Source organism: Aquila chrysaetos, chromosome 3 (genome assembly GCF_900496995.4).
Source record: "Aquila chrysaetos chrysaetos chromosome 3, bAquChr1.4, whole genome shotgun sequence".
Taxonomy (NCBI): Eukaryota; Metazoa; Chordata; class Aves; order Accipitriformes; family Accipitridae; genus Aquila; species Aquila chrysaetos.
The window spans coordinates 2,076,612-2,216,979 of record NC_044006.1 but is presented as its reverse complement, the minus strand read 5'-3'; the positions used below and the strand labels follow the sequence as shown (position 1 = coordinate 2,216,979).

Genomic DNA, 140,368 nt, shown 5'->3' with positions numbered 1-140,368 from the left:
GCCTTCCACGTAAAACTAACAGTAACATCTGTAGTACGCCTTTATTTCCAGCATGGAAATGTACTGGGCTTAAAAGTTTTGCTTGGTGAATATTTTTGTAAAAAGATTTTAGGTTCCTTTTACTTTTCTTCCCCTGAGGATTTAGTTCAGTTGATGTGCACTGATTTCCCTGAAAGCACATGCATCACGAGCATCCAAACAGAACAAACAAAGACCACAAGTTCAAAGCAAACTTTCATATCCCATTTTAATTTCTAGCTCAATCCTAGATGAAATTCACTGAAATTTTCCTGCAGTTTCAGTCAACCCTGCACAACATTTTCCCCGGAAAGGAATGACGCCACTAACATTTTCTTGAAAGCTCCAGCTAAAGTAAGAGCCAAACCCTGGGTAAAAGACACCGTGACCTTGATGGAAAAGAAACAAAAGAAATGTGAAACAGAAATGCTCAGAGTCCTCCATGGCATCCTCCCATGACATCGGCTACCTCAGCTGCAGAAAATGTCACCTCTGGCAACCAGATGGTGTGACTGAAAATTAATTTCTAGGAAAAAAGAAAGAAACAAAGAAAGCAAGCAAAATATTTGCTTTCATTCTAAGAAATACCAGGTGCAGCTTCCATCCTTAAGGAGAGGGTTGAAAAATCATTTCCTAGTTAGCTGGGGGGCTGCTGGGGTTTTTGCCACTTAACAACAAGACGCGCCAAAACGTAACGAGGGAATCGGATGAGGCACGTGAAGGCCCCTGAAGCCCGAGGAGAGCTCTGCTCTTTCGGCCCTTGAGAAGCAGGGCTGGCAGCTGCCTGCTCTCGGAGCACGCCCGTGCCCGTGCGGTGCAGTGAAGGGCTCTCGAGAGCCAGCCGTGAATTCGGGAGTGCTGAAACTGTTTATGGCAGCTGCAGAAGCCGGCAGTAAACACGTGCTGCTATAAACGTGAGTCCCGCTAGCACTGCCATAAACACGCACAGCAGTGGCTTCCAGCTTCTTCCCCCTGCAAGTCTACATTCATCCATCTTCTCCTAACCTGTTTGCAGTCCATCATTTGCTTTGGGCAGAAGCGTTCCCCCCAATCCCTCTGTGCGGGTCTGCCAGTACCATCCTCTTCCTCCCAGCCCAAAATGACACAAGGGCATTTTTCATTCTCAGCAATCCCCTTGCCAGTGCCGAGCCTCCACGCTGGGTACAGTAAAGCACCAGCCTCATCTCTGCCTCACCACAGCCCCAGACAATGGGGTATATTTAAAAAGCCCAGGAAAGCCTTTAGGAAGTAATTTAGGAAATCACGTTTCTCAGTTCCCAGGTCACTCCTCGGGCTGCGGATCAGTGCCAGGAGCAGAGGCTGTGCCCTCCCTGGTTCTGAGCAGCATCTTCAGAAGGTGCAGCTCTCTGCAGATGCCAAATGAAGCCTGTTCCCTGCTGTGGCTGACCTTCACATCTGGGATGAAACACAACCAGTTGTACAATTCTGTAGGAACAGCAAAAGCCTCAGGGGCGTCAGGGGCCAGATAAGCCCCTGTGTGTACATCAGTAACATCAGCCACGCACAAGTGCCAGCCCTTTCGCCGGGTCAGGCTCATTTGGACATCCCTAAGCCTGTAGTAAGAAGCTGGCTTGGTCCAAGCCTTGGAGGTCCCTTGAAATTTTGCAAAGGCAGAACCCAACACCACCCAGTGCCTTTGCACGGGTTACAAAGGAGCAAGCAAAGACCAGTTCCCTACCCGTGTTGTCTTAGACCCAGTTAGGGACCCTGGGATGTAACCGCTGATGGCTCTGGACCCATCCATCAGCTCTGACTTGCTGCCCTGGGAGCTCACATACCCCTGGAGAAGAGCAGGGCTGTTGCACTGATTTACCCGGGATGCTACCGAGGGATTCAGACAGGGATGAAGACGTCCAAGACCATTTCTCCTGGGATCATGTGTTACTCCCAGTCCTGCTGAGGGACATCTCTGAGCTTTTCCCAACCCAGCTGAGCAGCTGCTGCTCTCGTTCAGTTTGTTATCCATCCCCTCAAGGGCATTATGCGCTTGAAGTGTGCTACATGTCTTTTTTCCCAGTTAACTCCTGGTTTTGTCTTTTATGTGTAAAGTGAATCAAGCTCGGCTCTGAATCATAGACTCATGCTCTCTTTTCCAAATTCCTCTCTTTCAGCAAGGCCGCTGCACATGTCTCAAGGTTGTTCTTCAGATCATGCATTTATGTGGCTTTGGGCTGAATATTTAGATGGGCTGTTTGGAGGATTTCATCCTTAGATGTGAAGATGCAGCTGCATAAATACGGCTCCTAATTTTTCTTTTTTTTACGTGAAAACATTCATGTCTGAGGACAGCTGCTGTCCCTATGACTGACCCATTTTGAGAGTACAGCTATATTTTTCTGGCTTGTCTTCTTTTTGCCTCCTCGTGCAGTATTTGTTTCCTGAGAGAAAACAACAGATCAATTTTGCTTCATTATGTTCACTGCGCATTTTTAGAGATTTCTTACAAAATTCACTGCACTGTTCCACCCTGTTTATCTGAAAGGTTGTAGGAACTTGAAGCATCATTAGATCTTTGACAAGAATTATTTTTGCCTACAATTTACCATCCCTGCTTGGAGAAAAGCCTCAAATCAAAGGCAGATGAGCTGCCCTGGAGCTTGTTAGCTGTGTGAGGCTATGCCCTTTGTGCAGATCACATCAACAACTCACCAAGGGCTTCTGAAACCTCCTGATGCTTTGTGAAAGAAACCCCCACCCCCAAGCTCTGCTACAGGACAGTCCTCATTTTGCTGCCCACACTCTTCTCCCAGACCATGTTTCCCAGCTCATCTGCAGCAGCTTTTTTCAACACCAAAATCCTGGTGGAAAAAAATCTTTCCTTCACCTCTTAATATGTGTTTACTCCATGTTTTACAGAAAAGCTTCCCAAACCCAACTGGATATGAGCATGGCCAATACCACTGATGAAAATAACGGCTCGTATTTTGCCATTGATTCCTCATACTCTCCCACTCCTCTGCCTTTAATTGTAAACTCTTTGAGGCACAACCTGGCCTTCTGGATGCTGCCACTGTACAAGTGCTGGGAGCTGTATCCCACCACTTCACCCCTCTGATGCCACAAATGAGGGGGAACAGCTTGAAAACACAACGGTTTATAATTTTTTTCAACTTAGCCAGAGAAATTCACTAAAACAAATTTCCCTTTCCTTTGTAATATGTTCTCAAGAGACAGCACTCAGGCATTAAAATCATTGGCTACCATGGACTAAAATATCTCTTGTTCGTTCTCTTGGAAGAAGTGACCTTAAAAGACTTGTTCATCGATTCACCCCTAATACCACTGGGCGACTGCCAAAACAGCATTTAACCTGAAATCATGTCGTACGTGTGAAACCAGAGGGAAGATAAGCCAAACAACTTTTTTATGTTACGCTATAACTGTCTTTAACTTGAGACATTAATTAAAAACCTTGGAAGTCCACAGAAATGTCGCAAGCCTTTGCTTGCACACCCAGAGGGGTCAATGCCTGCATCCCACTCCTGGCTGCACCTGGAAAAGGTCACTTCGCCTTCTTCCCTGTATCTTGCTCTCCCCACCCCTACAGTCGTGATGCGAAAGGCTTCTCTACCCTCTAGGGACAGTCCAAAAAATTCAGACAAGGTCTTTGATTGTCAGCCAAAGAGTGTTGGCCAACAGGCACACCCTTTTGTTGGTATTGCCGTGCTTCTGTGCCAAGAGCAGTTCTTTGGCGTGGGACCGTGGAGCAGGAGGTGACTGGAATGCTCCCTGGGGCCAACTCCAGCCTGGTGGGAGAGGTTTGCTCTGGGGGCTGAGCACCTCTAGGGTGGCAGGAGCCTCTCTCGGCCACCCACATAACCCATTGCTCCCAGCGGGAATGACTCAACCAGCAAGACCCAAGTGACAGCATTTTTGTCCAATGGATGCAAACGAGATGCATTACTCATCCTGGGAGCAGGCGGTATTGGGGGATCGTGCCCTGAGGGCAGCAGTCACCTAGCAACTCCGAGAGGCTCTGCCTGCGCTCATCGGCTCTCCCGGCATATCTTTCACAGCAGCATTGTGTCCTTTCAGGTGAATGTTAGAAACGAAGTAGAAACACAAGAAGAATGAATAGCTTGGGTCCTGTTTAGGGGTGAATTTGTGTTTCTCCTTGGGCTTCATGTCTTGCTTGTGGGTTATTGCTAACAGCCAGGGCGATGCTGGGAGGAAGAGTGAGGTGTGGGCAGCATTGCTTCCCGCTGCCAATAGCCCACAGCTGGGAGCGGTCCTTAAGAAGGCGAAAGTCCTTAAGTCCCTCCTTAAGGGAGGTATGGCTCTAAACCAGGACTAAACCTGCGTTTGCAGAGTCAAAGCGACTCTGTGCAGAATAACTTCAGGTTTGGTTAATCGTGTGCGTGCATGAGGGGAGCACTGAAGGACCATCAGCACAGCAGGGCTGGGGCAGAAGGGGCAGCGACTGCCATGGCAAAGCCCAGGCTGCCCAGCAGAGCCCTGGCTGAGGGGTCAGAGGGCTTTATTCCAGTCGGTGGGCACCTCTCTCGGTCCCCAGAGAGCCACTGGGGTGGTCAGACAAGGCTACTCCAGCATGCTCCAGCACGGTCCAGCAGCTCATTTCTGTCAACGCACAAACATTGTCCTTGAGGTGTCAGAAAACAGACGGTGAGATGGAAAGCAAAGGCAAACACCTCGTTCCTCTGAAGCCATCTCACTCCAAGCAGTGGTTTCCCAGCTCTGATTCAAGTCCAAAGATCTCCTGACCCACCAACCCCCTGACAATTTCAGCTGATCCTCTTGTCCACATGGAGCCCTCAGCATCTTTGGGAAGACAGAAGGGTGAAGATCCTGTTTCTTGGCTGTGGAAGATGCTGCCTGCAGTTCTGCTCTGGGCAATGTAAAGAAGGTACCTCTGGACACGGATCCTGTGATACCCGTGTGTTTGTAGCAGGCTTAAGTCAAGTGCTAAGAACTTATCCAAGTGCCTTCTTGGATGGAGTACAGCCACTTGGGTAGATGATACCACTATTTTTTTTTTTATTTTTATTTTTTTTTAAAAATGTTCCTTTCAGTTGGATCATATCCTCACCCCTAATTTTTACAGATCACCGCATCCTCAAAAAAAAAGGAAAAAAAAAAGAAAAAGCTCAATTCTGTAGCAAATAGCACAGCAAGAAGCTCTATGTCCTGAAAAGGCCGGTGCTGGACCTGATGAAGGCACATGCCAAGACCTCGTCACTGCCAGTCCCCAAGCAAAGCTCCCGCCATGGGGTAACGATCCCCCAGCCCTGCCAGCTACCTGCTCCCACCACTGTTTCAGTGTGCCTCCTCGGGTGGTTTAATCCAAATGCCATGTGAAACTATGTCAAACGCTTTGCAAAATGTTAGGCGTATTAGAGCTACCAAATAACCATGACTAAGCTAATGAATTCAGACTTGTTCTAAAGACCTACGTTTCATAAACCCATTAGTTTTATTCCTAGCTTTTAATTCTTCATCGTTTGAATTCCCTTTCACCTTTACCATTATTTTGTCCAGGATTACTAGCTTGTAGTTATCTGGGACATAATGACAGCCTTTTAAAAAAATAAACTAGCCCTTTCCCAGCTTTTCTGTTGTTGATTAAAAATGAACATCTGCAGACCTCAATCTTCTGAGCCAGCTCTTCTGAGACGCTCAAATACAAGTTATATGGACACTGATTTCTAAGCGTACCCCCTGACAACACAGAAATAATTTACTACCCTGCTGATTAGAGATGGAACGGGAAAGATTTTATCTCCCACTAGGGAGATAAAGCACATCATTTTGTCTTTCCAAATGCCACAGAGACATACCGACCAGATATTATTGCGCTGATTGAACCATGTCATCCAGTGATGAACCCACCAGCTGGCACCATTTTTTTTTCTGTTTAAAGATATTTAAAGTTTTTTTGTCCTTACTCTTGATAGACACAGATTTCAAGCTCTTTTAATAATTGTCCCTCATCAGCTGGCTAAGCTTCATAATTTCTGATACACATCATTTGCTATCTGGTTCCATTTTCAAACTACTGCTTTTTTTGGTTTTTAATATCTGCTCTGACTTGGCTCCTGAATCTGGGAGATCCTTGAGGCAAAGCCAACATCTCTTTATGATGAAATCCAGGGGCTTGTCCACATGATGATCTCTACCTAAAAATTCCCAATGTTCATTCACCCTTTTCTGTCCATATTTTAGCTTCCAGACAATTCCAAGCACAATTTTCCCCAGCTCCGGAGAGTCAGCGCTTTGGAAGCTGCCGTAGGACCGTATGGCTGCAAACAATAATGATACTGATGAAAATACCCTTTGTCAGCCCATACTGGACGTAATCAGGCTCTGATCACCGGTTCCTAGGCAACCACAAAATTCCTGTCCAGCAACCAGGTCCAGAATAGGCTTGGGGTTTGCTTTGGTCAAAATACCTTTTGTGTTAGAAAATTATGAGCTATCATTATGAGAAACCTTTACGGTGTTTTAATTACTGGCTACACAGGACTTCCAGCAGAAGTCACCCTCAGTGCCCCCTGCAATGACAGCGGTTTTTTCTGCAGATCACCAGCTGGAAGAGCAAAGCCCACGACACTCCATGGTGCAGCATCCCCTCAGGCAAAGGACCACTCTCCCACCTCCCTGGGGTTCATTAGGTAACGTGCTCATCCACGCTCATTCTCCACTCCTCCGGGGTGAAGCAAGAGACCTCACAGAGCCACGGGCAAAAGCAATCCCTGCTCTGGGAGGCGGCAATCTCCATTCCCAGGCAGGTGATTCCCAAATTTTTAGCTTCCCGGCATTTCCCATCACATTTCTGAGCAAGCAGTTATTTACAGGAGTTGGATCTCTCTAGGCTTCTGCACCTACCTGCCGGTCTTAAGCCACTTCTGATTTCCCCCCCGGACAGAAATTAAATCTGAATAAGGAAATTCTTGATGGAAAATAACATTTTCTCTCCAAAGGATGTATTATTTTTTCTTCAATTAATAAAAAAATGAATTAGACTCATCCTTTTCCACACTTTCTTGAGCTCCTAACCAGTCTGGAGGTTGCAGGCAACTTCAAAGCAGCAAAGAAGTCTCAAAAGAACATGAAACAGCCCTCTCTAGCCAGAGATGAAAGAGTCAGCGTGGTTTAACCCCAGCCAGTACCTAAGCCCCACGCAGCCACTCACTCACTCCCCCCTCACCCAGTGGGATGGGGGAGAGAATTGGAAGGAAAAAAGTAAAACTCATGGGTTGAGATAAGAACAGTTCAATAGAATAGAAAGGAAGAAACTAATACTGATAATAATAACAATAACAAAATAAAAATAAAAGGATTGGAATATACAAAACAAGTGATGCACAATGCAATTGCTCACCTCTCACCGACCGATGCCCAGTTAGTTCCTGAGCAGCGATCTGCCCTCCCCTGGCCAACTCCCCCCAGTTTATATACTGGGCATGATGTCACATGGTATGGAATACCCCTTTGGCCAGTTTGGGTCAGGTGTCCTGGCTGTTCCCCCTCCCAACTTCTTGTGCCCCTCCAGCCTTCTCGCTGGCTGGGCATGAGAAGCTGAAAAATCCTTGACTTAGTCTAAACACTACTGAGCAACAACTGAAAACATCAGTGTGTTATCAACATTATTCTCATACTGAACCCAAAACATAACACTGTACCAGCTACTAGAAAGAAAAATAACTCTATCCCAGCCAAAACCAGGACACACTCAACCAACCTCTCAGCGTGTTTCAAAGAACCTGCAAAGGACCTGAGTGTCAGCAGCCAACCGTCAGGAGGGCAAGGTTGAAACAGAGATCACAGGGAGAGTTTGTCATCTGAATCTGCTCTCAGATCCCAGCAGGGCCCTAGGAGAATGATATCCTGAAATAGAAATGGTCCAGACACAGCGGTCAATTGAAAAACGGCACCACAGCTGCTGGTAGCCACCTTGTCAAGTCTCCTTCATGACCTCTGTAGAGGGCACGTGGCCGTCACAGCACTGGTCACCAGCAGGCAGAGTCCACAGCCATCCACAACAATCAAAGAGCAAACCAACACCTCTCTCCCTTCGTCCTCGAGTTCTTCTAAGCTCAGTTTTAGGGCTACCATCCATGCTGCAGTCCGACCTCCCTCCTAATAACCTTCAGCACATCTAAGGCTCTCCCCAAATCTCCTGTCCTTCCTTCCATGTCCTTCTTCCCATCCATCCTCCCATATATTGGAGATCTCCCAGACTTGCTGCACTACGAGCATCATCCCCAATGAGCAACGCATTAGGAAACTCGGCTCATGCTTGCCTCTTTCTGTTGTCCTCATTTTGCGTGCAAGGGAAACTGTCCTACGAGAACATTTTATACCACAGCTAGTGATATATCTGCTTTCAGAGCAACTGAGCCATTCTTTGGGCTGTGTGAAACCCAAAGTCTCTTCATGTCCAGGCTGTCAGTGAATTGGAGATTCAACCCATATTTCCTTTGGAAAAGGGCTTTTTCAGCCCAGCAGGCAAAAAGCAAGACAAAATATCTCTGTTAAAATCCCACTGAATCAAAACTTAGCTTTTGCTGTGGTATTCCAGGCAGGTGACAGCTCCTGGAGTCCTTCTCACCCAAAACACCCAGTAGCTTTGTTTACTTATTAAAGGATTCGGCTCCAAAGGTGGGGATTTAAAGATTTTTCTACAACACCTCCGAGCACTTCCCACCTGTTAAAGCCATGCTTCCCCAGAGCAGCACATCTGGAAGGTAAAAGCCGGTGTGCAATACCCTGAATTCAGCACAATGTTATTTATCTAAGCAGAGAGCAATAATAACACAGCAGAGATTTCATTTCCTTTCAGCACATAAGAACTCCACTGAGCGAAGGTGAGATTAAATAATACAATAGACAAAAAAGAGCAAGGCAAAGGAAGGTTTTCAAGTCCTTTTCCTTTGCCAGGAGGTATGAAAACCTTACAGGAGCCTTCACATCTAAAGCTCCCTGGATATCTTCAGCCTCTTAACGAAGATGGCCCAAATACTCCCCATACAGACTCACCACCTGCCTTCCGAGGCAGCTCCAGCAGGACCCTACTTCGCAGCTAACAGAATACAATATGGACTGATTGGGTTTTGCCACTCAAATCATTGACCCAGCTCCTTCATTATATTGCAAAATTGCTTTTTTTCTTTCATACGTCAGGGAAAAGGCGCTGCTTATTTCTGGGGGACAATGAGCAGCGTAAAGAAATCTAAATTCCTGATGCTGTTCCCAGCAAAACATGATGGGTGTGCTGGCATGGGCTTTGTGGACACAGCACAGGGCCCTGGGGCCTCAGTTCAATGAAGCACTTGGATATGTGTTGAAGTCCATCCTTATCCAGAAAAAAAAAAAATATATATAGGTGAGATTTAAGCACGTGCTTAAGCAAGTACATTCAAGCTTTGACAGATAGGGTGGGCAGCTGAGCCCACCCAGAGCTGGCAAACTGCAAAGCAACCGACGCTCACAGAAGTGGAAGGAATACACAAGCAAGATGCACAGAAGGAGGAGTGACATCTTGGCACTTTATTGCAATCAAAAACCTGGGTTTTGGCTGTGCCTCACGGCCTTACTTTCAGCCAATACAACATAAAATGCCATGCCTCCTGTGCAAGCTACTGCAAGAACCCATCAGTCTCATTTGAAGCCAAAATACTCCTTATCACCAAAGACTTCTTGAGATCTGAACATGAGCCAAGGACTGCAATGAAATGTAGGACTTAATTATGTCTGACAAAAGCAAATCAATTAAAGGCTGTTTCACATCTGTGTCATTTGATCAGGGCTTCTGTTTTATCATGTCTTCTCTGCTCCCATGCAGAAATTGAATATTTATGGCCAGGAATTAGGTCAAAGCCCAGGAATGAATAAATGTTTGATGCTCTATGCAGGAGACAAGGAAAATGTCAGATTGCTAAACATGAAGCAGAAACCACTTTAATTCCCAAAATGGTGAGATAAAGCCTCCACCAGTAAAGAGCGAGCCTCACCTGAGCGTGTGCCATATGTGGGCAGCCTGAGCTCTGCAGGAGCGGTGGGGTTGAACCAGGAGACACACAGAGTAAGGCTGTTCGATCCACAGAGCAGTTGCCCATCTCTGGGTATTTTATTTCTCTGACATCCATTAGATTTGCTTTTCAAATTGATGCTAGAAATAGCCCTTTTGGAAGAGCCTAGGTACTCTGCAATTGACTGGTTTTTAAGTGCCCGGCTTCAGACTTCAGGGATCCATGCTTGATGCGCTGGTTTGGGAAGCGATGCTCTTACAGCAAAGCTCTTCCCTGCTGTAGGGCTTCCGTGCAATAAAATCCCCTTGCTGCCATCCCTCCATCCTTCCAGCTTCCTCCTGAGACCTTCTTCTTGCACTTCAACATCCTTGACCCCCATCAGCCACTCAAAGGAACAGCAAATTGCACACTTTAATAACTAGTAATTTACTAGGCAGGGCTATGTGCTCCAAAACAACCAGACTTAGTTTGAACATACAGGTAGGGTAAAACTCGTGTGCTTGGTGCAGCAGCACAGCCCCGACCACCTGCGCTGAGTTGTGGGAATCAAGATCACATCTGCACCGCCCTGACAGCATTGCTACACCTTCAAAACCCACCTGCTATTCCCTCGTGTTCAGCATCCAGTAAAGCAAACTGGATAAAATCCATAAAAGTAAGTCCCAAGTTGCTACTTTTAAAAACTCACAGGCAAAAAGTGAAAAAACAACAGTTTTCTTTTTGATGACTGGTAGCAATTATTTCCCCATATACCTAAACGTCAGGTCTGAATTAAATTTGGCAGAATCCTTTTAAGTGAATTTATTGAAATGTAATATTTACCTATTACTCCTTATACCATTCAGGGATTGTCTTTCTTACATACCTTCCCTTGACAGTTTAATATTTATATCTATATTAAACTATTCACACTGCTTTCAAGGCATCTTCTGCCATCATTCAATCTTTAATAACATACCTGCAACAAAATTGTTTCCAGTATACTTTTTAACCCTACAGCAAGACCTTCAGTGCAAGGTACTAAAAGCCGACACTAATGGTTGAAGATTTGGACCCAGAAATCCAGCAGGAGGGATTATCACGCTCCAAAGGAACTTGAAGACCTGACATAAATATGGATCAAAAACTCCAAATCACGTTCTGCCTTCTGGTTTTTATCTTCTGTGAGGAGATGATGGCACAAAGCTTGTAGATCGTGCTGCTGCCAAAGCACTAACTTAATGATTCTATTCTATTCTATTCACTCTCCAACTGCAGGGGTTGGCTTTGCAGCATTTTGGAGAAAGAGGTGTTGAACCAGCTCAGGGATGCTGGTGGTTATTCCAAAGGAAAGAAGAGCAGTGTCTTGCAAACCCCCAGCCCTCGCAGGACTTGTCACCCCAGGGATGTGCAGTGCCTACCACCCCTCACATGAAGGGTCCATTAAACTCACCTTCAGGAAAATAAATATCAAGATGTGTAAAGCAACATCCTTCCAGCAAGCGTTCCAAATACCCTGCCAAAATCAGATGGGTATTTTCTGCGTCGGTAGGGTTTGTAATGGACAGAAGATAGTGGCCTTTTGAAGCCATCTCCTTGCTGAGGTTATTCCTTCACATCTTTGTAAATGAATCCCAAATGAAATTAGCACTTGATCCTTCTGGAGCCACCCACAAAGGCAGGAAAATAATCCATTATTCACATGGCTTTAATTCCAACTTCTCTGGAGCTGAGGTCACCCTTTATTAATCACAAATGGTCTCTGCATCACACAACAGGCAAAGAGGTAAAAGCTTTTGTTGACTGATATTTATTCTGTTTTCTTTTTGAAATAGCAAACCCAAAGATAAACAGAAACCTTTTTCTCCCCTCCGGCAATAACCACAGCCGTGCCCTGAGGAGTTGACCAGCCTGCAGCAGAGGGGTACATGCTCCAGGCACTCAGAGACGGGCACTTCAGAGCTGCCTCTCGCATTTCCCACCGCCTGCTTTAAAGCACATCCATTCTGCTATATTTTTAAACACTACCTTTCTTTTCTCAGTAAATAGCTCAGCTCACTGCAGAAGAAACAAAGTGCTGGGGGGTTAAATAGAAATACCCTTGGCTGCTGCCGTGCTGGAGCCACTGGGGTAAACCAGAGCATCTGCCCAGGCTGCACCGTTCACTGGTAGATGGTGACCGACTGCCTGGTTGCTGGGTTTAGCTTATATTTTTTTTATTATTTAAGAGCTTTCCATTCCCACCCAGCTTATCATTCCTGATGCTCCTGGAGGAAAGGGTCCCTATGGAACACATCGTCCCCATGTTTCCCATCTCCATCGAGGTCTCACTGCCCCAAGAGGGGATCGCCAGCCCCCGGGATGCCAGACCTTCACCGGCAGCTCCTGGGGACAGCCTCTGATTTAGCGGGTGGAAACAGCACAGCAGGGCACGAACCACAACTGTGCAATTACTTACAGCACAAAAGGAACCGTATGGACCCATTTTGCAATGCTTTTTCCGTCCATGCAAGAAAAAGTCCAGCAAAGCCTTTTCAGACCTGCAATTAGAATACTGGCACAGTCAGACCGGACATGGACCAAGGTTTTATTCACATTCAAGATAATTCAACAGTAAAACAAGTCATTGAGAGAGATGGCATATTCAGGAACATTTTATGTTCCTAAAACCAGATTAGATGTCTTACGAAACAAATACCCTAGTTCTACTAAAGTGAGTGAATTTTTCTCTTAGCGATTCCCAAGCTGGATCCACTCCCTTTCACCACATGCCCCCTCAGGCCATAATCCAGGGTTGGCACAGGGCTGGGAATAATCTCACCTGGAAATGGGGCAGGGAAGGCTTCAGAGCACCAAATGCTGCTTCAGCTTCCACAGCATCCCAAGACTGGGAAATTATTTCTGCTGCAGAAAGTCCCCAGGTATCTGTCTTTCCAGCTGGGCTTATATCAAAGGCTGTTCATGGGCCAAAAGCCATCAGAATAAATCAGACCCCCTTCCACCAGCTAGACTGAAACGCTGAACTCTTCCATAGATATTGTGAGGCTCGTTAATATGAAAGGCTGTCCATCACCTTCACAGTCCTGCCCCATCCCCTCTCCCCATAGTCCTCGCATCAGGGAAATTTCACTCAGAGCCTCGCAGAAGTGATCAGCCTGCTAGAATAATTATATTTGTGTTGAGCTAATTCATCTCCTAAAGAGCCTGGCAAACATTAAGCAAAGGCAACGCAGCGTGCTTCGTCACCCAAGTGCATTGGACAGGGCTCACACTAAACAAAAACCAGTGCTGACAGCATCACTCTCCGTTTCACATGTGTTTCTCCCTCCATTTATTTTTTTAAAGTGCCAAACGGAGCGGGATTTTATTTGCAGGCAGGAGCGTTTCTGACACCCTGCCAGTCAGAGCGAGCCAGGCTGCAGCTGGGGAGGCACAGAGGTGCGAGCGAGCAGCGGCTCATTTCCAGGCCACCAGCCCTGGGGACAAGGGCAGTTCCCTGATCCGGCCCTGGGGACAGGGGCAGCTCCAGCCTTCCGTGCCCGCTCGGCTGGCAGAGCTGCTCCCGCTGCGCCACGAGACGTCACGCCGGAATGTTTGCACAGGTTAATGGTGCCGGCAATTTGACAACCTGCTCTATGCGCTCGCTAACGCTTTAACACCTGGTGCAACGTCAGCCTCAGTTGAAATGAGAACCACGACCTCCAGCATACTAAATTCCTAAAAGTTTCACAAAAACAGGCGTTTGGATAGAGGAGGAAGCCTCCACTAATATCCACCACCAAATGGAAGCTCAACCCTATTACTAGACACAAGGGAATCAACAACGGAGAGAAATGGTGCAAACATCCCAGGCGTGGCAGGAAAAGCTGAGACTGCCTGGCAGGTCCCAGCCCCGCAGGAGACGATGTCCCCTCTGCTCTGCTGTCCCCCGACAGCCCCATTTTCTATCCACCTTGCTCCTCCTTGAGGCTTTCTGCAAATGACCTACAGAAAGAGCAGCAGTGGGTGATTAATGACCAGAACCCACAGAGGAGTCAGTGAAACCAGCTACACTGGGAAGGAACTGGAAAGGGGAAAATAAAGGTAGAGGGGGGTTTTTTTACTCCTTTCTCAAGTGTATATCAGCAATAAGGGGTGCCTACTTTATTTGTGCCAACAGTAAGCAAGCACTCGTGAAATACAAGATGGTTGATCCTTTTTTTGCTGAGAACTAGGTCTCTTTCACATCACCAGAAATCTTTCAAGGGAAGAAACCAATTTTTTTTCCCTCTATTCATCTCTCTATTGTGGCATTTCCCACCCTTTGTAATTTACAGCTCTCTCCATCCCAGCAGGGTTGAAAATTAGCTCTGCCACCTTGTCCATCCAAAAGCACTGTACAGCTGGCAGCAACACCAATTGCCCAATTTTCTTCAACAGTTAACTCCTCTGCCAAGAGGAACAAAGCAATTTGTAGCCAGGCTGCCTATGTATTTTATTACTTTATGTATTTTTCCATCCTTGTCTTGCACTGTCCCCAACAAATATGAGTTAATTCCTAACTGGTGGTGCTGTCTCCTGCAAGAAGTGCTCCACAGCCCTGTGGTGACACTGAGGAAAAAATATGGTGTGAAAAGGGTTAGGCTACAAAAGGAAACATCCCCTCTGGGGAGAGGACTCCCTCCTCGAGGCCATCTGGGAGACCCCAGGACGGTGAGATATCTAGGGGGAAAAAAAAAGTGGCAAGGACAACTGAGATAACCGTTGGTACCAGACTGCTTCTATTTCGGGCTCCTTCTTGCTCCCAAAACCATCAGACACCCCTCTGAAGCCAGAAGCACTGCACCCAGAAGGCTGTTATCAACTCACATATAGTAAAGCCATTTCAGCTAATGAATCCCCTCTAGAATCTGAATTAGCATCTCTCAGTAATAACAAATCACTCCTGAATTCTGATTGCTTATAAATAACCTACCAATGACCTCGGGAGCTTTTAGGCAAGACTCAGGAGCGATACAGACCCGCTGAGCTGCCGAATTCCCCTTCGTCCCATGGGACTCGCCAGTCCCCGGGCACAACCCAGCTGGGCTGGAGCTTTAGCCTTAGGAAAATCTGTTCAGCCTCTTATCTTGACGATGGTAAGAGAGAAAACAAGACCTTTTTTAATCCCCAGGAGGCTAGTGGAAATATTTATGGCGCTACCTGATAATTAAACTGTTTGTGACTTATCCCAGCTTCCTCTTCCATATGTTCGACAGATCTTTATAGATTGACAAGTTAAATAGATGCAGCAGATCTAGTCCTCTGGTACACTTACATCATGGCACCTCCCGGCTTTGTGGGCAACGAAGGGCACCCAGCACCGTGCAGAACTGACCTCCAACACTGCTTCCCCGCTCTTCACAGAAAATCATGCTTTTCATCTAAACCTTTTAATTTCTCTATCCTGCTACCCTAATCCCTCACTCTTATTTAATTCTGAAAACTGCTTTCGTAAGTCTTTGTATGTAAAAAAGTGAAGTTACATTCTCTTCTATTCGGTGAGATGTTTCCCCATGCAAAAATAATTCATCTTTTTACATTTAAAGGTACTGAGGGGTACGGCCTCAAGATGAGCCAGGTAGCGGGGAGATTACAAGGCTCTGCCACGTTGAGTGTCAGAAAAAGCATCTTTTAATGCTTTTATTTCCATTTAGTAGTCCCTGTCACCTCAAAGTACCAAATCGTCTCATCAATGCGCATTAATGAGGCTCCGCATCCCACTGGGAGCCCCAGTTTCTACACCATAACACAGGGCTGGGCTTTGCTTGGGTCTTCTCAGGAGCCAGCAGCACCATCTCTGCTTTCCCATGTATCACCAGCGGGGGGGTTTTTAAGTAAACCAGTCTCTGCAACTGGATTTCTTCTGTTTTAGAAAAGGCAGTAAACAGTATCACAAAACCTAGCTCTGTAATTACGGAAACACTTGACTGTTAATCACGGCTTAATTGGTTTGTACCTTTTGTTAAGTCCTGAACTACTCAGATGGCGATAATTCTTGTCATTAGTGTATGAACCTTGGGGCAATATTATTTTAACATTTGCACTCTCTCGTTAAAGAGCGGCATCAAATATGCAGAACAGAAGCCAGGGTAGAAATGAAAGGCCTCATTGGAATCGCAAATGTTCTAATCAGAGTTAATGATCCCCCTCCCACCGCAGTGGAGGACAACTTCAGGGCAGGGATTGGCACCACTTTTCACACTTATCTGCTTATCTGAGTAGCATCTGTGCATCTTCTCCGCAAAAATATTGTGTTCTCTGTCCTCCAGCACCAGCCCATCCACAGGAGGGGGAAGAAGGGTACCCCACACCCAGCTGCAGCATCGAGGGAATATCACAACCCTGTGCCATCCCAAAAGTAATGGCATTTCCATTACGCTGCTCCTGGATACGCCCAGACCAAGGTATAGCACTGGATTAGCGCCGAGGCATAGTAGGTGAGCTGGTACCCGAGACACACAAGATGCCTCACAAGTTTCAAAAGCCATAGAGTCAAACGCCAAGTAATTTCAGCTCCCCGGGAAGGCCTGTTATCTATCTGATTCCACTTAGTTTGATGCAGTGTCTTTCATACACTGTCGCTCAGAACAATTTACAGCCAGAGAGGAAAATAACAACTTCAGGCTTTGGTGAATCGCATCCAGCAGCCCTCTGGAAGAGCGGCAGAGCTTTTTTATCCAGCTCTTGTTACATTTTTGTAATGATCGGGTAATGCATCTCAGCCCATGTGGTTGCACAGATCACTCCATCCGCGGAAACTCCATGCGCGGATCAGGCAGGATTTCTCTCTGTTAAAACGTGCGAATGGCAATACCCTTGAACTAAAACTGGCAGCAGCTTCTTTTAAATGCATGGGCTAAACAGCCAGCTCTGGGCTGACAAGGGCTCTGCGTCTGATTAGAAAACGTGCTGTCAGCGCTCACAACACGCTACGGGCTCCATCCGCAGAGCTCTGCGACACGGAGAGGGTGTCTGCGCACAGACAGTCGGCAGATCCACGTTACAGAGGTTGGGAGGTGCAGTGCAAGCCTGTCTCTTCTCCATCAGTGGTTCAGCACCTCCTTCCAGGGTAGGACAGCACTCGGTTGCCCATCAGCATCGCAAAATTTGGCTTGGGCACATTCAAGGAGGAAAGCCGAGCTACCTAAGAGCCAGCGAGGAGGTGGAAAGGAGACATCTCTGCTAGACAGACAGCACTGCAGGCTCCTTGTTCCCAGGTCACCAAGTCACACCTTCTTTCCTTTTAGGATGACAAAAAGATGCCCAGGTGAGAGTTAGCTACTCTTTTACCCCAACCCAGCGGTAGTCACCTCCATCCCCATCACCCTGCTGGCATCTGCCTCAACACCCTCCTCTGGAGCAGGTCTCCCATTTATCACCCTTTCCCTGAGGCAAACACGACATGAGCCCTCCACACACCATCTTGCAGCACAGCGCATGCATTGAGTTATTCAGAAAGCTTTGAGGCCACAATGTTCTCATCTAATTCCACTTTCTGCAGACAAGAGCCATCTACGAAGCCACAGCTCTCCACGGGAGCCTGGTGTCCCTGCAGACCTCGAGCGATCACGCCAGCAACAAAGGACATCACTGACAGACTGAAGGTCTTGTCTTTAGCAACTTCACCCACTCTACCCAGGAATATATTTTCACTTGGCCTGTATTTAATCTTCCTTTCTTTAAAGCAATAGGCAGTGGCTTTTATCAGAAAAATCTGCAGGGCATGTATGGTCAATGGCTTCTTAATAACATTTTTAGCATTATGTTCACAAAGGCTCATATAAAAAAAAAAATAAACAAAATAAAAGAGTGGAAAAAACAGAGCAAAACAAACGGCTTGTACATGGTCTCCTTGAACTGTTTAATAATCCACCGAGTGAAAGGGACCGCGGGGGAGAGGCAGGAGCTGCGCTCCCAATTACACCCTCTCTATCCTTCTACTAAACCAGAAGAATGAGGCTATTGCTGGTAGTTGCCAAACCCTAATGTTTCTTAACTACCTGTATTTAGTCTATTTGGCTATTACTGTGGTTTGAAAGGCAAGCCCCTGACTCACAAAGCTCAGGTGAAAGCACATAGGAGAGCGAATACCTACCATGCCTCAATTTCCATTTGGCCTTTCTGTTCCTGGCAGGAGCGTTCACAGAAATTGAAGGCTGAGCTCGAGCTCCTGAGGTTTTGCCAAAGGAAAATCTGAATCTTTCACATATTGGTGAAATTCATAGCTCACCCTGTGCTGGCTCAGATCACAAATGCATCAGATGAAGGCAGAGCTGGTTGGCTGAGATGTTTCCTGCCAACCCACAAAACTGAAATTGCTCAAAACTGGAGAAGGACCACTGGGACGTGTGTGATTCTCACCATAAAGTCTCTGAACCAATCCCAAATGATCCAAACTTTGTGGCAGGAGCATTGCTATAGCCACGATAACTCAGCAAGAGAAAGGCACTTTGCAGCCTGGGATAGCGAGACCCAAAGAGTCTGCTGTCATTTACAGGACCTGGAGGGAACATTGAAATTTTCATTGCTCTTTTGATTCATAACACAGCTTCCATGGGAAGGCCATGCAGCAATGCACCAATAAAGTTTATTTCAGCTGATTTCTCCCCCGATTACCATAAAACTCCTGCAGACACACACGACTGTCCGCACCTCATACCCTGGGACCACTTCTGACTGCTTCTCGCAACTTTTAATGTTTCAAATATTTCAAGTTTAGCATCCCTTAGCCTGGAATCAGAGATAAGAGTCTAAGGAATAATGAAGAAAAAAGTCAGTTTGTTGGAAAACAAGTTTAAGCTTTCCTTGGCAAGGAGATATCTGTCGTTTGCACTGTACTAAGCAAGCCAGGCACTGAGTTACGTGAACCTTTTAGGAAAATTACAATGTTGTTGCTACTCCAACTCTGCTGCACTGAAAGCCAACACCATTACTCACTAACAAGCTTAAGGGATTTCACAATTTCATTGCAATTCCCTCAGTATCTGGACATTACCCCGATCTCAGTCACAGGTACAAGCCAGAGTCACTTCATGCAATTGAGAACGGTAAAATTAATTTGCAAATTGAATGAAAGCCCAGAAATATGTCAGGAATAACTCCCCCAGGCCGGGCTACTGGTGATGCTCAGCAGAGGAGCTCACCAGCCTGCTCTAACCCTGCTTCCCACTCTGCCTGCTCCATCAGCTCTTTACCGTTGTATGCAAACAGGAACGTATCATGAAAAAAAGTACATTTTTGATTTTTGTTTCAGGCTGCGGTGGCATTGCACGTCTCTCCATGCGGGACCATCTGTCTTGCTTTCCCTCCCAGGCCCATGCATGCTTGCAGAGCTGCTGCAGGTGGGAGGAGGATGCAGGACAACCGATTTGCCACAGAACATAACTTGTTTTTACAGCAACTCGTGGTATGTTACAGTCACCCTGGAGAGGGAGGAAACTTCAGCGAAAAGCAATTGGAAAAAAGCATCTGTATTAAAACAGGACTATTTTGTTCTATACAGCTAGGAACAGCAGAAGTTCCCCATCACCAACTCGTTTTAGAGAAGAGGCCAGTGCAGAAGAGCACAGACTCATTTTTATAAGCACCCACCCAGCTCCCAGGGCTGCCCCGTGGTCCAGCACCACACCGCAGATGCAGTCCTGTTCAGGCAGGATCCATCCCTCTAGTGCTGTCAAACCAGGAGGAAGTCCAGAGGGTCCAGGCCAGGACCTCATTTGCCTAAGGGAAATTTTTCCAGCTGCCTTTCTCCAAAGATCCCACCCCACAAAGCACAACAGTTCTTCCAGCCCTGGCTCCTTCACTGGAGACAAGCAGCAGAACAAACAGACGAGGCTAATCCCTTCTCCGCCTGTTGCCGAGGAGGCAAATCTCCTTCCTGGGGAGCTTTACCAGCTTGTTTTTCAGTTTTTATAAAAATAATGATAATTGCCTGGGCTGAATGTGCTTGCAGGACTGGGAGCTCCAGCAAACCCCCATCCAATCTGCATCGCAGCCTTGCTCAGCCAGGACAGAGGGCAAAGGAGGTTTCACCTCCTGTTCATGGGTAAGAAGGAAACCGGAGAAGTTGCTCGTTGACTCAGTGAGATTCACAAGCTTTCTCGTGCTTGCAGCAAGTCACCAGGACCTCAGCAGTACTTTCCCTCATCCCTTGATGGTCTCATGGAATAACTGCCTGCATGAGACATAACAACCTCGGTGACTCCCACTTTTTTTGTGGTCCCCTCGAGCTTTGTTCCCACCCTCCAGCAAAGTGCAGCGATTCCCCACGGATCTGAGAAGGGGAACAACTTTCTATAATCAGCCCCTAATTGGCACCTCCGCAGCCTGAAGCTCTCATTAGAGGCTGGGAGCTGCTGAGACAGAGCCACGCTGGGATGAGTTACATCCCAGCACCAGCCATCGGCACGAAGGATAACGCAGAGGAAACCACTGCAGGGCAGTTGAGATGCTGAATTAGCTGCACAGCCTCTTCCCTTTGCAGTGTTGGGGAGAGCCCGATAGCACGGGTAGCCACGAGCCCCCATGGACCACCCTCCTCCTCTCTTCTCCCCAACCCCTTCCCTGGACTTAGACAGGGCTCAGAGCTCCCCTTGGGGACACAGAGCCACTCAAGAAGGCAATTTCACATTGAGACGTGAAGGGAGATGCCCTCTTAATTCAAGCCCTGCCACAGAAAGCCGTGCTGTGTCTCAGATGCGGCTCCTACAGAAGCACAACTAATTTCTTCTGCTTGTTCATGCCATTCGCTAAATGTCCCAAAACGCTTCTCCACCATCAATTCACCCTGATGTCCAGACCAACCCAAGCCAGAGACACAGTGAGATGCAGCAGGACCAGAAAGCTCCGCCACACTCATCCCTCCATCCCACATCTGACAGCCCTGCCTTCCTCCGTACGGAAACCACACGCTTCGATTGGGATTCACTCCACTTGGAGGCATCCAGAGGAGCCCCCAGGCGAAGCCACAGCATGGGCAGCAGCCCCCGCGCATGATTAAAGCGGAGCTCAGGACAGCACGGCTCGCGCTCACAGCCGGGGACCTGACGCGTCGCCTTTTATAATTTCCCCAGTTCTGGCAATTTGCCTGTGAGGTGCAAGACGAGTTATCAACACTTACAGATAACCAGGCAGTTTGCTTTTGCCACAGTAATTGCACATAGAGATTAGGACCTTAATTGAATATCTGCTCTTCTCCATGCAGATGTAAGCCAGGGGTTTTTTTTGTTTTGCCTTTTTTAAGCAAGGACTCCTTGTGACCTGCACAGACATTAATGTCTGCTGGGAGTCTCTTCTTGCCACTTCCAAGACTCCTCCGGACTGGGAGCAGGACATATCCTGCAGGCTGCTCCCACTCACCAGTGCCTGGGGCTGGTAATTACAGGACAGAGCAGAGAGCTTGCCTAATTAGCTAATTCTGTTAATTCAAAACATCTCAGCAAGGCATAAAACAACATGTAATTTGACCTGCCCTCACTTCAGTGAGTCATTTTGTGGATTCTTTGATTTGTTTTTCAGAGTGATATGAAATAAGAGCTATTGGAGAAAAACAGGAGGTGTGCTGCCCTTGGAGGGGGAATTCCCCTGCAGGGTTAAGAAGAGGTGTGGGTCACCCCAGGAAGATCTCAGGGACTCCCACAGTCCTGCTGGTTTCAGCAAAATACACTCAGCTGCTGCCTTAAACACGTGAAGTTTGAGACATGAGAAAAACAGGTGAGACTGCAGAAAAATCTTGAGTGGCGACTTCTTTTTGGTGTCTCTCCACTACACGTTTTGGGACATCCTTATTTATCTCTCAGGCACACATCCTCACGCTGCTTTAAACACCAATTGTTTCATGTCGTTGTGTCCCTGCAACGCTGAGGCATCTCAGCAGGAGCGATCCCATACACATGTCAGGTACCAACGGGAGATATGGTTAATGCTGGCCAGACTCCTGGGCTTCAGGAGAAAACTTCTACATACCACCTACGAGAGGGTTTTTTCTGTTGTTGTACACCTCTTCCATCCCTAATTTTCTCGACAACCATGTAGATAAGCCCTAGCTATATATTTAGTGAAAGGAGACATGCTATGGTGAGACATCGGCAGCAGCTGAGATGCTGAAGGTTTCCAGAAGCACATCTGGTCCTGCCAGGAGCTGAAACACTCTTGCAGCAGCTGGAGGAGGAGGAGGAAGGTTGGAGAGCACACACGGACCAAGCAGGAGAGCAGCCAGGAAGGAGTGCAAGTAAATCACTTACCTCACTTAAAGAGGTGAAGGATGAAATAAGCAGGAAAAGGCATGCAGAAGGCTATAATCAGTCCATCATTAGTTTAGCTGCAAATCATATTTCAATTACAAATTATTTCCTCCAGGATGAGCATTGGACATGGAGGTAATTGTCCACCAAACATCCCCTGTTGGAGATTTTCCTTTCAGCTTCAGAGCAGAACTAACCAACCTCATACTCATCTATCTTCCTGGCTTTCTCCTACCCTCGGGTAGCTAACGAAGCAACCTCCACGTAGCTTCACTAGCTGGCACGATTGACACTTGCCCAACAGCAAAAACCCACCCATTTCATCAACCCAGCTGTCCCTTGCTCAGAGACAGCACTTGATGCTTTTCAATTGCAGTTAAGTAACAGAAACACTAAAAAAAAAAAAAAAAACAACCACAAGGCAGCCTTGAGCTGGGAGCATGGTGATATCAGCCAGCCAAGGAGCAAATCTGAGATCCTGCACTGATAGCAGAGACAAAACTTGGGAGCCGGCAGCTATCCAAATGACTGCTTTCATCTGTCTTGCAGTAAGCTTGGAATTTAAATCAGGTATTCCAGCCCGCTCCTGCTTCGTAGCTATAATTGCATCAAAGAGCATCTCACGCCTGCTACATCAAACGCCAAGCATGAAGAATTGCCAAAGGAAAATTAAGGTAGAATTAGAGTCATAAGCCAACACACATAAAAATAGCTCAGGCAAAGGTAGCTTTTCCATACTCACATTTCTCACACTGGAGCCGCATCGTACCTGTGTGGCAAGCAAAGTCCCTAGGGATGGAAAATTTCCTCAAGCCACCAAACCTATCTCATTCCCAGCATCAGCTTTTCACATTTATTATAATTATTTCCAGGTTCACCGACTCAGAAGAGCAACAAGGAATTTGATGCAGGTGGGACTGACTGATCCTTCCTCCCTGTTAATTTGCCAACTGGTTGCACACAACTGACCCTTTTTTCCTTAACAGCCATTTCAGGTGTTTTAAATTTTTGTTCAAGAAATACCCAGCAACTTTCTTACTATCTCAATAGGAATACAAGATGCATGTTGGTTTGTTATTTATTTTTGTAGCTTTACAGAAATGTTATTTAATTCACAGGTCCATGTTAAAAAAACCTCTTGGAGGGTCAGGGTTGCTTGAATGTGTGAAGTTATTCACATTACAGGCTGTTTATCAGCCCTTGAAAAGAAAACACTTTCCTTGTGATGAATCCATCCCTCTCATGTGAACAAGGACGACTCACTGCCATTTCACTTAAATTCTTACTGGCTTCAGAAGAAAACCCTTTTTAAAGTAAATTAATTTCATTAAGCCAAGTTTGAAGGGAGAAACAACTGAAAGCTGAGAAAATGGCCACAGTGTCTCCTCAGGGTCTCACGTCAGGAATAGGATCTGATTTATCCTGTCGGAAACTCCCTGCCTGGGAGCACCGCTAGCTAGAAACAACATTTCCACGCAGCAGTCACGGAGGAGATAAAACATTAATGACAGTCAACAAATTCCATCATTTTTAAGTGCTTTCCCTTCCCAACTGCCACTGCTGGCAGAGGGGAGCATTTGAGGATGTTCCCAGCTCGCTCATAGTAAATAAATCCCTTTTCTCTCCATCTGCTACGCTGGAGGTGGCGCGGCGGGTCCCACTCTTCGCTGGAGAGCTGGAAAACCCTGCAGCACCATCGAAAGCAAGGACAGGGTGCAGGCTGGCCGGGGGGGTTATAAATATTCCTACCCAAGAACCAGACATGTCTGGGGAAGGCATGGCCACATCCCCCTCTGTGAAGGCATAAATCTGTCCTTCGTCCCAGACCGGTGCCAGAAGCGATGTCACAAGGTCCAAAATGTGAATATCCAAAGAAAGAATTAGAGAAAATAAAGCTAAACCCCTTAAATAGCTCCCGGGTAGGGGCATTGCTCTCCCTCCCATCCCTCTTAGCTCTCAGCCTACACTTCAACAACAAAATTCTCTGCCCAGACCACCTGGAGATACAAGAGCAGGAAGCAGTTTCTCACTTTAAGCAGATAAAGGGATGATTGGAAGAGGCCAGGATGCTCAGTTCGGGTGGCTATGAATCTCACTCAGCACTCTGTTTTCTCTCAGTCCCACCACCAGACCCCACCAGCGCATCCCCGTGCCCCCTGGGGAGCCAGGGACAGGGCAGTGATTCCCACCTCCCTGAAGGGAAACCTTGGGATTTCCCAGCAATTCTCCTGCTTTGTCCAATTCTGGAGAAACGGGGCAATTTTTCTCCGCTGGAGGGATTTTTGTGTCCATCTGCAGCAAGTTTCCAAACCGTGCTGAGCCACGGCCATTGCAGGCACGTACGCATCAAGGCTTGGCTGGAGGACACACGACCTGCTCACCGTGCTTAGCAGTTATAGACCCATCCAGATGCAGAAAATAACCCACAGAAGAGCCAAAGCCAGCGCAGCCCCATGTCCGACGGTGCCGCCAGCCTGGGGGTGGGTATCCGATAGCCAGCCCCCGCCTTGCACACAGCTGCGTGGGAAAACGTGTGCTGCTTGTTTGGTTGTGACACCAGGAAAGCTGAGAGCAAAGGGCAAGGTAGTAGAGAAAATGCCCACAAAATCAGTAAAAGGAGCCCTAAGGTTTTACTTTTCTGCGAGTGAAACAAGTTGCCTGAAAGGGAAAGTGTTTGATTTAATTATATGTAAGGGGAAATAAGAGTGGAAGAGGTGCTGGAGGTCAGCATCTCTCTCAAGAGGGGATCCAATCACTACACTTCACACCTGACGGCTCATTAAGCTCATTCTGACCGCAGGCAACGAGCTGATGTTACCAGTCCCCATCCGTCCCCAACCACCTCACGGCAAACCGTTGGCACGTCTTCCCGGTGGCTCTTTAGCAGCAGAAAAAGGAAAATAAAGAGTAATTAAAGTCCTTAGGAAATACAGCCTGCAGGAGCGAGTCCAGCAGCCTCACCAGCAGCTCCGCATGGCACCAGGGAAGTCTTGAAGGTGGCAGATGCCTGCGGGGCTGCCGGCGGTGAACGGGAGCAGGGCCATGGGGCTGATGGCAGCGAGGATCTGGTCCGTGCAGCCCCCCATGGGGCTGCAGGCTTAGAGAGGTCATCCTTGCAGATGTAAGCTGCAGTGCAATGCCGCTGCTGCAAGCACCACCAAAGCCTCCCCGTGCACCACGAAGGTGCAGGGAGAAGAGCAAGGAACTGGAGAGCCAGCATAAAAAAAGGAAATTAAAAGCAGAGAGTATGAATACCGCTTTTTTTTTTTTTTTTGAGAGGAGACAGGATTGCTTGCTGCAAGTACAGAGGAAAAGGGGAAATCCTGTGCTGAAGTGGGAAGGTGGGATGGGAGATGGGGCATTACCCCTGAAAGCAGTGGGGTGACAAATCCCACTGGTTTTGCCACAGCACCGGAGGACGGGGCTGTGCCACGGGCAGAAATGGCTTCGACGCTCCCAATAACGCAGGGTCCAGCCGCCCTCGCCTCCAGGCAGGCTCGAGGCTGCAGGTTTAGTTGAAGAAGCAGCATTTCCACAAGGCTCTTCCTTCAAAAGAGCCCTCTTCTCCACACCATACTTCTGATGTGAAGGGCATTGCAGGGCTCCAACATGGCCCTCAGCGTTTGATCTGAGCAGCATGGGGGTTGGGGCAATTAACTGTCCCAATGTGAAAGCAACTCTCATTGCTAATTGCTCTTGGAGAGGAAGAATTTCAATAAAAGTTAATGTCCAAGAGGGTTTAAGCACAGTATCTTTGAAGTACAAGGCAGAAGACCTTTATCCACCAGGATACATGGTGTTTGTGTAGCATCCCTGGGAGCCGTGAGCTGCTGCGTGGAAATTAAAGGTCATTCTTTTTATTATTTCTTAGAGATGCAGCAGAAATATAAGATATTGAGGACAGAGGAGTGATAAAAACAACAAACTATGAGAGCTGCAAAGTTCAAAACACACTTTGTTCCTTGCTATTCTTCATGCAATAAAAAAGGGGAGGGAGCACAGCTCATGCAAAGGGTGGAAAGAGTCCTGGTGCTACGCTGCACACCAGGAGCTTCATCTCAGCAGCCCTGGGGACCGCAAGACCTTTCTGATAGAGGAGAAGGAGGGTTTTCTTCCACAGACCTCCTTTTTAGGGCTAGCAGGGGGACAGGAGCACAAACCCCGTGCCAGGCACGCAGCTCAGGGCAGCAGCAGGACCAAGCAGCAGGCAGGCAGCCAGCCAAGTGGCAACCCAGTCCTGGCTGCCCTTTGCCAAGGCATTGCTCCATCGCACGGTGCTTAAACCGACATTTTTTCTTTCCAGTGAGCCTGCCCAGCCCCATCTGGGCCGTCTGCCTCCTCCTCACCCCACTCCGTCCAAACTCCCCCCTCGAAAAGCAGCAGAGAGGCACGGAAGGGTTTTCCAAGGCCGTGGGAGGAGAAGGGCTGTCCCAGCTCCAGGCTAGCGGCCGTGCCCCATCGTTGCACCACCGCCTGCTCACACCACGTGCCTGGCCCGTCTCCTTTCCTCCTCTACGGGTTCCCACCTGCGCCGTGTTTGCGGGGAACTATTTTCTGCGATCTGTCTGCCACTCCGGAGCTATTAGCATCCTCCCACAATTTGGGCTGTCATTTTCTCTAATGATATATTTAAAGAAAATGATACCACAGGCAAAGCATTTCTCGGTGATTATAACACACGGCAAGTAACACCATCAGGCGTGAGTCAACCTGCCGTAGCTGTGTTTTTGCTCGGTGCTCCAGCTGCCGTCTGCTCCTCCCGGCAGTCATCGCAGGGCACGGCCGTGCTCGGCACGCCGAGAGCCGCAGCGAGCAGCGCTGGGCTGCTGCCCCTCCAGCCCTACACCCCAACACGATGCCCAGAACATGGGGCAGCCCATGGAGAGATGCCCCCCCCCCAAAAAAAAAACCACTGAGCTGGGGGGGGTCCTGCCCCGTGCAAGGCTCTCCGTGCTCCCGCAGGGGTAACCAGCCTGTATTTCTGAAGGGATGCTGCCACGAGATGTAGCTCGAGCCTAAATGGGATGGGGGCTGCAGGTAAACTCCTGTGTGTTTAAACTAGGGCAGGGCTTACGTATAGTGACGTTTCGTGAGGATTTTATATATAGCTACAGTTGGTGCATTCGCTAGTTAGATATATTTTTTTCTCCCTTTATGGCTGAGCTATAACAATTGCACAGCGAAGCTCAGGGACCGTGCGGCACTTCTAACCCACCCAGCCTTGGAGCTGCAGGGCAAACGGAGGCTATTTTAAAAGTCTGAACACCAAGAATAAAGAAAAGAAGCTATAAACCCAGCTACCTAAGCAGCATCCAAGCACAGAGACATCCCAAAGACACTGTTAAGACCACCTGGGAGTTCATTTATTGCCATTAAGTTGATGAGCAGCTGTATAAAACCCAGAGACAGACAGCTGTCATGCGTGTGTCTCATTCAAACCGGGGTTTTCTCAATGGCAGGTCCCCTCAAGAGAGTTGCCAACTGTTCCAGATTTGTCTCGCGCATCTCAAAAAAAACTACAGGCGGGGACAGAAATGCTAAATCTCATTTTAATAGCAATGCCTGAGCCCACCAGGGCAGACAGGTCCGCATGGAAAGCCCAGCACATCCCCTGCCTGCGACCACGCAACCTTCCAGTTTGGTTCACCACCTCCAGCCCCACATGTACCTGCAGCTCCTCTCCAGTGGCACGGTCCTTTCTCTTGCAGGTCTCTCGTGGTGCAGTCGCTGCCAAAATCAATACACTGGGCAAGTCCAGCTGGGCTTTTTTATTGTGCTGCAGTGAGCAGACTTGTGACCTCTGACCATTTGCTCATCGGTGGCTCCGAGCAGCCAAACTCTGGAGCAGTAAGTCAGAAAGTGATGATACAGAGTACCTGTGTAATAAATAAGTTAAACAAAGAAAATTAAAGGAGGGTAGGATCCTGGTCTGTTTTCAGTGATGTCATGAGGTTTCAGCAGTACCGGCAAGGTATATCACTGCACCGAGCGCTCCTGAGCATCTGCTGAGCACCAAGTTACTCTGTAGTTTCTCCAAACTCCAGATCACAGGCACACATTTGGGTGAAAAACCCTAGCTTTGATTAGAAAAGAGGAAAAACATTTCAATTTCCTCCTGGCATTTCTCACTGAAAGGTACATTTTAACTGCTGTGCTTGCGAGGAGCAGCTTGAGAAGGTGACAAAGCATGTCGGGAGCAAACCTGGCTGCACCCAGCCTTGATCGAAGCCATCGCAGGGTGCTGGGAGCTGCCTCCCGGGCTTTGGGAGCTGCAAGCTGGCAATATCCCCACGAGCAATTTTCCAAAGGAGAACAGTAAGGGTGGAGACGACTTCCTCTCCACCCAAAAACCCACCGGCAATTTGGGCTGCCGTGTCCTGACACGATCACTGCTCTTGGAAAAGAATGTGGAGTGAGGACACGTTTATTGCTACCCGTCAGCGGGGATTTCTCCCTCTGCAGCAGGTCTCCCCTGGCCAGGAGGACAGCCCGGAGGATCCAAGGGGACACGCAAAGGGATATAAGTGGGGTACAAAGACAAACCTCCCTTTGCAACCTGCTCACAGCAGCTCCGCAGAGGTGATGCCCACAGCAGGGCTGGCTGCACCAGAAACCAGCAACTAAAGAGGGGAGAAATGGGAATTAGGGACTTGCAGCTGCTTCCAGGCAGGATCCTGCTCGGCAGAGGTGGGGACACGGAGATGGGCTGCGATCCCTGCCTCTGGGTAGATCTACCTCTAGAGAAAAAAAAGTAATGGAAGTGGTTAAAATTCAGTTTAGGAAATTGTACCGATGAACCCAACACACAGCGAGTCGCTTAAGCCTGCTTTTCAGCACGGCTCCAACAAGCCTTCCTCGTGATTAATTTTCCCTTCTGTTGCCTTGGCAAGTTTGGGGAGACACATTGCTGGCAAAATCCGGGAAGAGACCCCCAGGTTCCCATCCAGTGCAGATGGAGGAGGGCTCTCCACCGCCTCTGCGCCCGCTGCCAGCCCCTTGCTCACCCGCCACCCACACTACTAAAATCACCATGACCAGACGATCAAAAAAGCGGTTTTCCTCTGTGCACGGTCCCCTGGGTCCTCACAGTCTTGAACCATCGGGAAGGGTAATGCATCGCTGAAGGCTTTCCTGCGGTCCCCCTTCTCGCTATCCTGCAAAGTTATTAATTATTGAAGGAGGTGGCAGCGAACTCTCAGGCTGTCAGCACGCTGAGTGTTTGCCCTTCTTAAGTATTAATTTCTAATACGCAAGTAATTTAGAACTATCAAAAGGATCGGGTGTGTAATTTGAAGCAGTGTGTCACTAAATAACAAACTCATCGCCAGGTGGATTTCAATCAGATCGGAGCAATTTAACTTGCAAAACACAGGTTGCAGTTCTTGAAGGAATGGAAACGTCTGCTTTTGTCTGAAATACGGCACTCGTATCTCTCACCAGGAGATGCTGTTGTCAGTCGCTCCCATTGCAGAAGGCATTATTATTGCTAAACACTGTCTTCTGCTATTTTGGGAAGAAAAAGCAGAATTTCCATAGGACTCTGCAGTTGCACGGTAGCTCTGCGTTACTTTCTTTATGAATACCAGCAAAACGGGGCCGGGCTGGGCAGTGCAAATGCGGTTTGCACCAAGCAGGCTGCAACGGAGGAAACGCTGCTGAGGCTCTCCAAAAACCAGGATGTCGGGTGCCTGGGGACTCGGAAGGGAAAGCGGTGGGAAGGGAGCTGCAGAGACCAGCCACCCCCAAAACAGGGGTCAAAACGCACAGGTTCCATTCGGACAGCACAGAGTTTGGGGGGTTATTTTCCTCCTTCTTTTTCACATTCTTTTCAGCAAACAAAATGCCATGAGAAGAATACACAGGAACCAAGCACAGAGGAGCAAGGCACTAAACAGGGTCAGCACTCCCCTCCCGAGCAGATTCATCTCAGGGCATCACCAGAGACACGAGCGGGGTCTTTTTTGGGCAGGAATTTCACACACACACAGTGACGCAACCACTGGCTTCACACCCGCCCTGACTCCATTGCAAAGTAAAATCTTGGCCAGAATCTAAGATTCTCCCCAAAACAAGCCGTGGAGCCTCATCTCCCGCCGCACACCGGGACCGCTGCACCACAGGCATCCCCTGCACCATCCAGGGGAGACGTTGCTCCTGCTGATAGCAGTGCAGGCAGGTTTTGAAGCATGCTAATGAGGCATGACATGGCTGATTTGCATTTCTATGGCCTTGTTTGGATCAACGTAAATTTTATACACTGCGTTTATGCTGATAAGTGTGTGCCTGCACCCATGTGTGACTCCATAATGCCCCATCTCCCCTCGGTTTCCCTCAGTCAGGCTGCCTGAGAGACAAAGCCAAGCTCCGAGCGCTCCTAATGATCTCCAGAAATAGCACTGAGACAACTTCATTAGAGGCTAAGAAAAGCATCCACCATCGAGATGAATGGCAGGAGTCAAGGGCTCGCAGTGTCCAGCTCAGGGACCTCATGGGTCACCAGCAGCTGCTGTTTGCTCAGTGAAGAGCTGCTTCTTCACCGCATCTTGGTAACTTGGTCCTGGCACGGCTTCCCATCGCCATCCGGCACGGCTCCACACCAGGGTCAGCCTGCCAAGACCATATTTTCCTATTTCTCTGCCTTACTGTTTCCGATAGCACCTCTGTGCAGGCAGCAACTGCCCTCAGAAAAGGTTATATTCATTTAGGGATAAAAAACCGTAAAGGTATCAGGATTGTGTCAGCAGTGCTGGGACAGAAAAACCAGGATCCTTTTTGTCATTTCCCACCTTCAGCCCCAGGGGAGGAGGGAGATTTTGGCAGGGCTGGTGCGGGAACAGGGTCAGCATCAGGTTGTAAATACCCCAAAGGAGCCAAAAAATCAGTTCTCCAGGCTGAATTAGTGCAAGCTGTGAAAAAAAAGAAAGTCTGATCTGGCAGTGCAGGAGCTCTGGCATTCAGGATTAGAAGCATATGGCTGGAGAAGGACCAGAGGAAATTATCTTCCCATCCAGGCACTCGGGGAATAACTGGCCTGAGTATGTGGTGAGCCCACGGCTTCAGCTCAGCCTCTCCACTCCCACAGTGGCGTCTCAGGTCAGCCACCCTGGGATGATGATGATGACAAGGAGGGCTGGTTCAGCTCTATTCCTTTCTGAAAAGGAGAGAAATTTGTTAAGAAGTCACAGAAACCAAGACGTCACAGGCTGTCTGAAGCAAAACCACCCACAATCTTCAAGTATATGTGTTTGCACTGAGCAGCTCCTGAGAAACTCTGATGGTTTTGGCAGCCTTCACCTCTTCTTGAGGCTCCCATTAGCAAAAGACAGGTCTGGAGGATTATGGCCATGTTACTGCCAGGGAACTTGGGCTTATTTCTGCATGCCTCGAGCACAGAAAGCTGGAAATCACAAAAGCTGCTCTTGCCATCATGTAGCTGGTAGAAACACAGCCAGGTACTTCAGAAGACCCATCAAGTGCAAAAAGGCAGCCTGTGAATCCTGGTCCTCTCCCCAGCAGCTCACCATCCCTTCCCTGCCTACCAGCCTGGCCCCTGCAGACAGCAAAGCAGGCAAGGGGGATCGCTCAGCAGTGCCAAAATGATCCAAGTTACAATAAGTAATAGGTACATGAATCATTTGCAGCATCTCCTCCCCAGGGGATGGCAAACTAATATGAGAAAGGAGCTAGGAATTGCCCGGGGTGCTCAGGGAAGCAATGGAGCAGAGCAGGGAGATGCGATCAGCAGGAACAGTTACTGCCTAAACCACAACAGCATATCTTGGCCAGGAGGAACTGCGAGCAACCGCCACTCCACCAGGACTGCTCACTCTGCTTCCTGGTGCTTTGCTCTCCTCTTCTTCCTCACCTCCACCTCCTCCCTCCAGTGCCACGCACTCCGTTCCCTCTTTTCTTGCTGTTGGTACTCAGGCAAAGTTAATGAAAGGAAAGAGGTTCCCCAGCTGTTCCTTGCCAAACACACCCTGGGACTTCAGAATCTGATTTAAAGTGCTTTGGTCCAGACTGCAGACTCATTTGCAATGTAGTGGAATATTTGCTTTAATTATTTTGATTTGGTTTATTCTTCTCTGTTTCCTCTAAGATCTTTCTCTCTACGAACTGGCAAAACAAGTACTTTCTACAAAGTACTCGAATGCCAGTTTTGCTTAGCGTTTGCATAATTCTCTCATTAGAATAAATTGCCAATAGTTCTATAAGCCTCTGGCTGGCTGAGCTGAAGAGCGTGGTCATCCCTGCACCCTGTTCAGACCCAGTCCTGGGCAGCACAGCATCGTCGCCTCCGATGGGGCACCGGGGCCCAAACACCAGCCACCTCCTGAAAACCTTCCTCAGACTCTACAAACAACAAGCTGGGTTTGAGACTTGCTTTTTACGCAGCCGCTGAGGCTTTCTGGGCGCAACGTGCACAGTTCCCATGGGTTGGGGAATAAGTTATTTCCCCCAAGAGCATCCCTGTATCAGTCACATGAAGGGGAGAGCGCATTTACGAACCCCTGTGCCCCCTTTTAGGTATTCAAGCTGGATCAAACCAAGTCAGAGCTTAAACGCTGACATTACTGGTTTGGCCAGACTGGGTCATTGCTAATCCCTAGGAAAAGGATTTTGAGCAGATGGTTCATTAGGAAAACGCGGGCTCCTTGCACACATGACACATCCGTGAACAGCTTTTGCTTTTCTCAGAGTGACAGCCATTAGCAGGAGCGATTTCCCTTTTGCTTAACACAAAGGCGTTTCAGTCTATACGTTGCAGGCTCTTTGCTTTGCCGGAGCTGGTGCTCAGCGGCTTTGCCATGCATAATTCAGGACAGGGCTGCCGGCGCTGCCTCCGTGGTGGATGTCTTCCAGCATTGCTCGCTGCTGGCGACGGCAGCGGTGCCATCCCTGCCCACCGGAGCTGCATCAGCAGCATCCTGGACCACGGATGCAGATTCTTGCCAAAACACTCGTTTTGCGTGGTCTGGTCGCTGGGAGGGATGGGGACTATTTCCCAGCCAAAGCCAAAAGCACAGCTTTGACAGCACAGCACCGTTACTCCAGCAGCGCTGGCTCAGCCCACCAGCAGCGACTTCTTAACGCAGCCACGCGCTCGGTAAGAAGGTATTTCCAGCACCCGGATCGGATACTGTTCAAGGCCAGATGGTCACCAAAACATTTCCAGCGTGGGCAGGAGCTCCCTGCAGCTGCAGACAGGGCATCCCACCTGCGCCACAGCACGCACACGGACCACAGTCGCAGCCACTGATCTCCACCAGCTATCAGAGGGGTGCTTACAGCATGACCCCCCCCCTTTCAGCACAGCCTTTGCACCTTCAGCATCCCCCTGATCTGGCAGCACCAGGATAGCAGGAGGCTGCGCCGATTCCCTGGCACAAGCGGCAGCCCCGTCCCCTGCGGGCACAGGCCACATGTCACCCTGTGAGCTTGCACAGCAGCACACGCATGGGATCACAATCACCTCCAAGGGCAGAAACCACCGTCTGCTTTCGCCTTCCATAAACGCTTGCTTCTTTTCTTCTTGTGGAAAGGGTAATAGATACAGCAGGGTTTTCTTATCAACATCACAAGCCAGCCACGATGCTGCTGTAAAGACTGCTTGAAACACCCAGTAAAATATCCTGGAGTAAGAACTGCTGTAAATCCTCTTCTTCAGTATCTCTAATTTCTGTCTCTAGGTGGACAGATTTATGGCTGGAATATTCCAAGAAGCACCTTTTCCTACCTGCCAGGAAGAGCTACAAAGCCAGATCCCCTCTTTATCACAAGAGAACCTCTTCAGAGCTAATAACTACCTTCCGCCCTCGACCCCACTGTGAATATTTTACTGCCACTTAAATTCATTCTTAGCCCTGATTTTGCTGCTGGCACGGGGTTTAGCCTGCTTTGGATAATCACCAGGCAAGTGACATGTTCTGTTCTCATTCTTTGTTTGTGAGGGTGACTACAGAAGTAAAATCCTGTCCCTGTCATGCCTAATGCAGACAGGTTTTGTACAAGCGCTTCCCCACAAAGCTCTGCCAATGGAGCTCATTTCTAATCCTTTACATCCTCGCTTCTCCCTGGGGATGCAGGGCAGCTTTCCGAGCTGACACGGCTAGTGGGGCGGATTTAAGTCCCTGCCTCCAGGAGACCCTTCCCTGCTATGCCAGAATAGGGTGGAATAATATCTTTTGACTTTGATATCCTTGGCTTTGAATATACCCATCACTGGAGCCATCTGCCTGCCAAAATCTCTGTCGCTGTGCAGAACTGGGCACCCTGATCTCACCTCCAGTAGCCACCTCCCAGCCTCTGAGCTAACGCTCCACTGCTAGAGCCACATTTCTACGCAAATCCACTGTTACAGATAGGAGGAAGATCAGATGGCAAGGAGGAAAAAAATTCAATTCCCTTGAATATTTAATATTAATTAAGGAAGTGGATAGGAAAGTCGGGTACACTCTGCACAAACACTTAATATGCCAGATGGGTTGGAGTAATTCTAAGCAGCGGTTTAGTAAATGCCTTAAGAAGAAAATGAATGCAGGCACAGAGCTGCATAAGTGGCATCCAATAAATACTTCAATCAACGTGCATTAAAGACCAGAATAAAGGCTATTTACAAAATTTCAGTAGGTAAAAAAAAAACCACTATGATTTTAATGAGACATGAAGGCTAATTAGTAACTGGTACTTAACAAGACAGCGATAGCGGATGGAAAAAATGGAAAGCACCCATTTGAAAGCATGACTTCTATGTAACTGCATTTTTCTTATAGCATTATTTTTGAATAGTTTCCACCAGAAAAACTGGCAGGCAGATGTCTTTTTACTCATTTAAGCAGTGAGCACAACTGCAATGGTGACAAGGAGGATCGGCCCAGGCTGCACATCCATGCCCATCCTCAGTGACATGGGCTGCCTCCCCAGCAAGGACGCTCAGCACACAAAGGGATGTTCCCACTGCCCCGTGGGCAAACTCATCCTTTCTGCAGCAAAAAGCAAATGTGGACTTCTATACCTAATCTAAAAACACATTTCTTCTTTCCATGGTAGACAGCCTGCTTTTCACAGCCTTCGCTTCCTTTGAAACTCAGAGTAAGAAATGTCATGTGTCAGAGGACTTCAGTGGATGCCGAGAAAGAAAAGCGTGTTTACAGATGAAGGGGTTTCTTGCCATTTCACATCATTTTCTGCATTCATCCGTGCAAACAACAGTTGTATTCTTATTACTACTTTGAACCATACTGTTGCCATGCTGAAACGTTACTCTGTGGCAGTAGCAGTGCTCCTTGCTAAAGAGAAGCCACCCATGGCACCAGGAAGCTGATGCTTATTCTGCTCTTACTAGCTATAAAAAGCCCACACATGGAAAAGTAATTCAGAAAGACTACAAGCCATCAGCAGCTCTTGCTCAGATATTTCTTTAAGCAAAGCACTTGCACATCTTCTCTTTAAGAGGGTCCTGTCCTCACCACACCGAACACCAGGAAAACCTTTTGCTCTGCATGTTGCCTTGACGGGACAGCCCTGCCCTCACCATGGGTCACACTGGGCTGCTCCAGCATTGTAGAAGTACATCATGGTAGCATTGAAAAACCTCTCAGAGAAACAGCAAAGAGGCAGTACTCCCCAAAAAACCCTCTGGGAAACAAAGGAGTCATCTAAATTAGAAAAACAAAACCTACAAAAGCTGTCGCTTAGGCAAACCTGTGATCTAATCCCATGAGTCATGGCAGCAGTGCCTGGAAAGCAGTGCAGGCTCTGCCTTGGCAGTTCTTCCCTTCTCCCACTTGTCCCATTGACTTCCCAGTATCCCAGCAAAGCCCTGGGAGAGTCAACCCCATCCCTCCTACCTTTCTCCCCAGAAATGGATCCTGGCAGCAAGCTAGGTATGTTTTCACAGGGGTCAATCACTACCTGCATCCTTCCCACATACCCACTGACACCCAGCAAATCACACATCCTTCCCCCAGTGCTGTGACATGATGCTACAGGGGAGATGTTCCACCAGCAGTTAGCAGCTGCCCACCTGCATTATCCCTCTTTGGATAATGCAGTTTCCAGCTGATAGATGCTTATTATTAATTATTAATTCCAGCATATAGAAAAGTTATTCAGTGAGCACCAGGATTTGAGTTGGCATCATTAGAAAGTAGTAACACTGCAGAACTGTGAAGACACAAGAAAGTTTGAAGGGAGAAAAACATTAGGTCACAGGGAATGCCCATGGGGTGTCAGCATTTCTGGGAGTTAAGCAGGGTAGAACATAATCCTTTAAGAAAAGGTTAAAATTAACATGCTGATTAAGTTGCAGCTCACAGATTAGCTCATAGGAACAAGGAGAAAAGGAGGATTTGAGTATGAATGGAGCCTTAGGGAAGGCTTGGGTGTAAAGGTTACAAGTCTCTAATCTTCAGCCTCTTCCATGAAGGAAACTACAACAACATCCAGCTTTCATCAGTACTGCATCCCCAGCTGGTTGGCTGGGCAAGCGTGCTCTGAGCTGGGAAATACAGCAAGGAAGAAATGCTCTTGAGCAGATGGAAGCAGAGGAACATGCAAGCATGACGTTACTCCACTTCTGTAGGCATTGCTCTTCAGAAACCTTTTACATTTACTTCCAATGTGACAATTTTTGAGTCCGGTTATAGAGCAAATCTATCCTGGATTGTGTCAGAGAGACACTTTAGGATTGCAAATTCCCTCAAACAGGGACTGTCTTGGCTTTGCTCTGTGTCCATATGGAGCAAAGCATCTCACCTTGCACTCACATAATAGCTGAGAACGGGGCTCCAAGGGGCTGCTCCCGGCCATCGCCATCCCATGCATTACCCTGCCTCACACACAGGGATGAGCTCAACACAAGATGATACATTCGCGCTATTAAAGTCTTAGCTCTTTGGAATAATTGGTCTCATTAACTTCGGGAGACTTGTAGAAAACAAATATGACTTCAGCAGAATTAAATCACCTCCTTCTGTGGGACATCAATTACAGAAAATGCCATCTCAGAGTCTGCAGCAGACTGCTCAGCACAAGTCTCAATGAGGGACCGTTACAAGTTTTAGTCAGAGATCATTACGGGATGTGTAATATGCAGGATTGCTTTCCAAACAATTTATTCAGGATATTCTAACAAGGAGCAGCTCTTCAGAGGCGTTCATGATCAGAACACAGAATAAGGATGCTGCACAGGAGGAAGGAGGAACGGGGGGAGAGAGACAGGAATACAGAGAAGGAGAAATGCTTTAGAGCCGAGCACTGTTATCTATGATGGAAGTAATTAGCACAGGGTTATGATTATCGTAGTGAACAGATCGTACAGTGGAATCCTTCCACAAAAGCACTCAAGGGCTTACAGTGAAATTTAATAGCAAATTGCAGCGTGGAAAAAAACCAGCTAAACATATAGGACAAGGAAGAACTACCAGAGGTTCCAAATATTAAATAAGCCCTGTGGAAACAGTCTAAAGAGCTCTGTGTAGTAAATCCTGGAGCAAAACACACACCAAGAATGAAAAATAAAATTAAGAAAGAGCCTGCTTTAGCCTACTTCCCATGGAGCACAAGGGCAGGCACTTGCACTTGGCTCTTTTTTTCTTTTTTTTTTTTTTTTTTTTTGCATTGTCTCAAAGCCTCTGGTGTGTTTCCCCTTGTCTAGACATCTGCACTCTGCATGCAAAATACAAGCACTGCTTATGGCAGAAGGGAGATCTGACTTGCATTTCCCATCCCAGTTTGCAGGCAGTTTGCAGAGACATAACTGATGACGCACTTTGCAAGCCGGGGAGGAGGCTCGGGGCTTGCTTCACTTTTTGCTGCATAGACACACTCTGAAATTGCTCCAATGGTTATAAGAACATTTGCAAGTCACCAGGCAAAGTGTTGCTTGGCAGTGACAGGTCCTCAGCCCCACATCCTCAGCTCCACTGTGACACACAGGGAGAACGAACCAGCACCATACCTGGGGAAGCATGCAAAGCACATCCCCAAGGATACGTCTTCACCTTGCAAGTTGGGCTACAAAGGTGGATGGTGCTAACAAGAAATCTGGGAGGTTAATGGTTCTCTGGGGACCCCCAATGTTGGCTTACCCCAAGCCCCATGTCCTTTGAGCTCCAAGTTTCCCTCGCCAGGACTAACAGCAGTTGGACAGGGAGCAGATCACCTCCTCCTCTCGGGATGGTGCAAGCGCATGTCCGACTCCCTTCTCCCCATTTATATTGCTCTTAGCAGTCAGAATTAATTGATTCCATCCAGCAGCCTCCGTGAAGGAGGTTCTCTCTTCTGCTCACCATTTTTAAGAGGAATGCAACCTGCCATTTAGTCGATGGGAAAATAACTTGGTTTAGCTTCTTTCCCTGTCATTAGTGGGCATCACATTAAGAACATGGCAAATCACTGAGGAGAGGAAGAAACACTTGTGCTAATCAGGTTTAAACAGCTGACAGCACAGTGCATCAAATCAAGTTATAGGCAGCAGATAACAGATGGCACTCACTACCTGATAGAAAACCCCAGCGTCCCTCTGGATACACCATTTTCTCACTATCCAAATGCAAAGTCCTCTCCACAGCACCACAAACTCCTGCACACATCCATGAAAGTTTGGGTTAAATAAGATTTAATACCAAATTATGAATCTGCATGCAGCCTGTGCATATCGTAGGCAGCAAGCGCACATCAGCCTCAAGCGACAGGAGGGATCCGCAGTGCACAATGCTGCCGAGGCAAGCGCTTGTGCCCTGAAAGCACAGCAAGGCAAAGGAGGGAGCAAGAAAGCAGGGGGTGAAAACACTTAACAAGGGTCAGAGGTGACACCCAGGCTCCCCCGGGTGAAGGGAAGCTGGTCCAGCACGTAGGCGATTGAAGGAGAAGAGAAGAACAAAGAAGGGACCTGTCTGTAGTGCTACCTCCATCCCTCGACCTCCAGCCTGCCCTGCGGCCGGCACACACCAGGTCAGCACAGTGCTGCCCGCACGGCTCCAGGCTCACGGGAAGGACGGCACTCCAGTCCCACATGGGTTCAGATTTCCCCATTATTTTAGGACCGTGCACTTCCACACCCCAGGTACCTCCCTGGGGACAAGTCTCTGCTCCTCGTGGTTACCACTGTCCTTGTAATTAGCCGGTGGGAGAAAGCAGAGCATCACCTCTGATCTCAGCATCCTTGATGCTCCGTGGCATCCTAGCAGTGCTCACCGGCCCCTGGGAAGCAAATGGGGTGGTGGCAAAGGGCCACATCAGGCTGAGACAGACACCAGTGGCCTCTACTTCACAGTAACGCTGCAGGTGCTATTGATAGCCAGAGACCAGAGATAAAACAAGGCACCAGTTATCCAGCCATGTAACAATACTAACAAGGTGGGGAAAAATGCAGATGGAAAAGCAAAGCAGTCTTAAGCAAGAGATGGCTGAGCCTTCGTGCAAATCCAGGACATTTGCAACGTCCAGCGTCATCGACTTGATGAGCTGAGATCCATGAAATAAGAAAAAAGCTCCTGCATCAGGCTGCCATTATTTCGTATGCTCCCTTAGTATTCATCCCTACCTGCTCCCTTCCCAAAGCAGCCTGTGAATCCCATTTACTAGCCCAGATCATCCAGTCATCTCCTTCTAACCTCTCTGGCTCCCTGGGACAGCCCTGTTTGGTGCTCCCCTGATAATACATATCTCTTTAATGCAGCAGGGAAAGCTATAATGAGCTCCTGACACCGGAAACTGAAGTGAAGTAAAACTGGAGCTAGAAACAAGACACAGTTTTTAATTGCAAGGATAATTTCCAAACTTAACAAGGACTTTCAGGGGGTTTGCTATCATGCATCACTCAGCCTTGAAATTAAGATGCAACATATGCAAGAGCTCAGACAGAAATGTGGGCTTGGGGTAATGATGGGGGAAAGCTTTATGCCTCATGGGAGGTCAGATTAAATAATCAGTGATCCCTTCTAGTTTCAAAGGCAATGAGCTTCCTTAACCATGTCATAGCAACCGAGTTTAACAGAGCACAGAACCCCATGAAATTAAACCAGAGCAAGGGTTTCCAAACTGAAATGCTTTAATCTGGTGCAATTTAGCACAAGCTGCCCCTCCATGTATATCTGCAGTCTGCACGTATAACCCCCTCCCCACGCTGATGTTTTACCAATCTCGGAAGACCGGAGCATGGCAGAGGAAGCACAAAGCCCTGTGCATCTCACCTTGACTCGCAGACTGCACGTAGCAAAAGCTGGAAGACACGGCCAGATGCATCAAGCATCCTGAATAATGGGAGACATGAAATATGGGACTTGCTTTCCAACAGAAAAGCTAGCAGGAATAAAGAGAGCATAAAAGAACCACCAGCCCAGCTACCTGGGAGGACAGCATACATGTATTTTGGCTGATGAAGCCCCAACCCAGCACTATTCAGAACTGCCACCAGCTAGATTGGAACTTGCAGTAGGAAATCCAGTTGGGCTTTGGCTCCTTGTCCCCCGAGCAAAGAAACATCAACACCCCAGATGCCTCTAAATCCCAACCTCTTCAGTCCCATCCTCAGGGCAGCGCAGACCCACAGCAAGGCTCTGTCAGCTCTCTGGGCCCAGCATCGCCTCGTCCTCCAGTTCCCAATGCGCTTTCCAGACTCAGGGCAACCTCCTTGAGACGTCACGGACTTTGCATCGCTCCTGCCACACAGGGCTGTAAATGCACAAGAGTTCCTGATTTATGGGAATAACAGGAAATTAAAGCAATATATCATCTGCTATCTAACGGTATTAGGTATCTTTAATGCCACAAGCACACAGCAATGAGAAACGATGCAGCCGCAGTTGTGTGTACCCAGCCCATAACCCACCAGTTCCTCACAACCCCAGTCATCACATTTACCGCTGGCGTTAAATGGATTGGGAAAGATAGCGTGAAAAGACAAGTTCTGCAAAACTCTTGCCTGCCCTGCTTTTTCCAGCTTTCAGCCAGCCAGGAGGAGGTATTCACTGCCACTGCAATTATTTGCATTAAGTTATCTCATTAAGGAGACCCACCTGCACCAGGGCTGTGGTGCCCCAGATGCTGTACAGACACCACCAAGATTTCCCAGGGGGATTATCCTCACCGCCATGCCAGACAGAAAGGAGTGCAAGATTCAACCGTACGGTCTCCCACTTCTCAGCTAGACACTCAACACACGATATGGGTCAAAAACCCCAGGAGTACTTCAGACACCTGATGTCTACCCAGGTCCCAAAGTCCTTTTGATGGCAAAACCTCAAATCGGTGACTTCAGCCTCAGCTTCCTTGCTCCTGCTCTCCCCATCAAAGGGGACTAAGTGACAGGGCTGTCTCCTGTGAACCTTCATGGGGCTGAATTCAACCACATTTTTTGAATGGAAGGGCTCAGGCTGGTCTGCTCTGGGACCCAGCTTGCTCAGAGGAGCCTTGCACCAGGAGAAATGCTCTCACGAGCAAACAGGCTGCGATTCAGCACAGGGATGGAACCCAGGGCTCTGCCCAGCACCGAGAGCCACCACCCGCAGTGGCCGTGCTCCTCTCCAGCCTCACCCAGGTCCCCAGTGCACCCTCGCCAGCTGGACCGGCCACCCCGTGAACTTCTCCAGGCAGCAAACATCAGATTTTTGTGCCAACCACGCTCAGCCTAGGTATCCTCCTGCACCTTTTTAAACAATTTGTCTAGTGAATTCTTTACATATCTTCCCAGTCACTTGGGGACAAGAGATTGCCCAGTTCGGCTCAGTAATATAATTTCCTTTGTTTCCTTTATTCAGGGGATGCAAGCACATTTTATACATTAACCTGAGCCTTTCACCAGCACAATTAATTCGGCAGGCTAGGCTATTCATAGGGCCATTGTTACTGAAAGATATGCAATATGAGCTAATAAAATAAACAACAACATATGGGATTGCAGGGTGGATCAGCAGAATGTAATTAAGTGAACTGGAAAATGGCCAGGACAGTAAAATGAATTATTTTATTTGGATTTTTTTTTTTTTTTTTTTTTTTTTTTTTTTTTTTTTGCTTGGATGGCCTGAAGTAGTCTGAGCTTTTCATCCTACCCAGCCCCAGGTACAAGGTGGGGGACAGGCCCTGCTTGCTGCAGGACAGCAGTGAGTCCAGCTGACTCAGCTGGTCTTTTTGCATAAGCAAAGGGACCCCACTGACTACAACTCCATGGGTTGAGTTCTGCTTGGTCAACTGTCCACAGGAAGAAACTTCCCAGAGGAAGAAGTCTATGGATTAGGATCCCAAAAATCTCACCTGGATTCCCATCTTGGCCCTGTACATCATCTCCTGCACAGGGCAGAGCATCACCTTTTAGCCCCCCTCCCCCTTGGAAGATCACAAGCAGAAGACTCAAACATTTTGTACGTACGGCAGCCAACACAGCTGGACACAGATCTCATCCGGGGTCTCTGGAAGAGCAGAGGACGGGATCTGTAACTGCAGAGCCAGGTGCTGGCACTCCCATTTTTGCCAATTCTTGTGGACTCAGGCTCTAAGCCCTGTAGGACATCTCCACAGCTTCAGCACATCCCCACCACCAGCCTCCACCTCAGGAGCTGCCCCACAAGCCTTGGCTAAAGCATCCCAGGAGCTCCTCCAACATCTCCCTGGGCTCAGCCCCACACTTCCCTGAAAACCCCTCTGGTGATCAGAGCTCCAGTCCCTTCTTCACACCCCAAAATATATCCTAGGTGAGCCAATATCAAAGCTGCTGCCTGCCCTGCCCAGAAGAGATCCACAACCTCCCAAACAAGCTTCTCTGTCCCATCTGGCTTTTATTAAGGGGCAGCTGGTGCCCCATTGGGCTCTTGCAGCTCCACCTTCCCAGTGCAGCCCCACAGCTGCATCTGTCCCCACCTGAGGCCTGGGGTTAATTAGTCCTTAGAAGACCTTCCCCTCCCAAGATCCCATCATGAGCCCCAAAGACTTTCCCTGCCCCAGAGCGATGCTGGACCATGCTGCAGCACATCTCCACCAGCCCTTTCCCCTTCCTCCATCACCCCGCTCAGCCATCTCACCCCAGAGCTCCATCCCGACCCAAAATACTCCCCATCCTGACCCAAAATACTCCCCACTGCTCCCAGCCCTCCTCCAAGCATCTGCAATAATTATATCAGGTTGTCCTGTGGGGTGGGAGGGAGAAGCAAACCACCCAAGCTACAACTCGAGGCCAAAATGCCCAGAAATTGCTGCTTCTGTGGGAAATAAACAGCTGCGAAGAGCAGTAAGGTCATGGTAAAAGGCAGAGCCGGGGAAAGCGAACCTCTTCTTGACTTCTTCTGCCTCTAGAGAGCATTGTTGCATTTTCTTCCCAGCAAGAGACAGGAACAGAAACATCTCCCCAATGCTGCGAGCAGAGGCACTTGAAATGCTGCAGTGGCACACAGCAATCTCACGTTAAAATCCCCGTACATCTCTTCTGCAAGCTCCGAGGACTAACAAAGCCTCACAGAGGAGGTCACCGTAGTTTCGGATCCAGCTTGCTTTCCATCAAACTTTCTTCACTGGCTCACAGCAAAACACTTCTGGGGAAAGGGCAATTGCTCCTTCTTGAAGATGGCAAAACGGCTCCACCTCACGCCAGGGTGCGGGCAGGGAACCGAGAGCAAGCTGCCGAAATGGCTGGCAGAGGGAGGAGGAGGAGGAAGAGGAGGAGGAAGGAAAGTCCTTACGTGCACATGCAATGCTCACAAAGACCCTGTGTGGATACAACCCTTGCTCACGTTCCGGGAAAGAGAAATAGCCCCTGGTGAGACCTACGGTGAGCCCAGTCTGCTAGCGGTGTTGCTCTCCCTCTGCTCGCGTCCCAGAGAGCGGCTGCCCGTGCCCTGCCTGCACCCTGCCTGCACCCTGCCTGCACCCTGCCTGCAGGATCAGCCCTGCTGCACCCTCTCCGAGGGACACAACGGCCACCTCTCCTTTCCGCTCCACTATTCCCGTCCACCCGTCCCTTGTCCCTCTACTGCCCGCTCCCTGATAGGCCCAACTCGTTATCCAAAATCAATTAAAATATATTTTTAAAGGAGCATCATTGCTGTTATGGAGAGGAAGGTTATTACTGGTCCAATTTGCTGTGGCTGAAATAATTACTTTCTCCCACACAGTGTGAGTCAGGCTGCAGCTACCCAAGCCTTCGACTGCAGAGGTACAAGGCGGTGTCTGATGGTAGCTGAAGGCTGATCTGTTTAGGCTGATGGTCTGATAAGAGGGCAGCAGAAATTTGTGAGAACAGGCTGTAATGAGCTGAATTCACTGAACCACTCACCCCTCTGGCAGAGCTGTTCAAAGCAGGCATTTCCTCCATCGTTATCTTCTTCAGACCACGACCAGGTCCGCAGCCTCCCCTGCTTGCAGGGCAGGAGAAGCTGAGTGATGGAGCAGGACCAGCACCGGGGGCAGGATGGAACCGGAGTGACAAGGGCAACGGGAGGCAGGCAAAGGGCAAAGCAAAAACACCATTTTGCATTAGCTCAGCTACTACACATCCAGCATGTCTCAGGGGAGGACAAGAGCAGGACTTCAACTTCTCCAGGTCACAGCCACCTGGACCGATTAGAGGGAAGCTGGGCTGAGCAATGTTTTGCATTCAGCAGCTGGCTATCTCTGCAGCCAAGAGCTGAATGCAAACCGTTTGATTCTCCACTTATTTGCACAGGAAAGGAAAATATAGCAGCTCTGCAGAACAGTAAATGCCTGTGCTAAGGTTCAAAGCTGCTCCTCAAACTGTCCCCCTGCACACTGTGCCCTGGATGTTTTCCCAATGTGTCTTGCACAGAGCAAGCCAGGCTGTAGCTCAGCGGTTGTACACTTTGGGGCAGAGATTTGGGGTCGGCTCTCACCCGGCCTCTCTACCTGCCACCCTGCAGGAGAATGGAGCTGGGATCCTTTGGGGACAGTGAGCCGGCTCAAACAGCAGCTCCCTTGGACTTTACTGTTCCAGGCGAGCAGCTGAGCCCAACCTCACACTATTTCTACAGCACTGGGAGCGACTTTTTCCCCTGAAAGGGTTAAGCATCCTCCAAAAACCCCAGGGGGCTCCGGGAGTGGAAATTACTTGGAGCACACCTGAGCAAGCCCTCTGCTGCAGTTGAATTTCTGAAAGCATCTTCCCAGACCCTGGAAAGAAGGCACCTGCAGCGAGCAGGCTGGGACTGCAGGATTGCCCGGGCAACCGGAGTCTTCCCAGTAAAGAAAAATGACTCCCCAAAACCTCTGGATACTTGGAAAATATTCAGCTCAAATTGAGAGCTGTTGTCTCCCGTGCACGGTCGTCCAGCACGACACGGAGCTCACAGGTTTCACACAGCAGCTCTTAAGTGTCTCTCCCCACTCTTTTCCCCTGCAATCTGCTGAGCGGATTTCTTTGCCAGCTGAGACCTTAATCGCTCTGTAAACCCTGGCCGCGAGCGAGGAAGCCACGGTCCTCCTGCCACCACACGAGCGAGCGCTTCCCTTCTAGGATGATTAAAGGTTTGCTTCAGGGGCTTTGGGCACTGAAGAAAGAGGTGGCTCCAGTTTTTGGCTACTGACTTTCCTTTCTTCTGGGGTTTTATTTGGTTTTGCTCCTCCCCGGAGTCCTGCTGTCTCCCTCTACCCTGCTGTTGAAGCAGATGATCTGTTACCCCGGTCCCAAAGATGACGGTCCTGCCAGCGCTACTGTCATCAGCCTCCCCTTCCACGGATGCAGCACTCATTTACGAGCACTCTGCTCATTGCACCACTTCACTCTTCCCCATCACACTCCAACTATAATGTGGCAAAGGAGCAAACACCTTTTTTTTTTTCCTTTTCCCAGACGCACTCTTTTTTTTTGCTCTAAGAATGCCACATTTTTGGCCTGATATTGTAAATTGACAGTGACTTTGAAGGCACGGTGCTGAGTGCTGGGGCAGCAGGAGCAGAGGTTTGGGCCTCATTTTCTCAAGTTCCAAACATTTTCAGTCTTTTAATCCATAAAGTGGATTAACAACCTCGGCATCCTCCCAGAAGGTGAGAGGTGGGTCCCCGAGGTGTGCTGCCACGAGAAGGTCGGGGTGCCGGGGAGGGGGTGAGCACACCAGCTCTACCCAGCAGCCGGCCAGAGCTGCAGGAGAAAAACAAGCTCGTGGCTGGGCACGAGATATGATGTCAAGTACCACTTAGAGACAGCAGAGTGAATCTTAAGGTGGAGTGTGTGTGCTTTTTCCAGGCCAGAAGCAGCTGCCATTGAGCACAGCGGAGGTGGCAAGATGCCCAGGGCACTCACCTCTCCTGCTCCTGGGGGGTCTGGAGCTGGGAGCCATCAATCCATCCAGAAAACAAGCATCTGGGAGCCTGCATGTCCCTCAGATGGGCTGACAGCTCCCTGTGCCCAGGACACCAATAAGACTTGCCACAGAAGTGAAAAAACCCTCTGGGGCTTTCCTATCCCCCTCGCCCCAGGTGCTGCAAACACTCCTCATGCTCCAGCTCCGGGCAGACCCCAAGCAGTCAGCGGGGAGCGAGGGGCTCGCACCGGCTCCGCTGTGAACAAAACCACCACCAAAGCACCCAACTCATTCCCCAGTTACCCAGCCTCTCCCCAGCAGAGCTGGAAATACAAGCGAGCTCTTCTGGGAATAGCGGCAGGGCATAACCATGCTTTTCCATGCTGCAGCAGGACCGGGGATGTGGGATGCAGGAGGCTGGTGGTCCCACATGAGCCCCATGCTGGAGCCAGCCCGGCCACATAGCTCACTCACTCCTGCAGGCATTAACTAGTCCTTGCTTCTCCCTCCCACGGCTGCTTTTAGGGAAATGAAAGCCATTGCCTCGGTAGCACTGGAGAGGCTCTGGAAAAACCAATAAACTTGTCAGAAGGAGATGGGCTCTGAGTCAGAAGACCTTGCAGAAGGGAGCCTGGGGGGACGGGCGATGCCAGCAGCAGGAGTGATCCTGCAAGCTGAGGTTATGGCTCCTCTGAGATGGCAGAGGGCTGACAACAGCAGAGCAACTCCCAGACCCAAATCCGGGGGGTTTCTCCCCTGCAGGAAAGTCACCATTTCCCAAAATCCATGCTCGCAGTAGACAATCACGCGGAGGCATTTCACACTAGAGAAAAGCTTCAAAAAGTCACCCTTGTTTGGGGAGAGACCATCACCGCATCCTCATGGCCGCAGGCAGCCCTCGGGGCGCCAGCAGTTATTGCTTCCAGTGGGTCTGCTTGGGCACTGCTGGAAATCACCACCACGTGTCAAAACACGGGCAGGGAAGAGGGTAATTCGGAGGTTGTTTTTGTGACTTTTGTTCTGTTATTTTTTACAGTGGCTGTTCTCCAAGTATTAAACAATTGGCCGACCGAGGGATACCGCTGTGAGGTCAGGAGTTATATTGATGTTTCGGCTTTCCCAGCAAGGCTGGGATTCACCGAGGAAGCAGGAAGGATCAGACACCTCTTTCCCAGAGGAGTCCGTAAAGAAGCAGAGATGTTCCTCGTTGCACGGACAGACAAAATACACCCTTACAAAGCCGTGTCATCCACGCAGAAATTAATGCACTGCCCAGATGTTGCAGCAGAGTTTTTCTGATGCTTTATGAATGATTGCGATGGATGGAGAAAGCCAGAAAATCAGCTTGGACCGCAAATTCAGGTGGCCATGCAGTAGCAAAAGGTTATTTTTAGCCAGAGAATAGAAGACATTTCCCTCTGTTAAATTGCCCTCTGGTAGGTATTCAAAGCCCTGTGGCCCAGGCAAGTGGAACAGAAGTAGCAGAGCAAAGTCTTTGTCCTGTGACTTCTTTTGATGCCGGACTCAGCAGGAGAGCCTTCCCTCGGCACCGCGTGGGTTTTGGCGAGCTCTCAGTTTTCACACCCACTCAAGCAAAAAGTGTATTTTCTAGCAAAGGAAAGTATGTCAGGCCATTGATTTCTTGGGCAACTGCACTGCAGAATAGACAGAACTAAACCCAGTGATGCATTAGGCTGTTGGCTGCAAACCAAACACCTAGTAAAAAATGCTTTAAAAATGTTTTTTTTGTTGTTTTCCTGGTGCATTTGGAGAATAACCTGCCAGCTCTTAGGCCTCCCCTGCTGTCCTCAGCTACCCCATGCCAAATAGGAGCGGGGGGTCTCATTCGGGCTCCCTCGGCATCACTTCATGGCGGGATGCTTCCATTGAATATTAGGCAAATCAGAGAGAAAAGGCAAAATTTTATGACCCATTGGGAAGTGGCATTCGCAGCCAGGGGGAAGTGAGAAATTATCCCCAGAGGTACAGCCTGGGGAGCCCAGCCTGTCTGACATCCAGCACCGCTGCCGGGAAGACGTCAGCATCCCATGCGCAGAGCCGGAGGGAGCCTGAGCCGCATGCGGAGGGGGCTGATTCACCGGGACATGTCCTCCTCGCTATGTACCATCACCACCGGCCCGGAGTCAAACCGTGACTGTCCACGGGCTGACGAGCAAAAGCCCATGGCCCCTCTGTGCCAAAGAGCTCAGCACAGGAGCCTGGCAGCCGAAAGGGCTGCGGAAGGCAGCAGACGGCTGCTGACACCTTTGTCCGGAAGGATTTCCAAGCCGGCTCTCAGCAGCAGCGCTATGAATATCCGAAGAGGATAACGTCAGCCCTAGCTCTGGGAAGCAGTGGAGGATCAATAAAGAGGCATCGCATTTAATCACCTGCCTTAATAGCTTTGCATCCGACAGAGGCATGCAATGAAAAGAGCAGCCCCAAACACCGGTAGCTGCTATGAGCCACCAAGCAAAGAGCCAGCTCCCCCTCTGAGGGAGCAGCAGAGTCCTGCTAACACGCTAATGACAGCAGCCCACCCTTCTGTAGGGACTGACGAGGGCTGAACAACACCCCGTCTTTCATTTTACACAGCATTTAACTGGTAGGTGTTCGCCGTGTAGCTTTGTCGGGCTTTGCTGTGCCTCTGATGGAGGATGAAGCTTGGCTGCGCTCCTAGCAGGAGCACCAGGCACAGCAAACGTCTGAAGCCTCCCCCAAATTTTCCTCCCCCAAATTTTCCTCCCTTGTGTTCCCCGTAGCTCACGATGTCCTGGGATTTCGGAGGCTTTGATTATGAGCATGGTGAGTTTTTCCTTCTGGTCTCCAATCCCTCTCGGCAGGTTTGGCCAGATGGAGACACAGGATCACAAGAGCAACGGTTGGCACCACTTCTCCATCCATTCCACTTTGGTTTGCAAATGCTGAATAACAGGAAGAAACTGGCTGGCAAGACTTGGCCACCATAGGCTCCATCTGCAAACAGCAGCACCTAAAATGCACCCATCCATCAAAAGAAGGCAGGGGCAGACCCACCTCCAGCCCTGCACACTGGGCTCTGATGCTCTATATACTCTATATACAAGCAGTTTTACTTCAATCAAGAGATGTGGAGGCTGAAGTTACACTGGTTTCACAGGGCAAATTTTACAAATACAACTGAATTACCCTGGAAATGTTTGCCTACAGGAAAGGTTTCCCTTGGAAATCTCTACAAAGTGGCCTAGATAGAGATATCAACCCAGACACACGTGCACCGTGGCATTTAGCAGGCGCTGGAGGATTTGCCCAACACCGAACTGGATCCCTGCACAACTCAGCGACCCTCCCACATCGCAGTTAGATGATGGCTGGATGGACCACGTGCCTTGCCCATGCCATCACTGCCCACCTTGAGCTCCCGACCCTCCCAGGCTCCTCTCCCAAAATCCCAGCTCATCCCAGCACCACGGGCTTGCTCACACATGGAGAGAAAACCACTTAGGTAGAAGGGGAAAAGGAAGGTTCTCCAGCACCAACAGGCAGCACTGGCATAGATGTTTTAAGACAGTCGTAATTTCTTTAGAGAACATTTCCAGGCATGCCTGGATAAATTATTCACAAAGAGTAAGAGATGAACCCATCTGGAAAAAAGGAGAAAAGGCCATTGGGATCAGGCCAGCAGCTTTTTCCTTTAATGCTATTGCCAGCTTGCAAAGTATGTGTTTACTCTGTGAAAGAATATAGCAATTATTTATATTGGTTTAATGGAAAGGGGCTTTGTAACATGAAATAAACCACGAGCAGATCATGAAGGAGACAATAATGCCGTACTCCTGGATAGGCAGAGCAGTAGGAAGGGAGGAACCCACCTCACCCTTGCAATAATAAAAAATCATCATCTCAGAACCAACCCAGCTAATTTTTACTCTATTTCCATGTTAGCACTAAGAACATTAAAATTCTGTTGCCGTTTTTAGAGAAGAAAACATATTTCAGTAATGTTTGTTGGAAATATCATTAGGATAACAGTCACCCCCGCAATGTTTTATTGCAGGCATTTACTTCCACACTGCCATTCGCAGTGATTACTCCCCAAATTACTTCTAAACATCTGAACTACAAAGGGAAGGAGTTAGTCTAGCACTGGGATTGATTGCTGTGGTTTCTCTTGCAAGACTAATAAGAATATATCTATCTCTTTTGCAGCATTTTCCTTAAAGAGGTTCTGGAGCACTTGGCGAAGGGGGGTAAATGCTTCTCCAAGACAGCAGAGCTGACTGCAAAGACAAAACCTGTCACCGCTCCGGTGAAGCCAAGCAAATCAGAAAGCAAATCAGAAGGTCGACCCACTAATCCCCTGTTAAAAAGCCATTTCTCTGGCATGAATGTACTTAGAAGGCAGGGGGAAACCCTAAAAACTAAAATTTACAAAAGGCAGTTGAAGACTGCATGTCACAGCAGTGTAAGATAACAAACACTTGGGATTTCTGCTTCTTTAATCAACATTTAGTGCAGGTTTAATAATGCGTATTAAGAGCAGGCAGGCAAAAAGAGTTTGGGAAGCGACAGGAAAATAAAGTAGATAAATGCACTAATTGCAGCTTATCTGACAGCTCCGTGTTCTCCTCTACAGCTGAGACTCCAGATCTAATATTTATACATTAGGCAGGATTGATTCCCTGGGATAAAGCAAGACGCCGCGGAGGGCGACAGCAGCTGATGGATGGGCATCCTATCTCACCAAATCCCGGCAGACTGCTTTGTCCAGGTACCGCAAATTGAAAAAGAAAGTATCTTGCAGCAGACACCAGCTGTTTACAGCAGGCAAGACTTGATCTACCTGATTTCACAACACATTTGAGCAGGGTTGCTTCACACTCCAAAGCAGCAACAGTTTTTTCATGTATTTGTGTGTTTAGGAGGGGGGAGGTGGGCTCCATCCTTCCGGGAAGCTCCCACCCCAACAATCTGTATATAAATAAGAGGCCCCAGACTGGAAATCTGTATCTTGACCACAACCCACAAAGAAAAAAAAGACAAAAATGGAAAAGGCAGATGCTGATGGACACAGTCCCGCAGAGGTCAGGAGGCAGCAGCTCTGCCTTGCCTAGAGCGAGGGCAAATGGCAAAGTCCGCCCAGTTCAGCCCAGCAAGAGACCATTGCAGGGTCTGGTGGGGGAAACACTCAGGCTTTAACCATGCAGCTTCCAGAGCTCCCCTTGTCGAGGGTCCAGAGATCATCATCTCTGCACCTCAGTTTTTTCAATAGTTCAATCAATTCAGACACTCTTAAGCCAGGAGAGGTCTGACCAAAGCCCATCTCCCTGCATTCAGGCAGCCAATGTGCATTTTGGCTTTCCTGCCCAGTTTCTTGCCGAGCGGCATGTCCAAAGGGGCTTGCTAGTATGTTTGGTTCCATTTAGTGCTTATGCAAAGAAACAGCCAAATCTGGGGTGGCCTCAGCTGGTTGTGCAACTTGAAGGGGAGGCCTTGGGGGGGCTTTATCCAAGGCAAATCCCAGGCAGATAGTATCTTCCTGGACCACAGAAACCAGCTCCCTGTTGTTACATGTAACCACAGCATCTGCAGACCCTTTCGCGCAGTAATCAATCACAAGAAGACTTGGTGGCAGGACCCTGGCAGGGACCGAGTGTGCCAAAGTTCCTGAGCTCACACATTTCCGCAGAGGGCAGGATTTAACGAGGAGAAAAGCATAAATTGAAATAACCAACAGCAGCCAAAGCGCTGACCCAGCAAATTCAAAGAGAAGCTTTTTTTTTTTTGGAAAGAAAAGCATGCAGAAATAATTGTTCCTGAAGCTCATCACTGACAAGTTCCTCATGGGTGCTTCCAGTCCGTCACTGACAGAAAGGTGATGAAAATGCAGGAGTGAAATCACTTTGCTCCTCTGGGCTTTGGGCTGTGCTTGACAGTGGATTTCTTCCCCTTGAGAGCCGTCACAGAAGACACACACCGGTTAATTCTCCACGCTCCGCTCCTTGCAGAGTGCAGTTGTTATGAATACACTCTCCTGAGTGGCCGCCAATAAACGTGAGTTACCTAAACCCAGGAGAAATCTAGAAATAAGCCAGCCTCTCCTCTCTGAGCGATTTCCCCTGCAACTTGTGCCAACATTTCAGAAAGAAATCTTCCTGGCCAGCTCCTGAGCCAGCTTTGGAGAGAGCAGCATCCTTTCCCCTCTCCTGCTTTCCTTGCTCTGCTTGAAGCGGAGTTGCACCCACTCCCTTGGGAAAGACAGCCAGATGCCCGTAGGGGATTAAGTACAGCAGATATGCTGGGCACTGCCAAAGCACTTAGCGGATCAGCTCTAGCTTTTTGATATCTCCACTCTCTGCATTAGCCAAGAGAACTGCTGTGCTCCCAACCGATGCTCTTCTCCTCCTAAAGCCGCAGGGAGACTGTGCTGGGAGGCTGTAGAGCCCTGCGGGGCAGCGGGACGTGTCCTGTGGCAGAGCTGGCCGAGGCCACGCGTGAGCCTGTGCACCGATGGGATTGACTGGAGGCCAGGCACATAGCTCGGAGCCGGCACAGCCCGTTCCGTTGGTCCTGGCTAAACTGGAGCATGGAGCATTTCAGCTCTGCTAACCCCACCTTGCTGCTTCCACCAAACCAAGGAAAGGAGGCCAGGCTCAGCCAGGCTGAGATTCAGCTCTTCTCCAGCGCAACTAGCCCTCATTTTCAGGAGCATTAATTTCACAGTGTGTGCAAAACAATGTGAAATGTAATTACAGTCCTGTGTCCACCCGTGCCTGCAGAGTCACAGAGACAGGGATGCTCCTGACAGAGCTGCCCAAATGGACCGCAGGAGCCTCCACTGCCATCCCAAGAGCCAACTAACCCCTGCAGACTGAGGATTTTTGCTGGTTTTCCAGCTAATAAATCCCCTCCTTAGCAAACCTGCTTTCACAGTCACGTTTGGGCAAGCTAGGGATGGGGATGTGTGGATGCAGGGGTGGGTAATTAGCAGGCTGGTACCCACGTGTTGCAGGACCGATGGGCAGCGTGAGTGGCACTCATTGATCAAGGCTTCCCAGGAATGTCCCAGCTCCCCCTAAAATCCCTGCAAGTACCTGAGATGTGTTGGGACCCCCCCAGCCTGTGCCCTGTGCCACGGTTTGTCCCAAGAAGAGAGTTTGCTAGGTAATTTCTGAAGGTGGTTGCAGCCTGCTCTGGTGCAAAGTGGATTTCAAGCCTTTACTTGCACCCTGGCCTCTCCAGCTGGCGTATCTAGCCCACGCTCATGGTTTGCAGAAAAGAAAAGCTCAGGCCTTGCATGGCTTTGCAAAGGATCTCCCTTTCCCAGCCACAACACTTCCCAAAGCCCTGCACCCAGCCCTAGTCCCCATCCCCACCCGGTCCCCAAAACCAGTTTCCTCCGCTCAGCCGCCTGGGCTCTCCAGCCAGGTTACTGGTGAGAAGAGGAGAAACCCGGTCTCCCAGGCTGTGATTTTTAACCCAGAATGATTTTCATTATATCTGTCCCAAAGGCGCAGAGGGGGACAGGCCACACAGGCGCTGAGCAGCCTGGAGGTTGTTGGAGTCAGAAGAAAATGAGACAGAGCATTGCTTGCAAAGTTAATTTGAACCAACCGGCGCCTGGCGGAGCAGGCAGGAGAGCCTGTCCCACAGCGACAGCCAGCATTTTCCAAGGGATACCGCAGAGCTGGGATGCTAGCAGGGAGGGGAGAGCAAAGGACTTAAGTCAAAATGTTTAGGCACAATTATTTCAAGAGTGCTCCAGGCATGTGAAGATGGGCTCTGGCACACGCGCCGGCGACGTGCCCTCGTCCGCGCGTGCAGCTCAACGCCAGGCAGAGGCACGGGGAGGGCTGGAGGACACCAGGAGAGTCCCACGGGTGGTTTGCAGAAAGCTGAGCCTTGACTCCTCCTGCGGGCAGTGCTAGTGGCAGCGAAACGTGGCATCCTACGTGGGATATTGCAGTTGTTCAATGCGCATCCTCTTTCCAGCCTCCACTGCTCTCACTTTGTGCCTAATTAATGGAGTTTTATTATTTTGCGTAATACAATAGCTGCAATAAAAAAGCAATTACTCTGGATGGAATTTGCACTTAGGAAAGAAATGCATTTCAGGACTAGTGAGACATGTCTCACCATGAGTTGCTGGACAGGAAGCATCGAGAGGTGCGAAGAAACCAGGTTAAGTACCAGGTGGCCAGATCCATGGCCAGGCAGGGCTGGGGCAGGCTGAGCTCCCGGCTCTGTCGGCCAGGGCAGATGTGGGAGCAATGCCTGAAGTATCCTCCCAGCTGGGTTAAACAGCCAAGAAAGGAGCCCCAAAGTCACACATATGGGGCTGGGAAATAACAGCAGGTCCCCAGGCCAGGACATCAAAGTGGGTTTCCTCAGGGCAAGGGAGAGAGATGGAGGGTTTGGGTCCGCCGGGGTGGGGGAATGGCAGAGCCAAAGATGCTGGGCATCCAGGCGAGGTGAGCGATGCCTGGGGATGTATCTGGCTGCTAGCAGGATCCACACCGTAAAATCCATCTTTCCAGCATCTCTCCTGCTTTCTTCAGCTCTATTCCCCTGGCTCCCTGGTTTGGGTAGGGATCCATCTTTACCCCAGGCAGGTGAAACACCTAGCACGATGCTTGCTGCACATGGCAGAGGGCTTCATTGCAGGGCAAGGGAAAGCAGAGCCTCCCACCAGCCACCCCCACCTGCAACAGCACCAGGACACAGCCCAATTTACCTGGTTTATCCCAGCCTCTCACCCCAGGCAGACAGAGCACGCAAGGGAAATCCCAGGGGCTGCTGCAAATGGCTCTAAACCACCGGCCACTGCCAGCTGGTTTGAATTTTCCTTGTGTTTGCAAAAGAAAAAAAAAATATATTAAATGGCCTTTTAATACTTATTCAGCATTGCTCTGAAGGCTTTTTTAGCTAAACTAAAACGTATCACCAATGCCTTGCCGGTTTGCACTAACAGCCCAAAGGGGAGTTAAAGCTGGCTCGGCTCATGTGTCAAATGCCCCAGAGAGCTCAGCAAAGGCAGCCAGGCGCTGTGCATGGGCCGGGAGCTCTGACAGCCCTTTCCTGGTTTATTCCCAGCTTGCTGACGTTGCAGCCAGCTGCTGAGCCTGTGTCGCCCGCCCGGCACCGCTCCTGGCCCGGGTTAGCTGCCCGCGCTGACAGTGGAGCTGGCCTCAGCTCCAGCTCGTAAAGGTCTGCATGTCCCTTGGAAGTTTGGTGCAAAGATAGCAGCTCTTCTTGGTTTAAGGCCAATCTTACTGAAGCCCTGTGCAGTGATAAGGCTCCGGGTGCCAGGGCTGCTCCCAGGTCCTGTACGGCCCTGCTTTCCCCCAGGAGCATGAGCTGAGGACACAGCAAAGGGCAGAGGGTCCCAAAATGCGCCTGGCAGCACAGTATCAACTGGAGGCTGCAGCGGGTGGATCAACCCCCTCTGCACCACGAGGAGGTGGCACAAAATCCTCAGCAGCATGGTCAGCAGCTCCCGCCAGCCTTTCCCTTCACACCCCATCTTCCCGGTGCTGCCAGAAACAGGGCAGAGCTTCCCGGTGCTAATTTACTTCCAAGGAAGGTCTAATGAATTTGTACAAGGCACAGTATGATTACAGCTCACTTTGGCATCTCTCTTGACCCGGCACGGTGGAAGGACCCGTGCCCCTGGCCCTGGCCCATGCATCCAGAGACATGCAAGTCCTCCTAAACTGCAGCAGGTCAACCGTATTCACCAAACTCAACTTGTTCAGCATCTTTATGCCAGCTGGCCTCAATCTCTCCCCTTTTCCTCTCAGGCTTTGTCAGGTTTAATTAAAATTCCTATACACGGCTAGTTCTTTCACTCAGGCTATTATCTCCAGTGCGCTCTACTGCCTGCCTCATCGAGCTCATTTCATTAGGAATCCATCTCTTGGTGAATGGAACCATATTTAGGAGGCAATACCTGGCCTGTGTTTGCATCTGAATGGATCTATTCATGCATCCCCATGACAAGACAGATGTCCCAAGGACCCATTCTCAGTGCTTCCAAGGATAAATCGGGTTTCAGATTAGAGATGCGCCTGCTATGCATTTATTTCCATTGAAGCAATAGTTTGCTTCACTGCAGGAAATTACAGTCAGGAAGGAGGAGGAGATGGAGGTGAGCCTGCTCTGCCTCTGCATTTATTACTGTTGGAGTTGCAGGTCACACTGCCCAGCAAACCGCCAGGACCCAGATGTGCCCACCCTGACCACACCAAGCATGTGGATCTGTGTTTTAACCATCCTGAAGCCAACAAACACCTGCAGAGCTTTTCTCTTCCTCCCTCCCTAGGAAATCAGATCTCACATGGAGGCGACATCCAGCACTGCCTTCTCTGGTCTCACACATCAAACCTCTGGGGGTTCCCCATGGTGCCTCTCTGATCTGGCAGGTTCAAAGCAGGACCAGGGATGGTCTGCAGGGGATGAAGGATGAACCCTCCAGAAGAGAGGGAGATGGAGAAGAAGAGCCACAAATAGCTTTCAGAGGAACAACCCCTGGAAGAAAAAGCAACATAGAGGCTGAGTCAGCTCCCGTGGCCATGGGCAGCTACTCCTCCTGGGCCTGCAAGGCAGAGCAGCTCTCCCACACCAGCTAGCCATGGGGCTGGTGACAGGCACGAGGTTGCCCAGCCTTGCAGGCCAGCAGCCACCAGCTCCTGGAGGTGTTCAGCTGGCTCATGTGGCTTCTTTGGCATACCCAAAGGGAGCCTTTCCCATTTCAAGCTCCTCATGTTTCCATCCTTCCAGAGAAGAGCCACCACTGAGCCATAGCAGTTGACTCCAGGTTTATGCAATGGGAGCATGTTGCCTCCTGCAGACTCCCAGAAGCACTGCAGAGAAGCTGGACTGACATGCCCAGCCAGCACAGACGCTCCCAGAGCCTCCAGCTTCCCTTCAAAAATGGCAAAATCCTCTTGTCATCCAAGAGGCCACACACCAGGCAGAAACATGCAAGGAGGCACTGGAAACCTGGCTTAGCACCAGCCATCTCAGTGTCATCCAGCCCAATGCCACCGATTTCCAGAGGCTGGGACTGTCCCAAGCACCTTGCGCTTCCCAAAGGGCAGCCCCAGCGTGGCATGGAAAAGCTGGGGAGCAGGAGGCATTAGCAGCATGCAAAAATGCTGTCCCGTGAATGCTACCTGAGCCACATATCTTCATCAACCTCTCCAAGCAAAAGATGTCTCTTTTCTAGAGTCTTAAAGCAAAACATTTAAGTCTCTAGCCCTACAGAAATGGCAAAATTATGACCAAGATGGGAAAAAAAGCAAATTGGAACCATGAAAAGAGCATGGGGAAAGCAACTGGAAAAGTGGCACCTTTTATGTTTAGTCCCCAAGCATCAGTCCATCTATCACACACCTCCAGCTTGCCCTAGCTGAGACACGAGGCTTTTTGCGACCAGGGCAGAATGGAGCTGTCTCAACCAGCACACACGGGTTGCTGAAGCTATAGGGACAAAAAAAGGTGATATTTCTAGCACTGCATCCCTTGCACGTGGCATTTGCGATGGGAGGACCCCTGTGTCTTGCAAGACCACGCAGGCAGCACCATCCAAGAGCAAGGGTGACCTTCTCCCAACTCGTGATGGAAGGTTCAGCCCCAGTCATATTAAAATAAACCTCCTATTTTGGAAATGGTCAAACATGGCATTGAAACATATTTATACTGAAATTATCCTTCTCAATTAGAAAAGATGTGTCCATTTAACAGAAAGAGGGAGAAAAAAGGACACTATCACCCTCCAAGTGGAACAAGACATTTCCTTTGGGGAGCCAGGAGCTGCTGTGAATTACAGTGAAATGAACTGTTCTTCTCCATTTTGTCTGAAAAGCCCAAAACACACCAAGTATTTTAGACCTTAGCTCAACCCTAAATGAATTTTTCCCCGAATATTTTTAGTTCAGCCACTGAATGAGGAAACCTGCTCTTCACTCATCTCTACTCTGCTGTTCCCAAGATGAAGAGTTCAAAAAAATCTCTCAAATGCAGACTTCATCACCAAGGGGATCTGTGTTGGGTTGGCAAGGGTGGGGGAGAGATGGACTCAGCACCAAAGCAGCAAAGGTACTGTGGCAAGAAAAGCAACACCAAAGCAAAGGAGCCCAAGGCCAACCCTGGAGCTGCAATGCAAACGCAGGAGACTGTCGCATCCATGGGCTTCACGAGGGCTTGTCCAAAATCCCCAAGACACCAGCCCTCTCCTGCTGCAGGCAGCGGACCAGCACAAGCAGGAGCCTCAGGCCAAACACTTTGGACACGAAGCACTTTTTGGGCCCTAATTCAAGCTTGAGCCCAAAATTCAGATATGCTCCAGATATGGAGCAGTGAAGCAACACAACAGTCCTCCTCCTTTTCCTCTCCACCTCGCAATCCCCATCATCCTTAGGGGGACACATGTTCCAGCAGGCTTCTTTGGTCCCAATCCCATAAGCTGAGACACCCCCAGCCCCCCGGCAGCCCCCTGCCCTCTCCAGCCGTGCTGTCCCTACGCACACTCTCCGCTCGCAGCAGTAGCTGCTTACTCCTTTTGGCCATTCGCTGCTGGTTCCCATCCCATACATTCCCTTCCATTTAGAGATATTGTCAGTTGAGAGTCAGAGCTCAGATGTTTGTTATTTCTAATGTAATTCCAAGCCAAAATACGAGGCAGCACTGTTTAGTCTTTCCCTCCGCTCTCATCGCTGAAGTATGGCAGCTGAGTCAGCATTCTGCATTACCCATCGTGGCGCATTCCCCACGGACAGATGGCAAACAATTAACTCTTCGAGCAGCTCCTAGATATTTTTACTGCCTATTGCTTTTTCACCTCTGTTTATTTTTCGAGCTGAAATAAGCAGAGTGATGGGAAAAAGAAATCTCCTGCAGAGCATCGCATCAGAGACCAGATTCCCATAAGGATTAATTTCAGTGGAAATAGCAAGACCCTCATTTTTTAGCAGAGTGAACTCAGCAAGGGCTGAGTGAGCCCTGGATCCCCCAGCACAGCAGAGCTGGTTTTCCATGCTGAGCACCTGTGGACCCTCCTTTGGTCTGGCCTCCCTGCTGGCACCTTCCTGATGTTTCTGACCCCTTCCTAGGTCCAGTTTCTTCTCCAAGCAGTGTGAGGTCTCACTGTCTGTGGTGTTGGCTGGAAGGTGAGTGGGGACGGATGGAGACCCCGCTCATCTCCCCATTGCTGGGCAGCATTTGCCATCCTTCCTGCACACGGCATCTCTGCCCAAGCTGTATCCCAGCCCTCGTCCACGCCTGGTGTGGCTCCTGGCTTTGGAAGATCTTCCTTGTTTCCTCAAGATCCCAATAACATGAAGACAAGGAGAAGCTCTCCGCATCCAGCCCTGTCCTTCCATATGAACAGGCTCTGGCCACTACAAATTGCCCTACAAGCAGCAGAGCATGGGGACCAGTGAGAGCTGTTCTGGAGCAAGCTGGTTTCTTCCCTTGTGTTGCTTTGCCTTCATATAAAGCATAAGAGAGCTGCTGCCTGCAGACTGCAGAGCACTTTGCTGGAAGATAATGTAATGCTTAACAAGGAACCGTGCTTTTTTTACTATTATTATATGTGTTATGTGTCAGAAGAGCCAGGTCATCTTTGACTCACTCTAATACTCTGAGCAGCAGAACTGGCTCTTGTGACTGATGAATATTTCTTACTTAGTGCTCATATCTGTGAATGAGGTGCTAATGCTAAGTAATATCCTGCAGCAATTTGTGCATTAGGAAGATGGAGAACATTAGCAGAAACTTCTCTACTGTTTTCTCAGGAAAGGGAAGAGCTTTGACAGGCTGGGACAGACATGAGAGCCCATTAGCCTATTTCTCTTTAACTAAGAGAGTAAAGGGGAGCTTCAGGGCCTCTTTAGTAGAGAAGAGGTAAATGTGTCAAGACACAATCAGAAGACCTTGTTGATTCAGATAATCAGTAAAGATGCTTCAAGTGCAGACCATCAGATAGCCAAGAAAGCCCCATCCAAATTGTCTTAGGCTTGTTTGAGTTGGCCTGGTGCTGATCAGCCGGGTCACCCCGGGGGTTTGGGTGGCTCTGGGCAGGCAGAGCTGACCCGAGAAGCACACGGGCACCTGGCCACGCTGCGGTACCCTTCCCCGGCCACAGACAGGCAGACCAGCAGCATCCCTCCAGGCCGGCGCTACGGGAACATTATGGGGACTTGGGAACGTATGGGGATTTCCCGTCCAGCGTTTTTACTGACTTCTGGGGTGGCGTCACGTGGCCCAAAGTCAAGTTCTCCGAAATTGGGATTGCATCACCAATTCGTGTCTCCCAGCAACTCTGCTTTGTTATGTGCTGCAAAGCAAAGCCCAGGGCCCAGCAGCTATTTTTAACCCCAGGCAAACCATGGCCATAGGACGAATTCTCAGGAACAACAAAGACCTGACGCTGCTTTTGCTGTGCCATAGCTGAAACCCACTGAAGACAGAGCAAAAGTGGAGAAATCCCAGCTGGGAGGATCTGGGGAATGAAGAAAGAGTGCAGCTAGGCAGCAGTAAGATTGTGTTACAGTTTTCACCCTTAAATCTCAGAGAAATCAGTAAGACCTTCCTGAAAACCTTTCCCCAGAAGGAAACAGGATCACAGCAAGAGGTGCAGACGTGCCTCTTCTGGGGCCACATTAAAACCATCCTTTGTCTGGATTGCTCATCTGGGAAGGGAAGCTCTTGTGAGAGCTGCAGTGAGGCACACAGCATGGTCCAGGGGCCCAGAGAGCTGCCGCAAACACCAGCACACAGGGCTGCACATCAGCACCGGCACAGGGGAGCTGGGGATGAGCTGCTTTAGAAATAAGCTCTTCACATCTCAACACAAAACTCCTGTTGACACACACCTGCCTCACTCCTGCCAGAAGAGAACAAGGAGCCACTTTGATCCTTCTGTGTGAGCAGGGATGACGCTGGAGCCCAGCATCAATAAATTAATGGAAAGAGAACTGCCTTTGCTTTCGAACGGAGGCACTGCAGATCTCGGCAGGCCCATCACAGCTTTCTGCTATTGCCTAAATGAATATTCAGCTGGCAGGGAAATTGCAAAGATGGGCTCTGCCGACACCCTTCTGGGACACCACGGCAGCTCTGCCCTGATTCTGCGGTGTCCCCTTTGCAACAAGCTGCCTTGAGGCTGGCCCAGAACCGTTCTGCAGCACATGTCACGTTGGTAGAAACAACCTCCTCACTGCCCACCATGGGGACCAGACCTGGGAGTCCAGCCAGCTCCGGGCCCTCCATCATTTCATTAACACCCATCAGTGCAGCAAGCCCCTGTTGACAGCACAGACCCTGGGGCAGAAGCCGTCTTCCCAGCCTCGCTCCGTTCACAGGCAAAGGCTCTACCCCCTGCTTGCCTCCCCAGAAGCAGTCTCCCATTGCCAGTCCCCTTTAGCAGCTTATTTAGCCTCTGGGGTAGCTGCACAGCCGTAGGAAAAAACCGTGTCCTCTGTGCTTGGGGCCAGGGCTGTTTATTTGCATTTGAAATCCCATCCATTTGCCCGTCCATCCCAAGCCTGGGCAGCGCGGTGGGCTGGCAGGGACACAGCACGCTGCCGCCAGCAGCCCGTGACAGCCCCGTGTCTCCCGGCCTGCCGACCAGGTACCACGAGACACAGCCGGGCAGCCTTCAAACCAAGTCCCAGACAAGATTCTGGGGAAATACTTTGCCCTGTCCAGCCACTGGCCTCCTCCCTGCTCGCAAGCAAGACGTTTTCCCATTTGTGCTAGTTAATAAGACCTTGGCTCAAATGCCGGCAGCCTGATTGTCTAGCGATGGTGGGAAGAGGAACAAAGAAAGCTGCCTCTGACCGCAAAAGCTTACAATTAAGAAACAAAATGAGCAACTAACGGGAGGATACACCTGAGTGGCACCAAGATCCATGGGCTGAGCAGGGCTGCAGCCCTGGCAGCCAGCACGGCCAACGGGCACCGGTGGGAAGCGAGGGGAGGCAGCGGATGGCTGCGCACATGAGGGCTGAGGCCAGAGAAGCAGGAGAGGTGGGAAAGCAATGCCTGAAGCAGCATCCGAGTGGATGCAAGCTGGCCCACAGCGAGTTTGTTGAGACCAAAAAAGGGATATTGCAGCAAGCAGAGGGGGATGTGATGAAAGAGCGGGTGGGAGTTTTAGCTTTAGGAAAGGCTTGGCAAGGTTACGCAAGCCCTTGAGGTGGCCAGGATATGAAGACACAGGAGGAGGCAGGAGATGAAGACAGCACTCAGGTTCTGGCAGAGGAGCAGCATCCTGGCATTGCTGAGCTCACGGAAACACTGAGCTGAGAAGGAGAGGTTAAAAGCTCTGATTTTGCCATGTTGTGCTTGAGCGGGTGGCGAGACATTCACGAGATGTCAGAGAGCTCCTCTGAGATACGAATTTGGACAGGGAGAGGAGAGCCTGGAGTAGGGATGCATGCCTCTGAGTGAGTCATCACCATAGAGATGGTATTTGAGTGTAGCTGCAATGAGATTACCCAGAGACACGGCGCAGAAGGAGGGACACGGCTCTGTGAACTACTGGGGCAAACAAGCCTCTGGCAAAAGCCCAGCCGTTAGCCACCAAGGGGGACAACAGGTGGCCAAAACTGAGACACGCTCCAGGCAAGGCTCAGAGCCAGACCACAGCCACGGCCCTGCCTGGCCTCCAGAGCATGATTTGGGCTCTCTTCAGAAGATGTCCATCTCTTCTCCACTGGCCACGCAGGAAATCTAGGTCCCCAAACCATTAGACACCAAACTCAAGCACTTCAAAGGGGACAGAGCTGAGCTTCAGTCCTCCCTGTGCAAAACAGGGGGAACCCCACACTCGCACCCCACAGGGGAGCCACGAGGGAAAATCCCAAGACAGCGAAGTGACCGCTGGGGTCAGCGTGAGGGGGCAAGAGGGACCTCAGAGCAGTGCCGAAACAGGCTGCTGTGAAGTGACACAGCAGCTCCATCGCCACTTGGCCAGGAACAGAAACCCCACGTAGAGCAGATCTGATGGAGACTGAGACCTCTTGGCCTCCTCCTCCAGCATGTCCTCCCTGATCTCCAGGACCTGGAACAGCTATCTCTTCTCCCGCTCCAGGCAGGGGTAGGAAGAAGGGTGTGCAGGGTGCTCTGGGCATGGCACCCAAGCATTTTGCCCCCAGGCTTCATGCCCCGAGCTGTGGTTAGTCCTGGAGAGTCTGACCAGAAGGTGGCAGGCTCAACTCGTCCATGGGTGATGCCTCTTCTGCTGGAGGGTCTGGCCTTGGGACAAAATTGCGGGGTAACGCAGTTCTAACCCATCAGCTCAAAAGGAAGCCAGAGCATCGAAGCGCTGGAGGAAGAGCAGAAAAAGAGACTGTCTGAGCTTCTCTGAAAAGCAACCACAAGTTGGGAGAGCTGTTTCTGCTATCAAGGCCGATGCCTATCAGGGACACAGTCGCGCTCCACGCCAGAGCTAGCGTGGGGAGAATGGCCAAGCTGGTATTGTAGAAGACTGTTTCTCTCTGCTCCCATTTCAGATAACTAACATGAATCAATGGAGCGGAGGAATACGTCTGCATCTCCAGCCATCCCTCCCCACCCCCGGCGTTCTGGTCCCTGGGAGAGCATTTGAAAAATTGCAATCGCTATAATTAGAAGTAACACTCACTTTCCAAGAGGAAACTGTGCAAAAGGTTGACTTCCTCTTTAATGCCATTTCAACTCGTTAACAGCTACGTATCTGCAGCTCCAATGGTGAGGGGATTTGCTGAGCAGCAGTCTGGATCCCTAACAAGAAATAAGACTTTCCTCCCACTTCGATGGGGATTACACACTCCTGGTGCAAGACACCAGGTACTAAAATGCAGAGGAGACCATGATAATCTGTCCTCTCCCTTTGCAAAGAGCAGAGGCCAGAGGCATTTTCAGTTACTCATTATCTCCTCACTATTATGCATTGCCCCCTAAGGCTAATTAACACTGCTGCATGCAGCACTGGCTTGGGAATGCCAAAGACATCAGGAACTTCATTGCTAGAGCTTTCAACAGAGCTACAAGTCACAAGCAAGCTCCTTGTGATTCCATACAAGGAAATATTCACAACATACAATAAAAATAGCCTCCATCACTACACGTTATAATCACATCAGGGAGTTTCCAATCTCTGCAGTAATAAATGATGCCCTCCCTCCTCACCAAAGCATTCACCCAGCACACTCTGCAAACACTGATTAACCCTCCCGACACCCAAGGATGGGCACAGACCACACTCAGCAAAAAAGCACGGCAGGGAGTCAGTAGCAAAGCCTGGACAGTAATGACCATATTCTCTTCTCTGATAATCTTAGTAACACAAGGCAAGTTTACAGCATATCTTGCCCTTTCCAACCTTTCTGAGACCTTAAGGCCAAAAGAAACTTCTACGTTTTCTCCCTCTTCAGAGTTATTTTTGTGCTGAGCCCAGGAACTTGTGATGGATAAAAGCACCTCCAGAAAGGCGGTCAGCCTTAACTCAGAATTATCGGGAGGTAAAGAAACTCCCCACTCCCCTTGGCAGAGTGCTCCAGTGGTTAAATCTCTTGCTATTCAAAATGCTTGCCTTATTTCTAATTTGAACTTATCTGCATTTTGCATCCAGATGTTGGTCCTTACTAAGCCCTACTCTGTCACATTATAGAGCTTCCTACTCCTGTGCAACGTTATTCAAGCACCACAATCAAATCTTTCTGATAAGCTAATGGCAAAGGGCACTTTCATCTCTCATTGCAGAAAGATACCAGACCAGTTACTGGAAATGCTCCTCCGGCCATAGCAGCTCACGATGACTGAGCCTTGGGAATTTCTGCAACGAACTTTCTTGCTCAGACCCCCCCAGCCCCTCATTAAATTCACCACATAAACTCAGGATCTCTTTCAAACCACCACTGACATGAAGGGCATTTCAGCACTCAGCCCCAAGATGGTTTTCTTAAGACAGAATTAGGCTCAGTTCATTTATCTACAAAAATCCCTTGAGATAATTTTCCCAAACTTTTTCAGACAAGTTATCTGAACACATTTTTTTCACTCATGTAAATCCAGCCTCAGAAGTCAGATGTGCCATCCCCATGTCATTCGTTGCCTTTGACCTCCTCTGCAATGCCAGAATTAGATGTGTGTGTGTCAGCCCAAGCTGCCGATTCCTCCTGCCTCCCCCAAAAACATCTGCAAGGCAGTGAGCGGGTTTCTATGAAAGCCGTGGCTCCCATACAAGGCAACTTGCTCCCCGGCCAGCAAAGGACAGATGGAAAGGCTTGACCAAGTAAGAGATATACTTGGCTGAGCATCACTTAATTCTCTACAATGGAGGGGAAGCAAAATACAATCGGGTCACTTAAAAAACCAAAATATCATCCTGTGTTTCTTGTTCCCAAAGGGCGCTTGAGTTTCTGCAAATGTCATGCTCATCCCCAGACAAGTAGGGAAGAAAGTCTATCTGGTAGTAAGTTAAATATCTTCCCTTCTCCCACTCACTTCAGAGGGAAGAGTGCCTTGGATGGATAAGTTCCTCCACCAAATCTTTGGGTGTTTGTTTCATGGGTTGTACCCTCTCTTAGAGCAAGCCTGCATCACCAGGTTTAGGCAGGTACAGGCTCCTCTGCAACAAGGCTGAGTGTCAGCTCGTGCCCGCTGTTGGGCTGCGGCTGGCAGGCAGCATGCAGGACTCTGGGGAAGCTCAGGTCACTCCACACGCGCCTGTGCAGACCTGGCCTCGTAGCGTTTTGAAAGAGAAAGGCGATTGCACGTCAGGCAGATTAGAAGGTGATAGATAGACAGACAAGCAGACAGGCTGCCTTTTAAATAGTCTTCATATTTTTCCCATGACATCTGTCTACAAGAGTTTAAATTATGATTCTTACTTACAGCTTTGAAAGGATTTAAAATGCTTAAATCCCTGTTAAAAACTAAACTACCAAAGCCTGGCTGGATACTACATTTTTTAATCCACAATGAAAGTAGTGCGCTGGATTTTAAGGGCTGCAGAGCTCTCCTGGAAATACCCTGCGAACAGTGAGTTCCCCCTAATGATCAACCTGCTATAAAAGTGATTTGGTGCCAGATTCAGATCCCGGCTGTATCACAGCTGTGCTGAAGTGAGTCCACCGAAACTCCCCCCTCCTTCTGGGTGACGGATCAGAGTCTGGATGTGCAGTTCATCCTGTTTTGAGACACTACACAAGCAATGACTTTGATGTAGAGGGCCCAGATGCTGGCAGGGATACGGGAGAAGTCATTTGGCTGCCTCTCACCCCAGTGAGTGCAGGGAGAGAGCAGCAAGTCCCAGAGCTAAATGTTTTCAGCAGGACAAGATGCTCCTGCCCCCCAAGCAAAACAGCCATACATCCTATGTGCTCTGCTTCCCTACACCTAACTGCAGCAGCATGGGGCTTCTGCGGTGCCTGGCAGCCTGCTAACATGGCCCAGCACTGTTGGGATGCTCTCCGGCTGCAGCTGGGTCCAGAGGGTCTCTGTCTGAGCGGGAAGCAGGAGGGTCTGGAGAGGAGTCCTCAGCTCCCCAAGCCGGAGTAGCCCTGCCAGCCCCCCCATGCCCAGACACAAGGGGGACGTTGCAGGTGAGGCAGGTTCCCAAGGGCATCACTAGCCCAAGCTTTTGGAAAAGCCCATTCGTAGCATAAACAACAGACGATAAAGTCTGAGGGGAGACCTTCAGTTCCCATTAGTCTTTATTTATCATCCTCTTTAAGACAGCCAGTATAACTTCCACCTTCCGATGCTGAGCACAGCCTGCTGTCTGCAGGAACTGCACTGCTTCCAGGCAAGCCCCCGAACTTCCCAGCTTCTGGCCAAAAACTGAAGCATAGCCAGAGCACGAGCAAGCACGACACCCCACCAGCTCTGAGACCATCACCCTGCCCACCGCCTGTACTTGTGCCCTTCACTTGGTCTCCTGCTGCACCGTAGGAGAGGAAGCTCCATTCTGGTTTATCTAAAACTGTTGCGCTCTGATGGGGAATTACAGAGGTGGATCTACCAAGGAGGGTGAAAAAAGGGACAGGGGTCCACCGCCTTCAGCAGCAGTGCCCTGTGATATACGCGGGGACATCCTCACCATGGGGACTTCCCCGCCGGAGGAACATGATCACTGCCAGATGCAGTGCCTGTTCCCCATCCAGCCTGCAGCTGGATCTCATTGCTGGGGAAAGGCTTTTGACTTCTGACTATTCTGTTTATTCTGCTAAAGACCATAATCATTCTGCTAATTGTTTGGGTTTGTTTGGGTTTTTTTAGCAAGCTCCTATTTTTGTGAGCCCATGTGCTGCACTCCCTCTGCTGGCAGGCTCACTTGGGCTGGAGGAGAGGCTGCTGGGGAAGGGGAAAAACAAATCCCTGCTCCAACTGCCTGCAAAATGTCACACCACAAACCCTCCCCAGGCTCTGGCTTCGCTAAATGTGAGTGTTAAAGACCTGAGAGTGGCATTCTTCTGCCAGCTTTATTCCTCAGGCCTGGTTATGCTGAGTCTTGTCAATAAAAAGAAATGGGTGGCTTGGTAAAATTCAGGTAATCTTTGCTTTAGATGGAGAAACTCTTACACTTGAAAGTCATGTCCACAGCAAAGAGATGGGCTTGATGATGGTTTTGAGCTGTGGTGTTCAAAGGAAGACCCTCAGCATGAGTAATTACACCCATGACAAATTGTGAGCAAAAACATGAAAGCAGATCTTGAAAATCTTGACTATAGAAAACCTCCTAAAGGGCAGAAAGCGTCTCCTAAGGAGAAACAAGGGGATGCTTCAGAAAGGCGCCTTCCCAAGCCCCGTGTCAGGAAACACACTTCACAGCAGAATCTCAATGGCATGTTCTTCTACTTCAGGATGCATTTTTGTTTCATGCATGTGACAGACAGCCATTAAACACCACAACACAGCACAGACGGCTCCTCGCCACTGTAAGCAGTGGCTGTGACACACCTCGTACTTCTCTGTCCCATCACACGGCACAAGTGTTGCCGACCCTTACAGCCCAGCACCACGACTCACGTCCATCTCAGACAGCAGCACTGCTGCTGCTGGGCATGGCAGCAGCTCGAAGCAACACCCATGGGAAGTGTTAAAAACTCTGCCAGTGGATTGACAGATATTTGGGGGTGGAAGCAGGACCTGGGGGTCAAACTCTTCCTCAGGACTCAATCAGCCTTAGGGCTCCCAGCATTATGCTATCCCAAAAACGACCCCACAGCATTCTGTTTTCCTGTGGGGTCCTTATATTCTTTGATGAGTTGAGCAAAGTCCAGTGCAAGAAAATCCCTTATGCTTCAGAGAGCGTTTCTCATACACGGAACTGCTATTGAGAGCCTTGGAGCCACCTCCCATTTCTGGAAAGGCGGTGAATGGGATTAAGCGCAGGGTCTTGCAGCATTTACAGTGCTACTTTCATCATCAGAGGAGTAGAGAAATCTTTTGATGGACATTAGTATAAGCCAGCAGCCAAGACATTAACTTAAGAGTAGGGGAGTTTTTCATCAACCCTATTCAGCAGGAAAGTTAGGAAATGGTAAGGGCACTCTTAAAATCAGTCAAATAAAAGGCAAGACATCCCCCCATATAACTACTTTCTTGCTAAAACTATTAATAAACATTGCACATTGCGTCAATCTCTGAAGGTCAAAGCAATCTTTTTCCCTAGTGGAAGCTCTTACAGAGATTTTTGAGCTGCATTTTATGCCTAAATATGCTCTTTAATGAGTGCAATTTTACATCTGCTCAGGTAAAACACGCTCTTGTGCATTTGCTTTCTTCCATGGTTTTATTATACCTATTTGGTTGATGATGCCCAGCCAAAAGAAATGAAAGAAGCTGGGAAATAAAAATGGAGTTCCTGCAAGCATTTGTCTTCATAATAAAAAAAAAAAAAACCAAATCAGGCATATGAAGCAGCATGCTTCAGTACCTGTTTACTGAGATTTCACTGTACACCTTTTCCTAATATAAAAAAGCACTTAGGTAACATAAAAAAAAAAACTTAATTCTTCTGCTAGACAAGCCATTTGCTTCCAGCTATAACATGCAAAGGAAAAACAAGATGGCTGTGAACTGCCCAAAGGGACACAAAGGCTGCCTGACACAGACACCCTGCTGCAGAGCCTCTTAATGAAAGTACCCCACAGCTGGGGCTCAGAGCAGGGAGTCAAGAATATTAAATACAGCCCAGGCCTGCAAGCGGGAGCCGCTAGTGGAAACCTCTCTAAAAAACTCCAGTACACAGTAAATTAAATCATACAAAGTGGCTCTTATCTCTGCTGGCAATAAGAGGGCAGCGGAGAGAGCGATAGATGAGAAAAATTCAAATGAGTTTTCCCGTGAAAATAATGGTAATTATGAAATATTATTGCTACTAAGCGCCAAGAGAGGGCCAACAAGAGCTGGGCCACCACACTGGGGCCTGCGCAGCACTTGAGGGGCAGCCTGCTCTGCCCGAGCCCAAAAACGTCCATTATTATTATCAGGATCATGATAAAGGCTCCAGGGAAGATCAAGGGACCAGCCCAGAGGGCCAGTGGGGCAAGCCGGCTGACCAGGCCCCACAGAGAGCTAGGCCAGGCCTCGCCCCACCACCCACCGCCATTTCCCCTCCACGGCACCGCCGCCATTTCCCCCACGCCCCTAGCAACCGCCCCCTTAGCAACGCTGAGCCACGCCCCCTCCCTGCAGCCACGCCCTTCTCGGTCTAACCACGCCCTCTCAAATCACGCCCCCTCCGTCTGTCGACGCAGCGCTCCCGCCGCGGGTTGGGGAGGGGGGGGTGGCCGCCGTCACGTGACCGCGTTGCCTAGCAGCGCCCGTAGCCATGGCAGCGGCCGTACACAGGCGGCGGGAGCTAGGCCGCGGCGGGTCGCGCAGGCGGGAAGGGGGACGGGTAAGAGCGGCTGTTGGGGACCGGGGGGGGACCGGAGACCCCCCCAGCCGGCCTTGGGGGACCGGCCGGCGGGACAGAGGCCACGGTGAAGGGCGCAGAGACCGCCCAGCCCAGCGCGCTGCCGTCCCCGAAGGCCCTGAGGCCTCCTTGCACTGCCCTGAAGTTCACGGAGGGCAGTGGGGAGGGGAGAGGAGGGAAAACCCTGACAGAAAATAACCCCTCTGCGGCCGGGAGCAGCCCGGGCCTCGCTCCCCGAGCGCTGTGGTGGGCCGGCCAGGCAGGTGCTAATGCTGTTACCGTGTCTAGACCTCAAAGGAAACCCCAAATCTGTGTGTGGGGAAGGCAGGGCGTGGGGAGCCGCAGCAGGCCGCGCCATGCTGGCTGACAGGGTTCTCAGAGAGACCCTGGGGTGGGACGGTGTGGTGTGGAGGGGTGTTGCATGGAGCTGCCGTGCCATGGTCCGGGTATGCCGCTAATGGGGCGACAGGTCCTGTCCCCAAAAAGGAGCTTCCTTTTTGTCTCTTTTTACATAAATGTATTGTCTGCATAATGGTGGGCAAGAGCCTCTGCAGTTATACAGAGTTTCAGCCCAACGCTGGCAGCAGGGAGATGTCCCTGGGATGCCTTTTCCCAGGACACTGAACTGTGGGATACCAGGATTTAAAAGGTAATTTCCCAACAATTTTGAACCAGGTTGTGTTCCTCAATCTGTGGCTTCTCCCAGGGCCTCCTGCGGGGGGGGGGGGGGGGGGGGGGGAGGCAGGGAATAATTTCAGAAAATATACTTCTGGCCTATTTCTTCAGTGTCCATTGGAAATTTGACTTATGGTGTTTGAACCCAAATGTCTGCTCTTGGGGGTTATTCTCAGGCAGAGTTAGCACTGTCTGAGTCAACAGACTGGCCTGTGAGGTTGCCTGTGGCTAGCTCCAGCAATGTGTTAGTTAAGCGGTTTTCTAGAGAGCTTTGCTGGGGTTTCGGGGTTGGGGTTTTTTTGAGTCTTATCATGTTTTATTGAGGAGACATACTTACTATAAAGGATTCTTGAGATAGAAAGGGCTTTTTGCTGTCAAGAGCAACATCACAAAGATTGGATATCTGCAGCGCTCTTCTCATACCCTATTCCCTTTGTATTATTGGTAATTACGTAACGTTAAAAGAACCTTAAGCAGAAGATGTAGGAAGACACAATCTCTGCTCCCAAAACCTACTGTTCCAAGTTACAGAAACAACAGAGTGAGTGACAGGTGGCAAATGACATGCTGGAGAGAAGGCTAAAAGAGATCGCTAATTCTATCAATTTAATGAGTTCTTTCCTTATCAGCTTCAGCCCTTGTCCAGATCTGCTAAGTAGCTTTTCTTAGAGATCGAATGACTATGAATTAGCATGTGGCAGCTCCTTTTGTTACACAACTGACCAGATTTTCGACAGTTCAATCTCTAAAGAGCTGAGCTGTTTTCAAAGCCTGGCCACTAAAGCAAGCTTGCAGATGGCAGCTGAGCTCTTCTGAAAATCAAGCCTCATGTAGGGCCAGATTGTGAGGCTATGGGGCCTCCACCCACCCAGGCAATACCCAGGGCCTCACAGAGTCCCTCTGAGAAGTTTTCACCCTGAGACTTCCCTGGGGTGGAAAGCCAGCTGGGGGAGTCAAGACAGCCACGATGCTCACAATGGGAGCCTGTGTTCAGATTGAACTTGTGTGGCTGCATCCACACCGAAGCAGCAGCAATCCAGACTGTCTTAGGAGGTATTTTGCACTAGCCTAGGAAATGTGATGCAGTGTTTTCAGGGAAATCTGTCTTCCCTTCGTTTGCAAAAGTGTTTTCTGTCTGGGAGTGCAGTGCACTGCAGCAATCCTTGCTCTCCACTCTTCCACCCAGGGAATGGATCTAGCTCAGGAAAGGCATCTGTGAGGATAACCTTAGCCCCAGGTCTTCCTGCTCCAGGGCTCTTTGGTAACTTTTAGAGTAGTGTTGTAGAACAAGGACCTCACTTGTGTCATTTCTACCATCATGAAAAACAATCTTGTTTTACCTTGGACCACACAAATACCAGAGGCTGACCTCCTCTTGAGAAACTGGATAAGCACTAAACCTCAATGTGCAACCATTTGTAGAGCTTTAACCCACACGAAGGCCACTTCCATCAGCAAAGAGAAACCTTGAAACTAAAAAGCCAAACTGCAGGTGGACCTTGTTTATTAGGCAAGGGTACTTTTTTTTTTTCAGCAGATTTGAAATTGAGTTGTGTTTTATAAATTGCAAATGTAAAATGTGACTATATTTATTCCTATTTGTCCATAATATTTTCATACTGATGCAAAAGCTTTTCCCCTCGAAGTTCTTAAGATGTTTTTTGCTTCACTACAGAAGTCAGGAAATGAAGCCACATTTTGCATGGAAGACAAAGGCACTCGGCACATTTCACGTGCACGAGGACAGGTAGGGCAGGTGCTGCTGAAGCAAGGGACCTTTTGAGCCACACATCTGAGCGGGGTTTTTGCCTCTCTGAGACTCATCCCTCTGAAGCTTAGGTGACACTTAGTAGGAAAATACATTTCCGTTTTGTAGCAGGAGTTGACAGAATTGATGCATTACTGCGTTTGGAGATTTAAGACACATGAACAGGCAGCTAGATCTGCACTGGCTCTGATTAAGTACTGTGGAGTCAGTCTCCTGAATTTCTGTTCGTGAGTGACAAACAGCATGGAAGTGAAAGCCTGCATTTTGTTATAGGCTCACCAATATAATGTTTTAATGAACCATTTATGAGCAAGCCTTATGAATAACTATTTTACTCTGAGTTTAGATTTATTTAAGGGCACTGATAGAAATTTAAGATTTTTCAGCTTCATATGGCTACTGACCTGAACTTAACTGCTTAAAAGCTATATAGATTAGCCGAAAATAATCAGAGCTACATTTCCTATACAGTAAAAGAAGCATGGACATAGACTTCATGCAGAAATACACAGGCACCTCCACTGAAAGTGAGCCAAATATATAGATAGATAGATATACATATACACATATACACAAATCTGTACACAAATTCTGTAGGTGCATCCGTATGCATTATTTGTGTGCACAGTTATTTTTAAGTGTATTCAAAACTGTAGCAAATGACTAGCTAGAACTGAAACTGTTTTCATTTGCAGTTACAGTAGATGCACACGCTATCACAGCAATCACACAAGGCTGTGCACATGCAGCCTTCTTAGAAACGGCCTCATGCAACTTCTGTTGAGGCAAAGAGGTATTGTGCTGGTGCCTTTGAACCTGTACACCACATCAAGAGTGAAAGGAAAATAACACACCAAGGACCTCAGTAAACATGGATTATCTTGTTTACTGTAACCACTTAAAAATGGCAAAGGCAGCCTTGTGTTCTGCAGAAGTCAAGTACTTTGCCCTATTTATATAATAAGGCCTTCTCATGCATTGCCGGCTCCCCACATGAAGTGTCGTGAGTCAAACAGGACTCTGAGTAGGTGGGGCCTTCACCAGACAACTCGCTAAGACTTCAAAAGTTTCAGTTCCTGAACAGGTTTTGTAACAACACCCTGAAGCAAGAGATTACGAGACAGTTTGGCTGTGTTGAGTCATGAGCCACAGAGGCTTCAAATAGAGCTGCCCGAGTTGTTCATTGTAGTGTGCACTGCTCCTCTGGCAGCAGAGGCAGAGAAAGCAGAAGCAGTTCATGGTATAATAAACTGGTAGAAAGACATATGCTTAGGTATGTCTGGCATCCCACTTGCAGAGTCCAATGTCATCCTTAAAACCACTTCCTCCTTCTCATCAGCAGCATCCTGTGTGATTTCCTGCGTTGTTTTGTAAGAGCAGTACAAATGAAAGGATTCCTCATTTATAGAAAGCCATTTTCTGTCTTCAGCAGCTTTTCTTTTAAATCTACTTACAGAACCCCTCTTTAAAGCATTTTTCTAACAGGTTTGCTTTTTTCTTTTTTTTTTTTTCTTTGTTTTTTTTTTTTTTTCCTGGAATTCAGATTATTTCTCTCTACAGTCAAAGTCCTTTTCCTGGCTTTTTGTTAGTTTGTTTCATGTGGTTTTTTTTTTTTTTTAAATATAGTCATTGTTCACATAGAAACCCCAAAATTCACTACTTCTTTTACAAAGTATATTTTCTGAGATACAGCACAGCAAAGTTTTTATTGCATGCACAAGAGCTAATTTTTCACTTAAATCACTTACTGATCTTAATGACTACCAACATTTTGGGCTTTATTTCAAAAAGAAATTAATTTCCTTTCCATCCTCATCCAAAATCCACTGTGAAGAGCAAATGTATTCAGAGTAATTTGCATGCACCATGCACCATTCCTACTATTGTTAGGATATCACTCCCTCCCACAGGCACGTAAAGCTGCTTACTCAATGCTTAAGGCCAAACTCTAATGCTACTTTGATGGATCTTAAACTGAGGTAAGTTGGCATCTTCTGGCAGCTCCTGAAACTGAGCTTTGGCAGAAATTTAACCTCCTTTACACTCAATTAAGATTCTTTTAGTCTCACTTAAGCTGCCACCCCACCTTCCATTGTGTGTTATAAACCCTCCAAACACCCTAAACTTTCTTCTTTTGTGTTAATATGTAAATTAAATCAATTTACCTTCCTGCTAGTCATGTTCATCAGGGTACAAATCAATCTAAGGAGAACCCAGCTGAGGCAAAGGCAGACTGCTTATATGCCACCATATCCCTCTGCTCTGAACATGTTCTTCTCTGTGTCTTGTTGGCTTGTCTGCTTAGAGTCAAACTAATTTACTCGATCTCCTTTGTTATTAAGAACATTGTCAATGAAATAAACCTGAGGATCTGTGTAGCATAGACAAAGTCGAAGGCTTGTTAGCACTGTGGGGACCAAACGCATTTGTTGCTCCTGACCAACAGCATTTCCTGTGATAAGAATAGTTTCTGGTTACCACAGGCTGTCACATATTTATGCACAAATTCCAGTTTCTGAGAACTAAACGAGTATGTCTCGGGCTGCCCTTCGTGTGAAACTTGACAGGTTTGGTTCACACGGCCTGGTGAAAAACAATCTTGGCTCCCATAGTTTGTCCATGGGTTTGTACTCTTTTTCCCCGGGTCTTTCAGCTCTGGCAGGCACCTCGCCACACTTCAGCCATAATACTGTGTTTAATCCACCTTTAGTATAATTTTTACCTGCAGTCATTGGCCACCTTGTGCTAATCTGCAGTCAGCTATGTTTTACACTGAGGGTTGAAACCAGGAGCTAGACTTCAGGTTTTATTCTAGAATACTGGTATGACTGCAAGGAACCTGTTTTGGTAGCAACAAGCTAAATTCAACAGTAGTTTCTATTTTATACTGACTGTTTTCAGAAGTTGTTGACCTAAACCTGCCTGTCTGGGCTTCTCTGTCGTGATGACATCCTAAACGTGAGACCCCTGTGTTTGTGTGGCAGTCCTTTATTCAAAAGCTGTGGTGTCTCAACATTGGGATTCTGGCCAGTGCTCCCCAGCTGCAGCGTGTGCTGCAGATACATGGCGGCAGCAGCAAGTGATGGAGCATAAGACCTCTCCGAGTCCCAATTTGAATATGGGTGCTGATGTTTGCAATCTTTAGTCAGCTAATTACCCTTTGTGGTGTCAGTAAAATGAGGATGGTGCTACTTGGGATCTTCCCAGGCCTCTTATAAGGATCAGTTGGTTAATGTATGTGGAAGGTTAGAATATATATGATGCTTTCTGAACAACAGATGTATTGAGACTTCTTGATCACCTGAGCATTTGATGTCCAGTGCCTTGTACCTTCTTCATTGCTCTCAGCCAGAAGTAATCAGCACAGGCAAGGCAGCACCTAGCATCTTTGCGCTTTTTATACTTGGCAAGGTCGTCACAGCCTTTTGTGGCTTTGACTCATGCCCTCAGCTCATGCTGCAGCTGGGATGGCCACTGGTAACCTCGGCATTTGGACTGAGATTGAACCACAGTTCCAGGAATGCTGCCCGGCCCGGCTTCCCTGCTGATGTGAACTGTGGAGCTGCACTGATTTACTCTGGCCAGTGCCTGGCCGCCTAGTTCCTTCCTTAGATTTCGGTTTGTTTTAGGTCACAGACTGCCTTGGAATTGAGGAAGGCCATGAATCTCTCAAGATACACTTAACAAGCTGACATGGTCTGAGCTACTAAAACAAAACACAAGCCATAGAAGACTTTCCGTGTGATCCCTGAACATTTACAGTCTTCCTGTTTTACTGTGCAGGTGAAATTATTCCCTGTTAAATTGTGTTTCTGCTGCAGGTATTCTGTTTCCATCCTGAGACAGCTTTTCTCAGAACTTGAAAACATCGTTCTTTAATCAACTGAATTGGACTTTGAATCTCATGAAGTGGCAGAGACTAAGTACACTGTGTCTATAATGGCCCATCTGTCTTCTGTGAAGCTGTACAGAGCACAGCCAGAGGACCTTTGGGCTCAACTAAAAATGTTACACTCGAATGAAACCTGAACTAAAAATAGTAATTACTGGAAAACAAAGGGGACAACCTGACCCCACAGTTGGCAGTCTTAGTACAACAGCAGTGATATGTAATTGTCTGCATATTTCTAAACTACACTTGGGAACAGCTTCCAGGAGCTTCCAAGTAGAGATGCACGCACAGCTCTGGCAGATGGTTTCTCCTTGTAGGAGAGAGGGGTCCTTGGACTAGCCAGGCCTCATCCCAAATACGGACTAGGCTCTTTGGCATATTGCAGCTCAACTACCTGCAAAAGCTGTCAAGTGGACCAGACCTGACTCTTTTCCCTGACAGCAGAGGATTTGAACAAAACAGTGAAGCTCTAAATAACCCTGATAAAATAAGACTGGGTCATTGTAAGAGTGATGCCCTATGCGGTGGTAGAAATCCCAGTGTAGGTCAGGGTCCAGTATTATTAGGCAGTGAACAGATGTCCTGCAATCAAGGTGGAGAAAACAGGCATAGTATGAGAAATGACAAAGATTTGAGTTTGCTAGGGTTAAAGGACAGGTCAGCATCAAAACCACAAGGAAGTTGCGTATCTTCTGAGCCTGAAAGCAATACTTTTATTCACTGGCCATACTAAAGAAACTATTGGTACTGTAAATTAGTACTAATGTTAGTGAGATCTCTTCTAGCCACTCCCTTGGCCAGATGGCCTTTATATTTTTTCATGTAAAGTATACCAGGTAACTCATGAAACCTCTGTCCTCATACACAAATATAATTCTCCTGTCATCATCTTCTTTTTTTTCCCCTTTAGGTTGCTTTGCAGTTCACAGCTGAAATAAAGATGACTTCAAAACAGAGATACTCACACACACAGAGGACTATTCCCAAACCAAAAGCATCTCTCCATTTAACACAGTCCAAGAGAGGGCAAGGTATCTGGTTTTCGCTAAATCCACTGCTGAGAAAATGAAAACTGTGCTGGCCTCCCACATCTTCATGATGGATAACAGTTACTTCAAAGAAGCCAAGCCTAGCATAGACGAAGAGCAAAAGAAAAAGGCCAGGGTCTTCAGGCTGCTCAGAGCTGCAGAAGCCCACAATCACCTTGAAACCTGAGACTCTGCTATCAGGAGTTGGGGTAAGTTAACCACCAGAGGATCTCCCAGCAGGGATCAGGCTGTAGCAGTGAGAGGCAGGGCTAATGAATGCAGTGTATCAATCAGACTTGTTCAGCCTATCCTGAAATGTCACTTTTCAGATGTTCTCTGTACGATTAGAACCAGGAAGAGCAGAAGTAAAAAGTACATTTATTTTTTCTCCATGTTTTCAAGTTTCTCCACTGCTTTTCATGGGGGGCACCCTCTAATCTGTGCTGTGAAATGGCATTAAACCGAGGGAAAATATTTCAACAATTATCATAGACATTTGCATGTGGCAAAATTGTCTTGCCTTACATTAGAGAAGACATGAAATTTGAAATGGAAGTTTATACCACAATTCTATGGTCCTTTATACCAGGTTTGAGCACTACTGAATCATTTAGCAGAACAAATTCAATCCAGATCATGCCTGGGCACACAATTACATTTCTGTTGAATTAGCCAGAGTACATAATACGGCATTTATGCTGGCTTTATGCCGGCAGCAGGAAGAAAGACAATATCTAATCTGGCATAAAGCCTACCAATACAGACTTAATGTCATAACTTTTTGAACAATTTTGAATGGGATCAGTTATTTGGGTTGTGTGGTCTAGCATTTTGTATCCAGGAGCCCTAGAGCCAGATTTCCAGTATCATCAACTTACGACCATTTTTGCAGCATTTAAAGTGTCTGTTTCTCCATAAAATTTTCTCTTGTTATGCCTCCTCACATGAGCCCCTTGTCCCACTTGAAGTTCTTGTTGTAGTCCCTTATAGCGCTGTACTGTATGTAACACGTATTCAGGATCTCCCTCACAACAGCCTTTCACTGTTGCTCCTAAGGTCCTGCAGAATTGTACGTGCATGTAATTGTGTGTAAATTTTGTAATACAAATATCACAGTTGTTTGTTCGACTGGACCAATGGATGCACGCTAGCTGTCATCTGCTTGCGCAGTTACTATAATGTTGCCCATGCAGCCATGGGAACTGTCAGCACCAATCTCTCAATCCATCTTTCTAATGGTCATTAGTGGCATCTGATTTCTGAAGGGACCTATGCTTCTGCGTGTCTCCATAATACAGAACTTGGATTGGAAAAGTCTATGCTTGCTGTCATTCACAGAAGGTACTGTTTTCTAAGAAAACCGACAGAGTGCCAGGCTGTCATTCACTGAGGAACTTAGAAGAATCTACCCTCTGAGCTGTTTTACCTGCTGACACTTCTCATCCAGTCAGTTTTACTAAAGTAATCCTTCTAATTTACAGCTACAGGCTGGAGTTTCTCTGTATAGTCTTTGGGAGAAAACCCATTCTGGAAAAGTTGCTTATTTTAGAACCCACAGCTTCAAGGAAGATATTTTTCCCTAATCCTAAACTAAATGATATCATACTTGGCTAGTGCTGTAACCATGGTACTGAAGTTATTTATGACTCTGAAATTAATGCTATAGTTAGCAACACTGGAACAGGGTTTCTTCTATGCTACTGTCCAACTGCCTCCCTCTCCCAGCCCAAGGCTACACTGGAAAGCAAGACAGAGTGTCTCCAGAGGGTCTTTAATTTGCAGTAAACAATGTCAGCCTTTGCTGATTTCAAAAACTTGGCAACACACAAGTGGGTATGCACAAAGATGCATCTTCTAAGGAAAACAAAGCACTTGGCTATGTTTTTATTGATCTTATTTTGTTAGGACATTTATTTGTTTTTGTTTATTTTAGTTCTTAAAGTAAATGCTAATTTCCGTGAAAGGACCTGGAACTGCAGTGTGTAGAGCCAGGACTGGCAGGAGGAGGGAGAGCTCGGTTGTACACTACTCATCAGCTCTAACATCAGGGAATCACTGCGAGGGCAAAGAGGAGAGGTCAGCTTTTATGCCTGGGACACTCTGCGAAAGTCACCTTATAGAAATGGATAGCCTGTGTATACAAGATATCTGGGGACCAAACCAACATTATTCCAGTCTGATCCCTCTGCAAAGATCCCAGAGAAGGTTGGGAAGAATCCAGCAAAGTAGAGAACAGAAGAAACACAGAAAACCACACAATGCTGAATCCCTCCTGGTCAAAGATCAGGCGGCTCCCTGTTTCCACGGGGCAGACCGCTGAGAGAAAAGCTCACGGCCGCATCCTGAGGCTCAGACGGCAGCCTAGTGACCCAGGCACCTCTCTGCTCTTCCAGGGGACTCGTGCCAGCAGCAGGAGCTTCTGCATGCCTTACACAGCAGATCACCTCTCAAGTCAGGGAATGAAGAGAATCGTAAAACAACACTGCAATAAAAGCTTTGCAAATAGAAAAATAAAGGGCAAAACACAAAAAGAAGAAAGTGGAGGGAGAGAAAGGAGAGGCCAGAAAGAGCCAAGAAGTGTGAGAATTGATGTAATACTGCACTGGGATGCAAGGGTACAAGGGCAGCCCATCCGCTGATCCATGACAAAGGGCAGTTTGTGTGAATTTAGACAGCTCATGTCACAAAGTAGGCAAGCCTATCTCCATCCTCAGTGCCTGCTTTCAGATAGCAGACTGGCAGCATAGCATTTTTGGTGGCTCATGCCACTACCATGCTTCCATTTAATATGTCTGTCTTCGTGTCAGTTCTGCTATTTGAATTAACCTTTTTATGCTGCCTTTGAACACCAGTTGACACAGCAGTCTAATTCTGGTCACCCCAAGAATAATGAGAAGCCAAATCGTTACCCCCTGCTTTAGGGCTTTTCAGATACTCTGGGCTTGGGCCCAATCTGATTTACAACTCAAGCTGATGGAAGAAAGTCTCAAGGCCTTCACTGAGAGGTAGATAAGGCATTCTGGGAAAATTTATTGGGGGAGAATGCAGCATTTATTTGGGGTTTCAGTTTTATTTTGGTTTACAGTCTAAACTTCTAATTCCCAGAGCCACGATTCTCCCATTGCCTTCATGGGATTTATATTGGAGTCACTTGACCGGGTTTTGCTATGTCTAACATAATTGCCTTCTTTATTTTTTGCTTTTTTTTATTTTTTCTCCTTTTGACCACAGGCAAAGGAAATAAATCATCCAATACCCTGCCAGCAAACTGCCACAGGCGCTTTGAGACGGGAGGCGTTTCTCCAGCCCTGAAAGAGCATTAAAAAAGAACTGGCTGATAACTTGGACAGGGTTCAGGTATGTTTGTGCACATACCAGCAGTTAAACTGATTTCTTCTACTATCTTATCTGTCCATTTCTGGTTTTAAAGAGGAGGAAGTCTGGCAGGCAAGTTACTCTTGGAATGCACTCAGTAAACCATGGGCAAGAGAAGTGAAGAGCATAAATAGAAATAACCATAGGTACAGCAGCTGGGAGCCTGACTGCTGGCTTCTATTCCTAGCTTTACCCATGACTCACTTGGTGACCTTAGAAAGCCACTTCACCTCTCCATGCTCCAGCTTTCTCACAGGCAAAATCACCCATTTCACAGGTTACCCCAGGTAGAGGGACCCTGTCTCTCCCAGCTGGGTGTCTTTGGAGGAAAAGCCTCACCCTTCTCCCTCTGCCAGCCCCGGGCCGTTCCACCACGCAGGATCAGGGCATTGCAGACGTGGCGCCTTGCTCCCAGAGGGGAGCTGGCAACTTTAACCGAGTGCATTTTGTGAAGCTTTTTGGGATCCTTCAAGGAAAGGAAAAGCACTATAACAAAATGTTGCTAATTATAGCATGACAGCATACAACACATTCCTGCTCTGGACAGAACTCTGCTATCAGCCAACTTAATTATACATTACCTTTGCCCAGTTCCCTCCTTATTAACTGTAGCCAAAGCACTGAGCAAAGCCAATTTGCTGCTTGCTCTCCATTTCTCCTTACTCAAGACCAATTCCTTGACAGCGACAGCTAGACCGTGAGACTGTTACACTGGGCTGTGTCTGCTCCCCTGCCTGCGCTCCCCCCTCCTCGCCCTAGCAGTTGTAAACATGTCTCTTGACTTTATTCCTGCCCGCCTGGAGCAGATTCCTGGGATGTTAATGGCAGATGCAGCCCTAGCCTTGGACAGGCAGTCCCGTGGCTGGAACAGGATGGAGCTGCACTACTGCATCGGGAACCTGCAAACACCCTGGAATGGGTCACTGGAAAAGGAGACCCCGTTTTTGCAGGCAAAGCTTGTTAGTGGTGCTTGAGAGCCTCCTGCACCAGTCAGAGCAGCGGCCCTCCATACGTCTCAACCCCGAGGCTCTAGCCATGGTGCAGTGCAGGGAGGGTCAAAGGCTTGGTGCTAGCAGCAAGCAGGAAAGCTGCAGTAAAAGCCACAGAGCTCACGTACAGTGTTAGCCCCTCTGTGTGCATCAGGACCAGCAGCAGCACAAAGGCATCCTGGATCAATCTAATTTCTGTATAAAAACAGGAAACTGCCCCTCCCTTCGCCAAAACAGAGGAAGAGCTGCATGGCCTATATCTGTGTCACCGAGAAAAGGGGCAGGGGAAGGAGCAAATGGCTCCCTTCATCTTATCCAGGAGCATGTCAGAAAAAGGATACCTTGGTCAATTTGTTCTAGGGATACTTTTAAGTCTGTCCCCAGCACAGGTCTTGGAAAACAGAAAGTGAGAACATCTCTGCTCCAACAGGGTTCAGACCAGACAGCCTCAGACCTCTCCTAACACCCATTTCCAGTAGGAGAAGCAGACGGGGGTTTTGCTGCAAGCAGCAGGGCAGGGGTGCCTCCCTGAGACACCCTGGGCTGCAGGCATTTCATATGGGGCCTCTGGTTCAAATTCAGTTTGGGCTCGTGGCAGCTGAACCCTAGTGCTACCTGATGGTTGTTCGGTGAGCTGGAGGAAATGAATCCTCACACACAAGCCTGCCAGCCCTCCCCTCCTCCTCCAGCAGTCACAGCAGGGAAAGCCGAGACTGATTCAAGACTGAGAAAAAATAAACCCTTTCCCTTCAGAAACAGCACCTCCCACAAGGTGCTGGACCAAGCATTTTAAGGCAGGGGGGAGGTTCTTATTTTTGACACTTTACTTCTGTAATGAAAAACATCTTAAGAGTACAGGCATGTCAAATAATACCTTCCCTCTGTCCCACATCCATTACAGAAAGAAGAGGGGAAAGTGAGAAAACATCTATATTCCTACTTCTTTTCTTTATTCCCCTGGACTGAGGCGAATCTACCAGCAACAGATACAGCTTGGGAACTAGCATCTGAGCTGTTTCCTCAGTGCACAGCACCCTGCTCTCCTTTACATCATCATCTCACACCGCTTTTGTATTACAGAGGAGTCACATAAGGCAATACTAGATGATGAAAGAAGTGGAGTATTTATTAGAAGACCCTAAAACTTTGAGGAACTCTTTAGAATAACTCAAGACAGCTGATGAATTGGGATGGGGGACAAGGAATAGCCAGATGTTTCAGCTACTGAGTTAAATTAATTGTTTCCTAACCTGTGCAACAGCTTCAGCTACAGTAGATGGGCCTTCAGCGCTTGCAGTGTGGAAGAGCTAGAGGAACAGGCAGGCTGGCCACACAAGTTAGCCCAGGATCTTACTATTGTAAGATGTAAATATAAATGTAAATCCTGCAACTTGATTGCATTTGCTCTGGAATTGCAGGCACATAAATCAGGCTGTAATCCAAGCTTCAGCCATTTCAGTGTCACCTGATCAATCAGAAATAGGGATTGTATGGTGTTAAACCAAAAACCACATACAGAAATTGTTCTGCATATAGAAGTTGTTCTCAGCTTAGCATATAAGTGAGAAACCTCAAAGTCATGAGCAGTTTTTCCCAACAGTGAGTCCTGGACCTTGCTGTCTTAAAACAGAAATATCAGAATGATACTTGTTCACACAGTCATAACCATCATTTTCTTTGTCTGCTGTCTTGTAGCCAGCGGGTCATGTACACTTGTGTTTAGATGTGTCCACAGAGGAATCCAATCTTCAAATAAAGAGCTGCAACAGAAGTTGTGGTTTTGTTATTACTGCTCAAGACTGAGATTGTGTGAGAAAAACACTTTCCAGTTCAGGTGGAGGAAATGGAAAGCACAAAGATTCATTACTTTGCTATTCAACAGAGCAGATTTCTAATGAACTCTCTCTGCCAAACAATTCAGAGCCGAGGAAGTGACAGAGAGATGCTTTTCATACAAGTAGAATAAAAATCAGAGGATATAGTTCTTGGACTAGATTATGCAACCAAGAATATCTTTACCTTCCCCTCTTGTTCAAAGTATTTTATTTTCATTATAGACACTTGACCTTGACCTCTCAAGCCTTCTCCTCAAACGTGCTCTTCCTATCTCTAATCATCTACATCACTTTCCCCCTGCAGCCAAAGAGCAGAGACTTTCCACTAGTTCTCCAACATACCTGCAGGAGCTCTTCCACCTGCCTGTGGACTTTTGTGCAGAGACCAGACCAAACCGTGCTCATTTTTACATGTGGAAGATCTCCAAAGTGTCTTTCAACTCTTACATTTTCAAAAGTCAGAGATGCTTTTGAACTATCACAGCAGACATAGGTTGGAGCAGACTGAATTTGGTCCAAATTTTTCCTCTCTCCATCTTGTGATCAAGGAAAGGGCACAGCTGCCTAGATCTCCTCTGCCTACCTTGATTTCAGCCAAAAGTAACCAGAAGAGTCCAGCCACCTCAGTTTGTCCTTATTGTCACCACTTCCAACTTCTGTCTGACATACTTCATAACAACTGTTCAGCCATCTCTCGAACAGTTATGAGAGTTTGAGAGAAAGTCTGTAGATCACTGAGAGGCTCAGATGAAAACCATAGTGGTAATACAGATTAGTGCCCCCAAGGCCCTGCCAGCTTGTACCACCCGGCAGCAGAGCTGATAACTTGCAGCGATTCCTTCAAGAAGGACATCTCTACAATACCAAAGGCAGGCTTTGGGCCTGCAGTGCCTGTGCTGCTCTTAGTCCTATCCTCGAAGACCAGCACTAGCCCTTTTGGCTAAGACTTCTGCTAAGCTCCTTCTCCCTGCCTGCCCCCTCCCAGCTTGGCACTAAAAAGCAAACAAACAGCTCTGTGAGCTGCAGAATTTGCAGAGTCTGGCTTTCAACAGGCTGGCGTCTCTTGAGGGACTGACCTGGGTGCCTGAGAGGGCACAAACTCTGACTGAAGCTTTTCCCACGGTTTGGGCATCAATCAAATGTCGGAGCTGTGCAGATTCTCTAGTGTCTAATAAGGCCTGACAGCATGTGTTGGTCTTTCTCACAGTTGCAGCCCTGGCAGGGTCATTCTTTACCCAGCAGTTTGTAAATGCGGGAACTGAGCTCTATACCTCTGTCAGTTTTGGATAAAACTGACCAAAGGGTTAAAAAGTTTTTAAAGAGAAGAATTTGGAAGAATGTGAGTGCACTGATATACAATGTGATTGCATAAGCTCTGTTACGTTAGGAAATCAAAATAACCGACCCTTTTCCCTCTAAATGTGATAGAATTTATAGTTGTGTTGCTCCTGGTAGTGCAAAATTCCCTTTTAAACTTTGCTCTACAACCTGCGGAGAGCCACGCTCCAGAACTTCAAGTTGTTGCTCTATCTTCAAGCTTGAGTACTGGAGAGACAATCTTTACACTTCAGGCTCCTGTGGGAAAAGCCTGACCCCAACCAGAATGACTCTTAAGTCAGCACGTGAGCAGTCACGGGGAGCCATGGAGATACGCAGGTTTGTAGCACACCTGATAGCTAAGGTAGAGATCAGTATGGGAAATGCGGCTCTGACATTCCTCAGGAAGCTCTGGAGCCTTAAAAGAGCAAAAAAAGGCTATAAAGAGTGCGCAGGTATTTCTCAAAAGGCAATAATTTAGCTGTGATGGGACTGCAGAGCCCAAACCAGGTATTCTGCGGAGACAGCTCTGTGACTGAGACACACAGGGTGGATTTACACCCCAGAGCAGGGCTGGTCTCCAGGGCAGCTCTGCCTCCTGCACCCACACGTGCCAGCTCCTTGCACCCACGGCCTGTGAGGTGAGCATCACCTCGCTGCGTCCTCAGACTGCCCTGGGCAGCCAGGAGATGCATATTCAGGGACAGGATGAACATGACCTTTACAATCTCAGCTCTGACAAGCGCTTCCTGAGTGGTGACAGCTGAGTTGCTTCTCCTGTAACTCCCACTGGGGCTGTAGTAGCTCAAGTACTGTTGTTTCCTCCGAGCTCCAGGCCCAGGTGCATCTTTTCTGGTCACTCCAGTCAAACTACCCTCTGCTGCTTAGAAAGCTTTAAAAGGCCCAGGTAGCTGGTGGGAGAAAGAGGCTTTTCAAAAGCAAAACATCTCAGCAGCCTTCATACCTCCCCTTTCATTACCTGCCAGCCTCTCTCAAGGAGCACACAAGCTGGAAACACCCTGGGAGGGATCACCCCGTTCTGCCGCACCAGCGAGGCTGATGCTGCAGAGTGCTTTGGAGATGGGTGTTGAGCAACCGTTAACAGGATTTCTCCATCAAATGCTGCTTTACAGACCCATCGGGAGCTTTGCTCTATCATCTCAGTCGTGACACAGGCCGACTCCTCTCAGGTACTCAGCAGAAGAGGCTTCCTGGTCCCTAGCATCCCGGCTGGAGTTACCGGACTTCTCCGTGAGGAGGAAAACAAGCTTTGCAGGTGCTTGCTTTGGGCTATACTCTCTCCAGGCAGAGGTCACCTCTGCTCACACAGCACTGTCTTACAGCAACACCATCAGAAAAGTTAGAGAAAACACCCACCCAAGGCCCCGCTCTCCGCTTTCCGGAGCTTTCGGAAATGCCTATTGGGTACCAAAGGAACACGACACCAGCACCCAGCCGGATGATGCCCCGGCTGCCCAAGTGCACTTGGGCTGGAGCTTCTCTGCAACACTCGGTGAAAGTCTCCGCTCTCTGCCCCACAGAACGCCTTTCTTCTCCCCACCGGCCGAGTGGCCGGGGGCTGGAGCGGGGCGGGGGGACACCGAGCCGGGGCCGCGGGCCGAGCCGCTGCCGGCGGAGTCGGGCGGCACCTGCGGGCGGGTCCCGCTACTGCAGCGCCGGGAGCCGGGGACGGGGAGAGGGGCTGGGAACCCGCCGGAGAGGGAAAAGGCCGGGAAGGGTTTGGGTGGAGGAGAGAGCCTGGGGATGCGGTAACAGCGTGGGGCGCAGACGGAGAGGTTGGTGCGGGACTCTGCCACCGACTCGTCATCGTTGAGCGCAGAAACGGTTTAAGGGAGGCTGCCGTGTCCTTTCTCGGTACCTCCTGTTCTCCCCAGGAACTCCTGATCCCATCCCTGCTTCACAGCCAGGCTGGCACTGGGGGAAAGCAACTTTCCAAACTCCAAGCCGAATTGGAGCAGTGTTCCCAGTTATTTATCAGAGCGTTTGCGATCGCTAGAAAAGATGCGTTTCCCTCCCCACTGCGTGTGTGTATTTAAAGAGGAGGTGGCTGGGCCTGGCTGTGGCACTGTGAGCGCAAACAGCGCTGAGTTTGGCTACTCATTGAACAGCACTACTTTGCAGGTGATTTGGGAGCTCCAAACATTTTCTCCCAATCCACACTTTCTTTTTAACAAGGTGACTTCTTTTAAACCAAACACTCGTGGTCTTTTCACCATCCAAAGGGACAGACTGGCTCGAGAATCACAAGGAATCACAAGCCCAAAAGTTCATGGGGATTTCTAAAAATCCCAAACGCACACTACAAAGCAATTCCAGAAGACGTGGGAGCCTTTATGGGCATTTGTGAGCTTCTAGTTAAATGAACTGCTAAAGTAAATTGGGAGGGCTGGTGGCCGGGTCACACGGCAGGAGGGAGCAGCCTGGCAGCCCTGGCTCCACACTGGAGCTGCTCCGAAGATTTGGAAAAGTTGCAATCAGAGGAAGGAGCCTGCTTTGTCCGCAGAGGTCCTTGGGCAGAGCCTCCCTGGGCAAACACTTTGTAGCTCCCACTGGCGTGAGCCAGATCGGTAAAAAGAGGAAAATCCAGAGTATTGGATTGAAATGGCGGGAGGCGCAGGGGGTGCCGTGTGATGCCGCCCGGATCAGCTTGGAGATGCTGCTCACATGGGCGGGGGGTCGGGGTTGGTGTTTTCAGCTGAGCTGTCACACGTAGGGGCCTATTTTAAACACGTTCCCCATGTAGCAGAGTGAACGTCTCGAGGATTGAAATAGACGGTGGTTTGATCATTGTCTCTCCCAGGGAAATGGGTTTTAATGAGGTTTTAAATAATAAAGTGGGATAATTTCCCTGGCTGGCAAGATCATGAAATTTTTATGCCTCCTTTCTCTCCCCAAGTTTTATCACCCTTTATTTTTAGCTATGCATAATCCCCCCTTTTGGAAAAAAAAAAAAAAAAAAGCAGAGAAACCACTGATTTAGGGAAAGCCGCTCCTCGGAAGGGACCCTTAGCCGGGAGGCAGTCCCAGGGGCAAATCCACAGGCAGCCTTGCCCCACGCTCTGGGGATGGGCAAGGACCCTGCAGGGGCAAAGGGGACGTCCAGTGCTGGTGCAGGGTGCTGGTGCAGGGTGCCAGTATTGGGCACTGGGTGCTGGGTGCCAATACTGGGTGCATAGTGCTGGTACTGGATGCCAGTATTGGATAGCTGGTGCTGGTGTGGCATGCCAATACTGGGTGCATAGTGCTGGTACTGGATGCCAGTATTGGATAGCTGGTGCTGGTGTGGCATGCCAATACTGGGTGCATAGTGCTGGTACTGGATGCCAGTATTGGATAGCTGGTGCTGGTGTGGCATGCCAATACTGGGTGCATAGTGCTGGTACTGGATGCCAGTATTGGGGGCATGGTGCTGATGCAGGGTGCCAGTACTGGGTGCATGGTGCTGGTGCAAGGTGCATGCAGTAGGTGCTGGTGCTGAGTGCATGGTGCCAGTACTGGATGCCAGTATTGGATGGCTGGTGCTGGTGCGGCGTGCCAGTACTGGGTGCATAGCGCTGGTACTGGATGCCAGTACTGGGTGCGTGGTGCTGGTGCAGGGTGCCAGTACTGGGTGCGTGGTGCTGGTGCAGGGTGCCAGTACTGGGTGTGTGGTGCTGGTGCACCACACCGGGTCCATGTTGCTGGTACTGGATGCCAGTATTGGGCGCGGGGTGCCAGTACCGGGCGCATGGTTCCAGTGCCGGGTGCGTGCAGTAAGTACCGGTGCTGGGTGCCCATACTGGGTGCCGGTGCTGGGCTGTGTGTGTGTGTGTGTGCGTGTGTGTGTGTGTGTTTTGACGTGAGGAAGTGCCAAAGCTGCAATTGCTTTAGGAAGTCAATCGCAGGGGCCGGGGGACGCGTGCGCAGTGCAGCCGCTCCGCTCCGCTCCGCTCCCGCTGCCTCTCCTTCTCCCTCCGGTGCCGAGCCCGGAGGCAGCGCAGAGGCGGCGGCCGCGGAGGGAGGGAGGGAGGGAGCGGGGGGGGGGGGGGGGGGAAAGGCACCGGCGGCCGCGGACGGCGGCGGCAGCAGCGCGGATGCCCGACCCGTGAGTACCCCGCGCCCCGGCCCGGGGCCGCCGCCGCCCGTGGGATGCCACGGGGCGGGGCGGGTTGGCTGGAGTGGGGGGGGGGGGGGGGGGGGGGAACGGGGACACACGGGCCCATCGCCCCCTCCCTCACCCGGTACCCAACCCAGGCTGTCTCCCCGAGGGCTGCGGGGGGACCCCGCTTTGCACGTTGTGTCGTGTGTGTGTGTGTGTGTGTGTGTCCGTCCCCACTCCCCCTCTTTGCACGCTCCCCTCTGCGTGTGCCCCCCGCCCCGGGCATCCTCCCTTTTACACGTTTCCCCCCCCCCCCCCCCGCTCCCCTTCCCGGCCACGCACCGAGCACCGCGGAGCGCCGGGGTTGATGGCGAGGTCGGGCTGTGTGTGTGTGTGTGTGTGTCTGTCTGTCTGTCCGGCTGCTGCCTGTCACCGGCCCCATGTGCGAGGGCTGGGGGGGTGTGTGAGGGGGGGGGGGGGAGGGCAGCGGGATGCTCCGTGGGGACCCGCGGGGCTGGGGGGACCCCGAGCAGCGAGCAGGGAGGGGGCCCTCCCCGCCGCATCACCCCGGGGGAGGGCAGGGCTCCTGCGAGGAGAAGGAGGAGGAGGATGGAGGAGGAAGGAGGGGGGCACCCTCCAGCCGCAGGGCCGGCTGCACCGGGGTTTGCCCGGCCCGGGCGGGGGGGGCTTGCAGGGAGGATCTCCCCCCCTCCCCGGCCCAGGGCTGCCCCGGCCCTACCTGCACCCACAGGTGGGTGCCAGGGCGGTGCTGGAGCATCCACGCACCGGCTCGGCCAGGCAGGCTCCCTCTCCTTGCGGCTCCCTGCGCCCCTGATGCAGAGGGGTGCCATGCCTCGTCACGCAGAGCAGTAGCCGTCGGGAGCCCTGACCCGGCCGGCCGGGGCAGTGGGAAGCAACCGAGGTTCGGGGAGGTTGGCTGAGGTCAGGGCGACGGCGGGCTCCGGTCCCCGACGGGTCCTCCAGCAGCGGCATGGCCAAAATGTTGGGCAGAGGGACTTGGCTCGATGGTGTCTGGGACGCGGCTTTCCCCCGTAGGGATGTGACATCCGACCGTCGCCCGACACGAGCCCATCGTGTGGGCAGCGTCGCGGGATGCCGCGACTCGGCGTCGCGTCCCCGCGGCCGAGGGATGGAGAGGGCCAGGCGCGGCCGTCGGAGCTGCTCCGCGTGTGGATCACGGTGCGTCTCTGGGCACGGAGAGGTTCCCCCGGGAACCTCCCTCTCCCCGCCGCTTCCATGAGGCTGCTCTGGCGCAGATCCATGGCCTTATTTAAGAAACTAAACAAAAAGTGTTAAGTGAGTGGGAGGGATTTCCCTGCTGCGAGGGGAGTTCATTCCCCTCTGGATGCATCTCCACCATCCCCGTCGATAGAGACGCTCGTCCCGTGTCACGCTGGATGAGCGGAGCTCGTGGCATTTGCTGGCCTGGTGGATATCGTTTTCTTTGGGAAAACGGGTCGCCCCAGTGGGCACATATTTCAGAATATCTCCCAAGGGAGAGCGCCACATCAGATTTCCCTACAAGGATTTCAGCTCCTCCGCGTCAGCCCTTCCCCACAAATGACTCAAGCCGCTAATCAAAATACAGTCGTGTTCTTCAGCAATTAAACAAACTCCACCTCATAAGATTATAGTGGAGAAGCAGGAATTTAGTGACATGAATATATCTCAATCAGGGTGCGGGTGCCCATTTTGGTATTGTTATTAAAAAAAAGAAGGAACTGAAGGCAGATAATCAGATAATGCAACTCAAACCCAGAGAGGGTAAGGGAGAAAAATACCTTGGCAGAGTAATTAATGCTGAGTCTGCCTGAGGTGCGGGAGCAGCACATCTCTGCCGCCTCCCGAAGTGCATCCTCTCCCATCTTTGCTTATCTTTGGTTGTAGTCTCACTTTTAGGCTGGACGTCGGCTACAGCATCTTGAGTTTCAGCTGAGCTCGTTCAAAGGAGGCGGGTGAGCTCAGTGCTCGGGGCTCTTCCCTGCGAGCAACAGGTCTGGAGCGGCAAAGCGGCCGCCGCGCTGCTCCTCGACCTCTGCAGAGCGTGAGCTCAACCTGCCATGGCTTTTCCTCTTTTTTTTCCAAATTTTTATCCTCTGGATAAAATTATTTTGGAAAGTCAGCTCAAGAGGAGGTTAAGAGCCACCCTCGGTGCCGGCGCCGCTCCTTAGCCATCCCGCGGGGTGCCCTGCCTTTCCCTTCCAGCTCCTCCTGCTCCTCGGGCAGGTTTCTTGTACCAACCCCCTGGCCATGCCCGAGCACCCCAAAAGCAGAGCAGCCGCGGCAGAGGGAGGCCGGCAGGCATCGCCGCCTTTGTGCCGCCGTGCCACGCGCTCTCGGGGTTCGGCGTTTCGGGCTCTTGCCTGGAATAACAGCGGCTTCCGGGTGAGCCGGTGCCCACGGCCTTCGCCGAGACTTCCTATTACTCAGTTCCTTATTCGTCTCTGCACATCTCTCTATGCATTTCCATTACAAAAGCTCTTCAGAGCAGGGTGGATCTAAGCCAGTTGTTTATATACATTATTTCATAGCTACCTCTTAATGTGGGGGGGGGAAGAAAAGGTACTGGACTTTAGCACCAGTTATTTTCATCCCCCAATGTGTTACAACATAGTTTTCGCCCGTGGAGGGGACAGGGTGGGGGAAGAGCGTCCGATACCTTCTGTGGTGTAAGAGGGGAAGAAACTGAACTCGCCGGCTCACGGGGACTCCAGCAGCCCTGTCGCAGACTGGGAAGCTGCTCTGCGGTGGCCACCACCGCCCCTGCTCCAGCTGGCTCAGGGAATGAGCATCCAGCCCCACAAACATCTCCCTTTTCATACCGTCCTGCACCCAGCACTGCATGAGCTTCCTCCAGCTCGTTTCCATCAGTACTGGGGTTGGCCAGCCCATTTTTTTCCCCAGCTGCTCTGCCACAGCTTGCCCCACGCAGCACAGGGAGGGTGACCTGCAGAAAGTCCCAAATCCGTATTGTCGCGGCCATGCAACGGTAGCATTGAGCCGCAGCGTTGCTTGCGGCAAATAACTCCACCGGCCGGCTCTCCCCACCGCACCCACGGGTTTCGGGACACCCATAACTTTTTGTAGGGATTGGATGCCTTAAATCCAGCTGTGCATGCGCTGCAGGAGCCGCCAGCTCGGTGCCTTGCTGGGGGTGAGCTGTGGCCGTGCCAGTCCAAAAGTTGCGGGGTGAGTCCGTCCCCTGGCCGGGTGCTGCATGGGACCTGGGGACATGGGAATGGGTGGCTTGGGGGTAAAACTATAGTGAAGGCAAAATCCTGGCTCTTGCTGGATCCAGAGCGCTGTGTAAAACAAAGCAGCAACCCCTGAGTTTTGATCGACCCTTTGCCCTTCTGCGAAAGCGCTCTCTGGGAGCACAGAGAATTATTTTATTTCTATTATTTTTGGCTGGAAATCCACTGGGTTCCTTCTTTGGCAGGGACCGGTGGCAGAGACCTCCCGCCTGTGAATTCCCCCCTCCCTGGCCACTGGGATGGGCACAGAGGGTGATGCTGCAGCCCACCCCATCGGCTCCTCCGGGTCCGTGGGACCTTGGCTGTCCCAGATGAGTTTACCGGGAGAGGTGGGAGCGCTCTGCCGCTCACCCGTCCCACAAAACCTCCTGCCTTTGGCCGTTTTGTGGAAGCAGAGATTTAACCAGGGGGAGGGTGGAGCAGCAAGCAACAACAAAGTCCTTTGGGGTTCAGCTTTAACATTCATCTTAGACATGGAAAAAAGGGGGTTTCCTGACAGCAGGAAAATGCATGGTAGAGTTTTATAACAAGCTGCCCTTCCAGTTCTCTAACCGCTTGGAAACAGCCTCAGTTGACCTTTTGAGGGCTCTTTGCTCAGACTGTGAAGATCCGCTGGGTTTGGGGGCCCAGCTTTGCCACGCTCCAGACTTGCTTGTCAGCACTTGCCCGCTCCGGAGGCAGAAAGGCCACGGAGGCTACGGGACAGCAACGGGCACAGGGAGAGCGGAGCCCCCAACGTCCCCGCTCGTGGCCGTGGCTCTGGGTGCAGGGAACAGGCTGTGGGTACACTGGTAGCCCACTTCAGGAGCTGGATTTACTGCTCGTTCAGTACTGAGGGGGTCAGGGAGCCAGCAAAGGGGTTTGGGGTTAAGGGTTTGGGTTTTCCAATTGCTTCCCCTCCTGCAGGCATGAACCCACCCAGGGCTTAAGTAGTTTCCTCCGACAGAAGGCAAATGCCCAAGCAGCGTTTCAGTGCAAAGGGCAGGAGAAGAGCAAACAGGTACATATTGGCATTAGCGGGCAGGAACCTCGGAAAAGGGAGGGAGAGCTTCAAGCTAGCCTTGGAAAACAAGAAAAAACAAGGAAAGATGCTGCCTGCAAGCCTGGTGTGGGTTTCACCAGGAGGAGAGAGCTCGCAAAGGGGATTTGGAGCCAGGGAAATGTATTGCCGTGACAGTGGTGGCAGGCGAGCTCTCGTGTCCTCCAATGGTGCAGCCGAGCCTTGCAGCATCCCAGGGGCTCGGCAAAGGGCATCACCGCGGCCTGTCACATCGGAGTTCTCGCTGAGATCCCCAGCGAGGCCCACGACCACGATCTGAGCCCAGAATGCCTGCGATGGGCATCCACCCATGGCCAGGCTCCTGCCGCCCCGGCCGTCTCCCACAGCCCTGTCCGGGCAGCAGCGTGCCCGGCCGGAGCGGGATGGAGCGGGATGCAGTGGCTGTGGCTGGCTGGCACTGTCCCGGGGCTGGGGGCCACCTCTGTGGCACAGGGGCCACGCAGGGTGACAGCGTTTCCTTCCTCCCCCCCGCTGCCAGCTCCTCCCCAGGGATGGCTGAGCCAAACCCCACCGTCTTTCTTCCCCTTTGGTCGGGTTTTAAATAACCGGCACGGCTGGTCTCGGAGGACACGAGTTGCTCGCAGAGCTCCCCGTTGCTTGTCACGGCTGGGGCAGGGCAGAGCATCACTGCTGCCCCGGCGCCCGTGAGGCTGCGGTGACCACAGCACAGGGATCACCTGTGTCCCTTGGGATGCTCCGGAGCTGGGAAAGGGCGTTGGGTCACCAAATCCCCCTTGCCCTGGGTATTTGCCTGTAGGACAATCTCCTGGGGAACTCCTTCCGCAGTGCGTCGCTGTTTTAACATAGGACCAAAGTCTGATGCGGGAGGAAGTTTTCTTGCTGGTACAAGCAACAGCTCGCCTCTGCAAGCTCTGGTCCAGGGACCCGTGGTGGCACTGGGTCTGGAGCCGGGGGGACATCCCAGCCCTGCGTGCTCACCAGCGAGATGTGACATCTGCCTGAAGCCAGACCTCAAAAAACATCCGTCAGGACTGGCAGCGTGCAGGCAGCGGGGCCCACAGCTGTCCGCGTGAATAAAAAGCTGCGGGCCAATGTCCCCAGGGTGCAGCGTTTGGGGGTGGTCCCCCTTGTCCCCAGCCATCGTGCTGGTGTAACCCCAGCCCGGCCGGTCCCACCGCTGGTTGAGCCGGCTGCCGGGCTCAGCCCTGCCCTGACCACATCAATGCCACACGGGGCCACGTTTTGGGCAGGGAGCGTGGCTGGAGAGCAGGGCCAGACCTGTCCTCGGCGCGGCCAGACCCACCTCCCGCCCGTGCCGGCGCAGGCTCCCAAATCTCCTCCCTGTGCCCGGCCGGCGGTTCCCGTGCTGGCGCGGGTCTCCGGATGCAGCCGGCGGGGTTTGGTCTCGTGCCGGGGCTGGGGAGAAAAATCGCCCGTCAGCCACGTCGGGGAGCGCTCGGAGCCGTGGTAAGGGACCCCTTTGATCCAGCGTTTCCCCGTGATGCAGGGTCCCTCCTTTTCATCCCGATCCTGGCTTGATTCTCTGTCTGGTTCCTCATTTCCTTGGAAAGGGCAATTCCTCAGATCCTCATAGCATCCCTATCCCCCAAATTACCGCTAATGCCCCCTCCTCTGCCCCGTGGTCCCCGGGGGGACACGGTGCTGCCTGCACTGGCATGTGCTGGGATGGGGATGAGCGGGTCCTGGGCTGGAAGCACCCTGTGGACAAGGAGCACCCTGCCACCCACTCAGCTCAGCTCTTACTGCGGCCATGCCGATGCCCTATCCCTCCTTTTCCTCTTCCCTTCCATCAGCCGCTGGGCTCCGTCCGTGTGGTGTAGCCCCTGCTGAGTATCGATTACCATGATCTTTCTTGTCCTTTCGCATGGATCATTACCAAACGCCTTAAAAATGCCGCGATACCTCTACTAATAGAAACATAATTGTCAGGGCTTGCCTTATTAAATCCCCCAGCTGATTGTCGTGGGTGCTATTTTTACGCTATGAAACTATTAACTGCATTTCAGTGCAAGAGCCGGGGCCGGAGGGGCGGGTGCCGGCAATGCTGCGCCCATCGTGCCACCCAGCAGCCCGCGGTGGCCGTCTCGGCCACGGCGGCTGTGCCGGGACAGAGCCACAGGTCTGCTCGCCTCTTTCCAGCAGGTGCTGGAGAGGTTCATGTGGTCCTTTCGGGAAGGCTCACGGTGGGATTTGGCTCAGAGGATGCTCGGTGCAGAAATAGAACCCGGCTACAGTCGAGGAGAGGGGCAGGGAGCAGAGGATACGGCCGGTCCGGAGAAGGACCCCGGCATCATCCTCATACTGGCAGGAGAGGTGCCCACGGGGCTGTCGGCCCTCGCGGTGTGAAGGACCGGGGAGGTGTTGGGACACGCTGCGGCATCTCCCGGTTCCCATCGCCAGGACCTGCTTTTCCAGTCTCGAGGGATGGCACAAAAATCACGGCCGGGCAAAGGAACTCCCCCAAAGGCATCCGCTCACCGCCGCCTCCGCCACGTGCGCGGGCACATCTGCCGGCGTTATCAGCAACACGCGCTCGGCGGGGACGCGGCCACGTGAGCATCGCCACCCCCTCGTCCCGGCACGACCCGGGGATCCCGACCCGGCCGGTGCCCGGGACCGCTGGCACCTCGATGCCGGTAGTATCGGGGTTAGCCCAACCCCGTCCCCGCAGAGTCGGGAGGCTCGAGCCTCACCTCTTTAGTCTTTTTCTAATAGATTGCTAAAGCGGGGTGGAGAGGGGGGGAAAGCTGGGTCTAAAAATAGCTCCCAAAACTTCCTGTGCCGCTGGCAGGTGGCTGGGGCAGGCTGCGGGGGCGGCCGGCAGCTGTGGGGCTCGGTGACGGTGCCTGCCCACGGGGTAACCCTGGCAGAGGGGGGGCCCGCGGGGTGCCGGCCCCCCCATCGCCTCCCCGGGCCGCCCGCGGGGCTGGCTCGCGTCTGGTTGCGCTCGGTGGCCGGTTTCAGCCAAATTTGGCAGAGGTCGGAGGTGCCGGGTCCCTCCCGGGAGAAAGGCAGGGAGGAGGCGGGGAAGCTGCAGGCTGGGCTGAACCCTTATTAGACACTAGAGAATCCAGCAGCAGGCAGCCGGGGCAGCCGAGCTCTGCTCGTACTGATCCAGCGTGGCCGGTCTCGCAGGCGACGGGTGTTTTCCAGCTCCTCCGAGGCACGGAGAGGGGCCGGATCCGGCGCTGCTCCCCACCAAGGCATCGCTGGTGTGTAGCGGGGGGCTCAGCCGTGCCGGCAGCTTGGCCGGGGATGGTGTCTTCGCAGGCACCGGGGGGGGATTTGCGCATCGCCCCCGGCCGAGCAATCCCCGCGGGGGTCTGTGATGAGCAGCAAAGCTGCCCTCCAGGTTTTGACCCATAAAATATGAAGGGAAGGTCCCTCCTGGGGTGGAGAGCTCATACCGTGACTGGAGGTGGCCGGAGAATAAAAATATCCTCCGTGTCGCTGGGTGCCCCACGGCCGGCGAGCTGGGGGTGCCGGGGGCTCCTCCGTGGGAGCGTGGCCGCATCCTGGCAGCCCCCAGCTCTCGGAGCTGGCCCTGCCCAGCAGCAGCAAAGGGATCCTGGAAAACCATCTGGAAAATAAATGAGGTTCAGGTGACCAGATAAACAGAGTCCCGCTGAGCGCCTGTGAGGACAGCAGCGATGGGGGGGTGGGTGTTGGCAGAAAAAGGAGCTGCCGAAGCGGAGGGTGACTTTTGGGTGATGGGGGGGGGGGGGTTCCATCCGGACAGGGTGGAGTTGAGGACGGCGGCGGTGCAACCGCGTTGGTTTTTGGGTGCTGGGGTACGCGCTGTTGGAAAGAGAGGAGATAACAGCTCAGCATCCTCCGGGAAGGCGAGGGAAGCGGCTGCGCCGAGTGAGATGCTGGGCTGGGCTGATAACGGGCACGTGCCGCAACCAGGCGCCTGGCCCAGCCCCGCGGCCCCACGGGAGCACGCAGGGGGTGTCAGCATCCCCCCCTCCCTCTTTTTCCCCTTTTCTCCCCTTTTCCACCCGCGGCAAGCCCGTGCGAGCGAGGGGCGGCCGCCGGCAGAGACCACAAACCAGTTTCGGTCGCTGGTGTGGTGCCAGGGCCGGAGCCCCCCTCTGCCCGCAGCGGTGCCGAGGGCACATTTAATCAAGGAAACAGAGGTTGGGCGTCTGATTTCTCTCTCTCTCTCCTTTTTTTTTTTTTTTTTTTTCTGAAGAGGAAAAAAAACGAACAACTTTGTTTGTGAGTCACTCTTGGCCGAGGGAGCCGGGCTTCGCTCTGCGCGGCAGGCAGACTGGCACATCCCCGCATGGCAGGGACGATGCTGCCGGGAGGCACCGCGGGAGGCTCTGACTCAGCCCACCCTCGGCCACCGGCCCCCTTCCCTCGTTGCCCACCTCGCTGCCGAGCCGGCGTCCTCACCCTACGGGCAGCACCGGAGCCCCGGGGATGCCTGGGGCACGGCGTGGCGGAAAGCACCCTCGCTTCCAAGCGGCTTCAGCTGGGTACCGGGAACCGTCCCGTGCCCACCCCGGGGACGTATCCTGCCCGTCACTCCTCGGCAAAGCCGCTTCCTTGGCCGTGGGGTTGTTCCAGTGCCGGCGTGCCCGGGCTATCTCCGAGATGCCTGGCTGCAGCCGGCACGGGGGGTCAGTGCCAGTCCTGGCCGGGGAGCCCCGGCTCAGCTGCCCTCGTGCCTGCGGCAGCCGCCGGATCCGGTGGGAATCGGGAGGATGACCCGGCTCAGCCACCGGCGGGACTCACTCTGTCCCACTCCTGCCCCGTCGGGGCGGCTGGCCCCGCGGTGGAGCGGCGAGGAGAGCAGCCGGGCCCTGCCGGGGCTTTCCCAAAAAAGGTCTGAACTCTTCGGTTGAGTTTGCCACTTCCCTTACCACTCCCTTTCCTGTGAGAGGATGTGTTCGGCCGCTTTTCTTTTCTCTTTCTCTCTTCTTTTCTCTCCCATCTCCCTGCCCTCAGACCCGGCGGTCCCGGCGATGCCGCGCACCCCCTGAGCCGGCCGGGGTCACCCTGGCTGGCACCCGCCGCCGCAGCGCGATGGCCAGGCTGCAGGTACGGACACACCGCCGCCGGCTCCCCCCCACCGTGTCCCCCCCAGGTCCTCCCAGCAGCCACGGCACGGGGTCGGGTGGGCACGCCGGGGGCTCGGCGCGGGCTGCGCCGGGGGTGGGCACCGGTTTGTGCCCCGCTTTGCAGAGGCGGGGGTGGCCGGAGGGGGATGCCACGCCGCTCGGGGCATCGTCCCCGGCCGGGGCGCTGGGGGAAAGTGGGGCGCATGGAGCGGTGTCATTCCCGTGGCCGGTATTTAGCATCGCCTTGGTTTTTGCCCGTGTGGGCGCCCCGATGCCACGGCTCCCACCGCAGCTGGCACGGGGCCGTTTTGGTGACTGCTTTGGCCGGGGTTAAGCCGGGCACGGGGCGCTTCGCGTACGGCTGCGTGGGATGGAGCTGACCCAGCGCCCCGGCACGAGGAGCAGCCGGGTGGAAGGGGAGGTTTCCCTTCGAAAGTCATTTTAGGGAGCACTCATCTTGTCCGGTTGCGTGGGGGGTCCCCGCTCTCCCGTTTGGGGAGAGGACGGGGCGGCGCCAGGCTCGGCGGGGACGTCACGGCTGCGTGAGCTGGCGCGGTCCCGGGGAAACCCAGCACACGGGGACTCCCAGCCCGGGTGCCGCAGGCACCGGGCGATGATGGCAAAAGCTCCCGGGGGGCTCCCGGAGCTCCCGGGGTTGGGGCGAGGGCGACTTTTGGGGCGTTTCTTCTCTCCGCTGGGGAAACGTCCCCTTTTTGTCATCCTTCCTCTTTTCACAGCCTCACGCGCGCGCCCTCGCCTTCTCTCCGGCGCTCATAGGCTTCCACCGCCCGCCGGCACTTCCTTATCCGCCGGCCCCGGCGCAGACGGAAACGGCCCCGCGGCACGCGGCCCCCCCGCCAGCGCGGTGGGCTGGGGGGCTACGGGGGTGTTTAGGTGTGCACGGGGCTGGGAAACCGGCCCCGCAAATCCAGAGCGCGATGGCATCGCCCTTCGGCGCCAATCCGGAGCGCGCCGGCGTTGCCTTTCGGTGCCGTGAGCCGGGGAGGGGGGGCCCTTCGCAGCCCCACGCCTCCCTTCTTTTCCCCGGCCCCCTTGGCGCAGCCCACGCGGCCGAGATGGGTGCCACAGCACCCGGGATGAGCAGCGAGCCGATCCTGCATCTGGCCGGGTGCTGAGGGCACCCCGTGGATGTGGGGAGGGGATGCTCCTTGCTGGGGGATGCCGCTCCGTCCCGCTGCCTCTCCTGGGTGTTTTGGCTCAGCCGCTTGCGCGTTTGCTCCGGCCGAGGTGGAGCACCAGCCGCAGAAGCAAAATGCCTGGAAGTCCCCCTGGAGCAATGCCACGTGCTGTCCCCACGTCCCTGTCCCTCGCCCGCTCGACATCCCGGGGCCATGGCAGAGCCGGGGCTGCCTTTGCTTTGGGGTGGGCTGGGAGGGAAGCAGGGTTTTCCCAGCCTTCAAGTTTTCCTCCTGCTCGCCCCGTTTCCCACAGCCTCGTCACCGGTTGCTGTAATTAGTTCTGCGGCCCCGCTGGGAGCCGTGCCCGGAGCCTGGCTACCCCCGCACCACTGTGGGGCTGCAGCCCCCCCAGCAGCACCGGACACCGTGGGGTGAGCGGGCTCGGAAGCGGGATGTCACCCTGGGTGGGCAGGGAGAAGAGCGGGTGCCGGGAGGAGAAGATGGTCGGGCCAGGGAAAGCAAAGGAAAGGGAAAAAAGTGGGGGGGGTTAAATGGACCTGAGGGCAGCGCGGTGCGAGAGGGAGCTGAGCCTGCTGCCGAGCCGGGTGACAAGGTCACAGCCGTCCTGCCAGCACTCGGAGCTATAAATAGGGACAATTGGGAGCGAAACACAGACTCTCTCCTTTTTCGTTCCTGCGGGAGCGATGGGAGCCGGCGGGAGGGTTTGCAAGGGCCCAGGCGAGGAGCTGACGGGAAGCGCTGCCAGGCGATGGCCATGCTGGGGAAGTGATGAGACCTGGGGCAGCTCGAGACAGGGATGCTGGGGTCGAGGCGGCCGGGGGCTCTCCCTGCCCGCTGCCCCCCTCTCCCGTTCCTTCCTTCTGGAAGAAGAAGGACCGTGATTGCTGCCCACCGCCCTCGGAGGGGCGCAGGGAGGCAGAGCCGGCTGTGACCGCATCCTTACCACCACCTGCATGGAGGTGGGTGCTCAGCACCCAGCACCGCTTCTGCCCAGGAGCATCCCTGCTCCGGGCTGGACCGGCGGTGCAGGCAGGCAGGCAGGCAGGGACAGGCAGGCCTGTGGGCACGGGGGGATTATTCTGCAGCAACGGTGCAGAGCGCCAGACTCGGCCAACGCTTGACACGGGGCGAGTTTTGGTTTAGTGCTGGGAGCTGTGAAAACTACCCCCCCCACACACACACACCCTGTTTCCTTCCACTCACATGATGCCGTGGAGCGGCTCCGACTTCCCCATCCCGGCTCTGAACACACCGGGGGGGGGTCCGGCTTCGCTTCCCCACGGCACGGGGTACGGCCGGGGGTGCACGAGGCCGGCGCTGACCCCCACAACCTGCCCGGCCCCACTGGTGTCTGTGGGGCTCGGTAGCGCTGCCAAAGCGTGGGAAGGGGGTCTCGGGCGAAGCGTGGGGCTGGCAGAGCCTCTGCAGACGTGTTTCCCCTCCTCCTTTCCTTCTCGCTTCCTTTTCTTGCACGCTTTTCTGCCTGCCTGCCGTGCCCCAGCTTGCCACCTGCAAAAGGGCTTTCCCCAGCATGGAGCAGCCCCCTCCCCGAGCCTCTCGAAGCCGGGGGGGGGGGTCCCTCTGCAAAGGTAACGTGGTGCCGCTCCTCTCCTTCCCCGCAGGCTCCGTCCAGGAGGCGGCAGGGACATTAGCCGGGGGGTCTCGGCGGCACGGCTCACCCGCGGACTGGGAGGAGCGGAGAGCAGCAGAAGAGCCCCCGAAGCACGACCCAACCCCGTCCACCGTGTATGAGGCTGGGACGCAGGTGAGGTGGTGACCAGGCTGGCCGGCGGCCGGGATGGCAAGCGGGAGCCAAAACTAAATCCCAGCAAGTCACTGCACGGGGGTCCCCCGTTTCCCTCGGGCTGCTTGCGCGCGGTGGGAGATAATCGTTCGCTCACCCGCTCCCTGCCCTCCCGCCTTTCAGTACGCAGGACCCGCGTCCGCAGAGACACCCCTTCCGATGTCCCGGCATGAGACTTCTCCGACAACGGTGCAACCCGCCAGCAACCACCGCCCCAACGCCTGCTGCTTCTGCTGGTGCTGCTGCTGCAGTTGCTCGTGGTACGTCCCACCACCCGCCCCGGCCCGAGGGTCCCGCGGGGGCGGCGAGCGTCACCCGCCCAATATCGTCGTTTGATATTCAAGGGTTCCCATGACGCGAGGGTCGCCCGCGCGTTGCTGGGTCGCTCCGCGCTTCGTGCGGCACCAAGCGCTTGGATACGGCTCCTGCCGGAGCAGGCAGATGGGGTTCCCGAGGGAGATGGGGTCCCGCAGCAGCCCCCAGCCCTGGGTGCTCTGCAGCCCTTCGGTGCAGCTCGCGGTGCCCGCAGGCAGCGGGCGCGGGAGGGCGGCTGGGATGGAGCCGGTCCCGCTCACCGAGCCGAGCCTCCGGGCCGCTTGTGTGCTTGGGTTGGGAATTGAGAGCGAATGGGGTGCCGTGGTTAGAAAAGGTGTAAATGGCGTTTTGGAGCAGGTGGGCATCGGCGGTGCCGCGGCGTGTTGCTCTCCCCCCGACGCGGAGCCTGGTGAGCCCGAGCCTCGCCTCGCTGCACCGTGACTCCTGCCCGTCGGCTAAATCTTTTAAAATATACAGAGCAGAAAGCGGCACCGGGAACCCCTCTCTTAGCGCTTAGCTGAGCTGCCCAACCTCTGCCTCCCCAGCCCACCCTCCCAGGGCACCCGGCTGTGCCCGGGCAGGGTGACGAGGCTGGGCAGGGGGACCCCTGGGTGCAGCACTGTGCAGGCAGGAGGATTTTGCTGCCTGTTTCAGGCAGGTCAGGTCAGGAGGAGAGCTAGGTTTCCTTGCCCAGCGTCACGCTGCCTTCTCACAGCTGCAGTGTGCTGCCCGAGGTGGACCCCCCTCGTCCGCGGGAGCCCTCCCGGGTAGCTCTGCCTCGGAGCAGCAGGCACAGAGTCTGGCCCTGGCCTCCCAGTGCTGCCCAAAGCCAAGGACATAAGCAGCCGCTTGCCTGCAGCTGCATCTTCCATCCTCTCTGAGGATCCCCAGCTCCTTACTCTCAGATAGCCCAGATTTTGGAGAGCCCGTCTGCTCTTCTCCATCCTCAGCGCCGGCCCTTTCTGAGATTGCCGACGGCTTCGGGCTGTGCAGCAGCTTTGGGCTTTACAGCCACCGACAGTGCTGAGCTTGGGGGAGCAGCAAACCCTGGAGCTGAGCGCCGTGCAAACACGCGGTACATCCCCAGCACCGACGTCAGCCCCGTGCAAACCCGTGGCGCATCCCCAGCACTGATGCATCGGCCCCGTGCAAACCCCCGCTGTGTTCTTGGGGCCCCATCTCGCCTGATTCCGTCTCTTTTTCTTGCATTTGCAAGGCAGTGAGGGTGGCGATCGGCTTCCCTCTCAGCCTGCCCTGAACACCTTCCTCCCAGGCACTGCCCAGGGCTCGGTGGCATTCGGTCGTGGGCAGGGTGACCCTTCCCCGCGTCCCTCCTCCATCTCTGCAAGAGGCCGTGAGCATAGACAGGGCAGAAATCCCTCCCGTATCCCGCTCCCGGAGCAAGCAGTGGCCGGTGCCAACCATTTTGGGGCTCAAGCGTGCCAGGCAGCGAGCGCCGGGGCCGGCGCGAGCAGGGACGTGCCTGCAGCTTTCGCCCAGCCCGGCCGCCCGTGCTGGCGGGGGAGAAGTTTGCACATTTAATCTTGTGCGAGCGGCGAGGGACGGTGTCGCAAGCAGGAAGCGCTGCGGTCAGTGCTGGGCACCGAAATTCGAGGGAAGTTGGCTGGAGGCCGCTCTCCCCTTGCACCACCGGCACCTCTGGGGGTGAAGGATGGGGGGGACACAGGGGATGCCGGCACCCCCGAGCCCCGGCACCTCCATCCCGCGCTCGGCCTCTGGGCTGGATCGGTGCTGGGGTGTCCCGGGGGGTGCAGGGTCCGGCGCTTCGCTTTTCTCCATCTATCCCGGCCACCGGCTTCCTTGGCGAGCCGGGGCCATCACCAGCTGGAGACCGGGATAACCAGGCACAGGATCTGAGCAGACCGCGGCGCTGAGCACCGACGGCTGCAGCCCTGGGCCCCGCAGCCGCCCCCAGTTATTTATTTATTGGTGTTTAATCGTGGCGGTTCACGACGGCTTTGCCTTGGGCCGAGCCGGCACTGACCTCTGCCGGCTACTGCCGCCCGGCCCCGCGGCCGCTCCGGCTCCGGCTTGGTCCTGGCACACGTCCCGGTGGAGCGGGTCCAGGGCCACGGCGGTGCCCGAGCGCAGGAAACCCCCTTGCACGATGATGGCAAAAATTGCACAAGGGAGCCGGGGTGCTGCCGGCACAGCGGGTGCTGGGGCGGGCAGGGTGCTGGGGAGGATCTTGGCGGGGAGGGGGGGGGGGATGCTGGTGCCCACAGAGGAGATTCGGTGGCCAGGGTCAGTTGGGGGGGTCAAGGTGGGGGTCTGGGCGCATCCCCAACGCCCCTGACTACCTTTCTGTCTCCCCGTTAGGAACGAGGACCGGGAGCGAGCATGGAGGGCGTCCCGGGAGACCAAACTGGAGACCATCCCAAACTGTGAAGCGTGGTGAGCGCAGGGGCAGTGCTGGGGGGGAGGGGCAGGTGGGGGGGGGGACACCGGCATTGCACAGCACAGCATGTCACGGTCCCCGCTGCCACCCTCCGTGGCACCCAGCCCCGCATCCTGCCTGCTGGTGCGCACACAGGGAGCAGGATCGGGGCACCAGGACTTGGGGGTTCCCGGTGCCGCTTCCAGCAGCATGTCCCTGGTTCCCACCGAGAAACGGGGAGCCCGGAGCCACGGGCTGCAGCACTCCACAATTCTGGCCCTCGGGCCCCTTGCAAAGGGAAACTGAGGCACGCGAGGACCTCAGCAGCTTTCAGGCCGTGTCCCAAGGGCAGAGCCTCATCCTGCAAGCACCCGGCTCTGGGGATGCCCTGCACCGAGCACCCACTCCCTGGGGGACGGGTATGACCCCCCCCCCAGCCCAGCTGTGGGTGCTCTTTGCAGTGCCCGGCACAGCAGGGTTAGGGGGTCAGACATGCTAATTAGCCACTGATAATGATTGCTCCTGCCCTGCTTTAGCAGGTGGTGGCTATTTGCAGGTAATGGCTCTTTGCTGGGGAGCAGCCTCCCTGCCTCCCCCAGCTGTGAGGGATGATGAACCGAGGTCAGTCTCTCCCCGGCCGGCTCAGAGCTGCCGCTCTGCAAGGGAAGGGCTTTTGCTCCCTTTTGGGTTTGTCGAAAGCCGGCACCAAAATACGCCTCAGTTTGGGAAATTCAGCTGAAACCAAACCCGTGCTCCAGCCCGGCCAAGCGGAGCCTGGACAGATGCCGTGAGCGAACTCCCAAAGCGTCCGTAATAACCGGAGCCTGAGCAGGAACGGCCTCGGCGCGAGCACCGGGCATGCGTTCGGGCACAGTCCCTCTGGGATGGGACCAGGGATGAGCACGGCCGAGCCGCTCGGGGAGGGACGACGCAGCGGGGAGCCCGCAGCCCTCCCGGGGCTGACCGTAACGCTGTCCCTTTGCCTTCCCCACCGGGATCCGGCAGCGCCAAACCCACTCCGGAGGAGGTGCGGGGCTGGGCACAGTCCTTCGACAAGCTGATGAAGAGCCCGGCGGGTCGCAACGTCTTTCGGGAGTTCTTGCGGACTGAGTACAGCGAGGAGAACATGCTCTTCTGGCTAGCGTGCGAGGAGCTCAAAAACGAGTGCAACAAGCACACCATCGACGAGAAGGCCAGGATGATCTACGAGGACTACATCTCCATCCTCTCGCCCAAGGAGGTATGGGGCAGAACGCCTGGGGGGTGGCTCAGGCTAAAATGGGGGGGGGGTGTTTCTTAGGGAGATGGCTCTGTCCCAGGTGCAGCCCTGCAGCAATTTGGGGATGGGGTGGGTGGGTATTTGGGGATGAGTTTGGCAGGGTAACGGGTTTGCTTCATGCTTGTGGACGGTGGAGGGGAGGGCATCCCCAGCCCCCCAAAACCACCCCGGGATGCGGCCGGCAGCGGGACCATGGGGCCGGGTTGTGCTGCGGGGCCAAAACCTCACGAGGGCACCAGCGGGCCGAGGAGATGCTGCATCCCAGCTCAGAGCATCCCCCCAAAGTGGGGGCACCCGGGGGGGGGGAGCACCCCATCCCACCTCCCTCTGCCCAGCAAGGGGACACAGGGAGGACCCGGAGACCTCTCCGCAGCTCTCTCCAAAACACCCTGGCTCCGGTGCACATATACTCCGGGGTGGAACACGCTGTGGTCTCCCCGCATCTGGCCACGGTGCCGCGTTGATACCCAATTTCCCGTGAGAGCCTGTGCAGGGGTGGGTGCTGGGACCGGGGTTTTGTCGTGGGGGATCCCTCAACCCCCCCCTCCCTATTTCTCTCCCTGCCACCCAGGTGAGCCTGGACTCGCGGGTGCGGGAGGTCATCAACCGCAAGATGCAGGAGCCGTCCTCGCACACCTTCGACGACGCGCAGCTCCAGATCTACACGCTCATGCACAGAGACTCCTACCCTCGCTTCCTGAACTCTGCCATATACAAATCGCTGCTCCAGAGCGTCTCCCGCTCCTCCTCGGAGTCCTAAGGGCGCCCGCCGGCCACGGGGACGTCGGCGGGGACGCGGTGGCTGGCGTTGGGGTGGGGGGGGGAGCTCGGTGCCTCCTTCCCTCCCTGCCAGCCCCCTCCCCAAGTTTTTAGCTTTTTACCTATGAACCGTCACCCCGGTTTCTGGGCCGTTCTCCAGGACTGTCCCCGGGGCTGGTGCCGCTGCGGCAGCACAGCCCGGGCCGGCTCGTACTACTGAACCCCTGCCCCGTCCCCGCCGCTGGCCGGAGCGAGCCGGGGAAGCTCGCGGGAGCGCGTGGAAGAGCGCCTGGGGCCCGGCTCCCCCTCCCTGGCTCCACCCGCACCCCGTTTTGAAGAGGTCACTTTATCCCCTCTCCACCACACCTGGGGACACGGCATGTCCCCGTTTCCCACCTGAGACCCAGTTGGGGACTGGGTTGGGGGTTTTTTGGGGGTGGGGGGGAGGTCGATTGTTGTTGTTTTCTTTTTTTTTTTTTTTTTTATTTTAAATGCTTCTTTTGTTGGCTTTTACTGGGGGACTCGAGGGGTGGGAGGGGGGGTTTGGCAAGCGTCTCTGTACATATAAAAACTTGTCAGGTTTACGTCACTCCTCCGTCTGTTTGAAGCAGCCGACGGTGTGGGGAGCAGTGCTGCAGCCAGGCTGGATGGAGCAGAGGGCAGGCAGCACCCTGGGGCCATGGCCGCCCGTCTCCGAAGCTGTCCAAGGGCCTCTGGAGGGGCCAGAAGGGACGGTGGGACCACGAGGATGCGCTCGGAGGGTGGGCAGGGGCTGCCCTACAGCTGCCCCCTCCACCAGTCCCCATCGCACACGTCAGCACCGGTCCAGCCCCGGGACACCGCACGCTTGTCACCCCAAACCCAGAGCATCCTGCACCCTCAGTTCATGGGCCTCAGGGAAGGGGAAAACACGCTCGCAGGCCACGTAGGTGTTATTTATCTTCCCGCAGAAACCCGCAGGCACCAGGACCCCCGAAAGCGAAGGCTCCCGGCTGGCCCATGCCTGCCTTGCCATCGGGGAGAATCCCAGGGGTCTGCCCTGGTCCCTCAGGAGCAGTTTGGCACCGAGCAGTGGGCAGGCAGGGCTCCATGTGGGATGGGAAGTGTCACAGGGAAGATCTAAAATATCTGTGTGGTTTTTGTATGGCATGAGGAATGGTTTACTGAAGCCCCAGCACCCAGAATTAAAACATTTCTGCCGGCAGCCCCTGCCCCCCACAATGAAATGAAGCCAACGCCGGGGTCCTGCCACCCAGCTTGGCCACGCACCGGCTCAGCCCTGCTGCAGAAGACCAATGCTAGTCTTTGCCTTTCCTGACCCGGAGCAGCCTGTGGTTTCCTATTTATCTACCCCTTCCCCTCCTTCTTCTCTCTTCATCCCTTTCAAAGAAAAAAGAAAGGGCACTCGTTCTTTTTATTGAAGATATTTTTTAAACAAACAAACCAAAAAATTCGCTCGGCTTTTTTGTTTCCTTCCTTCCTAGTGGCATGACTGCGTGGAAATTCATGTCAGTAAAGTTAGTGTTGTTTGCCAAGCTGGAAATACAATTCAAGAAAATGTATTTTTGAGAGAGACCAGAGATAGCTCATTTGTTCAGGAATGTTGGTATTGTTATTATTTGGTTGTTATTGGCAGGTTTTCCCCTGCAAGTGCCAAGCCTGCACAGCTACAGCCCCACAGCATCCCCACCCTGTGCTGGGGAGGTTTTAGTTCTGGGTGCTTGGTTTGTTCTGTGGGTAAAGGAAATATCTCGAGGGTGGGAGGTTGAACATCCCTGAAGCCATTCCGGAGTGCGGCAGGGGTGTCAGAGCCTCTGCACACCATGGAGGTCTCAGTCCAGGGAAGACCCCGCTGCCCCCAGATAATCTAGTTTGTCTCTTGCTCCCAATCCTAGCATTAAAACACCTTGTAAGCAAATCTTTACTTCTGAGACACCTCTTTATCCAGTGGCCTTCCCCTCCCTGGCGTTATCCCAGAAAATAGCACTGTAAAATGCCCCGAGACACAGTACTTTTCTCTCGCTTCCGAGGGGCTCCTTCTGCTTGAGACTCTCCCTACCTAATTCAGGACTGTCAGCAAACTGTACCCAAGCTCAACTCCCCTCCTGACAGTAACACAAGAAGAAAGGCAACAGCAACTGGTAATTAGCTGGCTCCTGTTCACAGCGCACGAGCCAGAATGCCTTGGCCAGCTTGGGTTTCAGATCCTGAAGCTTTTTTTAAGCATTACTGCAAGGACACTGTTCCCTACCAAACCTGGCTTGAATAATTCCATTTGCCGCAAGACTTGTGAGGCTTAAACAAGTTGTCAGCATCTTTGAATCTTTTCCTTCTTGGGAGACTTGGCTACACCCTGTAAAGTGAAAGCCCTGACCAAAGGATCCTCTTGGGATCCCTGCCTCCAGAGAAGCACAGCCCTCAAAGGGGCTGCGAGCACGTTTTTCCATTGCTTTCTTGTGGCTGCTCACTCCGCTCTAAACATCTCCAAGGTCTCTGGTGAATGTCTGCTGTCTGGCATGCTGAAAAGCCAGTGGAAATACTTGTTTTTCACTCTGGAACAGGGGAGCAATGCCATAAGAGATGGGACTGCAAATGCTCCTGCACTGCTGGTCAGCACAAGAGCTGCAGTGCACAGGACTGCTCCTGAGCAGCCTCAAGCTCAGAGGCCTTACTGGGGTCCCCCAAATGCTGGGTCAGCCCAGTTAAAGGCTAGGAAAAGGAGAGAAGAGGGATTTTAAGTCTCAGGCTGAAAGCTGTTATGAGGACAGACAGAACTTCCCCACCAGGTTCTAGTTATCTCCCAGAAAGAGCCTGATGCTGCAGGTCCCCTTCACAAGGTCATGTTTGCAGATGTGGCACCTGAGGCTTGCTTTGCTACTAGCTCCTTTCTTTATCTCACTCCTTCCAAGCACTAGCTCTGAGCTCACTCCAAACCTCATCTGTTTCTAGAGCTAACAGCTCCCACCAATACCTGTAACCCCTACCTCCTTCAGGTCCAAGCCTCTGGAAAATTTCCTCTATTTGCAGCATTTCCCCCTCCTCCTGAGCCTCTCCAGCAAGTCCTTCTGAAAATTCAGGCTGCCTTTCAGCTGTCAAGCTAAGAGCAGAGCATACACAAGCAGGAAAGTGCCTGGGACTCCCTTTTAACACCCCCACCAGCCAGTGGATTCCCTCCACCTCCTTCCTGTATCAACTGTTCCCAGGTTCCCTGCATGATGGCCACATCAAGGCAGAGCACCAAGGAATAGCACCAAGCTGCCAGACCCCTCCCTGCAACAGCCCTGACCTTCCCTGCTCCCAGCTGGGGAGCAAGGGAGCCCTTGGGTACAAGGGTCTCCTTCCACAGGGGGATGGAATGCTAGGAAATGCTAACCTCACATGGGCCTAGCACACCTTCCTCCCTGTCCTCTTCTCCCAGATCAAGTTTGGGATTTTTTTTTGTGGCTGGTATCACCCTGCTTTCAGTCTGTTACAACCTGGGCAGCACATTCTCATCTTCACAGCAGCCTATGCTGTTAGCATTTAAAGGCCCAAGATGACAAGGTACACATCACTACAAAAATCAAATGAATGCTGCCAAGATGGAAAGCAGCATCTGATCTGTGCCTCAAAAGCTGTGTTCCATCAACAGCTCTCCTCAGCCAAGTGAGGAAGACCAGTACTGCCCACCCAGCCACCCCAGGACTTGGCCCAGTGTTTTAGATTTCATGAGTTGACTAGGAACAAGCCTTCACGCCCTGAGCATGTACCTACAAGTGGCTTCTCGCTTTCTGGTGGTCTAGGCACTGTTCAGTCCTCGCCCACCTGGACACTGACCATCTGTCAAGCTCCCATGCAGTTCCACACCACAAAAAGCAAAGAGCTGCACACACACAGTTCAAATAAAAGTCAGAAACTGACAAAAATGTTTAATATTAGTTTTGAAGAAAAAGTGACCATACTCGCTTAGATGAGAAAATAACAACTAAGTGTGTTTAGTGAGCTCTCCTGCCAACCTGTCAGCCCACAGCTGTGGCTCTCCACTGAGACCCAAGCGGAGAGGCAGGCCTCCCCACAGCTGCTCTCTCAGCGCGTGACAATGCAAACTCACTTGGGACACAATACACAATTGCCGTGGGAGCTGGCGTATGGAGGTTGCGCTCTGATCTGCGTTTGGCTGCCGCTCTCGGGCCATGGCACATATCAGCAGAACTGCAAGAGAAGGGAGTTTAAACCCCGATTAGAAAACCTCGCTGCCAAGGGGAGTTGCAGGTCATGCGCGTGCTGCCTAGAAGAAGATTGGGATCCAGGTGATGGTCTTGTTTCTGAAGCTGGCCAGGGCTTGGGGATTCTGCAGAGGCAGGGCTCAGCCCCCAGAGTAGGGGTCAAACAGAGCTCCCGTTTCAATCTCTCGGCTGTGGCTCTTTGGCACTTGGTAGCGGTGCCATTTCTGCTCGCCTTTGACCAGGAGATTTCTGCTCACCCCCGAGCTCTGTGCGCAGTATAAAAGAGCAGTTTTAAAATCCTGAATGTCATCACCACCATCTCTCAGGGGGCAGAGGGAGCATGGAAAGCACTGTGAAGCTGATCATGGCAGAAGAGGGGATGTGAGGAGGGAGGCAGGGAATGTGAAATTGAGACTTGACCCCAGCTGGTCTGCAGAGATGGGATGAACCCAGGAGCTCTTGCCTCTGTGCTGGGAGGAAAGATCACTTGCTAGAGCCAGTCAGCATTTGGCAAGCACCTCTGAGGGCAGCAGCTAAGCGTCTGCAGCATCGTGGGTGCAGCTACCCTAACACCCCTCAGTGCCAGTAATATCCTTGGTGCGCTACCTTCCAGCGATTCCCACACTCGTTGCACACGACGAAGGTGGTCATGGGCTCATCGGAGCTGCGGGTCTGCACCTGGAGGAGGACACGAGGGAAATGAGAGCCGAGCATCACACATGACCCCGTGGCAGGTTGGGGGGGTCACAGGGAGCTCCCTGTCCCTCTGGCCACCAGGGATTCGTGCTGGGGTCACACTGTCAGAAATCAATGAGAGACTGAGGCGTGGGAGGGCAAAAGGAGCTTCCCTGTAAAATGAGTCTGGTTATTGTTTTACACACATCTTGTGACCTCTCTCTCCCTCCTGACACTATCCAGAGTGACATGTTTTAGGGCAGCAGATTTCTCTCCTCACCCTCTCTGCTGCCCATTCCTCGCAGGTGGCTCCGGCAGTAGACATACCCACAGCCGGTCCCTCCCTGTGCTGTCCCCGGGGAAGGGAGGCAGCCAGCAGCGAGACGACAAAACCCCCAGCCCATCCAGCACATGCGACACATACAAAAAAAACCACTCAAGCCATTCCCATTTACAGACCAGTCCTATGTCCTGGCCTCACAGGAACATGCTGTGTGTTACCAGGTTCTGCACATTTCCAGTCTGTTTTGTATTTGAGCCATGAAGGAACTCTTGATATTTAACCCAGATGTGACTGCTGCCTCTGACAGGCTCTTGCCAGCAACGCATACTTTGCTAAAAATCAGATTTTCATGGCATTTGAATACCACAAGGCAGATCTACACTGAAAATACTGGCACTCCCTGTGCAAGTCAGCAGAACTATGCCGAGGGGTAATTATGGTGATCTACATGTGTAATTACCCAATACGCAAGAGTCACAGTATTCGCACGATGCAAATTAAGCATGTTTTGCAAGCATGCTGGATAGATAAATTCTGTAATTCTCACCCGACGTTACTGCCTGGCTTCCAACACTTCATAAATGCCAGTTCATCTACTTGGAACTTAAAACATCTCAGTCACCAAATAGCGATTTCACTGGAAAACTAACAAAACTACAGAAAACCTTCTGATATTTCTATTTAGAAGACACCATCATCACCTGCCCCAATTACAGGCAGTCAGACTCCGGTCCACTACAGGTGGAGACAGAGTCCCTTGTGCTGCTGAGGCAAGCGAGACAGCCCAGGCAGTGCTTCCAGCTGACTTAACTGGGATGCACTCGCAGAGCGAGGTCTCTCCCCTGAGCCAGCCTGTGGGATGCAAGACTACTGCTGAGCCAAAGGAAAATCCCTGGTCAGCTGCCTGGCTCTCATCTGCATTTGCATGTCAAGTCCAAGCATATGAAGGAGTTTCACTCGCCGCTTGCACATGCAGTTTGTGCGCACCCACTCAGTAGCAATCGCGTGGTTGCTGGTGCATTTTTGGGTATCTGCGCATTCTAAAACACTGACTCACAGCAAAGGCACATTTATCTCCAGATGCCTGGCGCGAACATGGGAACTAAAAAGCACTGGTAATGCACAAGGCTTCCAGCAGCTGTCCATCGAGAAGAAAAATCCCCTCTGCCTGTTCACATCACTGCTTCCTTTATTCCTTGTTTCACCTGTTTCATGTTGTTTGATTTTAAATAAATGGAGATTTGTCCAGCTGCAGCTTACCTACATTCTTAATTTGCACTTTTAATACCATCAGCATGCCCACCTCGGTTTCTGCAGTCTCTCTCCTCTACACTACCCACTCCTTTCTTGTCTGAATATCCACATTCCCAGTACCTGCTTTCGATGTGCAGCTCTCCCGAGCTGCACAGCAAGCAGCACTACTCTACTTTTGAAAGCTTCCTTGGGACTGCACAACCTCTGCTCATGTACAAATGAGCCAAATAAAAGTTACACAAGCTCCAAGGAAATGGATGCAAAATCATTGTGCAAAAGCAGTACGTTTTAGAGAGCCTTGAGTGTACAAAAAGGTTCTCTCCATCATTGGCAAAATTTGTGCTGTGCCGCAGGGCCTGTCACGGAGCAGTAAGAGCTCATGACCGTGACAGATCATGTCCTGTGCAAAGGTCAACAGTGTGGAAGCTGTAAGAGCAGGAAGACTAACCTGGGTGTAGGTGCAGTTCTTCTTCTTGCATTTCCCACAGGTGAAGAGGTCAGTCTGCGTCCCTCCTGTCTTGGCCATCTGATGCTCCCGGATTGCTTCTTTCGTCATGGCTTTCCTGATCTCTTTCAGCTCGTTACTGGCCATTTCCTTTCAAAAAAGCAATAAAATCACATCTGTCCAGTTTCACCACCACACCCACTACAGTGGAAAGAGTCAACAGGACAGGATGGTCTAACAGATGGGTATAAAGACAGAAAAACTTTCATTCCCAGTTTCTGGTTCATACCTAGGCCCCCATGATGATGTGAAGTACCAACAGACTACTTTCCACATTGCAAACCCCATTGCTAGCTCACTCCCCGTGCACTCTGGCAACAGCTGCTGAGAAATCTGCAACCCCAGCAGCCGACGAGCCCCTTGCTTCAAGCTAAACCACAGGACACATCCCCTGTAAGCAGCAAACCCTGCTCCTCAGGCTTCCTCACCTCCGAGGTCATCACCGCAATCTGCTCAGGGGTAATCGCCCCACACAACACATTCTTTTTCAGCTCAGGATTTTTGGAGTCCTTCAGATTCGAGATGCGGCTCCTCACTCGGTTTTTGTATTTCATGTCGGTGTTCTTGACATCTTGGTATATGCGTACATCATAGTCAAGGAGTCTGCAATCAACCCAGAGACCTCCGAGCACTTTCTACACCACTCATGAACAGCAGGGTGTTAACTGCTGCCAGGACACAGATAAGGGTGCTGGGACCCTACAGTAGTGTCTGCTCCGGGAGGTTAATGCTGTATTTGAGAGCAGGCTTATACCATCCCAGAGTCCAGGAGCTTTCAGTTCTGGCTTTTTCACTGTGCTGGAAATAATATTTATTTTCAGTTATGCTCAGGTTCTTCAACCTGCTCTTTCAGCACGGTAGCCACAAAACCCTCCACTAAGAGAACCCAGCTGCACCTCCTACCCCACAGCCCCCCAAACCAAGCAAGTTCCTGCCTTATCTCAAATCAACATGCAGCTTGATCCTCATTGCTCCATCCTTCCCATTGCTTTTGTGTATATCAGCACACTCTCCTCCACAGGGAGGCACAGGGAAGTTGCATGTATCTGGAAGCAGAGCTGAGAGCAGGAAATATGTTGATGGGAAAGACAAACTGGGGATTACAGTCTGTTATGGTGCAAACAGGAAGGAAATAACCATGTCCACCACACCAGCAAGGGGTCTGCCCTGAGCTCTCAACACCACACTGGTGGTTCCTTAGTGTCCCAGGAGTCAGCCAAGCAGAGCTGGAACCAGACCCAGAACCCTGACAAGCAGAGTTGCAGCAGAACATTTATGCAAAGAAAGACTGTCCCATTTTTTCCTCAGAGCACATTCATTTCATGGCCTGGAGACATGCAGGCCCTTAAGGAAGCCCCGTACAGTAAGGATATATTCTTCAATCTGGGCTGCTATGTGCTCACAGTCAGCACCAATGGCAATATAGTCGTCTGTAAGACAAGAGAAACATGAGGTCAATGCCTTCCAGCCACGCAAGGGGTCCCAAGGCTCAGTATTTCTGAGACACAAATCTAGATAGTTTGCTATTTTGATTTACATGCTCTTTCGATCAAATGGCATCTTGGCCTTTGCTCTAGCTACCCTTTGACCCTTTTGACAAGGGCAGTGATGAAAATAGACCAATCCAGCCAGTCTGTGCCCTCTGCCTCTCTAGGAGATGGACTGCACTAGACAAAGCTAACAAGAACCTTGGCCTCAGAACATACAGTTTTCCAATATATTCTTGGTATAGTTGAAATCAAACATATATAGGCAGGAATTGAGTCTCAACAGATATTGGTGACAATGAGAAGTAGCTCTACTCAGACCAACAATCTGTCAGGGCCCGAAAAAGCATGCGGCAACTGCATCAAGCCTTCATTTCTCTTCTTACCTCGGGACTCTGCCCCTCCCCTCTTCTTTCACACAGCAATTAAACAGCATCATATAGAGAGCAATAACTGCTATGAGTTTGGACACCAGGTATGATAACCAACACCATAAAGCAGGGAAGATAGGGCAGAACAGGGCTGAGCTTAGCAAAACTCAAGGGGACTCCTTCCCAGACTTCATATGGAAAGGGTTTCTCTAAGAGTTATACAAATGCAGCATATATAAACACATGCATGCGCACAGGAAGGCTAGAAATAAAGACTTTGTGAACTTCTCCATCTGCTGTCTACATTCCTTGGCTCCAAATTAATAAAACTCTGCAGTGCTTAGACCCCAATTTTCCAAAGGGATCGGCAATTTAGACACAAGTATGCGTTCAGCTTGAGGTGTTTAAAATCTGACTTTCAGAGATACTGAGCCCCTGCAGTTGCCTCTCATTTTAGATGGCATAGTCTGAGCACAAGACAGACCTGTTCCACCCCAGATCCACAGAGGAACACAGTGTTTAAGGGGCTCCAGTCTGCAAAGACAGGGGAGTCTAAGAGCAGATGGTGACTGGCATAAGCGCCATTACCGGCCAATTCCATGTATTGAGTTACAGCTTCATTTTGTGCCCCAAAGGTAAGCAGAGATGACAGCTTCACTTTACAGCCAGGTCCATGTGCAAGTGTCTAAAAATGCTGCAATGCCAGCCAGTTTGTCAAAGGGATGACCAGTGGCTAGACTGAGCTGACGGCAATAATCCTTTGACAAGGCTGCTCCAGAAGAGAATATCTAAGAGGAGCTGGCACTGACCTGCCAGAATTCTGTCAGAATGCACCAGGAGCTGTGAAGCACTTTAGGCAATGCAGGGTTTCCCCCAGCACTTACCATCAGCCTGTAGAGCTGTTGTCAGCATTTCTCTGCATTTGTTGCGGACAGCATCGCAGGTGACGGGCGCCGGAGGGAAGGTGGTGATTTTGGGGGTGGTTGGAGTCTTCGGAGGCTCCTGCCTTTTGTTGGAGCTAAAAGAGAAACTTCACCTGTCAGAATGTCTCAGTTCAGGTCACTGAGAGCAGAGAAGGGATCAGCAGGTATGTGGCCAAGCATCCTGTTAATCATAATATAAAACCAGTCAGAGGAAAACAGTGCAAAGACACTTGCCCCAAATCAGCATATAGCGCAATACATCAACCAACACCACCAACCCAGATACGAGCTCTCCTGGGGACTCTGCTGGCTGTAAATGGAGGATTTAATCCATGACGCAGGCCTGCCAACCAACTTCTGTTATTCAACATGTATCACAACTGCTGCACGACTGGGCATCAAGTGAAAATATTACAAAGCTGTTGGACACCATCAGTAACTCAAATACACTCAGGACTTCCCAAGACCATCAGCACTCTCTCAGTCTGGTAGCACAGTGCACAGATGCATGGTACTTTATTCCTCTCTTACTTAGCAGGACACCAAGTCCATAACTGCTTTCAGCAGAAAGGGAGCAGAAGCCACCACTAAGGTTAATCTCAGCTGGTTCCTCATCTCATATCCTTTACTGCCAAGATCTCAGCAGCAGGAAAGAGAACAGCTAAACAAAAAAGCACTCTAGCTCTCTGTAGCCAACAAGGAGTGCAGCACACTGCCTTCTGGGGCAGAAATCAGAGAAGCCTACACTAACCCCTCCAGAAGAACGAGCTGCCATGCTAAGGGAAAGAAAGAAAATGGCTCCTTCAGCTCCAATATTAAAAAAAAACCACCACAACAAAGCATAACACATAAGAGGATCTTCCTTTTTCCTGTAATCTGCACAAGACTCTTTGACTATTCATCTCACAGAAGAGCACCCCTACACAACCACACACAGCTTGCACAGGTGCCAGGCTAGCACAGGACTAATAAATACTGCTTCAATCACAAAAATAACTTCGTTTCCACCTGCAAGCAATCATGGGCACAGGCAAAGGAATGCAAACACCTGCCTGCTGTGGCTGCCTCAGCCAGGTCATCTGCCAGGGGAGCTGGCTGGAGAGACTGAAGGCACAGAATCACTGCATGATGCAGGCAGGCTGAATCACCGCACAGGCTGGGCTTGCACACACTGCTGCGAGGTCTGCATGCTGGAGAAGTAACTTCACTCAGCTGGGTGTACACCCATAGTGTTGAGATGTCTTGCCCGTAAAGCCTAACATCTGCACATAGAGTTAGTTAGCCCTGCAAATACTGCTGGTAAAAGATTTGGGCTATTATGATTCCCAGATGATTTTATAGAGCTTTCCCCAACCCCCCTTAAATCTAGGCAGCAGAACAGCAATTTTTTCAGCAGAGATTGCTCTGACTTTGGTGTTTGGACCATAAAACGCACTGTATTTATGGCCAATGCCTGGTAACATTAATGCAGTAAGAGACAAAGGAAAAAAAAAAAAAGACAAGTCCTGATATTTCACCCATGCCATACTGGCTCCATGTCCTTGATGATCCAACTGGCTTCACAATTTCTGGTAAGCTGGGTCACTACTGCCAGTTCTTTGCCATCAAAAATAAATCTGTTATGAACAGGCACTTCCACTACACTGTCCTGGAAGGGATTAGTCAGCCCACAGCAAAACAGCACTAAGCTGAAAACCTTCTGAATCTGCTGCCACACAAGCTGAGCCAGACAACTTCAGGGACTTATCCTGGGAGACCCTGCTGGTGCTGCTAGGTTCAAATCCAGTCTGGCTCTGCAGTGCCTCAAAGCCCGTAGATCATCATTAGAGCTACTGGATTTCCACAGTTCAAAACCTCACCAGGCCCTTTTAAGAAGCATCCACCAGTGCACCTTCAGGAAATTGTTCGGCTCAAACCATAGCAAAAGATTAATTTTCTGCTCAGATGAAATAGATGCACTCTACAAGGGAGATTTTATTGCTTGTGTTTCTCTTTGACCACTAGCTGAATAAAAACATTTTTTACCAGCTAGTTTTACTGGTCAGCACTGCAGGAGGCTATTAAGGAACAGATTTGTGACCAAACAGCTCAAAACATTCAATAGGATTTACACTGCACATAGTACAAAAAGAAACAACTTAGCTTGCAGGTAGTTAATTAGATGATCTTCTCCCATCTGGGATGTACAAATTGCCATCAGGTACTTTTGTGCTTAAGAAGCTATGCACAAATCACAGGCAGCACACGTGGGGGTGTATATAGCAAAGCATACACAACTCAGGAATAACTCATCTAAAAGTCACAGCTGATCATGTGGCATAAAACAGTTTGGAAAAATGAGACTTCCCAAAGGACAAAGGCAAAAAGCCTAGAAAACATATCTACAATAAAAGGAAAGACTGAAGCAATCAGAGTGGTTTGCAGCTGGGAAGACTTAGAGGAGACAAGTCCTGAAATACTGGAAAACTTGTTACAAAGGAAGATGGTAGGAAAAATCCTCCATACTTGCTAAAGACAACAAAAGCATGAAGAAATGGTCTTAGCAAGACAGGTTTTGACTGAGAGCAAGTTTCAAATTGTAAAGGTGAGTTATGAATTAGAAGATACTGCCAAGGGCAGCTGTGGGAATGTCTTACTCTGAGGTTTTTTAGGGTTGTCAAAGAAGAGCTTAGAGAAAGGCCTGTCAGGGACAGCTTGGGCAGAGGTTGTGCTGTCCTGGGAAGGGGTGGCAGGACAAGCTTTCCCAAGAGCTCTTCTAGCTTTAACTTTCGTCTCATTTTGCAAGCAACAGTGACGCTAAGGTATCCCAGAGCAAAACACTGCATGTGAACTCTCAACACTGACCTTCACCACGTCCAGTACTTAAAGCCAGGTCTTTAAACTAATACTTGCACAGGTAATACTTGATTTTCAGGAAGGTTCTATCTGCAAATGCTATTGACTTAAATATTTAGATGTCTAGCTTTTTTCTACCTCCAGGGAATAAACAAGACGCATGATTATCCCACTTCTGTTAGCTGATGAGTAAAGACATATTCACCTACATACACATATATGTCATACATGCCCTGAGATGACAACTGATCACTCATGAATTAGAGGAAACAGACTTCTCAGCCATTCCAAAGACTGTACAGAAAGTTATTCATTAAGCTCTAGAAGTTCGTTTATAATTAGAATAGTTGGGAAATAGAGCTCAAACACACCTATAAGACTTATTTCAGGAAATCATTGTGGTTCACACTGTTCCTGTCAAACATGAGAAAGAGCTTGTAAATCTACCCAGGCAATGAAAGTTTATACATAAAAAAGGCTATGCTGGAGCAAAATGGTGGCAAAGCAACAGCCAGAGACTGCAAGCAGAACTCAGGGCTACACTGGAAGAAAATCCCATGGAAGAGCTGAATTCAGCCCACAGATCCAAAACCTCCTAATAAAGGCAGTTTAGAGAATCCTGGAAAAGAAAAAGCTCATGCTGCCAGAGACAGAGAAACATTAGATATAGCCCATTAAAATGTACCACACCAACGGTCTAAAATACTACAGCACAACAGAATATGCTTTGGATTACAGTAATGCAGTATATAACTTCACAGGTGCCAGCACCACACTGGCTGGCTCAGAGCCTTCAGGTCTTCAGTGCTAGCTCTCTAGTCACTACAGAGGGATTTCTACATCTGTGTTCCAGAAAGCAAGACAAGTTTCAGGCCAAGAGCTTTTCAAGTTTTTCTCCCTGACAGAAGAGGAAGGCCTAGCCAAAAATCTAAGTGGCTGAAATATCTGAATACAAGCTGATCGCTTTGTTGTCTTGATAGCAGCCTCATCTGAACCAGCTATCACACACTGAGCAACTAGTCAGACTCCCTTCATCACAGCCTGTGCTTCAAAGAACAAAGACTCTTCACTGCTAATAATTTATCTTTTTTGTCAAGGCAGATTAGCAGCTTATTTTGCAGCACTAGAGAATAAGCATTCCTGTCTCTGTAAAGACAGCCTGGCTCAACAGACTGACACCAGGAGCTAGCCACTTCTGCTGGTCTATGCTACACTAATCCATTTGCTTCTGTTTATCCTTCACAACCAAGGGGATGCTTTGCCATTCAGAAGATGGAGGCTGAATACATATAGAAAGCATCAAGGAGGAAAAAAAAAACCAACCAACACCTGCAGTATCTGCAGCACATCAAGGCACAGGGGAGCATTAGAAGCACAAGCCAGAAAGCTCCACTCCACATAGCCCACACTGTCTGACAAAGCAAGGAGACAGTGGGGTTTTGCCTATCTACCTACAGCCAGGATCCTTTTCTGAGTGAAACTACTACAAGCCTCAGCCTTCAAACCAGATGCCCGAGCAGGCCCAGCTCATTTGCTCATAACATGCCTACTGCCACTGTGCCCAGGGAATGTCTCATACTTCCTTCCCTCCAGGCTCCGCATTCTGCAAGGTCAATTTTCCAAAGGTTAAGTCAGAAGCTTCCCTTTTTCTTTGAACTGCAATACTACTTCCTGGCTTGAGCAGTACCAGCCAAGTTGGTAATACTTGCCTTCTTTCCCCATCAGGAACAGCCAACAAGTACCTCCATGCAGGCTTCTGCCCTTACCCTGGAGGGAAATCTGCCTCCCTTTACCAGTAAGGGCACGCACAAAGGCTCTTAGCCATGACTGACTCAGTTCCTACCCTCATCAACCCTCCAACAGATCTTTTCTGTGTCCACACCCTAGGGAAGGCAGTACACCAGTCTGCCCTTTAGAGTATAAGATCATGAAGAGAAGGTATTTGCATCACAAGGCTGGTGATACTGCTCAGGCCAACTCTCTCAGCTTACACAGCAAACCCTTCTCCACTACCACTGACTGCTCTTTGGCCTCCAACTCTCATCTCCTCTCAATGGAACAAAAGGAAACAGCAGCTGGGAGACTCCATCCTACTGCTTTTACCCCCGTACCACTGACATACCAGACTGCCACTGGATGTGTGATACACACAGCTCTAGACAGCCCCAGCTCCTGCATTGCACTGCATCACTACAAGACTCAATTCTGGCTGTGACGTCTCCCCAGTACTTCCATTACAATACTTAGCAAATCCTTTTTCACATTTTATGGAAGTGAGATAACCAAAGATGCATGTCAATTAAAGTTATGTAGCTCAGCATCAGTAACATTCTCCATCAGCAGCCCTATGTAGAGCTGCAAAGGCTCACACCAAAGTGTCAAGCCTTGAGAGATCTGAGCAAAAAAGGAAAAGAAAAAGCAAAGGGTAGAGTGACAAGAAAGTGACCAACAAAGACAGGCTGCAAACATGGAAGAGCCTGCAAACTAGCAGAACTACAGCCTTAATACTCTAAATCTTCTGGCAAACTTGGGAAATTGGCTAAATCACTTCAGGGTCAAACCTACGAAGCACACACCCTCCTGGGATCTGAGGCTGAGAGAAGTCTCTCGCCTCTAGAACAAAGCTTTACATCGCATTTGCCCCCTCCCTTTTGATCACTGCCTCCACTCAACAGCTTGGGAAGTGCAGTGGCAGACACTGGAAATGGGATGCAACATTCAAGGCATGGCAAGAAGCAAGCATGCAGCAGACCTGCCAGATGGGTGGACATCAGTCCAGAGTGAAAAGAGGACTTCTGCTGGGACTTGTCAAGGACAAAGAAATGGAAGTTTTACTCTAGTGATGTATCAATCAATCCCATCCATCACTTGAGATTGCAAAGGCCAAAAATAATCTTCATTCTAAGGAGTTCAAAGTTAGAAATAAGCAAAAATATATAAAAATGCAACCCAAAATAGAACAGAGGAATGTTTTACTAATAGAAAAATCAACACATAACCAAGAGTAGAAAATCAAGAAATAAGATGTGAACAAAATCAAAAAACTCACTAAAGCCACTGTATTTTGTAGATGTATATTTCTGCATTACAGTTTATTAAAAACACCACACAGATAATCTCTGAAGAAGTCTACGCTTCTGGTGCTTCTGACCAGGAATTTGACTACAAAAAATTCGCAACTCAGACATTTAAAAATAAAAATTAGTGTAAGGTACCTTAAGAAAACTCTGTAACAGCATCATCTTTGGTTAAAGGAAAGCATTACCTTTGGTCTCTTGAGTTACCAGTCTCCTTCGAGGAAGATGTTGGCAAGGACAGGCTTTTCTTTTTCTCCTCACTTTTTTCCTCAGAAGCATCTATATTCAAAAGAAGAGAAATTGATGATAAAGGGTTCAGATCGGTCTTTATGCTATAACCCTGCATACACTAATCAATGTCTTAACACTACACAGTGTTGGCCTAAGGCAAGTTATTATTCTCCAAAAAGAATCAGGAGAAAGAACACCTTTATGGCCTTCCATGCTTTCCAACAGACCTTTTGCTTGCCTTTAAGTAGAAACTAATTCAGACAAAAGCTTTCCTCACCAAACTAAAGAGCAATCACCTTCCCTGCCTAGGAGATAAGCCTCCTCACAAGACATGCCTCATCACAAAAGTTTCTTTCAGAGACACCCTGGCTGCCGAGTAGAGATTAGATCAAGTTCTCTAAAGCACCACTAAAAGCAGCATTTCCAGCCAACACCACCCGAAGGGCCAGTACAGGCTAGTCCTTCTGGGAATACAACTTCTAGTGTTTCCCAAGTGCTGTTGAAAGCCAATAGCACAACCCTGGAGAGGGCTTTCATGACACTGTAGAACAAGTCTGACCCAGAGGTAAACTATCTCAGCATAGCCAATACACATCAACCCTAATGTGGAAGTGACAGTCCTAGCCAGGAGAGAAAAACAGTGCTTCTGACACTCATTTAGCCTATCAGGAAATGGGGAGCCCCGGGGTGCAGACTAGAGCCAGCCGCACATTTCACTTAACTTCAGACACTAACTTCAGACACCACATCACTCTTGTTCTTTGTTACACGCAGGTGCCCAAGAGATCAGTTTAAAAAGTAAGGAGTGTTTGAATTTCACACTGGGGTACTTTGCCACTAGTATAGAGTGGGAGACACACAGTCTTGCTAGCAGGACACAGGTAAAGCTGCCCTTCCAATCTCGGCGCTGCAGATGCCTCATTCTTTTATCACAAAGGTAACCACTAAGACCATATTTGTAATCCCTCCATCTGTAAGTTTGACATCAGTTTGTGCTATATCAGCATTAAGATTTCTCAGACAGAATTACAAGCTTCTGCTTATCAGTGTTCATCACCATGAAAGCCTCCCCAGCAGGCAACAGTCCATGTGAATTTGTCTACAAGGTGTTAAACTAAGTTCCATCTCCAGCTCATCAACCAAAATGCATTCCAGCATTTCTCTTTCCGAGCCGTTGCACGAGGCTGACAGCACACGCTGTATTAATGCCACACAGCACAGAAGTGGGGGTGGAGGGTTCAGAGGGCAGATACTGTTTCTACAAATAATGCTCCTAATTATTATAGACACAGGTACACGTTAAGAATAGTCCTGAAGCTTTCAATGCTCTTTCAAGGATGAGCTAGCTAAACAGGAGCTAAATCTAGAAGAATGCATGGTAGGAGACAAAACTTGAAAGACAGAGGGTGCAATTGTAAAGACTCATCTGCTAGAATATTCTATTCAGATCAATAGATAAGCTCTCCTGAGAAACCCAATCTCCCACTGAAGCCAGATCCTTCACAAGTTGGATCTGACAGGAACATGCTGATTTTCTTACCTAAAAGTTTTTTCCAAGATTTGATGAGGGATTTGGCAAGCGATATCACTTCTTCATCTGTGCTCTGCTTTCTTAGTGCATTTACTGACATCCCAATGCGTGTGGACTGCAAGTGAACATTCAAATGAATCATTCAAGAACAGACTCGTTATTTGTTACGAACTGAAATCAGAAATAAACATGACAAAGTCAAAGCAATGACCAAGATATGAAGTATCCAAGGACTTGCAGAAAGATTATCTCCTTTCAGCGTTGGAAGAGCAAGATGACGCTCTCCAGCTTAAACCAATCAGAAGCTAGACATCCAATCACCCACAAATACCTTCTCCACATATCTAAATATTACATTCTAGCTTAGAGTGAAAAATCTAAGATACATATCTTAACCTCTGAATTGTAATTCTGTTCACACCTCCCCAGTGTCCTGAATATCACCATTACAAAGACTTAAAGAACTTCTCCAATGGCTGCCCTTTGTGTTTGCTACTTTAATCTGGTCTTTCCTCTTTTTGAAACCTAAGAAAGGATTTGAACAGTTACCCACATTTCCCTCATCAGCTGTGCACAAGTTTCAGGCAGCACATGGTGGTCCAGTACTATTTAACTGCCAGTCCAAAACCCAGGTTTGGTACTGTCTTCTGGATTTAATGTTTATTTTGATGCTTTGAGTGAGACAAGAAGTAGGGAAAGCTATTAAGTTTATTTAAACAATATTTTGGACTCATCAGATGCAGACTTCAGCTTTCTACCCTAACCGTGCAGCTCACCTGCAGTAAGTCCAAAGTCATAGGCATACTTTTCAGTTCTTTCAGTAAATCCATTGCACCATCCTGTAGAGGAAAAGACAAACAGAATGAGTGCCTCAGCTTTTAATAAAGAAAGGCAACAGCTTGGGAATAAATTCAGAAAGTTGAATTTGAAGGGAAAACACACCAACAAGCCTTCCCTAAAACATCAGCAAGATTACCGCTGGGATTGATGTTCCAGACAGACAGTAGATCCTACAATCTGGAAGCACCTGAGATATTGGAATGGGCAAAACAGAAGAGCAGTGGAGCGCTACAGATCTTTGTTGGTGTATGGTACAACTGCAGCATTAGCTTATTATCCTTACCTGGCAAGCTTAACATTTTTAACACCTGAAAAATACACTCCAAATCACAGCTGTCCCCTCAGCACACCACTTAGCTTCCAGGAGTACTCCTACCATCAGACTCACTATTTTGGGGGCCCTGATCAATGGTGTTACTAGCTCGCAATAACAGTTTAGCAGAGTTGCAAGAACTTCAGTCACCACCCACCTAAAGCTCACAGTCATTGCCCAGAGACAGAGCTAAAAGTATCCTCTTTCTACAGCGTGAAACTTAATGTAGCTGTTTCCTAGTTTTCATGTTGGTACCCAACTCTGCTCAGGACAAGAGCTGATACCAGGAGCAAAGCCATCAAGCAGTGACACTGAAGAGCTGGTGACTTGACACTCATTATATGAGGTTTCCTTGCATCAGCTCTGCATCCCAGAACCCAGATCCAGAAAAAAAAAATCTGACTAGGCAATCTGTAGATACCTAAAATTGGTAGTCACTCAGAGAAATGGCAGGGACGGAAGCACTGGCCAAGTCTCCCTTCAGCAGCACTCAGCAGATCCCAGCCTGGAGTATGCCATCTCCATTCAGCTAGCTCTTTCCTCCCATCCCCCTTCTACCAAACAAGGCCTTCTAGTGTTCACGTTTAACAGCTCATTTAAAACACCAACCACTCCAAGCCCATTTGCAGCACAAGACCTACAGAGCCTTGAGTAGAGAAGCGAAGCAGCCTCCACTGACAGACCCTGTCCTCAGATCCCATCCTCCCTACGCAGAAGGGCCGCTTCCAATTCATTGCAGGAAGCAATCCAGCTGCCAGTGCCACCCTACAGAACAGATGCTGAGAAAGCCAAATCAAAGCAGAGTCAAAGCTTTCAGCGTGCACACAAGCAACTCAAAGCAGCACAAACCACACATTACCATACCCAGAATGAGCGGCTTCCCACTCAGGGAGTTTCACACCTTTCCCGTCCTCCAACAGCCAAACGGACTCCATTAAATCCAGCCCTTAACATATAAAATGACTGGGCGATTCCTGTCTCCGTTATCAGAAATGGAGCCACTTGGCACAGTGGCAGCAAATGGGGATCCACGCAAAAACTAGAGCAACAAACAGGTACTCCAGGCAACCATCCTGCAGGAAGAGTTCGCAAATTAGCCGATATACAATAAACACGCTACGGTTCAGTACCATATAAAATGCCAACCAAGAGGAAACATTGCATACCACTCATTTAAGAAGCTGCCTCTCAATGAAGCTTGGAAGCAAATTCTGCAAAGTTGCTCCTTTCCTATTTCAACAATGGTGTTGAAAACCTGCCATCAATGGGAACAGACATCACAGGCTGCGGTTTAGCCCAAACACACTTTCCTGGGTTGTTACAACAGCTACACAAGTGCCAGTGCTCACCCCTATAGGCGGCTGGCAGAGCCGGTCCAGCATCCAAAAGTTCACATGACAACCGCACCCAGCATCCCATTACCCAAATACCACATTCCCCTAATCCCTTCCCCTCCTCGCCCATCACCTCCCACTCCCCGCAGCCCTCCCTGGCCCCACAAGCCCTCTCCCCCACCCCAAACACAGATGTACAGCCTACCTCCGTCACAAACCCTTGTCACCCAGCTCACTGCCTCAGCACTGGCGTGATGCTCTTTGTACTCGTATGAGCACCGACTGCCATATCCCATTAGGCAGGAAAATACTTGCTACTGTCCCCCCTAAAGAGTCACACCGGTTACAATACACCCTGCGAGACCCCCAGTGTGCAGACAGCAGCAAGGCCAGCCCTCCACACTCGAAAGGCCACAGGAGAGTGAGCAGACATGGTGCTTGCATGGGATGGGGATGCAGGAGGCAAATACAGAAGCACTGGGGTTTTCCCTGAGGGCGTAACAGAGCCCCAGGCCAGTGCTGGGGGGATGCGTGAGGGTCCCCATTCCCAAGGGGGCTCCCAACGGGACAGGGGAGGAGGGCTGAGGATGCTCCCCAGGAGAACGCCCCAGCAAGGCAGCACAGGGTGCTGAGCTGTGGGGCTGGGGGTGCATGAGGCCTGGGGTGGGGGGCACAGCGTGGGGAAAAGGGGTTCCCACAGCACCCTGGGGGGGGAATATGGACACCCACCCCCCCCCCCAGTAACGGGCACTGGGATGGAACGGGGTGGATCCCACACCGCCGCAACGGATGGGGGCCCACGGAGAGGGAGACCCCCCCGCTGCAACTAGGTCTGGGGGAGGGAAACCCACCTGGGGGGGGGGGGAAGGCTTCTGCTCCGCCACGGTAACGGCTGTATAGAGAGGGAGGCCCCCAAAATGGGGGCAGGGGCATGCCCCCTCACAACAGGCACTGAGGGAGAAGCGGGGGGGGGGGGGTCCTACAGCACGGCAGCGAGGACGGGGACCCCCGCGGAGAGGGAGGCGCCGGCCGCCAGACCAGAAACCAGGGAAGGGGGAGGCCCCCCACCCCAACCGGGCTGCGGGGGCCCGGCCGCCGCGACTCACCGCGCTCTTCTTGGCCACCATCTTGTCCAGCCGCCTGGCGATACGTACGATCTCCTCCTCCCCTCCCATCGCGCCGCTCCCCGCGGCGGCCGGTCCCGGGGGCCGGACGGGGGCTGGTCGGCGACTGCCCGCTGCCCACCACAGCCCCCCGGTACCGCAGTCCGGGCGGGCGGGCTGCGCGCGGGGCACGACGGGAATCGTAGTCCTCCGGCCTCCCGCCCGCCTCTTCCCAACGGGCGGCGGGACTACAGCTCCCAGCATGCCCCGCGCCCGCCCCCGGCCCCCGCCGCGGGGCACTATGGGGGCTGTAGTCCGTCCCCTCAGGAGCCGCAGGCCGCCGCCCTGATGGCCCGGCAACGGAGCGGGGCAGAAAGCCCCCTCGGTCCTGCCGCAGCTCCCGTGGTCTCTCCCCCGCCGTGCTGTTTCAGGGCTCCCCGAGGCAGCAGGGACGCGTGTGTCCCAAAATTGTTGTCGTGGGGCAGCGGCGGCTGAGCCAGGCCGCCCGCCCTGGCATGCCCATCCCTCAGGGATCCCCACCGGCGCCAACCCCGAGGACTCACAGAGCTGGGCCCCGGGTGATTCCCCATCGTGGAGGCCTGAGGACCGCTGCACCCCATACACAGCCCTGCCTGGGTAAGAGCAGGGAATCCCCATAAAAGCCCTGCCTTTTATAACCTGCCTGGCCCCTGCCACAGGTGGGCCTCGCTTGCCCCCCCCCCAGCACCAGCCAGCCACAGGTGAGCTGATCCCAATGGAGCCGCTGCGGCCCAGGCAGCAGCACTGCCTGAGAAGACGACTCGAGACAGCAACTGGGCAAACGGCTCCAGCAGCGATCGAGCACCCCAAGAATATCGCCCGTGGCTGCAATCCCGCGGCGGGTCACCCTCAGCCCCGCTGCTTGGCTAAAGCGAGATGTGGGGCTGTGCAACCAGGCCAGCACAGCCTTAGGGACTTGAGACTAATTAACAGAAGGCTGGAGAGGGGACGGATGGTTTGGGGGTGCCCAGGGCGCGGAGCCCCCCTGTAGGTGGCACTCGTACACTGTGCGAGGGCGGCATGTCGCCCCCCCCCCCCCCCCCGCCTCGTCATCCCCCCTCCCAGGAGCTGCGCAATGGGACTCGCTGCTGAATATTGTTGCTCTTTCCAGCTGGTTCCTGGCAGGGCCTTCGATGCCTCCTCCCGCACAGCCGGCTTCACAGCCTTCGCCAAGCGCGGATGTTTCGGAGAGGGCCCTGACTGTGCTGGTAAAGAGCGGCCGTGTCCTGCCTCGGCGGGGCTGCGGATCGAGCGAAAGCATGGAGATGTGCTACTTGTGGCCTCAGGCTGCACAATTAGGTGTTGGGAACCAGGGCTGGCTGAGCTCAGCTCCAGCCCTGCTGTGTCCTGTGGCAGCTGAGTCACTGAGGGCAGAATTTAGCTTTACCAGCACACAAAGGTGGGGAGTATTGAACAGATCAATGCTAAACCTCTCCTGGGTGGCTGTCCCCCAAAACTGCCTGTTAGGTACCTAAAGCTGCCAGCTTGCTATTCTTTGTGGCAGCTCGCATGGAGTTGGACAGACCTCTGGGATCCCCTCGAGCAAGAGCTGCTCCCCAGATGTGTGAGAGACATTTCGATTCATCTCCAAACCAGCAGAGGTGGCCCCAGACCAAACCTGAGCTCCAGACCCTCTCCCTGGCATGACACTTGGAGCTACCTTGAAACTTCTTGGCTTGGCCCCATGTTTGCGAACGCAAGTTCCCTCCAACCCGCCGTCTGGAGCCTCTGCAGCATCTGGAAAGCCTCCATCCCTTGGCAGGGTCTGGCCGTGAAGCGAGGGGGTGCCATTTTGGAGAGGCCCTCCTCTGTGAGGAAGGAGGTAACAAGTCCCAACAAGGGGACCTTCTGGAGGTCCTTGGAAGCGGGCAGCTGCCTGTCCCGTGTGTGGGGTCGGGTCACGCCGGTCCTTGGCGTCAGAGGCACGCTCGAGCGGCACTGCTGCCACTGTGAATGTGGTTTGTATCACTGCAACGCGAAGATGGTTCCTGACCACAAGTATGGCCGGGGACGTGTCTCAGATTCCAGAGCGCACAGTCACTGATGCTGAGCGCCGTCACCCCGTCGCTCCCTGCCTCTGAGCGACAAACCCGTCACCCGCCAACGCCGGCCTCCTGCCGCGGCGGACCGTCCTCGCCCAGGCCCCACGACTGCCTGGATGGCAGCGGGTTCCCGAGGAACATAACGGCATGAAATCCTCACGCCTGCAGCCCCATCCACTGCCTGCTGGGCAGGAGAAGAAAATGCCCCCTGCCCTTGCATGCCTCCGGGCACGGGCCAGCTCTGCAGCCTAACCCTGCCAGTCTGCAGCTCCACTCTTCCCAAGGGTTAACAGCACAGGCGTTTGCGGAGCGGGGAGGGTTTCTGGCTGACCTTGGCTGGGAAGCATCGGTGGCGTCGCTCAGCCCAGCCCCCCAAGCGTGGAGCCGGTGGCCGGAGCGCTCCCCAAGCCTGGGTGGAGGTAGATCCAGAGGAAACTCCACCTCCGCGGGAGCCAACCTGCTATTGCAGGAATTCCCAGAGAAATTCCCGCTTGGGCTGATCTGTCAACGGATCCATGAACTTTCTTTTACCTCTTGTGAAAGCAGCTACTTGAATGTGCTAAAAACAGAGCAGGGGCGAGCCTGTCTCTGGAGCTGGGCTTGGGGGAGAGGTTGGGAGGGGGCTTTAGCTGACCCCTGCACACCAAGAGGCACTGTGAAAGTCTCTGTACATGGTGCCTTGCTGGCAGCTCCCCTCTGCAGGCAGAGCCGGCGGAGCCAGGAGAAGAGTTTGCTGCAAAATAAAAACCCATAAAATCTCACCTGGTTCTCCCACTGAGTTATAGTGTTTCCCAAGTGAGTGTCAGCTGATTTGGACCCAGTGGATGGGCTGGATCAAGTTGGACGAGCTTTCCTTGCTTCCAGTATCCCCAGCAGATTCAAGTCACCAACATTCGTTTGGAGATTGGCCACCAAACCCCACCCTTTCTGTTGTTCCCAACCACCAGAGGCTCAATCTGGTCTCCTTTTGGAGAAGGCGGGGAGGAGAGGGCCACGAGACCCACAGGGAAGCTCTGTCCTGAGACACCTCCTAATTTCAGGTGTGCCCCGGTCTCCAGGATCTCAGCCTTGGGGTCACGGCTTGTAGGGACTGGAAGGTTGGCTGTCCCTGGGCGACACACTGGGTGGGCTCTGAGCTGGTAGCAAGATACCCCATCCAGGGAGCAACAGACAGCAAGTAGCTGGTAGGTGGACCCCGTGCCCTCATCCAGCACCACGAACGCCAGCCAGGACATGGGAGCAGTTGCCGTAGGCTTTGCCAGAGCAGCACGGATTTTGGGGAGGGGTTTTGACGCGTCTCCCCTCCTTTTCACCCTTGTGAGCCTGCCTTGGCAGCAGCAGGGAGCTCCTGGCTCTGTTGGGTGGTTCGCTTTTGGCTCTCGGCCATCTCCACCCGGCGTGGCAGCCACCGCAGCGGGGGTCCTGCTGCCTGCACGCATCGCTGGTGAGGATAGCCACAGCCAGCCACCCTCCTGCACTGATGGTCAAGCCATTCCCAGCACCGACCTCCCTGGGGATAGTTACTTTGCTGTTCCTCTCTGAGCCCAGGGCAGCTCAAATCTGGGAGAAGAGGAGGAGAGAGACAGGGGAACCAATCCCCTAGACGTGACCTTGTGCCAGCCCCAGAATAGAGGCAGGGATCTGCCCTTTTTCCCCCTCCTTGCTGCAATTGTCCAATGTCCTCAGGCTCCTAGCCCTGGCACCAGGGACATTTGACCCTGGAGGCCAAAATGCTCCGTCCAAACACTTAAGAAACCTGGGGAATTTCGCCTGCATGGTGACTTGCATTTCTGTCTTGCAGACCGTCCCGTTTTCTCCTCCAAGGAGCCAAGGGACCTCTCCACACCTCATCTCGTGGCACAGGCCCTCCTACCACAACAGAAACTGGCATGGCTCCCAGGACATATCACAGGCTCAATCCGTGCCACCCCGGCAGAGCAGCCCGCAGAGGCTCTGTGTCCTCCGCTCCCCACAACCTCCCACCACATCTGTCCTGGAGCTGCTGGTGAGCAGCCCGTGCCTGGGGACACTGCCATCTGGACCTCTTGGGACAAGTCCTGCACCAGGAAGGGCTGCAGGATTTGGCTGCAGCAGGCAGCAGCCGCAGAGGGGAACGTGGCCAGGACCACCCCGCGTGGTAGCCCAGCCTCTGCCACCCGGCGAAATGGGGAGCGTGGAAGGGAGGACGCAGAGAAGATGATGGTTCCCCTGGGCCCTGCTCATTGCAAGCGTGAGGGTGGAGTTTGGACCTCCAGCTTTGCAGATGCTCTTCCGAGACACTTTGGATGTTCCCTAAATCTCCTCCTTCAAACGATTTTAATTATACTGGCTGTTGTTCAAAATAATAATGACAGGGGGAGGAATAAGTGCTAAGCAGCAGCCTGTCACGCTTCGTGAGGTGTTCTCGGGGGACGCTGGGCCAGACAAGCAGCTGGCCCAGAGCCGTGGCAGCCAAGTGGGTGCAGGCTGCCGCGCCACACTGGCCACCAACGGGCTCTGGGCTGGCCCGTGTGTGCGTGAGAGCGTGTGCAAGCGCTCAGGTCTCCTTTCTCTCCCCCACTCTGTCTCCTTTTATTCGCCTCCATAAAACATAGGAAGTTCAAGCCATTCATTTTGCTATTTGTGTCTCCCTCCCCACGCCCCGGTTCCCTCCCTTGCCCCCTGCAGCCTCTCGGCTCGCTGCTTGCCCAGCATCCTTGACCCCGAGAAGTCTGGTGTGTATGCACTTCCCTTTTGGCCCATGGAAAGCGCCACTCTGAACTGGTGCCTTGATAAGTCTGCTGTGGGAAGGCAGGGGCTCCTGGGCTCTCACACTGGGCTTTCCCATGTAGCATTTCCTATGCTGTCCCCGCTCGCCAGCGCGATCGCCAGACCAGGGCGGTGGGGAAGCTCTCCGGATGGCGGTGCCCCTCCGTGGCAGCAGGTCTGTCCTCCTCGGGCTCTCGTGACTTGCTCTGTGTCAAAAGCCACGGCGCGTGGAGGGAGATATCCTCCCGAGGAGGCGGAGGAGGAGGAGGATGGTTAGCATCTCATGGGCTAGCATGGTGCCTCTCAGCTCACCCACAGCAAAGGAATGCAAAGAGCTTTGACCCCCCAGCCCCTTCCTCTCGGCGGTTTTGCAAACAGAGCTCTGATATTGTCTCCCACAGAGTTTGGGATCGACGGGACCCATGTCCTGTCTGCAAAGGAGCAAGCCCATGGCAGGGCAGCCAGGGCTGGGATTGAGACCTCAGAGAGGCTGGAGATAGGGATCAACTGGTAGAGATGGAGGAAGGAGAGGCTCAGCGAGGAGGGCTGGGGAAGCACAGAGGGGCCTTTTCTCAGAAATACCCTCCCCTGAGCTGCCCTGCCAAAGCACAAGGCCCTCACTGTTTCAGCCATGGGCTGGGGGCCGTGGCAGTCCCTCCATCACCACCACCATGGGGACACGAGGACAGTGCCCACGCAGGGGCTGTATGGACACACGCCTCCCACTGCCCGCCAGCGAGGCAGAGGGTGAAATCCAGGCAGGGAACAGGCAGTGTTTGGCCTCCTCCATCCATGGCTGGAGCGAAAGCTCCTTTGGCACGGCTGCAGGGAGCCGTGCAGGGCAGGTTCCCCCCGCAGCGAGAGCACCCATGATCTAAAAGCTATCGGAGTTCCTAGGGCTGGGTCTGGATTCATGAACCTGAGGGGGCTGCTGGGTGAACTGGGAGGACTGGGAGGAAGAGTCTGCATGGCTGAAGTCAGCAGGGCGGTCGGCTGCACCGCAGCGTGCCAGTGGGCGAAGGCAGCGTGCTCCCTGCCTCGCTGCCTTCATCACTCCCTTTGAAACCCCCTGGACACCCCCTTGCCCCGTGCTAACCGCACGGGGAGGCCGAGCAGAGCCAGGTCACCGGGGTTTTGCCATGCCCTCTGCTCTCCAGCTCTCCCCGCAACGATGGGACCACAGATAAGAGCCTCCTCCAGCTTATCGTCCCATCAGCGGTGCTGCAGACGGCTCAGCTGCCCCACTGCCGAGCACCAAGCCCTGATCTCATCAGCGCGCCGCACACTTGCAGCTCGAACAATAACCTCCTTCCCTGCCCGACACAATTCCCAGAAATGCACAGCCTCCTGCTAAAGCCTCCCTGGGGGAAAACATGCCAGCCGGCCTGTCGGCACCAGCACGGACATCGCTGCCAGCCGCTGGCAAATGCAGCCTGCCGCGTCCCCGGCGTGGAGGCACCTCTGCAAAAACAAGGGTATGCTGGGTGGGGTGGAGGGAGAGGCTGAGCTGGAGTCCTTGGGGCCATCCTTTAGCTGGCTGTGCTCAGGAAATCCCTCTCCCTCTGGGCATTTGCGACCAGGCGCCTTGCCCCTTTCCCAGCCACCCCACCGAGGAGCACACGTTCGCAGCCCCCCGCTCAGCTGCCCTCACCCTGCCTGCTCCCGATGCCTACTGGGTGCGTGGGGGATGCTCATGGAGCTGGGAGGCAAAACCAAGCCCCGGCTGCCCAGGCTGGGAGGGCAGAGATGGGGTTCGTGCCTCCCCTCTCACCCCAGCGGACCCCCAGCCCGGAGGGGCTCTTCTGTATCTCACAGCATCACTGAGCGCCTTAGTCTGCCAGAGGTTTTTCTCGGCACATTTGAGTAATCGCAGTTGCCGCTTCCAGATGGAATATCTGGACACCCGGGTGGGCACAGCTGGATGCTCGAGGCAGGTATTTACACTGCCCCAGCTGAGCTGGGAGTGGGAAAGGGCCAGGCCAGCAGCTGGCAAGGCTGTCCTTTCTCCAAGGGCTTCCTCTGGGGCTCGCCAGCCTGTCTGCCCCGCACATGTGTCTTGCTGGGGCCAGATGTGCCATCCAGGGAGCCGCAGCAGCAGCCCTGCCTGCGCAGGCAGGGGCACGGCAGTGCTGGAGCGGTGCAGGCTGCGGCCAAGGCGTGCTGCCTTTTCCTCCCTCCAGCCCTCGCAGCGATGCAGCGGACACACCAAATCCCCGCGCAAAAGGTGCAAACGCCGGCACCGTCCCGCAGCCCACGTGAACCGGGAGCGGCACCCGGCACGGCACAGCGGCCGGGTTGCCAGCGCGGGTGCAAAGCACCAGCCTCGCGGCGTCCCCAGTGCGAGAGGGACGACACGGGATGCATTGTTCACGAAAACACATGGGGAAGGCCGAGGAGGACAGACTCGCCGGCTGCGTCGGGCTTCCTGCCTCCCGGCTGCCGCCTGACATCATTGCTCCCGGTGGGAATGGCTGCCCTGGCCCCACTCGGCCCCTGACAGCAGCCGATAAGTTCCTGACCTCCTGCCCGGCTTTCCAGCCTCCCACAGCCCCCCCCACGGCGTGGGGGCTTTTGTGCCTGCTATCCCCCTGCCGCCATGGCACGACAGCTGGCAAACCTGCATCCTCTGCCTCACCAGCACGGGCACGGCCGAGGCGATGCTCACTGTCGCCTCGCCACCCACCTCCAAGGGTGCGGGATGGCACCGTGTCTTGGTCCCAGTGCCCCCCATCTGTCGACCACCCCTTCCCTGCCCCCTGCGAGCCGGGTGGCTGGAGACCCTCCATCTTGCGCTTTGGGTCCTGCATCCCTTAAGCACCCTCTTTGTGCCCTCTCCGGCGTGTGGCGTCACGGATCGGGACCTTGCCTGGATCCTGGGGCACGGCACGGCACCGGGGCTGGGGCAGGCAGAGCTGCGGGCATGTGGCAGCCCCGTGGGCATCGCTTCGGAGGGGCTGCTGCCCTGGGCAGGATGGTGGCCCCATCCCACTCATCCTCCCATCCCGCTCATCCTCCCATCCCACTCATCCTCCCATCCCGCTCATCCTCGCATCCCACTCATCCACCCGCACATCCAACCCAGCCCGGGAGCGTGTGTTCTCCAAAAATCGCCTGTTTGGATTGACAGGGGCCCAGGAAGGCTGAGGAGGAAGAGTGTGGGGGGATGCAACACTGGTGTTGGAAGGATGCTTCCCCCTGTGAAATGCACGGGGGAGGCATGGCCCCCGTGCACCAGTCCCCGCGGAGGCACCGACCTTCCCACCGTCCTCGTATCTGTCCAAATGACAGCAGAGACTGGGTGCAGCGTGTGCCGAATCGCCCATCCACCCTGCATGCGCTTTTTCAAATAGACAGACTTTGTAGTGAGATGGCATAGAGGGATCCCGCGAGCCTCGGGTTGCCACTGCGGCAGCTTCCCTCTCCTTGCAGCCCCCCTCAGTCATGTACAGCCACGAGTTTTTTCCCTGGGTGACTCCTCACGAGCCGGCAGAGCAGGACCTGAGGCTGACGCGCTGCAAACCTGCCTCCTGCCCTTGCCCAAACCCGCTGCCATCAGCACTTTGCTGCAGCTGCTTCCAGCACTGCTCTAAGAGTTTTTCCTTGCAGCCTAAACTGCCCCCCCCCTCCCTGGCTCCATCCTTCTGGCTCCAGCCCACTGGGGATGGAAGGTTTCTCCTTCCCGAATACAAATATAACTGTAATCTGCTAAACCCCGCTGTTGATCCTGACTTGCATCCTCCTGTCCTGAGCTTTCCTACAGCGCGCCTTTTATACCGGTAATAGCACCAGGCTCCTTCTCCCATCATTGTTGACTCGACAATGAAAACTGTTTGTATTATTGTGTCCCCGAAGCTTTGCCAATAGCACATGTGTCCCGAGCTGATAGCAACAGGCTTTGGCAAGGCTGCGGCTCCATCAGATAAGAGCCTTTAACCTTATTTCTCCAGCTCGAGCACACCACGAAGGGCTGTTCTGTCGTGAGCCTTTGCTTATCCTTCCCGAGAGCTTTCAGATCTGAGCGGGCCAAGCAAGAGGGGTTGTTAGGAGGAGGGCAGAGGTGGAGGTGTTCGGGGCGAGCAGCCTGGGAAACGGCCTCGGCTTGGGTGAGAGATGGAAAGATAGAGCTGCTTTCCCAGGCAATTTAAGGGCTAAATTCGCGGCCGTCCTCTGCCTTCCTCAGGGACCCGCTCCACCCCGCCATGCTCCACCTTGGCCCGGCTCCCACACACAGCAGGAGCGAAGTGGAGGAGAAACACTGGAACCCGGAGGCCCTTGCACGCTCCCGGCTGGCCCGCGAACAAAGCCTTTCCCTTGGAGCCCTTCCTCACCGCCTCCCTCCTGCCTCCGGCTCCCTGCACCCCACCAGCCACGGGGATCCCCGGCATCGGCGCAGCCTTCATCCCTGGGGGTCCACATTGTCCTCCTCCTCCCATCCTGCATCCCTGTGCCGATCCCCACCGTGGCCGCTCGCAGCATCCCCGAGCCCCAGCTCTGTTGCCAGGGGATTTTGCTGCCGGTTTCCCTGAGCTGCAGCACAAAGGATGCTCTGAAATCAGAAAGTGAAGAAAAGGATGTTCTCTGCAGCAAGCTTTTAAATCTTGGTTTTTAGGCCAATTTATGGGGTGGGATGTCACAGTTCTTGGGATTTTGAGCCGCAAATGCAGCACGTTCATGCTCGTTTCCCTTCCCTTCATGTCCCCAATAGAGCACCGAAAAGCAAAAGTTGTTCCTCTGCTTGCCGGGAGGGAAAGCTCTCAGGCCCTTTTCTTTATTCTTAGTATTATTATTGTAATTATTATTATTGTTCTGTCTCAGGAAATAAGCACTCTGTCAAAATTGCCCTCATATATCTTGCCCTTTGCTGGGGAGATTGTTGTGTCTAAAGGTCCCGAGGAGAGGCTGAGTAGCCCCGTGCCTTGGACAGCACATGGGGAAACTGAGGCACAGAGCCATGGCAGCATCTACCCTCCTCTGATCCAAAACTCCTCTCTTCCACTTGGGTTTGGCTCTGAGGGTTTCCCTGTCTATATGAAGGTGAGGATGCTCTCAGCAACATCCTCACCCTTTCTGCTGGGTGGTGAAAGCCTTAGTGAAGCAGAGAAGTAGCCACGAGACCCCATGTGCAAGGAGGTGGGCTGCGAGCTTCAGCAAAGGTTGTCGCTTCCAGGGATACTGCAAAGGGCTCCTCTTCCTCCAGACCTGGCTGGGGTGATGCTCAGAAATCTGGCAACCAACTCCTCCATATCCTATGAGCAAAATGGCTAGTCCGTGGAAAACCTGAGCAGAAAGCACTGGGTTCAGAGGCTGCAGACGACGTGGGGAGAGGGGAGAAAGGAGCGCGGCGCAGCCAGCAGCCATCTGCCATCTGCAGCAGGCCGGTGAGGTAATGCCTCGCGCTAAGTTAAAACATGTCGGGAGCCACAGCAGCTCTTGAGAACAGCAAACCTCTCCCAGATGGAGACGTCCTGCGCTGCTGCATCGGCCCTCCTGGCGAGGGAGAGGACAGGCGACCCTCCTGCTGCCGGCTGCGGGGCTCAGCGGGTGCAGGGGTGCAGCCGGCTGCCCCCTTTCGCCTGCTCGCCTGCTGCTGGGGTTTCATTTTAGGGAGCAGGGAGGCAACTAACTGGCTCAGCCCTTGCTGATGAGCTCCTGAGGCGCAAGGCGGTGGAGGTGTGATTGCTGTGTGTGTCTCCTTCCTTAATTCCCTTCCTCTCCCCTGCTTGAAATCCTCATCCGTGATGTCGTGCAAGCCCATTTATCCATGATGCTTTCAGCTGAATGATGCTTGAAGAGCAAGGGATGAGCAAACACCCAGCGGGGCACGGAGGTTGGGAAAGTGCAGAGCAGACCCTCAGCAAAAAAGTTTTGTGCAATAGGGGGGTCTGTGCTTTCCCTGGGGGGCACGTCATCTCCTGGCAGTCCCCAGCGTGGCAGGGCTGTTGCTGTTAGAGAAAAGCAGGGGACACACTCGCCGAGGCCACGGGTGAGGGTCCGCTGCCGTGCAGAGATGAACCACGGTGGAGCTTCACCCGGCCGTGGTGCTCGTGGGCACCCGTGGCTGCAGGGCCGCAGACGGGCAGCTCCGACCCACCTCCCCAAAAAAGCCAGGCTCAGAAATCCTTCTAATTGCAGTTTTCCTTTCCTTTCCCCAGCACCCAAGAGGAGGTCAGGCGGCCTGAAGCAGCGAGCCTGGGCATGCAGAAAGAGCAGGATCCTGGTTCTTGGCTGCGTGTCCTGCACAGACACCAGTGAGCAGCATTTTCTGCCAATTCAAGTGATGGAAGCAGCGAATAACCCCGGCATGCCCAGGCTCTGCACAGCCCAACTGTCGGCCAGCTGCCTGTTCCTGGGAGGACGCGGTGCCACAGGCAGAGTGCATTTTCTTGCTATAATCGAGAAAAGAAATTGTGCCGATCGGAGCAGCTGAATGGCAGCCAAATCTGCTTCTCGGCGGCTTTTCTACACTCTGTATTCATGTATTTGGCATGAGCAGCTCTGCATTGAGGTAATTCATTAATGCTGAACCAAAAATGTGTTTATGGGAGTCTTGAAATAGTTGGTAGAAGTGTAAGACTTTCCTTCCTAAAAGCCCGGGCTCTCTCTGTGATGGGAACCGAATATTAAAGCAACGACTGCCACCGCAATCAGCTGCCGGGGAAGTGACTCCAGCCAGCGTGCACACGCGTGCCCCCGGCACGCTCAGCCCTCCCTGTGCACCGCACCGTGCCGAAGCCTTTCCCGGTTATTATCCCAGCCATAAGCACGGTGGGTGGGATCTGCAGCCGCTTCACTCACGCTTGGGGTGTGGGGGCTGCACCCCGGGTTTCACAGGGAGCGGGTCGGGGAGCAAAGACGGGGTGATGTGGCTGGAAGTGCGGCACCCCGAGCTGGTGGGACCATCACCGGAGAGCCAGGGCTGTGCAAGAAGGGGCCGTGGCGGGGCAAAGAAAGGGGAAGGAGAGGCAGGGTGGCCCTGGGGAGGACCAAGGGCTCCGGCCACTGCCCAGGAGGCTGCGACGGCTGCACCTGCGTGGAGCAAACAGCTTTTTCGGGTTAGCTGTGGGTTTCGCTGCTCGCACAATGGGTATTGCTGTTGTCGTTCCAGTTATAATCCTGTATAAACAAGGCTGACCTCTGGTTATTGAAAAGAGCTGAAAAAGAAAGACAACTTTCTCCGCTTCCTCGGATGTGGTGCCTAATTGCTAGGCTTGGCCGGCACGGTCCGCACCGCGCTCCCGGCTCAGCCCCGCAGCCGTCGGAGACCTGCCGGCATGGGTGGCAGCGAGCACCCGGGCTGGCACGCTCCTGGGGTAGAGAGCCACTGCGGCCCAGGGCACCTTTCCACTATGTCCCAAGTGCCCTTCACTTGTCAGATGGAGCTAGAAGCGAAGAAAAAGAACAAATGAGCAGAAAACAGCTGAGCCGGTCATTCCTGGGGTTGAGACTAGCCGGGATCACCCGTTCTCCACCCGCCGCCCCGACTCAGGTGGGAAAGAGTCCAATCCCCAGCTGGGGACACGGGGGACGTGTCACTCTCGCACGGGCACGTGGCTGCTGCCGGGATGCTCCTAACACAGATGCCGTAACGCGTCTACTGGCGCCCAGCAGCCCCCGGCCGGCTTGTTCGGTGCTTGCCAGCTCTCCCTGACCCACTGAACTATTTGTCCACGAGGAAACCGGGTGCTGAGCTGGGCACTGGAAAAAAGGAGGCTCCGGCAAAACACAGAGTGTTTCCCAGCAGATTATTTCAGCCTCCCGGCAGGGCTCACAAGCAGCGCCGGTCCCGAGTCCTTTGCTCTCCAGGAAGCGCCTTTCTTCTGGAAGCCTTTGTTCCAGCAAGGCTGCAGCAGCCCCAGGGGAGCCCAAGGGACCCGTCGGGGCAGGGACACGTCTTGGGGTGCCAGGGGAGCTGCCAGCCTGGGCAGCCCTCCACGGGTCCCCCCACATTGCGTGAGGAATGTCCCTGCTCCCCTCGGCCACCCCTGGTAAAGGACATCTCCTTCGGGATGAAGAAGGCGCGAGTGTAGGTCACATCCATCCTGCCTGGCTGCACCGCTCCGCGTCCCTGTGCGGTGTGGCCTA

At 51.8% G+C, this 140,368-nt stretch overlaps 2 protein-coding genes and 2 long non-coding RNA genes across 8 annotated transcripts; 2 read left to right on the top strand and 2 right to left on the bottom strand.

Moving 5' to 3' along the window:
- Nucleotides 1-40,426: 40,426 nt before the first annotated feature.
- Nucleotides 40,427-43,921, bottom strand: LOC121233202. Its single transcript, XR_005932113.1, has 3 exons — nucleotides 43,536-43,921; nucleotides 40,789-40,968; nucleotides 40,427-40,496 (listed from the first exon to the last, which is right to left on the bottom strand). It is a non-coding gene; the product is annotated as an uncharacterized LOC121233202 (long non-coding RNA).
- A 26,368-nt stretch (nucleotides 43,922-70,289) lies between these two features.
- Nucleotides 70,290-83,909, top strand: LOC115339928. Of its 2 annotated transcripts, none has more exons than XR_003922868.1 (4): nucleotides 70,290-70,393; nucleotides 77,657-77,983; nucleotides 81,006-81,131; nucleotides 83,040-83,909. It is a non-coding gene; the product is annotated as an uncharacterized LOC115339928 (long non-coding RNA). The 2 variants fall into 2 exon arrangements; XR_003922869.2 differs by lacking the exon at nucleotides 70,290-70,393 and adding an exon at nucleotides 70,883-71,060.
- A 14,666-nt stretch (nucleotides 83,910-98,575) lies between these two features.
- On the top strand, nucleotides 98,576-108,403 carry RGS19 (regulator of G protein signaling 19). Its single transcript, XM_030009058.2, has 6 exons — nucleotides 98,576-98,755; nucleotides 101,558-101,700; nucleotides 101,863-101,999; nucleotides 104,395-104,469; nucleotides 105,458-105,692; nucleotides 106,303-108,403. Exons 3-6 carry the CDS (start codon nucleotides 101,899-101,901, stop codon nucleotides 106,489-106,491), a joined length of 600 nt encoding a protein of 199 aa, XP_029864918.1. The 5' UTR covers nucleotides 98,576-98,755; nucleotides 101,558-101,700; nucleotides 101,863-101,898; the 3' UTR covers nucleotides 106,492-108,403.
- A 1,963-nt stretch (nucleotides 108,404-110,366) lies between these two features.
- On the bottom strand, nucleotides 110,367-127,660 carry TCEA2 (transcription elongation factor A2). 4 transcript variants are annotated; one of them, XM_030009056.2, is made up of 12 exons: nucleotides 127,461-127,646; nucleotides 126,187-126,275; nucleotides 125,885-126,093; nucleotides 124,644-124,706; nucleotides 123,877-123,982; nucleotides 122,294-122,384; nucleotides 116,155-116,288; nucleotides 114,786-114,842; nucleotides 113,841-113,995; nucleotides 113,356-113,502; nucleotides 111,302-111,373; nucleotides 110,367-110,681 (listed from the first exon to the last, which is right to left on the bottom strand). In XM_030009056.2, exons 4-12 carry the CDS (start codon nucleotides 124,695-124,697, stop codon nucleotides 110,673-110,675), a joined length of 825 nt encoding a protein of 274 aa, XP_029864916.1. In that variant the 5' UTR covers nucleotides 124,698-124,706; nucleotides 125,885-126,093; nucleotides 126,187-126,275; nucleotides 127,461-127,646; the 3' UTR covers nucleotides 110,367-110,672. The 4 variants fall into 4 exon arrangements, with proteins under 4 accessions (XP_029864916.1, XP_029864917.1, XP_029864915.1 ...); XM_030009057.2 differs by lacking the exon at nucleotides 126,187-126,275; XM_030009055.2 differs by lacking the exons at nucleotides 125,885-126,093; nucleotides 126,187-126,275 and having other exon boundaries at nucleotides 127,461-127,658.
- Nucleotides 127,661-140,368: the final 12,708 nt, after the last annotated feature.

What these genes read in the sequence shown, in the direction of transcription:
- RGS19 (XM_030009058.2), top strand. Translation starts at nt 101,899, where the DNA reads ATGTCCCGGCATGAGACTTCTCCGACAACGGTGCAACCCGCCAGCAAC. An exon ending in ATCCCAAACTGTGAAGCGTG is followed by an intron (nt 104,470 to 105,457) that starts GTGAGCGCAGGG and finishes GGGATCCGGCAG; the next exon opens with CGCCAAACCCACTCCGGAGG. An exon ending in CCATCCTCTCGCCCAAGGAG is followed by an intron (nt 105,693 to 106,302) that starts GTATGGGGCAGA and finishes CCTGCCACCCAG; the next exon opens with GTGAGCCTGGACTCGCGGGT.
- TCEA2 (XM_030009054.2), bottom strand. Translation starts at nt 127,529, where the DNA reads ATGGGAGGGGAGGAGGAGATCGTACGTATCGCCAGGCGGCTGGACAAG. An exon ending in TGGTGGCCAAGAAGAGCGCG is followed by an intron (nt 124,707 to 127,460) that starts GTGAGTCGCGGC and finishes TTTCCTCTACAG; the next exon opens with GATGGTGCAATGGATTTACT. An exon ending in AGAACTGCACCTACACCCAG is followed by an intron (nt 111,374 to 113,355) that starts GTTAGTCTTCCT and finishes GTCCTCCTCCAG; the next exon opens with GTGCAGACCCGCAGCTCCGA.